This window comes from Rosa rugosa, chromosome 1 (assembly GCF_958449725.1).
Source record: "Rosa rugosa chromosome 1, drRosRugo1.1, whole genome shotgun sequence".
NCBI classification, from domain to species: domain Eukaryota; kingdom Viridiplantae; phylum Streptophyta; class Magnoliopsida; order Rosales; family Rosaceae; genus Rosa; species Rosa rugosa.
Genome location: NC_084820.1, coordinates 5603857 through 5737653, shown reverse-complemented (window position 1 = coordinate 5737653; position 133797 = coordinate 5603857). Strand labels below are relative to the sequence as shown.

Here is a 133797-nt window from a genome sequence, read left to right as displayed (position 1 = left end):
ATTCTCTTCAGGAGAACCATGTCAATTGGATACACTTGCATCCCACAAATCAAATGGAGTCTACATTGTTTGTATTAATATGGTTGGTCTCAGGGACTTTAACCCAAGCAGATGGTCTTTGCATTTAGCATATAATTTTGTCACTATCTTTAATCAAATCACTAGCTTAGATATTTCTCAAGATCAAATTGAGATGGTGGATAAATATCTCACACCAATTCATGTCGTTCTTCAGGAACAATCTTTCTCCCCCTCGTGACAGGAGAATTGTCTCATTAAAGTGACAACTCGCAAATATGTGGTAATTGAACAATTTGCTTGTGAGTAAGGTTAGCAGTCATCAAAACTTGTAAGTGATTTCATGCAACATGGTAGACAAAAGAAGACGTAACCGGTAATGCCAAAATAGTGTATTTGGTTCAAGGAACTTCAGGTTCATGACATCATATGACTGAGTTTACTGCAGAAAATTCGATACAGTTTATATCTGATGGCATAAAGTCTTCTCCAATCATATAGGAGGTAATTAATGCAACAATATTTCAAATTTTGGTAACATGATAGTAGCTCATTCGGAGCCATAGATCAAGATCTACGACTCTTGATATGGGTGTTACCTTAGCTTATTCAGTAAACATTAATTGTGAAATACTGATAATTGGAATGGACCAAATTCATTTTGAATTGTTGGCCAAAATGATATACTCGAAAATTTCAAGTTGAAGACTATAATCCATAATAATACAGTAACATTATCACGTATCACGTGGACAACCTCAAGTTCTCTGTCACGTATATATTTATAGTCATAAAGAGGAGGAGCTTCAGGCCCTCATATAATTGGAGATCCAAGAAACTTGAGATTTCGATTTTTTTCATTTTGTAACAACTTCTTGAGGAACATGACGTTCTAAGATAATCAGATTAAGAAACATTTAGTTTCAATGGAAACTCAAGAGGTTACAAAAATTTGTGAAATAACACAATAATTCTTTCAATTTGCTTATTGTAAGCAAAAGATATCAGGCATGTGAAATGAATCTCAATGTTCTTATTAGTCAATGCAATTTAATTTGACCAGTGCCCTTTCGAAAATGGCTTGATAATCATCCACCATATAGTGTACCATAGACGACACACGCCTAATTTACAATTTCCTCACATGTGTGGATGTTAGGGCAGTATTTACATTGACTCCTGATTTCTCTCTTGCCATGATCCACTTCTGGTGGCATTTCATGGTATAGTCATGTCAATCGGCTTTCTTACTATACAATGAGATCTATGAGACGGGGAGATTATACATCTCTAGTAATATTGGAGGCACATAATGCAAAGGGACAATAATGTGTGCTCTTCTGGAGCCATCGATCAAATATGTAAGATCTGAGATGATTGTTATATTAGCCTCATAAGCATAAGCTTTAATAATGTTTTCTGGACACCATGCATAAAATTGCATTGCCTGAAAATCACTCAAAACATAAGTTTGAAGATGACACAAATCAAATTTGTAAGAATTGAACGGTGGATCTCATAGGATATACACGAAGCTTCTGGTCCGTGTTATACAGTTAAAACATGACGTTCAATTATTGTATTGTTGTTTGATGTAGATTAACATCAAATGCATTTTGAACTTCTGGCCAAAATAATATACTCGAAATGTCGAGTTTAAACTTCATGACCATAATGAGTGAAGGACTTTAGATGGTCATCTAGTTAGTATGATCATTGAGGAACTTCAGGTCCACATGTAATTAAGGATCAAGGAACTACAGGTTCTGATCTCTTTTAATTACAAAATCCACGATAACAAATTTGGGGTATACTCATACTCGTTTGTCATAAACCAACGGTTAAATATCTGCTTACTTTTAAATTGTTGTCAAAATAATCCCCTCAAAGCTTCAGGTTTGAGGTTGACCTAGATTAAAGTTGTTCGATAAGTTGTCCATATGCTCGAAACTTAAGGCTCGAGTCTGCACAATTAGAACTTCAGGTTCTAAGGTGGAGTGAACTTATGGTATAGTAATTAATGTAAGAAAACAGTAAGAATGCTTTAGGTAAGCATAAAGAAGAATGTATCACTTAACATACGAAAATTCACTCGAAACTTCTGGTTCGAAATGGACATAAAGTTAAAATAAATCATGTGTAATCGAAGCTTCAGGTTCGAACTTTTTTTTTTTTACTATTAGAACTGCGGGTTCTAAAATTTCGTAATTTGAACTTCAGGTTCAAATAAATTTGGTGCTCAAACTTCAGGCTCGAGGTGACTAAAGTGAAGCTTCAAGTTCACTTTTAACTAATTTATATTTTATACTCAAAGCTTCGGGTTTGAGTTTTACTGTTAGAACTTCAGGTTCTACTATGAAATTTTGAACTTCTGGTTCAAAAATATTACATTCGAAATTCATATGTTCGAGGTATAGGACTGCTGGTCCGTATGAGTAACAAAAAATTAATTTAAAAGATAAGTACTGTAATGAAAGTACAGAACAAAATAGGAAAATTGCAAGGAAGAAAAATAAATAGATAAACTATGCAATAAAATTAACTGTGGAAACTTCTGGTTCCATTAATGAAGAAATTACACAGAACTTTTGGTCTGCTTAACTTCACAAAATGATCATCTTTTTTCTCACAAAATGATCATCTTTTTTCTCTCCTCCAGTCACACAAGAACATAATTTTATCTTGTGGAGAACGTAGCTTCTAGCTTTAGCCAAGTGTTCAAAATTGAACTTCAAATTCACATTGTCGTACGGAGGAGGGAACCCCAATACCCAAACATTTTGAGGAACTTCCGGCCCTCTTATAATTATTGGGGATCAAAATTGTGTGAGTTCATATGCTCGATTATATAACTTTGAGGATCTTCTTGCCCTCGTAATTGCATAAGTTCTGAAGGGCTTCATGTCACAATTTTCCAATTTACATTTCATGACCCTAGAGGAATTTCATGTCCCCATATGATCAGGGATCAAGCAACATGCGATTTTGATCATTGTATAATTCTGAGGAACTTCTGGCCCTTGTTAAGCTTTGAGAAATTTGGGGGTTCATACGATAATCGGATCAAGAAACTTCAGGTTTCGATCTCGTTGGATTACAATATTCATAATCACAAATGTAAATTGAAGGATTTAGAAAACAAATAAAATCCCAATCATAATAATGAAACATACCTGAATATATTTAATGAGAGATTGATATGTACATCTCGTATTGTCACGGGAAATGATTTTCATATATACAATGGAATAGTAACATAATTATCATGCTAGAAGACAAATCACTCATGGTTTATGTGCTCCAGGCCATTGATAGTGGAGAAGGATATAACAAAAAAATAATAATAATAACTATTCAAAGAATCCATACATGACGATTGATAAACAAATAAGATAACGGCAGCTTTGTAACAAAACAATTTATAATATCGGCCCGTGTATTGAACAATTTATTAGGTATACTAGAGACATAATTATGTAACTGATATCATCTTATCGAACCAAACAAGCATAGTCATGATCATATATATACGGGTTGCTATATATAGGCATATAAGTGCATGATCTTCTGATGCAAATTGCATATCTAGAAGCATAGACAGGTAAATACTTATCATTCAAACAAATTTGCCTAATCATGATGTATCTCGAACATAATAAACAAAACCCATGAAATAAAGTAATTCGCGGAAAACATAATAAGAGATTAGTGTATCGAAGATCCACATCGTACGCATAATTGAGTTTGCGTACATGCTGTTGTAGCATTCAAAGTGCGTGCAGGTGTATAATCAAATTACAAGTACAGAAATATGAGTACACTCATAGATCAAGAGTATTGGTCAAAGCAACAAAGTAGCATCATCGAACTCGTAGATCATCATGGAGTTATTAGAAAAAAAGAGAAAAAATAATATATAGAGCAAAGCGTGCTGATAACGTGTTATAAAGTAGAGAGAAGATAGAGAGAGAATAATTGGGAGGAAGTAGAAGTGTTATCATTCAGTCTCATTAGCCTCCTTTATATAGAGGTAGGGTTTACATCAAAGTACATAACTAATGAGTATTTACATGGACATCCACATAGATAATAATATTTACAACAGGATTCTTATTCTAATTTTTTGACTTTTTTTTTTGGTTTAATAAGAATCTGTTTTTCTCAACCAAAAAAAAAAAAAAAACCTTTTTTTTCAGTTTTTATTTATTTACTGATTTAGCCTTTCAAAATAATGTATTACATCAATTCAATTAACTAAGGGCATATAATTGCCCTTGGTTAATAATTGGGGGTTTAAAAAAATAACTATTCTAACCTTGTTTGCTTAATATGATCTATACTATATTTGTAGAAGTCACATTTTTGTGTAGGGGAAAGGAAAATATATTCTTGTGATCAAAAGATCATATGATTGTACAAGGTCAAGTTAGGGGATCCGAAGATCACCCATTATATTCGTTGCTCAACTGACTACACAAATAGTTAGACTAATATCAAAAAAGGAAGATGCAAACAAACTAAAATCCAAAAGAAAAATGCAAAGAAAACTAACAACTAATTAAATTTATTCTAAACATAAACCTAACTCTCCGCATCTACCTTGATTAGCTTAGGGCCTAAAGACCATCTTGGTGTACCCCTCCACCAGTCACTGCAGAGAACAACCTTGAATAAGGATCATGTTGAGGCCCAAATCACGCCCAATACAAGTGAGAGAGAAGAAAGGGGAATTAGACCAGGCTAGGCCCAATTCACCAGGCTACAAACACAACCCAAAAAAGCCAAAGGCCCAGTGCCTAAACCCTTCGTCCCCCCACTTATGCCGGCCGGATCTGATCCTGTCGAGAAGCCATCGCTACCCATCACAGATCCGGCGGGCGTCAGCGGCCTTCCACCATCATAGCAAATTGCAAAAGACCCCGCCTTGGGTACATGTCGATCCTAGAAAACAAACCCAAAACTCACCGGAATATCAAAGCAGGTCCGCCTTGGGCTGACCCCGAAGACTGAACCAACTCCGTCTCCGACCTAACAGAGCTCACCGCCGCTTCCACGCCTCATGATAACAACAACCAATACCCGCCGCCAAAGAGATACGACGCTGAAACTAAAACCAGGGGTTCCACTCCTAGCATGAACATCGAGACCAAGATCACCGCTACCCGTACGCCTCACCGAAATAAAGTGACACTGGAGATGCCCACAAGTAGACAGAGGACCAGAGTTCGCCACTGCCCTGCTACCAAAATCTCTAGGATTTCGGTATACTTAGCTCCGAATTTTTTGGAGCGACTCTACAAGTACTTATTTGAAAAAGATTATTACTAGATTTACAGAAGAGAAGTCACTTTGGGTGTGAAAAATCTAAAGAGTCTTTAGATCATATGTTAATTTTAATTTATATTTAATACTTGATGAGTAATTTTCAAATCAAAAATACAAAAATAAATATTAGAAAACATAAGTATTACTTTGTATTTTTTTTTTTTTTTAAAAGGAAAATTTTCTTAGGACATCAAATCTATAGACAATATTAAGTGCGAGACATTGTTAAGTGTTTTCTAATAAAGTCTTTTTATTAAGTGAGTGCTTTGTTATTATAACTCTTGTATATTTGTCTGACAACAAGACCAAAAGAGGATATTGTCTATAGATTTGATGCCCTAAGAAAATTTTAGTGAGGCCAAAAAAAAAAGCACTCACTTAATAAATTAAAGTCTCCAAAGTAAACAATGTGAATAAAGTCTTTTTATTAAGTGAGTGCTTTTTAAAAAAAAAATAAGTGAGAGTGAGTGCTTTTATGCAATGTGAATCGCATTCTTTTTATTTTTTTGTTTGTTGTTCTTTTTTTCCCAAAAGAGACTTTTACTAATAAATTTGGTCCATTAAAACCAAATGGGTCCAAACTTAAACTTTTGACTCAAAAGTGGCCTCACTAAAACTCTGCTTGAATGACAGTGACAAGAGAGACTTTGAAAGCTTAGGAGTCAGGTAATAACTCTTGTATATTTGCTTGATGTGTTCATATATGTACAGTAGGATGCTCTTTATACAACAATTGATGAAGACCTAGCTACTACTAGACAATAGATCACGTGTGCTATCCGATCTGAAGGAGTTGTCTAATGCACAATTGAAGTGTGTGGTTTGGGTGAGGTCTGGAGCTGACATATAGCAACAAAAACTGGTTTCTTGTACTGCTGATTCAGTGCACGAGTTGTCTTCTCTTGTGGAGAAGAATTCCAGATAGTTCATTTGGGTAAGGATTGCCTATGTGCATCCTCATTGTTGAGGCTACTGTGGTGATCATCTTGCTGCGAGATTATAGTGTTTAACTGCGGTTGCATAACTGAATAAGCTGTGAAACGCTCTTTTTTATTGAATGGCTTGGCAACTAAACTTTCTGATATGAAAATTGATCGAATAATATGTATAAATGACCCATATGATTAAGGCCACAAAATTTTTAGTGTATACTATATAGGGAGAATTCCACAAATTGTCACTCAACTATGACTCATTCGACACTTTGGTCACTCAAGTTTCAAATATATCACTTTGGTCACTCAACTATTACACTGTCAATCACTTTAGTCACTTTGTTAATTTTTTTTCATTAAAAAAAATACTCCTTAGGTGACTAAAGTGATTGACAGTGTAATAGTTGAGTGACCAAAGTGATATATTTGAAACTTGAGTGACCATTTGTGAAATTTTCCCTACTATATAATCATTTTTCTTCTGGTATTCTGAAATAAAATACGTACAGACATATATATATATATATACATACAGGGCCCTTCTAGTGAGGGATCCTTTTTTTGGTCTTTTCTAGGGATAGGGCATTAGACCAACTTTTCGATCATATTTTAACATCTCAACCGTTCAGGTTTTAGGTCCTAATGTATAGATCACTTCTGTAAATTTTCAGCCAATTTGATGATCATTAAGACATCCAAAACTGCAATTTACCATTATAAACACGAACGGTTCCGGTTCAACAGATTCGGTCCGTTCGTGTAAATTGCAGTTTTGGATGCCTTAACGATCACCGATTTGGCTGAAAATTTGTAGAAGTGATATACACATTAGAACCTAAAAAATGAACGGTTGAGATGCCGAAATATAATCAAAAAGTTTGTCTAATGCCTATCCCTATAAAAAACCAAAAAAAGGGATCCCTTATTGGAAGGGCCCTATATATATATATATATATATATATATATATATAGGCCTATATATATATATATATATATATATAGGCCATTCACCCTCTACAAGCACCAAGCAAGAGGACTTCCAAAGGTGGTGGACTAGACTCTAAAACTCACAAGAAGGAATTGCTGGGTTAGTGTGTCTTCCATCATTTAATTTATAATTAAGGCATGTATATCAGAGTAATTCTCAGGCTCCTCTATTGTTTTTAGTTTTTATGGGATGCATCTTAATGCATGAATACAATTTAAGTTCTACTGATGGATGAAGCCAACAAGTATAATAGAGGACTAGCTAGTCAATAATTTCCTCTTCTATAGTTGAAATAGTAACAAACAATTTGGGTTGTGATAGGACAATGGAGCAAACTGCAGGAAGCAAAAAGAATTTGCCTAATCCAGTCTTGTTGCAAGATGATGAGGAATTACACAAGGTTTTGTGCTCCTCCTCTCACTTATATATATATATATATATCGATGAATTATTCAAATATCTAGTCTTATCAACTTTTGATGGTAGGAGAATGATCTACTCTAATGGTGATAGGTACCGGAATCACATATATGTCCCAGTGCACTACCTAAATATATTCACTTTTAGCAAATATAGTATATACTAGGAAGTACTTGAATCTCATTCTTTCAAGTCGGGGAATGTTTTGGGTACACCTCTAGCTCTTCAATAACCATGATATATATTTGTAATTAAGCATGCATGCATGTGAAAATGCTTTGTGGTTTTCTTTGTTTCTTGCTTTTTATATTATATCTCAAGTTTTCTTCTAAGTCCATGTTTTGTGTTTTTTCGATTATGCAGAATTCTTGTGCAGTGAGAGCAATGGAAAACACTAGAAAGAGGCATCCGTTTACCGATAAACCTCTATTGCAGAGCGAGGAATTATATGAGGTACGGTAGTATGTCCATGCATATATATTATGTGTGTGTGTGCGGGTAGAGAGAGAGAGAGAGAGAGTCTGTTTGAATATGGAATATAATCAATATATTGGTGTATGAAAAAGAAATTAATAATTACGGACTTGTTATTGGTGTGGCATAGTATGTAATGAAGACTGGAGTGTACCCAAGAGAACCAAATCCTCTCAAGGAATTAAGGATGGCTACTGCAAGTCACCCTATGTAAGTATCCATTTCTTACTACTATATATACCAAATTGATGGTGCAGTTAAAATAAACAAAATCTAATTAGCATAATATTGTACTGCAGGGCTTACATAGGTACAGCACCTGATGCAGGTCAGCTGATAGCCATGCTCTTGAAACTTGCGAATAGCAAAAGGTCAATTGAAATTGGAGTTTTTACTGGATACTCTCTTCTCCTCACGGCTCTTACGATTCCTGATGATGGCAAGGTTTGTGTATAAATATGTTGGAAAATGAATTTTCTCTCGTCGTTCTCTCATATGTTAATATGTTATGTTGCCAAATTATTTGGGGAACGAGCATTACATGCGCCAAAATATGATGCATTAATGCAGATTACAGCCATAGACATCGACCGAAAAACATATGAAATAGACTTGCCGATAATCATCAAAGCTGGCGTGGAACACAAAATTGACTTCATTGAGTCTCCAGCTCTGCCTATTCTGGACAAACTCTTAGAAAACGTAAACGAAGACGATATTGAATTTATTTAATGTTTTCTTTTTTCTTTTGTAAATTTTAAGTGCTTGAAGTTGGTTCCTGTGCTTCATGCATGTTGTGGTCTGCAGCCAGAGAAGGAAGGGAGCTTCGACTTTGCTTTTGTTGATGCCGACAAGAACAACTACTGGAATTACCACAAAAGGCTGTTGAAACTGATTAAGGTTGGTGGATTTGTTATCTATGATAATACACTCTGGGGAGGGACAGTTGCTTTACCTGAAGAGGATGTTGCAGAGCCCCTAAGGGAACGGAGGCAATTCATAATTGAGTTTAACAAATTGGTTTCTGCTGACCCTCGCGTCGAAATGTCCCAAGTTCCATTGGGTGATGGGATCACAATTTGCAGGCGCATTTGCTAAGTTTGTTAAGCTAAATATTTATGAGTGAATAAACATCGATCGCTTTATTCTTGTGGAGGTTTATAGCTACTCAGCTAGCTTCAGTAGTTAAGCACTTACCCTCACATTAAAGGCGTGAACGAATGAAGAGTATATATTGCCTATGTCTTCTGTCATTTGAGATTGTAATAACTCCCCCTTGTTTTCTTATTGAAACGTACTACTCAATGTTGAATAATAAGTAATTGATATGTATTTCAAGTTTCTTCTTCTTCAATATCCGGTAAAGGCTAATGGGAATTGATTGAGATTCGTGGGATAGTTATTTATCAATATCCAGTAGTATGTAAAGATAACAACCACTCCCTATAACCGGTAAAAAAGATCTCTTGGATGCTCAAAATGACAAGGGAATCAAATCTATAGACAATCCCATAGTGGATTAGGATTCAGAGAAATTGCATCTCTTTAGAAGCCTAATCAAGTTAGATCTGGCTAATAGATTTCTCATACAAGGCATAAAATACTAATAGAATTGTGGAGAAAGGACAAGATGACATTTCCTATATTTGGTACCCGATGGAAGTTGCTTTCCTTGGTGGAGAGTACTATTTGGCCAATACCAAAGTGCCAAGCAATGGATTAAGGTAGCTTTTGGGCTCTTTGAATGAGAATAATATCATTTGGGTTGTGGTATGAAAGGAATCAAGTACTTTCACTTTTATAGCCTTCACATATTACCCCATCCAAAGGTGTACATGCATGTTCAAAACTCATAAATCTATCTCCAGATTCATCCCAGAAAGGATTTCTGGGTTGGTAAGTCTCTACCATTTCTTCGCTTTCCTTTAATAACATAACTTTGCCAACATATACCGTACCATATATCCATAGCACCAGATTGAATTTTAGGATCATCTTTCTCATTTTATTGCCTTTTCTTTTCTTAGGGTGATCATTGCTAATATACATAAAATCTTGCCTATAAACAAACACTACATAGTGTCTAACACCAGAGTGGTTTTCATGATGCTCCTCTTTTGTATTGTTAATCATGTTGTGGCTTTACACGTTTATATTGCCTGGTGATGGATGCATCTTTCATGATTGCAGTTTAAGTTCTACTAATTAAAAACATTCCATGAGAAACAGGATTATAAACAGAGTACTACTACTACTTTTTGCAGCCTAATATTATGATATAAGAACAGTCAGTTTGATTGTGAACTTCTACTTGAGTTCAACAAATCAGTGTCAGCTGACCCTCGAATCGTAATATCTCATGCTTCTGTAGGAGATGGGATCATCATCTGTAGACGCATTTGCTAAGTTCTGATCTGCTGTATATATAAGTCAATAAGTGGGAGGTTGATGTAGAACCCTATGCATTTTTTTTTTTTGACAACTTGAAACAATCAATAAACCAAGGGGAAGAACCCTTGACAGAACAAACAAAGAGCCAGGACCAAGCCAACTAAACTAAAGGTGGTGTTTGAGCCCAAAAGTAATTTTGGCAAGATCCTTTAGTGGATTTAGCACAGCGGGCCGATACCTGCGGCCCAAAAATAAGCCTACTCGGGTTTGGGATACAGCTTCACCCATTCCGTGATCCATAAGGAAAACGAAACCTTATTGGAGTCGGGTAGCGGGGATTGAATAGGAAACTTCAATCAATATTCATTCTATGACAAGGAGCAGTCGAAACCCTAGGTATATATACCAGGTTTCAAGGACGAATAGAGGACCTCTCTCAAATCAATCAATCCTAGCGATTACAAAGCCTCCCCGGAGCAAACCTTCAACCTCGTTGAAACCCGGTGACCGCACGCCAGTCCTAGTCTCTCCAAGAGCCGACTGTCAGCATCACCAGATCAACCCGGCGACCGTACTTCCAGTCCTAGTCTCTCCAAGAGCCGACTGCCAGTGCCACTGCCACCGATACTACCAGCGAAGCAAGGGTAACGCCCTCGCAACCTAGCGAAGCTAAAGTCACGCTTTAGCAAAACCCGTGCTTTCTCCAAACTTCCCAGTGATTGCTCTGCTCAACCTACAACGTTGAGTATCGATTCGGTGACGCGAAGAGATCACACCCAAAGTCCTTATCCGTAAGGCAAGAAGTCCTTTCTCGGAAGGCATAGAAAAGAACTTTGTGGCGAGGTTGGTGCTCTCCTCGTCCACAACGCCTGAAGAAGAAGTCAGGTCAAGGGACTCCCCTGACGACTGCACCCCACGGTGCTGGCACGCCCGCGCAATCACAGCAGCAAAAGAGACAGTTTGCAGGCCAACTGGTTTCCGCGTCAAACAGGTGGACCTGGAAAACCATCATACAACAAAATTTCAAGTAAAGAGGAGGGAGGGTAACGAACCCAGTTAAACTAACGAAGCAACAAGATGGGCTGCTTTATCAGCCTTTCAACTGATCCAAGACCAGTTAAACTGCCGGGTTGAAGAGAGGTACCGGACTTGAGAAATAATAGTTGCAGCTTTCCAATCAGAGGCCTATGCATTCGAGCACTTTAACATGATTTATTCCGTTGCTAAGCTGTTTGATGCCTATGCATTTGGGATGTTAACTTTGTTGAAAGAAAATCGACTTAGTGTGCCTTATCAAACTAGGAATAGTTTAATGGTTGTAATAGGAGAGAAGGTTCTAGAATTCCTAGTCCTAGTCGGATTAGTTTTCCTTGTAACATTAGAACATGTACTTTGTAATCCCTGTATATAGGGCTCATATTCTCAATAATGAATATACAATTCTCTCATCAATCTCTCTCAAATCTATTATCCTTAAACACGTTATCAGCACGAGCCCTAACCTTGAGATCAAAATCCAAAACCAGAAAATTCTTCAACATCACCTTTTCACCGTTGCACCTAGCCCGTGCTAGACTAGCCGCTGCTGCCCACCTGCGCGCCCCTGCGCTGCACGCTTCCCCTGCAACCCTTACGCACCCGTGTGCCGCCTACTGCCCCTGCAGCATCACCGCACGCCTGCTGCCCCTGCAGCACAGCTGGACGCTCGTTCCTGTGCAGATCTGCCTTCTTGAAAGCCCCGAAAGGTCTTGATAGGGACCTCATATCAAAATGCTTCCTTCATCAAAGTTGTTCGTCTCTATCTCTTCTATCTGACCTCCGAATTTCAGTCTTATCGGAGTTGTTTTGAGACCTGTACACCAATTGAAGTGAAAGTTGTTCAGAGGCAAATCTGCTCCGAATTTCAACAAAAAATCCTTGAAAACCGCTGCTGCCACCTTCAAGCATCACTGCAGCAGCTCCTAGCCCACGCTAGCCTCATCTGCGTGCCTGCTTCTGCAGCGCCTACGCGCCCCTGCCACGCATCTGTCGGCCAGCTCCTCAGCTTACCTCGGCCAGACCTATATCGGCCACACAGCAGGGATTGAAAGATTGTTTGCAATCCCCGAACCAGGATCGATAGCGCGCCTGCAATCCTACACGCCTGCATCAACACGCGCGTGTATTGAGAATTTCAAATTCCGAAATTCATGAGTAAGTTTTCACTAGTAAGTTGTTCCCATTTTTGAAATTTAAATTTACTTTTCTTCGGGGACTTACAAAATCCTTTCTTCTACATCCCACATTTCTGTAACGTGGGTTCGATTTGCTAAAAGTGGAATCATGGGGATTCACGCTATATACGAACTAAGAGCGTTCGTGATCTTCGGACTAAGAGCGTCCATGAGCATCGATTTTTACGAACTAAGAGCGTTCGTAGGCTACGGACTAAGAGCGTTCGTAAGCATACAAAATTTGACCATATAAACGTCATTGGTTTCAATCCAAATCCAAAAATTTGGAAACTATCAACAAAGACAGTGGTTATAACTCTTTCTCACTAGGCGTACTCAAGAGTAATTGTGATGTCTAGGAAAGGTTTGAACTGAGAAAACGGTTTTAAAAGTGAGCAACGCTCCACCAAAATCTCGCTTTACCTTACCTGGTCACAACCAAATTGGAATTACCAAACGGATTGAGTAACTACTACTTGTCTAAGCTTGATTATCCTTTTTGGATTAATTAAATTTAGAAACTTTGACGTAATCATTGGCTTTCATTGAAATAAAGTGTCGATTTTGATTCGAACTTTATTCATTCAAGTATGTTTCCCGGAGAGATAGAATGCCTCGTGGATAGTGCTACTACGCACACCATACTTCGAAATAGGCAGTTATTTCTTGAGATGACACCTACTCGATCTTCAGTGACTACGATGGCAGGGTCATCTAAATTGATTCATGGTCGAGGACCAGCTCAATTCTTGTTGCCACATGGCACAATCATTAATGTCACTGAAGCTCTCTATGCTCCTAGGGCTGAAAGAACCCTATTGAGCTTCAAAGATATAAGAGCCAAAGGTTTTCATGTAGAAACACATTGTGAGAATAGACAAGAGTTCCTTTGCATCACCTCTAATGACTACGGACATAAACGAGTATTAGAGAAACTTATGTGTCGTTCTAGTGGGTTGTATGCAACCACTATTCGAATAATTGAATCCAATCATGTTATTAGAGATGATTTATGGGATTCTGACACATATAGGTTTTGGCATGACCGTTTGGGACACCCAGGTCGTGATATGATGATCCGTATATTAAAGACTTCACACGGACATCCATTCTTCAGAACGAAGAGAAGTAAAAACCAAAAATTGGTTTGAGGAGATGCACCTGCTCCTCACGGCGCCAAGACTGTGCAAGACCGACCACTTAGGGTCGGCGCCGTCTACCCCCTACGGCAACAACATGGCTTTGACGCCATGGACCATTGTTTGACTCCTCCTTCTACTTCTAAAGTCAATTGTGACTTCATGGCTCAACCAAAATCCTCATTGGTTGTTTCTAAGGCCCATCATTCGTTCTGCAAAGCCTGCTCTTTAGCAAAATTATGATCGAGACCATCCTATGCAAAGGACACTAAAGAAAATATACCATTCTTGCAGAGAGTCCAAGGTGATATTTGTGGACCTATTCAACCACCATGCGGACCATTTAGATATTTTATGGTGTTGGTTGATGCATCGACACGCTGGTCACATGTCATGCTATTGTCTACAAGGAACGCTGCATTTGCTAAACTCCTAGCCCAAATTATTAAGTTAAGGGCTCATCACCCTGATCATCCTATTAAGTCTATAAGATTAGACAACGCTGGGGAGTTTACATCAAAAACTTGCCCACTTACTTGACAAGACCCGCCCCGAATTTCACCCTGAAATCCGAAGTGGCCCTGCGGGGCCCACCTTAGAAGAAATTCTACCAAAAATTTGGCGGAACTTCCCCTAAAATGGACAACCCAAAACTTGTAGAAAGAGAATTCACACTTCTAAATCACCCATCCTTATGCTCCTGGAGCCACCCTGCTCCCCAAATCAACATTCCCCAACTCGCAAAACACAAAACTCAACTTAACAATATAAATCCCAAAGGTTATCAGAGCAATACTAATTCACAATGAAATAAAAAAAGTAGAGTAAATGATCAAGGGATCCTACAATGCGGAAGTGGTGACAATTATGCCTCAAATGTCATGTACGCCCGACCTCCACTAATTCGCCTGCAAACTGGGCATTTGAAACCGAAGGGCCCAGGGGAAAGTACATAAAAACGTTAGCGTGAGTGGACAAAAATAAATAATTTAATATGAATAAAACAAAATAAAACTTCATACTTTCCCACATTTTTCGATATATAAAATCCGGATGCATGCAACATTTATAGAACACTTAAGAAAATAATCCGAAAAACGTTGAACTCCAGAAAACCGACTAGCCCCGCTAGTCAAAACAACAAAGTAAAAGATTGAAATTTCAATACTCGAAAATATAAGTCCAGCCCCGCTGGTTAAGAAAACTCAGACTAGTCCCCGCTAGTCAAAAATAGTATAAGTAGGGGAAGATGATAGCCATACGAATAAGCCACGCAGGCTTGGTTGGGTGATAGCCTCCCAGGCTAAAGAACTCCCATAACTCCCGTAATATACCCTTACGCCACTAAGTGTAGCGATAGGATACTGGGCTACAGAATTACTGTCACAGAGACAGTAACCTGCGCCACAAAGGCGGAAGGGCTACGGTGATCCCATCACCGCGCCACAAAGGCGGAAAATCAATGCTAGCATGATAAAATCACCCCTCAGTATGGCACAGGGAAACATAACCGAAAACCAAGTAAATCCAAAATACATAAAGCTTCCCCCAACTCTCGCAAATGAATTTCCAACGACGTGTCCCACACGCCAAGAATATCTCAAATCAATAGCAAAAATGCGAGAAATAATAATAAATCATAATCTCCATAATTCGAAACAAAACCAATTCCAAAATCATCATCAAGGCATTCCCAATGCCAAAATCCGAAAGTCGATAAATAAATAAGAAAGATCAATAAATTAACGGCGTGTCCCACACCAAAAATAAACTCATATTCAAAAAATAAATAAGAAATAATTCCATCGAAATCCCATTTCGAAAATCTTTCAGAAATCTCAAATCGATGAATGAAATTAAATATGAAACTCCGGAAATCAACATAAATCACAAACTCGAATCCGAGCATAACGAATTAATATCCGAAATTCATGACCGAGGTAAATCATAATCCATCTCAGAAAATCATTATTGAAAGCCAATCCATGAGATAAACCAATAATCAAATTCCGGAAACAAATAATACGCTTGAAAAGTAATACGATAATTAAATAAAGAATTAATTCAAGAAATAAACGCATGCATCATTATTTAAAACAAAAGTCCACTCACAGTACTATTCCGACGATCACGTATACGAGTTCCTTCATCGAGCCAGGGCTCGGTACGACATCCTGTACACGATTATATTCCGTGAATAATTATTCAACAATTTAATATAATTCCTAAACTCAATTCCTCATAATTTACATCTCCCATTCTCCTCGGATTCAGCTCAAATTATACCACTAATACCAATTCGTTAATTTAAAGGTTCCAAAGCAGAACCGAGAGATATCCGACGGTCGGATTCTCGTAATTCGATAATCGAAACCCTAAACTTCAAAAATTCATAATTAATTCCAAGTTTCTCCAAAAATCACCAAACTTCACATACAAGCTCTACAACATTTATAGAATTTAATGGGCTAAAAACTGGAATTAAAACACTGCCCTACACGCCTCCACGCGCCACCAACAGTGGCGGCGCGTGGGCCCCACGCGCCGGCGGCCACCACCTCCGATGGCCACCAAATTTGGACAGTAGCATCTACTCAACACACCCAACCATTCATTCAACTACAACAAGTTCCAATTTTACCTGAAAGAGCTCCAATTCGGCCGATGAACACAAGCCCAGAAATTTCTCAAGAACCCTAAAATTTCAATTCATCAATTCGACTTCTACACAACAAATCGTGACACAAGGCCATAGGGGAAATGATCAGTGATGAAAACCGAACCTTCGATGCCAATTTCGTGGCCGGAAACGGCCGGAATCGCCGGAAATCGATGAAAGTTCCGATCGGCTACAGTAACCTTCACAACTCAATTCCGAGCTCCACCGGTCGAGCCACAGCCAAACACCACCCCAGGCGTGACAAGGAGGAGGAGGCGAACCTGCCGGTGCCCGGATTCCGTCGTGGGTCGGCCGGAGAAGGAAGAAACCGGAGGGAGAAGAAATCGGGCCGAAGAGGAAGAAAATGTCGGGGGAGAAGAGAGAGAAAAGGCCGGGTAAGTTTCCAAAAATGGAAACTTACCACAGTAACTTGGCTATTTATAGAAACTTACCATGAACAGTAACTGTAAACAGTAACTTTACTATTTCGCTTATAACTATCGCATACGAGCTCCGATTTTTACGAACCACATATGCACGCGCTCGGTTTAACGTCCTCTACAACTTCCATGAAGAAACTTTTCTCAAATTTTGACCCGAACAAAAAGTCAACTTTTAGGGCCACTAAAGGTACTAAACCGAAAGTAAAAGTGAAAGTAAATGTCGTTTACCGTCCAAATGACTAGTAAACGGGTGAATTTGGGTTCGGGACGTTACATTACTCCAGCAAGAGTTTTTTAACCCCATTTACCCAATCTAACAGTGTTTGACAGTATTGCCCTCATTTTAATTTATAAATTACAATCATATCTCTCTCTCTCTCCTCTTCGATCTCTTCTCTCTCTCTCCTCCTCCCCTCTCCGATTTCTTAATCAAAACACCCAAATCTGAAAGACCCAATTTCTTAATCAAAACCCAATTGTAGTCACTTTCCGATGGACTCGATCAGCAAGAGCGCTAGAGCGGCGACTCCGATCAAAGAACAACACGGCTCTCGATCCAAGCTCTGAGAATCTGAACCCCAACGTCTCTCCCGGCCTGAAATCGGCGAAGTCCCAGAAATCAGGTTCCAAGAATCTGAACAACCCGAACCCGGTTTTCCAGTCGCCCCGAAAGAAGATCCGGGAGAGGAAATTTGTGGTGGCGAAGAAGAGAGGGAAGAAGGAGAACAACCCGAACCCGAACACCGAGTGCATGTGAACCCGACTCCACCATCTACCTCTCGTCCCAAACCCAATCGATTATGCAGCTTCAAGGTCTGGCGATTTCGCACCTGCAATTTCACAAATCCGGTCTATCCGAGAGCAATCGCTAGTGTCTCGTCCCTGGTTGATCCGATCTGGTGCCCAGAGCTTTTTTTTTTTTTTTGGTATACTTTGAGTTCTGAGAATGGGGAAGAAAAAAAAAAGTGAACTTGTACAATTGAACATATAAATTGATCAATTGTGTCTGTAGTGTATTCATTTTGATTTTGGGAGTTTATGCAATTCACTTGAGGGCAAATAATATGATTATTGGAGGGCAATAATAAGATTACTGAGGGGCAATAAAATGTTTATTGGGGCAATAATAAGATTATTGGGGGGCAATAATAAAATTATTTATTTGGATAAACCTCCGAAAACTTTCAAAATTCAAAACATCTTCATTTTTCACTAATTATTGATCCCCAATAACAAGTTTATTGGGGAGCAATAATATGATTATTGGAGGGCAATAATAAGATTATTGGGGGGTAATAAATTCAGACGCCGGAATCCGGTCACTAGTCCGGCAGTCATATTCGGGATTCCGGTGACTGGTTGTCGGATTCCGGTCACTGGATGCAGGAGACCGGTCACCGGTCGCCGGAGACCGCGGTCGGCCACTGGTCACCGGAGCACAGCAAGGTGGAGGATGACTTCTCTCTCTAAGTGAGAAAGAATGAGAGGGCAAAAAAGTCCCAAAAATAAATAAAAAGAATAAAAAAAGAATTAATTGGGTATTAGGGAAATAATTCCTTAGAGTATTTTGGGTAAATGGAGTTAAAAAACTGTTAGTGGAGCAAGTAGACAATTTGTAAGCTGAAATTGGGTAAATGATCATTTCCCCATTATTAATCCAGGCAAACAAATGCGGCCCCAGGGTCCGATTGGCTGAAGAACAACCGAGATACGCACAACCTAGTTGCGTTGGGTAAAGACAATAATGCTTCCTTAACGTACATAACTTTAAACTTACATAAGTTCTACCAATCTAACCAAAAAGCACTCATACAGTTTGACTTGCATATCTAGCACACCACTGAGCTTTTGCAGTTTATTTATTATTATTTATTTATGAGCTTTTGCAGTTAAATCTTTGTGGCAATTCACAGACTTTATGACAAGCAGTTACAGAAACTTTGTAAATCGATTCAGTTTAACTCAATCGCTATTCATTTTCAGTGCTTTGTCACCCATAACGTAGTAGTGACATATCTCATTCACCTTTCACCATCTTATGGACCATTTCCACATTTCACTATCTCATTCACCTTACAATTATTTCGATATTAAAATAATAGAGCAATGTCTGTGTGTAGAATCCGTTTCTTTAGTTTAGTGTCTCTTTTTACGGTCTTACCATCATCACCATCAGGAAATATGCAAAACTAGGGTTACAATTATTAACTTGCACATTAATTATTGTACCTGATTCTAATTTTTTCTCTTTATTAAATAAAAATTAGCTAATGCATTAACAAACGGGCACTAAACCCAGCTTTATAAATCAAAACATGGGCAAGTAAAGAAATAATTGACAGATATATGGAATGAGATATTGCACAACCATCTGTTGACTGAATTGAATTGGTTCATATTGGTAAAAGCTTTTATTGAGGTGGGTAGATGACTAGAAGGTTGATGGTACATATGTTAACGTCAATTCACACATTGGCTAGTACAAGCCGTAAAAGCTGGCCATGGTTAATAATGTTGCATCAAAAGCTACGTAGCTCAATTCAATTTCAGCTCAAAACATGTTTTTTTCATCTTCTAGAGTAGCTCAACACATGCATTCTTCTTCTTCTTGCTCTAGATTCGATGCCAAGTGAGTGAAGTGACTCACCTAATCTCACTGAGCACAGTTATTTTCATCTCATTATATTGCACACCGGTACCACTAGACAGATTTTTTTTTTTTGGCAAAGGGTACCACTAGACAGATTTGAATAGCAATGACAAGAAATTATAAAGTTTTGGCAAATTGATGATCTGACCAATTTAACATAATCCGAGCCAATTATAAGGTGTGCGGCCAAATAGGCATTTGGTCTTTTTTGTTTTTACCAAAATTTCGTTGTATGTTTAACTAATTAGCAGCTACAACAGACAGATTGGTGTATTCCATTTAGGTTTGTTTGACTTAAGGACTACAAATATCAAGAGAAAATCATTATAATGAAGGTAAAGCCAAAAATGAAAAATGCTTGGGCACCCCTACATCAATACCCCCACCTCTTCCCCTCTTTGTATGTATGAAGTACTGAAAAGGCGTGGCCACGTGGGTGACTACATACATTGGCTAGTACAAGCAGTAAAACTAAAAGCTAGTCATGGTTATTTAATGACACATCAAGACCCCCATCTTGGGTGACTACGCACATTGGCTAGTACAAGCAGTAAAAAAACCCCACGCCCACCTTGTATAATTGCGTTGATGAGAGGTAGGTACCTAGCTATATATGAAGTACTGAAAGCACATGGGTGACTATACACATTGGCTAGTACAAGCACTATGCCAAAAAATGCTTCATACCATACCCCTCAGACGACAGAAGACGTTTTTTCTGTTTTCTGATTTTTTTCAACGTCTTCAGACAATAGTTTTAACTATTTCTGTTGTCTGAATGGTATGAAAATCAATACAAGTTCAACTTTTACAAGTTTGTTGTAATTTAGAAAATTCAGACAACAGAATTCTGTTGTCTGAGTAAATGGAGAAATTATTTCTCCTTGTTTGGACAAAAAAAGTTTTTGGCTGAACTAAAACTTAAGTGAGCTAGACCCCGAGTTTTCTAAACACTTGGTTAAAAAAACATAAGCCTTCTTTCCTTCTCCGCGAGCTAGACCCCAATTAAGCAATTGCAGCTCCCATTCTGGTTCTTCTCCCCCGATCAGCAACATCCTTTCCCTTTCCCAATTATGGTTCTTCTCTCCCTGATCTAGGTTTTTTACACAGAAGAGTCTCATCGATCAACCTCTCCCCGATCTAGGTCAAGAAGACACTGTTGGTGGAGTTCTTCGATCCGATTTTACAAAGTATACTGTTGTTGCACGGTAAGTCTCAATCTTCGTGTTAGGATTTCAACCTTGATTTGTGTTGGATTTTAGGGTTTCGTTGAGATATCGATTTGGGGTTTCCTTTGAAATTAGATTTGTGATATCAATTTAGAGATGTGGTGGTTGAAATAGACTTGGGTGTTATTCTGGTTTTATGGATTTGGGGATGGTTTAGGGTTCATTTCGATTTGGGTGTTTGAAATTTGCTGAAAATTTTATTGTTGTTCTTGAACTCGAGGTTGGAGAATGGAGACTTGGAGCACTCCCGAGTCCCGAACACGGAACACAACGAGCAAGGCTGTAACCAGCAACCTATCTCCGCCTGTCCGGTCTCCGAGCTCCGCCTCCAGGTATCTCACTATCTCTCTCCCTCTCCGTCTTCTTCTTCTCCTCGGCTCCTCACCTCCTCCAGTCCTCCTCTTCTTCTCTTCTGAGTTTCTGATGGGTTCAATTTCAAATGGCTTTGATTATCATTTGATATTGATCTTGATTTTAATTAAGGTAATGAAATTGATTGAGTGATTGGGTAGTTAGAAACGGGTTCAATTTCCTTTTGAATTTTTTATCTTGATCACTTGATGTTGATTTTAATTAAGGTAATGATACTGATTGGGTAGTTAGAAATGGGTTTGATAATTTGATTTCCATTTAATGTTGATTTCTTCTTCAATTGCAGTTTGTAAATTTGAATGATTCATGACTGTATCAGTTGGAAGCAGTCTGCTAGGTATTCAAAGTTTAATTGATACCCTTGTCATTTGTTTTCAATCAATTTGATGAAAGAGAGAAGAAAGTGACGTATCCCTTTATTCTCTTCATTATCTTTTGACAAATTATGGTTTTGTGCATGAGATAGGGTGTGTTGAAGTAGTTGGATTTGAAGGATAAACTATATGGCTGATGTTTGATTTGAAGGATAAACTGTGTGTGTGCTGGTTTTGGTTAATGCAGAAACTGTTAATTCCGTCTGAGATGCGTGGCTACCATGGTGTCTATAACTTGGAAAAGAAGGTGCATATTTTGTGCAAAAATTTGCTCCCTCTCTGTTTCAGGGTGCTTATTTGTACTGGACCTAACTTAATTATTTGTTTCAGATATGGTACTTTGAATGAGAAAGGGAGAGCCAATCTGTGGTTTTGATGTGCTTTCAATTGTCTGATTTTGGTTTCAATTTCTCTCTAGGGCGAGTATTACACCCGGGAAAGTGTTGATTGTATTGGCCGAAAGTTTTAAGGGAAAGAGAGTTGTTTTTCATAAGCAACTTTTATCTGGCTTGCTTATTGTTACTGGTCAGCTTCACTTCCATTTTCTCTTACAAAAATATTGAGTTTTGTTCTTCCTTTTCTGTATGTTATGTGAAACTTATTACCTCTTATCCTTTTCTGCTCTATTCATGGTATGAATTGTTCGATTATGATCATTTGGATATGAAATTGTTATTGTTTTTGAAGAGTTTTGTTTATGTATTTGGTTTTGGTGTAAATTGTAGACGTGGATTCCGTACAAAGGGCAAAACTCGGAAGCTAGGGTTTTTGAGAAAGGTTCTGGAGCTTTGGACCTGGTTAATTGTTTAGTTTGAGTTCTTTTTTGTTTGTTACTGTATTAATTTTGTTGAATTTGGTTTTTGGTTGTGGTGGTGTAGATAGAATTTTTTATACTATAAGGGGTTCTCAGACCATATTACCAAGTTGGGAGTAGGTCTGCTAAGTAGAAGAAACGAACTCATGCTCTAGCCCAAGATTCCATAGCCTTATTAAGTCTGTTATTAGTGATTCATTTCAAATACAATGAACACTGTAAAAACAGTACCTTGGGCATACCCTATAAGAAAGTGACTAGCTATGCTAAGAATGAAATAAAGAGAGATATTAAGTGTATAGGAACCATTGGTTGTTTCTTATTCCACTTAGTTTTAGCTTCACTTTCACTAAACATACTCTATTAAGTTCATCATCAATTTAGTATTTCTTCTGCTAGGTACCTATGTTCTGCTAATTGATCTATTTAGGCTTCTATCTGAACCTATGTACTCTTCTATGTTTGTTTCTATTTCTATTTATGGTCTGAAATGAAGTCTTACAGGACTTCCGATTTCCCCTTTGTACTTCTACAACGGAGGAGTCAAGGAGTTCCTTGCTACAATAAAGCAGTATGTGTTTATAGTGAGGTTTGTTACTTTTACCAATACTTGCTATATTTATCTTTTCTTTCCTTTTTTTGGTTTCTCTGTTGTAAGTGTGTTTTTGTGCTATACATGTAGTAGATCCATTTGTATAGAACTACAAACTGAAGTAATTTATACCAATGTAACAGTGTGTGTGTGTGTGTGAGAGAGAGAGAGAGAGAGGGTTATTTTAATTTTATTATTATTATTATTATTATTATTGTTGTTTTAGTTGCTGGTATGTTCTGCCTTGTTGGACTTGCGTAGTTTTCCAAATTGACCAAATTTGGATGCATCTTGCAGATGAGTGTCTATCTAGAGGAACCAAACGAAAGCTAACCCAGCGCACTCTTCTAGAGTTGAACTGCTGCTCAATTTCAAAACTTCAAACTTGTTCCTATGACTCTAAAGAGTTTGAAACTGATTTACTAATTGGTTACTGAATACTAACTGCCTTGGTTACTGATGAGTGTCTTTCTTGTTTGCTTTTGTGTAATTTCTTGTTAACTTTATATTTATATGGGCAGATGGAGGGAGTGAATGGAGAAAGCCATGCTTGATAAATGTGAAGCATTGTTGGCTTCAGTAGCAGCTGTGCAGGTATAATAATATGTCCATATGTTTAACAGAGTGAAAATTCCTTACTTTCTTCAGTAACTTAGTCTTTAATTAGATTTTGAATTCTAGATTTTATATTCATCAATTGTAACTATGAATGACTAATGGGATCAATAATAAGATGTTTACTTCCATGAGGTGGAGTAGGGCTGATTCTATTATCCTAGAGGTCATGGATCTGATCAAGGTCTTTCTGAAACAGACCAAATTTTACATGTATTTTCTTCCTAAAAAGGGTCTAGTTGTTAACGCCACCCTTAATTTTTCTGGTTGCAGGGGTGGAGATAATGTGCAGTGACCACGCTGGGTAGAGATGGTAGTGATTTGACAGCTACAACCATTGGTAAAGCACGTTGGCAGGAACTTGACCATGTTGTGGAAGAACTAGAGAAAATTATTGTTGTCAATCTTCAGCACTGATCAATAATATCTCTCAAAATGTGCAGAAATCATCACTAATATTCGAGAAGGTGTTGTACTGTGTTTTGCCAAGTACTTAGAAAGCATTTGAACTACACCTACATTTGAACTAGCACTTTGAAACCTATTGGCTTTCATTTTTGGTATATGCAGTTTGTTTTTGTTCATTACCTTATGTTGTTCCCTGATGGCACACTTCGCAGGTATTTCAAAGGTTCTGAGCTTCTTGTTGATTTACAAGATTATGACTATTCTTTGGACTTGCAGATGGCAAGGAGGTTCATAATTTGATACCATGTCAAGAATTGAACTGCTGTCTTGTGATGCTTATGCTTGAGCCTTGTTCTATACATATATTTCGTAAGAAGCCATTTTTTTATGGACGTGATAAACCTAAATTATGCATGCAGTTGCTTTGCCTAGCTACTCTTTCTTTACCTTATAAGTTTTTGACTTGGTGCAATATTAGGTAAATGATCGAGATAAGATGGTTTTTTGGTTCTCTCGATCATTATGTAACTGTTGACTAGGTTTAGAGTTGGAACTATGGATTGTATTTTGGATGATGTTGATGCAATGAAACGTAGGCATCATTGTGAATGCTGATTTTAGTCCAATTTTATGGTTTTGATGATTGTAAATGAATGATGTTGAAATGGTTGAAAGGCAACAGATATATGCAGGTTTCACAATTTATGTTGTATCAAGAAAATAGAAACAACAGAAACAAATGATCATCTGTTGTTTCTACCAAGTTCAAACAACATAAAAGTAGAGTTCAAAGAGCTCTCAGACAACAGAAGTAGGTGGTTGATGTGTTGTTTCTACCAACTTCAAACAACATAAAAGTAGAGGTCAAACAACTCTCAGACAACATAATTAGGTGGTTCATCTATTGTTTCAAACTACTTCAAACAACATAAAAGTATACTTTTAATCACTCTCAAACAACAGAATTAAATGGCTCCTGTATTTCTATTAACACTCAAACAACAGAACATAACTAAAACAATGGTTGAAAGTCCAAACAAACAACAGAAAAATGAGATTGAATACTACTTCAGACAACAGAAATTTGAGTAAGACTATACTCCAAGTGACATTCAAACAACATAAAAAAAAAACTAAAACTGTAGTTGGAAATCAAATCTAACCACAAGAATCACAATTATCTGTAGTCCAAACAAATCTCAAACAACATAACTCACGGTATAAATGTTGTTGCATACGAAATCAGTCGACATATAACTGTCATTGTGCTTTAAATCAGACTACAGAAGCATCAACTAAGCTTAATATTGGTTCAATCAAACGACAGAAACAACAAAAACTCCGTCATCTTACATTAACTACATCGACAGTTATTTTTTGAATCCGTTGATGAAGTGAATTTCCAACAACATTCATATGTAGTGGTATGATGTTTCAGACGACAGATAGACCCCGATTCTTCAATATTAGGTACTTCAGACGACAGTACCTTAAACTGAATCTGTCGTCTGAGTGCATTATCAACGACAGAGAATATCTGTCGTCTGAGTGGCTTAGAGACGGCAGCCACCTAGACAACAGATTTTTACTTCATCAGACGACAGATCTGATATGTCGTCTGAAGGCTTTTTTGGCATAGTGAAGCAGTAAAAAACCCCCAAGGCCCACCTTGTATAATTGCGTTGATGAGAGGTCGGTACCTTGCTATATATGAAGTCCTGAAGAGACACGGGTGACTACACACTCTGGCTAGTACAAAGCACAGTCAAACTAAAAGCTTGCCATAAGGGCGCTCTAAGAGCAAGTTCACCCGTTGGGTCACCAGGTCACCCACTATTCACTGCTTTTTAGTGTTAATTTCACCCTCTGGGTCACGAGCACAGTGTATTTCGTGCCCTGGGTCACGGGCACAGTGTATTTCGTGGCACAGAGAATGAAAATATACACTAAAAAGCAGTGAATAGTAGGTGACCCGGTGACCCAACGGGTGAACTTGCTCTAAGTGGTGCTCCTATATAAGTACTGAAAAGAAATGGGTAGTCACACACTTTGGCTAATACAAGCAATAAAAGTAAAAACTAGCCATGGTTATTGACGCCTATATATATGAAGTATTGAACCCCAAAGCTCATCTCTGCCATTCTCGTTCAACCTTCTATGTTGTGAGTGTTGTCTACTTTCAAGACACCCGTTGGATTGCGCCCATATCTCGCCTCCATGTGGTATATTAAGTATTGAATCCCAAAGCCCATTTTTGCCATCATTGTTCAACCTTCTATGTTGTCTACTTCCTTGTTCTTTCTAGATACATGGAGGCGAGATATGGCACAAATCAACGGGTTCTCTTGAGTTCATAATCCACAAAAACTTTCTCCCATCCATATTTGATTAACTTTGCTTAATTATTGTTTAAGGATAATATATTTGAGAGAGATTGATGAGAGAATTGTATTTCATTATTGAGAATAGGAGCCCTATATATAGAGATTACAAAGTACATGTTCTAATGTTACAAGGAAAACTAATCCGAGTAGGACTAGGAATTCTAGAACCTTCTCTCCTATTACAACCACGAAACTATTCCTAGTTTGATAAGGCACACTAAGTCGATTTTCCTTCAACACTCCCCCTTGTGCCGCTCAAACTTGGTGGTGACGCTTCATCCATTGCCTCGTTAAAAACCTTGCTCGAGTGAAAAACCCTGTGGGACAAAAACTACTTCGAGGAGGAGAAAAAGAGTACAACACGTCCTTCACTCTTCGAGATCGAACATGTAGACATCATAACTCCCCCTGATGTCGATATCTCCCCCTGATTGCTACAATCATGGAAGTTCGGATAACTTTCTCAATCCGATGCTCTTCACATGTTTCTCGAAGGTGGATTTAGGTGAATAAGTCCGCTACATTATCCTCTGATAGGATTTGATTCACTTCAATATTTAGAAGTGATTGTTGTTGCTGATTATAAAAGAACTTAGGCGATATATGCTTGGTGTTGTTGCCCTTGATGAAACCTAACTTCATTTGTTCAATACAAGCTGCCCTTGATAAAAGAACTTAGCCTTTGCCCAATGTCAAGTACTTTGAGTGCTACATGTCACTGTGTGATCGAGTCCCGCTTCTTTCCTTCTAAACATGTGCAAAAGATGATTGTTAAATAGTTTTGTACTTCTGTAAGTAACGAAGGTATTCTATCTTCTACGTAAGGGTTAGATGTTATATCTTGTGACTCGTGTTGTTTGGCTTAATTTGCATGAGTGATTATTGTACTACTGCTTTGTTAATGCTCAGAATACCGCCATATGATGTCGGCTTCCGATAACGTGGACTAGGGTCCAATCTTCCGACATGTATAGAGTTCCCGAAATCCCGCTAATCTGTCAAGAGAAATACAACGGCGTCAAGAGGGCAGACCGCTGTTGGCGGTCTTCGCTCCTCCGATGCTAAAGTTAGACGATGTACTTGTATTGACAAATGTAGCGGTAGATAGCTATTAAATGCGTAATGAATGCAGAGAGAGAAGTTGACCTTTTATAGGTGAAATAGTGAATTACCTCACTCTTGTTTTCGATGTGAGACTGATATGCTTCAGTTTGCTGAGTTTTGGTCCTTTCTGCATAGACAACTTTGGGTGGCGCGTGTCGGCGCGTCGAGGCATATTTAGGCCTGGAGTTGTCTTGCCGATGAAGGTTGTCTTGCTGTGTTTCCAGGGGTCACACCGTTGAAGTCATTTAGACAAGGTGACATAGTTAAGTATGAGTGCTGATTATGGCCGGCAGGTGTTATGTATGTACATTGTCTGATGAAAAGCCAGCCAGTTTGAGCCATGTAATCTCGGTTGGATGCACCGTCTACAGTTCTTCCCATGCATCTACCCCGGTTGTGCAAGTATCATCTTGCTGGTTTGATATCTAAGCCTAGCTAGGAGGTCTGTATAGACTTAGGTATCAAAATAATCATGATAGCAATAGTACTACTCGTGTGGTTTTCTTTGTTACTTGGTTTTATATAACTCCCCTGATTCCCATTACAATATTCTTTGTGTTACTATTATATATTCAGAATCCTTGTGCATTGCACCAGAAAGCAAGTGATAACCAATAAACCAAATGTATTACAGAGTGAGGAGTTATATGAGGTGCTTGGATTTGGAACATCTTTGTGTATTTAAGAATAATTATAATAATAACAACTACTAAATTAGACTTGTCATTGATGTGCAACAGTGTATGCTGAAGACTAGTGTGTTCCCAAGAGAACCAAATGCCCTCAATGAAATAAGAATTGCTACTGCAAGTCACCCAAGGTAAGTACTTATATCAAAATGATTGTACTATATATGTAGAACTAAACTAGAATGGTCTAATTAATTAGCATTTTCTTGTTCGGGTTATAATAGGTACTGCACCTGATGCAGGTCAGTTGATGGCCAACTTGGTAATAATTATACCGGAATATAAATGTTTGCCATACTCCCAATCTGGTTAGGGAACACTAGAACTGATATATATATAACTTTTTGTCAAGCATCAATGCAGATTACAGCCATAGATATAAACCGGAAAGCATATGAAATAGGCTTATCAATCATCAAAAAAGCCGGTGTAGAGGACAAAATTGACTTCATTGAGTTTCCAGCTCTGCCTATTCTTGACAAACTCTTGGAAAATGTAAACATATAAGATATTGAATTCAATCAATTCATTTTTTTTTCTTTTTTTCTTATCAAAGTTTCAAGTGCTTGAAATTGGTTGTTGTGCTTCATGTTGTGGTTTGCAGCCAGAGAAAGAAGGAAGTTTCGACTTTGCTTTTGTTGATACGGACAAGAACAACTACCGGAACTACCTCAAGAGGCTAATGAAGCTGGGTTAAGATTGGTGGGGTGGTTATCTATGATAACACACTTGGGGAGGGTCAGTTGCTCTGCCTGAAGAAGATGTTCCAAAGGCCGAAAGGAAATGGAGGCAATGTGCAATTGAGTTTAACAAATTGGTTTCTGCTGACCCTCGTGTCGAAATGTCCCAAGTTCCATTGGGTGATGGAATCACAATTTGCAGGCGCGTTTGCTGAGTTTGTTGTGCTAAATATTTATGAGTGAATAATCATGGATCGCTTTATTCTTGTGGAGTTTTGTAGCTAGCTTCAGTAGTTGAGCACTTACCCTCACATCAAAGGCGTGAACGAGTGTAGGGTCTCTATTGTCTATGTCCTCTTGAGATTGGTTGTTCATAAACTATTGAAATTATTACCGAAAAAGGCTAATGTGAGCTGATTGAGACTGGTGGGCTAGTTATTTATCAATATCCGGTAAAGACCGCTCTCTATAATTGGTAAAAGATAATCCTTGGATATGCTCAAAATGTCAAAGGCATCAATCATCTATTAATCCTCTATTCCTTTCGATGACAACACTCAGTGATTAAAAATCAGGCATTTTCAAGGTTTAATATTCAGATTGCTTGATGGATCGATGATGGTAATGTGAATCACCACTATGCCAAAAAGGCCTTCAGACGACACGCATCAGACGACATAAGTTTTGTTTTATGTCGTCTGAGTTTTTCAGACGACATAATTTTCTTTTCTGTCGTCTGAATATACACTAAAACCATACTAGTTTAATTTGGAAAAATGGTGAGCATTCAGACAACACATTTGTGTAGTTGTAGAAGGTGGTGATTTCCTATCTCAAATTTGGAGGGATATCCAAATTGTTGATTGAGCATTTTCCCTCTCAAATAGCCACACCCTAATTGACTAGAAAATATTGTGACATTCAGACAACATTTAAATGTTGTCTAAATGTTGGGGTTGTTTTAAAATTTCCGAAGTTATTTTGACTTGTGCTATTTGACTTGTGCTATTTGACAGACATATATCCCTCGCAATTAAATCACTTTCAATTCGATCTGTCCTTCTCAGCTCGACCTAGAACGTTAACCCGCAAAAGCCCAAACACCAGCCTCGCTCTCTCCTTCTCAGTTAGCTCTGTCATATTTCGATCCTCACTCTCTCCTTCATCTTCTCACTTTCTCGATTCATCAACCTTAGTCTCTACTTCGTCTTTCACGTCCAGATTAATGGAGCTCTGCAGCGACCAGTAGATCTATTTTCGATTTAGATATCGGTAAGCAATTTAGGGTTTCAATCGTTTTTTAGTTTTGGGTTTCAACTGGGTTCAATCGATTTTAGTGTTTGATTTCGATTCAGTTTTTTCTGTTTCTATTTGGGGATGGGGCGATTGAATATCATTTTTCCTTTTATCCTTGATTCGGTGTTCCGATTACTGAAAACCCAGACCTCTCTCTCTCTCTCACTCATTCTCTCTCTCTCTCTCTGTGTCACCCTCCTTGACAGTAGACGGCGGCGGAACGGTGAAGGTTCATTGACTCTTGTCTTGGTGCCAGTTTGCTTTGGAATTTTGTTGAAACAGACGAAAAGAACAGAAGAAGAGGAGGAAGAGGAAGAAGAAGAAGAAGGAGACGGGAAGAAATTGATGCTCGATTCCAACAGAAATTGAGTAAACTGATCATCCTAGGTATTCTATGATGGGTTTGAATTTGTTTGATTTCTTTTTTTGTCGGTCTCTCTGCTTTTCCATTATCATACTTAATCATTTTGGTTTTTCCTGTTCAAGAACCTCTGGGAACATGAAGACGACTTGGTGTGATATCCCGTACCCGATTTTGAAGCCTATTTGATTTTCTATCTATGAGTTAGACCTTTTTATATACTTAATTCTTATTCTTTTCTTCCCACAGTTAGTTCCGTTATATATATATATATATATATATATATATATATATAGTTATTAGATAATGGTTTTAGTTTATCACTTTCGTTCTATTGCTCATTATATATGTTTTCCCTCTATTTCAAGAAGATTTTGATTATCTGTGTTATTTGCGCCTGGGCTTGTTTCGAAAGAGACGTGTTTGATTGTTTTGTTTTTTTTTTTTCAGTTCTATATTTTGGGCTTCTATTAGCTGTGTCAATTTGTGCTTTTGATTGGGTTTTTTGTTGCTGAATTTCATATATTTTTGTATGAAGGTTTGAATAAAAACCTTAATGTTTAACAGTGTCTTACTAAAAGTGAAGAGTCCAAGCTAAGCAAGGATGACTTTAGCATGTGCTCTGCAACCAAAATGTAGAAGAGGTCCATGACTCCTGTGTGCGGCTGCGAGCTGCTGTAATTAGATCCCACAACCAATGTCTCCCCATCCCTTATTTTACTGGTATGTGTTTTTCACAATGACATATGTTTTTGACTCACGCACTGATCTTTAGCATACTGTATTAAAGTTAGTCTTTTTTGATTCATGAAACATGCACTACAAGCTGTGGCAGCTCTAGAAATTTCATTTGCAAACTGAATTTTTAATTTCAATATTTGCTTCTGAACATTGAAGTTTAGTTTTTGAGGAGCTAATGGAACACGTGAAGGAAAAGGAGGAGAAAGAAGCTAAAAGGTGTAAACGTCTTGCAGATGATTTCTTTCATCTCTTATCTTCTATCAAGGTCAAGGTGCAGCAGGTTGTGTGCCAACCTAAGATTTTTTGTGTTATATTTTTTATACTCTTTTTTTCCTGCACTATTGCCATTTTTCCTACATATCCTGTTTTAGGAGGTGAAGAGAAGGACACACTTTATTCATCAATCTGATTCATTATTTTTTACAGGAGATAACTCCATCTTCTAAATGGGAGGACTGTAAATCACTTCATGAAGTTAGTTCAGAGTACAGGTACCATTTTTTAATAACTTGAACCTCGATTCCTTTTTAGTCCAAATAGTTGTTATTGCTATCAAGGGTTTAGGGAAAATGAAGGAAGTTTTAAAGGAACTAGGATTACAAATATAAAGTGAGGTGTAAGTATCTCAATTGAATTGAATATGTTTGCTATAGCTCTCTCAGAGTTATCCTAGTTGCTATAGCAAACATATTCAATTCAATTGAGATATTTACACCTCACTTTATATTTTTAATCCTTGTTCTTTTCTAACTGTCTATTGCATGATTATGTTACAACTCTTGTTCAGTGCTATTGGTGAAGAGAGCTCTTGCAAGGAGATAATCGATAAACACATATCATTTGCACAGCCTTCTGGAATTTTATTATCTCCTGGTATTATAACACTTCGACACATTTCAAAACTTTCTATCATCATTTAAGAATATCATTTTTCAAAGGTCCATGTCCCTCTTCTAATTCAAACCACACAAGCTTGTTGACTCCAATTTAGTTACTGTTTTCTAATGAATTTTACCATCTTACTTTCAATTTGGCTATTGTACTTTGACGTTTTCAGCTTTTGTCAGTTGTCATGTATAAATTTTAAATGCAGGAAGCTCGCAGTAAGTTTAGTGTTGAAACTGAGCCTGAAACTGCAGTTCTTGTTAATATGTACCCCCTATTTACTTCAACACATTAGTCCCTTGATCTTGTTCTTCCATTTCTGTGGCTGAAAATCAATTAAGGAGAAAAATATTAAATCTCGCTGCTTAAAAATAATCTATGTGCTTTAATGTTAATGTTATAATACTACATCATAGATTTGGTTCAACTTTGCTTGTGAGCTTGAAACAAAAGTCATCTTCTATTTTTGCTTCTGGCCATCAATATCCAAATGCTAAAGAGTGTATTTAAGGATGGTAGATAATGGCTTACCTCACATGGTAACTCTTTATTTGTTTGAAGACATGAATTTGTTAACAATTTATTTATCTTTTCTTGATTGTTTCATGCAGCCTGCATATAACAAGGATGATTTCTTTGACACAATTTAATGTAGTTCTCTTAACCGTGGAGCAAGAAATGGACATAGGTTTTCTGAGAGAATGAGGACAGATAGTGAGGTTTGCCAATTTATATGAATTTTTATTTATGATTACCAAGTGACAAGTCATAGCTGGGGGATGTGCTTATCTAATTAAATTTTTTTTTTTGGCAGACATTTGGCAATTTCCAGCAGAGATCTAATCTTGGTTATGGCGGCTATGGTCCTGGCCATAATAGCAACTTAACCACATTGAGGCTACCCTACCATTAAAGCTACATGCCTTGCAGTAAACATGATATGATGGCAAGTTCTTTTGCCCTCCCTCTTCTTCCTTTTACAATCTCTTTTTAGAAAGTTATTCTCTGTGCTATAAGGGTTCAGTTTATGTATTGGAAGCAGCTCTAGTGAGACAGTTGAATTTCAAACCATCTTTTAAGTCACTGGAGTTGTAAACGTAAATAGCTCAAATGGTTTTGTGATTGAATACCTTGTTTCTTGCAGGTGATTCCTTTGCCTCTTCCCCCTAGTGACACATCAACCAAAAGAATAGTATAGATAGATGGAACTAGTGAACAAATTGAAGTTGCTAAATAGCTGGTGAACTGCATAGATGTTTTTTCAAGTACAAAATAGATATATATTCTGTTAGTCATCTGACCTTAACTGATCAAAATTCTTAACATTATGATGTTGTGGTGGTATTATATGTATTGTTATTAACTTATTATCCGGGATCTCAAACTAATATGGAACTAGATTTGTAATGCTTTAAACTACAGAGTTTATTGATGTTGATTGACTGAATACAATCTCATGTATTGGTATGCAATGAAATACAATCATAGTTGGCATTGCATTCAAAAGCCCTAACAAAAAAATGATATGGCTGTCTTGATTTTCTATTTTTCATTTTTCATTTTTCTTTATCCGAAGCATATGAAAACTCCATTTTTCATTTCCCTATAGTAGTGTTGGTCTTTCCTGGATATATGTAATTTAATAGATTAGATTTGATAGGTGGTATTTCTGCATTGATATACCATGTTTTCAATTTCAGTACTGGGAGGACCATTCATAAAACATCATTTGACAGTCAAGTTACCGCTATGGACCATGCTCACACTGGACCGATCATTTTCTGTGGAGATGGGACGGTGTGTAATGGCCTATATTCATTGGCAGTTTTTTTTTTTATATATATTTTTTTATGAACTTGCATAACTTTTACTGATGTAGTCTATTGGATAATTTGTTGCAGGGGTTTATATATTCTGTCAGTATGAATTCTCACACAGGAGTATTATCCCGCTCTCATCGGCATCAAAGTAGCAGCAGGCAGAAATCTCCAGTCACAACTGTGGAGTCCCGAAGTTTTTCTCTGTTGGCTCGGGGCCCTGTGTTGCTGACATGTACTCAAGATGGAAGTTTGTCTTTCTTCAGGTTTGGTCGCAGAACTCGACGTTTTTTTACTTCCATTGTTTTTTTTTTTTTTTTTAAATACTGACAAGATGATTGGTTTGTCGTAGTGTTGCGCTGGAAATACAAGGTTATTTGGCTCTTCATTGCTCACTCAAATTAACTCCACGAATATACAATATCCGGGCTCTTCATGGGTTATGGAAGCTGCAGTAGTTATGGCACTTGTCCTTGCTAATGGGGGAGTAAGTAGTCTTAAACTAGCTATGCACTTCCAATTCAGGTCAAATTAAATATGAAGTGTAACTTATTCTGGAATGAAATGATATTCCAAGGTGAAGGTCCTGACTGGCAAGACTTTGTTGGGATTATTGTCCTATTAATAATCAATTCAACCATTAGTTTTGTAGAGGAGAATAATGCGGGAAATGCTGCATCAGCTCTTATGGAACGTTTATCTCCAAAGACAAGGGTATGTCTCTTTGATTGATGCCTTCCGCTCACAGATTTTGGCTATGACAGTTTTATGAGGTCTGCTGGTCATGTTTTTCTATAAATTAAGGTAGATCTTTTATTTGTAGCTTGTATCTTTTCTGCAGATGAGTTAAATGCCTCACTAAGCTGCACATGAGTTAAATGCAGACGAGTAGACCACCTACCAGATTTGCAGCAAAGGTTTTTGTTCTTTTTTCTGCAATATCTTGTTCCTCATTGAGAATGAAGACTAGTTGCTCTTGTAATATGCAGCATAAGTCTATATGGGGGTCAAGAAAGATTTGTGTCTCTGCAATGGGTCAGCAGGTTTGTGTCTCTGCAAGCTCACTGGCCATTCCGTTTTCTATGACCACTTCTATGATTTGGGTGATTCCGTTCATGATCAGATTGTGAAACTAGTACAGCAGTATAGCTAGCTAGTTCCTTTATTAACTTGTGTCTAGTAGAAATTTTTCATTCATTAAGCATTTAGACTTGTCTTCAGATCCAGATTAGTATATATGAGTTATTTTGAACTGAAGTTCATGATTAAGTTTGTGTACATGAGATACTAGTGGATTAATGGAAATTGCAATGAATGATTTTGAATGTGGATTTTATGGTTTCATACTTTCATTAATGGGCAATTTTAATTTCCAGAATGCATGCATACCAATTGTACAGGGGACTACTAAAATGTGTCATCACAAACTGCAAGCTACAACAAAAGCACACCAAAATGTGTGGTTGCAGCTGCACAGTGTATAACAACAACAAATAAGTGTGATTGGACGTGATTACAGACAATATAAAACACGTACTATTAGTGGTCCTTGTTATATTCAGACCACAAAAATTTGTCGTCTAAATAATCTCAAACGACAGTAAATTGTCGTCGTAATGAGATTGACATAACAGAAATCTATTGTCTAAACCATTTCCCAACATCACATATGTATAATTGAAAAATCTTTCACACAACACTTAAATGTCATACAAATCAACCATAGAACGACACTTAATTGTCCTCTGATACACTTTACGACCACATATAATTGTCGTGTAAAGTAAATTAGCACAACCTTTAAGTGTTGTTGTATGAGAGAAGACACTACATATGAGTCTTCATATTTCTTATTTAAGGGCATTCAGACCACACAAATAAGTCTTGCAATATGCTTCACAGAATAGTATTTCAAAAAATATGTCATTGTTTTGTTTATCAGACAATACAAAACCGTTGTTTGAATGCTTTTAAAGAAACAGATCACAATGTTCCCAAAATGCAAAACTCATCAGAAGACACATTTTTTATGTCGTCTGAAAATTCAGACGACAGAACTCTTCTGTCGTTCGATACGCCCAAGACACGACATCGTACTAGACGACACATTTTGGTTCGTTCAGACGACAGAACAGTTCTGTCGTCTGAAGACCTTTTTGACATAGTGCACCTTGCTTTCTTACATGCATTCAATAATTCAAAAAAGTCCTTGGGTTAGCCCAAGTGGTAGAGGAGGGTGAGAAACTGGGGTATGCAGGGTTCGATCTTCCTCCAATAACCAATATAACCAAAAAAAAAAAAAAATCAAATAAAGTGTCACTGTGCGATACTAGCCGCAACTTACTTTACGATCAGTCCCGTTCTCTTGCTTATATTTGATTGCAATGACTTCAATCTCATTAACAATTTTGGTTGAGTGAGTGGTAAACGCTCAACGAGGAAAAAAAAAAAACTGAAATCAGAAAGCTAGTCCAGAATTAACTCTAGCAAATATCAAAGTTATGCTCTTGTAAAGTGTAACTAATTATATTGCGCTCCCTGACCTCTCAAACCCTGAAATGGATCGGACTAAATATTATAACACTTATATGGATCGGACTAATTACATATCACTTATATGTCTTTAATTCTGTTCATGTCTATTTCCTATAAGTGATATGTAATGCAAAACATTATAAGTGATATATAGGAAATAGACATGAACAGAAAGACATATGAAATAGGCTTATTGCCAATCATGAAAAAAGCCGGTGTTGAGCGCAAAATTGACTTCATTGAGTCCCCAGCTCTGTCTATTCTGGACAAACTTTTGGAAAATGTAAACATATAAGATATTGAGTTCATTTTGTTCTTTTCAAAGTTTCAAGTGCTTAAAATTGGTTATTCTGCTTCATGTTGTGGTCTGTGCCAGAGAAGGAAGGGTGTTTCGACTTTGCTTATTTGTTGATGCGGACAAGAACAACTACTGGAATTACCACAAGAGGCTAATGAAACTGGTTAAGGTCAGTGGGATGGTAATTTATGCTAACACACTATGGGGAGGGACAGTTGCTTTGCCTGAAGAAGATGTTCGATCCAGAGGCCAAATTAAAGGGAATGGAGGCAATGTGCAATGTTTAATTAATAAATTGGTTTCTGCTGACCTCGCATCGATCAAAATGTTCCAAGTTCCATTGGGTGATGGGATCACAATTTCGTCAATTTGCAGGCGCATTTGCTGAACGAAGATTATAGAAGAGAAAGTAATTATGTGACTCTCAATATATAATACCATCTATATACAGTTCATGTTCATCAATCCACAGCTCGGTGATAAATGACTTTAAATCTTGCTCCCCAACTTCGTGTTATCCATATTACCATATGAATACAAGCGATAAAGCTTAACTTATTGTAATAATCACTTGGCATGCACCAAAGTCAAATAAAAAGCAATGACAAGCAATTGGGAAACTGGCTACATTTGCTATTTTGAGTAAAATATAAGGATTAAATTCAGTTTAGTCCCTTGAACTTTAGGGCTAAAATCAGTTTGGTCCCTCTTTCTGAAAATCGATCTCGATGGTCCCTATACTCTCAAATAGCTCATGGGCCGGGCTAGGGCCGGCCCTACCCTAAATTTTAGGGCTTAGGGTCGGGCCGGGCCGGGCCTAGTCAAAGTCAACAAAATTTAGGGCCGGGTAGGGTCGGGCCGGGGCTTAAATATGATAACCCTTATCCGCCCAAAAAGCCCGATTCTCTAGGGCCGAAAGGGCCGGCCTTCCCAATAGGGCCAAATAGGGCCGAAAAGCGGAAAAGGGCCTTATTTTGTATAACCAAAAAAAAAAAATACATTATATTTTTTTCCTCAAAATGTGGCTCAATGATTATATAGGTAATACAAGACTCATTGTTTTTTGTTGATCATATTTAATACATATATATATATATACACACACACATACAGACACACACACACACACATATATATATATAGAAATTAACTTATAACATTTATTAATTTAGTTAAGGTGGTTATATTCAATTAACTATCTCTCTAAATCTATCAATATTAATTGTTGTGTAACAAGGAAAATAATAGTTAAAGAAAACAAAGCCTATGTAATAGAAAATAGGGGAAATATCACCAATGGTCACTGAGTTATGACTTATTCGACACTTAACTCACTGTATTTTCAATAATATCACTTAACTCACTCAGTTTTACATCCGTCTTTCACTTAACTCACTGCCGTTAATTCTACCGTTAGAAGCCGTTAAAATTGAGGGTATATTTGTCAAAACACTTAAAAATCATTTTTAACTTAAAAAAAAACTACATTTATTAGACTTTTTTTCAATTTTTTAAAATTTCTGAAATTTCTAATAAAAAATGATTTTTTTAACTTAAATATAATTTGAAAAAAATTGTCTTTTTTTAAAAAAAAAAAAGTTAGAAATGCATTTTTTTAGTGTTTAGATAAATATACCCTCAATTTACATTTATTAGACTTTTTTCAATTTTTAAAATTTATGAGATTTCTAATAACAAATGATTTTTTTAACTTAAATATAATTTGAAAAAAAAAATTGTCTTTTTTTTTTTTTTTTGAAGTTAGAAATGCATTTTTTTAGTGTTTAGACAAATATACCCTCAATTTTAATAGCTTTTAACGACAAAATTAACGACAATGAGTTAAGTGAAAGACGGATGTAAAACTGAGTGAGTTAAGTGATATTGTTGAAAATACAGTGAGTTAAGTGTCGAATAAGTCATAACTCAGTGACCATTGGTGATGTTTTAGGGTTTAGTGATATAAAAATAATATATAAATTTTAGGGTTGGGCCGGGTAGGGCTTTTAGGGCCGGGCCGGGCTTGGCCCTTACGGGCTTAATTGGGCCGGGCCGTAGGGTAGGGCCGGGCTTCATTTGCATGACCCTAACCCTACCCTATTTGAGAAAGGGTAGGGCCGGCCCGCCCTAATGTAAGGGCCAGGTAGGGCTTCGGCCCTACGGGCCGGGCGGATTTAGGGTCGAAGGGCTAAATGATGAGGCCTACTCTCAAATGACATCACCCAAATCCAAAATTTGAGTTTGGCTCCAAAAGTGACGTCAGCTGCTGAGTTGGAGCCGACATAGGGCCCCACTTTTCAGTTTTTTCAACCCCCAAGAAAGGCAAAACGGATATTTTCACAATAAAATGATTTAAAAAAAAAGATGCCTTCGTCTTCTTCCAAACCTCCAATTCCCTTTCCTTCTTCTTCTTCTTCCTCTGAACCCATCAAAAACCAACCATCCTCAAAGAAGTCTTATCAATTCCCGTAACTGAATCACTCAATTTCCACATCTAAACACAACATTGATATCATATTACAAAGAAAAGAAAATGTCACAGAGTGATCACCTGCCTAACAGCATAAGGAAGCAGAGTTTTAGGTATGTAATACTCATGAATCCCCAAATTGGTCTTCTGCCCACCCCGAACTTTCCCAATATGGAAAGTCAAAATCCTCTTCCTCCCTATCACGGCCTTGGACCCCCAAGCTCTGATATCACACTCTTTCGCAGTAATCTTCCAAATCCCTCTCTCGGTGGCCCAGTTGGCTTGGCCCTGTTTTTTGCCGGACTTGTAATCTGGTCTACTGAAGTAGAACCACTCCTCATCATCCAACCTTATCGGCGAAAACGCTAACACACCCAGTTTACATAATCTCAGTCTCGACAAAACAAAACATTTTGCCAAAAAAGAAGAAGCAGAATTAAAGCCAAATGGGGTTCAGTTTCATTACCAGGCAATGCAAAATCCGGCTACCATCTCATATCGCCACAACCAGTCGAACTAGGACACAAATCCGATCAAAGCCCAAGCTTCTTCATTGTCGTGCACCGTTGTCCGCCTTCACACACGACAACCCTCGTAACTTCCGCCGTCGATTCCGATGACCGGTAAGGTGAAGATGTCGGGTTAGATCGAGGCCTTCACAATGTCAGATCGGATCAAGGCCTTCATGACTCGGGTAAGGCCACGGTTTGGGTTTGATCGAAGGCCATGTCTCCTTCAACGAATTGGACTGGACTTGTAATTTCGTAATTTCGCCAGGGATTGATAGACCCATTGAGCGTGGGAGGAGGATTGGGTGGCGGAGAGGCAATTGGGGCTGCAGAAGGCATGGAGGGAGCAGGATTGGCAGAGTGAAATGGGGGCGGTTTGGGGGTTTAGGAATTTTGAAGCAGTGGTCGCAGTAAGGGTGAGGAGAGGGGTTGAGGAGAGGAAGAGCGGGGTAGAGGATGATAGGAGATCGAGTCGCGGAGAACGAATTGGCCGCCTTTGAGCTCGGTCTAGAGAGAGAGAGAGAGAGAGAGAGAGAGAGAGGGAAGAAAAGAGAGAAAATATAGACAAAAAAAAAAGATAAAAAAGTTAGAAATGTCTATTTTGCCCTTTCTGTGGGACCCTATGTCTGCTCAAACTCAACAGCTGACGTCACTTTTGGAGCCAAACTCAAATTTTGGACTCGGGTGATGTCATTTGAGAGTATAGGGACCATCGATATCGATTTTCAGAAAGAGGGACCAAACTGATTTTAGCCCTAAAGTTCAAGGGACTAAACTGAATTTAATCCTCCTAATAATAATTAATTAATAGACATTTCTGGAAGTGCCCGGCTATGTACGTAATTGAGGTACTAGTGTGTACCCAAGAGAACCAGAGCCACTCAAGGAGCTGAGGCAAGCTACTGCAAAACTCCTCAAGTAAGTTTCCTTAATTACAGTTTTACCATTGTACAAGTAATTAACTGATTGTCCATATACAGCTGATTGCTTCTGATTGCAAAACTTCTGATTGCTTCCTTGCTTGCTGGAAGAGCTGTGCAATTGTTAGCCCCTTTGCCAATGGCAGCTAAGGTCTTGGCAAGCAGGGAGGCAATTTACCTAGCAGGATCCTTTTCCAATGTAGACATTGTTCAGGGAGGATAATAAACATGAAGGAGATGGTTCGGGAAGACAAGAAATGGAGATGTTAAGAAATACAATTGCACTACTTAATTAGCATTTAGTTGCAAATTTCAAGTGAATTTAATGGTTCCCGTTGAACTATGGTCGGGAAATTAATCTTGACTTATTTAATTTCAATAAATAAACCGGGCGTGGGGCTGAGTCTCCCAGTTAGGCTGGGTTCCAAATCCAAAAAAAAAAAAAAAAAACATAATATGCATATTGAAGGGTTTAAAGTAAATATTTTATTTAGTCCAAGCAAAGATACAAGGATAATACATGAGAAATTTTTTATTTGGTATGGTTATATAATCAAAAAATAAAATTATGTATTTTAGTAGCATACCGTAGCACGTATGACCATTTTGGTAATTATACTCAGCTAAAGCACTTTTGTCTTCAACTTACCAAACAACTAGAAATTGCTTTTCACTCTCACAGTACTTTTAAAAACAGTTTACCAAACACCTCAGCTACTTCCTCTCACAGCAAGTTCGGAAGTGCTTCATCTCACAGCAACTTCGGAAGTGCTTCTTCTCACAGCACAACAATCCCAAACTAAGCCCTAGTCTGACCAATTTTTTACATATGAAGTGCTTACTTTGGTACTTAACCTGATGCAGGTCAGTTAATGGCCATGCTCTTGAAACTTGGGAATGCAAAGAAGACAATTGAAGTTGGAGTTTTTACTGGCTACTCTCTTCTCCTTACCGCTCTCGCAATTCCTCATGATGGCAAGGTGGCTATCTAGCTCTTTATATCTATTCATTTATTAATACATGCATGTGTGATAATCCTATATATTGTTCATCAATTAGCAAATTAATAATAAAGGAATGGATTTTTTGATGATGGATGCAGATCATGGCCATAGATAGAGATCGCACAACATACGAAACAGGCCTCCCAATCATACGAAAAGCCGGAGTGGAACACAAAATCGACTACATTGAATCCCCAGCTCTGCCTGTTCTTGACAATCTCTTGGGGGAGCCAAAGAATGAGGCTGATTTTGACTTTGCGTTTGTTGACGCTGATAAAGGAAATTATTGGAATTATCATGAGAGACTGATGAAGCTGGTGAAGATTGGAGGGATTGTTGTATATGATAACACACTGTGGGGAGGGACAGTGGCTAAGCCTGAAGAGGTTGTTCCAGAAAACAAAAGGGAGTTGAGGCGCCATGCGGTTGAGTTTAACAAGTTAGTTTTCTGCTGACCCTCGTGTCGAAATATCGATCTCATGCTTCTATAGGTGATGGGATCATCATCTGCAGACGCATTTGCTAGGTTTCTTTCATCTTCTATGAGTGAATAAGTGCAGGTTTATAGCTTCAATAGTTGAGCACTTGAGAGAGTACTAATGTTGGATGTTCTATATTGTCTCTGTCTTTAGTTATTTGAGATTGTAATTAGTTTGTAACTGCACCTAGTTTTTCTTATTGAAACTACTCAATGTTGAATAAGTGATTAATATAAATTTCAAGTCTGTGAAATTGGTTCTTCTTCTTCTTCTTCATGAACTATTGGAATACCACAAAAGGCAAATGGGCATTGGTTGAGATCTGTGGCATGGGATAGTTATCTATGATAACATACCTTGGGAAGGGACAGTTTATTCTCAATATATATACAAGTGTAAACGTATTTAACTACATATATCAGCTGTTATAAGCTCAAATATACATCAATATTTAGAATATTTGATATATTATTGAGCTTACAACAGCTGATTTGTGAAGTGAACGTATTCTATCAAATCCGCTGTTATACGTTAAATATTAAGAATCATTGATATCAAATCTGATCTAGAATCATTGATATCAAATCCGCTTCACAGACTGCCATTTCTTGATACTCTCTTGGGAGAAGTAAGCATCAATATATATATAGTAAATATTTTATGTTGGGATGATATTTATTTCCTAGTTTCTTGATACTCTCGAATCATTCTAAACCAGTTTCTTGTGTGGCAGCCAAAGAATGTGGGTGATTTCGACTTTGCTTTTTGTTGATGCTGACAGAGGTAACTATTGAAATTACCATGAGCTGATGATGAAGCTGGTGAAGATTGGTGGCGTTGTTATCTATGATAACACATTGTGGGGAGGAGCAGTAGTTCAGAAGGGTGCCGAGGCGGTTTATACTTAAGTTCAAAAAATCAGCGTCACCTGACCCTCGAGTCGAAATCTCTCATGCTAAGTTGTGAGATGGGAGGGAATAGGGATCATCATCTTTAAACGCATTTGCGAAGTTGTGACCTTCTGCTATATATGAGTCAACAAGTGGCATTTGAGCACTTTAACATGATTTATTCTTGTGCTAAAGCTGTTTGATGCCTATGCATTTGAGATGTCAACTTTACTTGTTTTGATTGAAATCCACAAACAAAATTTTCTCTCAAATGAAAAACAAAAAAACATTATACATTATAAAAATTAAAATTAAAATTAAAAAAACCCAGAACCAGAAAAATATGGAGATGCAGGGGATCGAACCCTGTACCTCCCGCATGCAAAGCGGGCGCTCTACCATTTGAGCTACATCCCCATTTGCTATTCGAATGGCACAAACATTAAGATGAAAGGGCTTGGCCCTGTGACATTTTCTGTTAAGAAATGGGCTGTGACCATAATACACCAAACTTGTGGGGCTTACTTGAAGGAATGATAAGAACAAACATTTTCCGTTTCAAAAAAAAAAAAAAAGAACAAACATTTTCTTCTATTTCCACTCCACTGTGATAGTTCCACATTTCCTAATTCTTCACTTTCAAAATTAATACTTTATATTAATCCAAACTTGAAGGAATCTCAATAAAATGATAAGAACAAACATTTTCCTCTATTTCCACTCCACTGTGATAGAAAATGTACTAATTCCTCACTTTCAAAATTAATACTTTATTATTTTTTGAGAGTGTAAAATGACAAACTAGGAGTGGAAATAACATCCGAAATAATAATTCCTAACTGTCTATGCCATTGGTGCCTGCTCAGTGTTGAGAGGAGTCTCATGACATTGGCTCCAATAGACTCTTCTCTCTCGTTTACACACACCCAGGAGTGAGCAGAGACTCATTTTCTCTGCAAATTGAGAGCCACCGAGTTGAAAAGTCGGGGAATTTCACCTGCATTGTTCGTAAAAACCCTAAAGGTAACACCTTTCATCTCAAAACCCAACCTTTTGACGATCAGGGGTTTAGGGTTCTACCCAGGCTCTCTGGTCAAGCTCACCCTATAGCTGTGTTGCATGTGTTTATGTATATATATATTGTTTCTCTCTTTGTTTACCTGTTAGGGTTTTAGCGTAGTTGGTTGATGATCGAAATTGGAAATTTCTGGGTTTAAAGTTTTGATCTTTTTGTAGGGGTTTTGTTTCTCAAGAGTTTGTTGTGCTTGGATGGGGCTTTTGTTACTGGGTTGACTCTCAAATAGGTGCTTTTTGATTTGTTTTACAGAAAGAAAGGATTTTTACCTCTTTATCTGTTATGCATGTCTTTTGAGTGTATTGTTTCTTCGTTTTCTTGTATTCTTCATGTGTGTTTTTTACTGAGAGTACAGTTGTTTGAAGATAAAAAGTGGAAATTTATGTTTGAAAGTTTGGTTAAAAAATTTGGTGGAGGGGTTTCATGTTGTGAAGAGGGTTGCTAGCTTGGATGAGATTTTTCACTGGTTTGACCCTGAAATAGGGGATTGTTTGAAGTGTATTTACAGAAGAGGATGTGGAGATTCAATTTCTTTATATTTAACATGTATACTGTGATTTTCGGAGATTACACTTTATTTTGTATCGTGTAGTCTTGAGGAGAAGCTTCTTTATGCTTTGGTCGTTTTCTCTACATTCTTATTGAACAATGTGCTGCTTTGTTGGGGAGTTTTTAAAAGTTATTCCTGTTTTGCTTTCCATTTGTATCTCTGCAATCAATTCGCACATTTTGGCTGGTAATTTGTTTGCTAAACTGATATTATATGCATTGTTCATCTTCTTGTGCTGTAGACAGATACTGAATCCAATGGGAGCGTCACCGGATGCCAACGGAGATATAGGTATGAGTAGCAAGGGAAAGGGCTTTTCCAATGGGGATATTGAGGACATGGATATTGATGACATGGATTTTGAGGATGATGAAGTTGATGATTCGACTAGCATTCATGATCTGGGAGAAGTGTTTCTCAAGGATTTCTGTAAGGAGGCGTCAGTGTCATTCTTCAAGGAGTATGGCCTTCTCAGTCACCAGATAAACTCATACAATGACTTCGTTAAAAATGGCATACAAAGGGTCTTTGATTCTTTCGGTGAGATTGTAGTTGAGCCTGGGTATGACCCATCAAAGAAGGGAGATGCTGAGTGGCGATTTGCATCTGTCAAATTTGGGAAGGTCACCCTTAACCGACCCTGTTTTTGGGGAGGTTCTGACAATGATAAGGAGTATAATATGTTACCCAGACATGCTAGGCTTCAGAACATGACATACTCAGCCAGGATGAAAGTCAATATTACGGTCCAGGTAAATAAGTTTAACAACTAGTTTCATTAAATGCATGATGAAATTTTACTTGATCTTATCAGATTAGGTGATTTCTGCAGTTTTTCCTTGTGCTATAGATGGTCTAATTATGTAGCCAGGGTACTTAGTTTTAATTTACATATGCATTTGGCATAATGTTATTTGACATGTATTGAGAACAGTATAGAAAAAGTTATAGGCCGCTATGTCCTAGTTTGATTTATGATATGCTTGTGTATGCTCACACACATAAATAATATTGTCTATGATGAGGTGTCATTTTCCGCATAATAATCTGAAAAGATTTGTTTATATTTTAGAACTTAATAGTATGGATATCTCTGATGTACCAGGTATATACTCAAAATCTTGTCAAAAGTGACAAGTTTAAAACTGGAAGAGAGCAATATCTGGACAAGCAGACTGTGAGTACTGACAGCAGGGACATCATAATTGGTCGGGTTCCTGTAATGGTGAAGTCTGACTTGTGTTGGATGAAGGAAGTCGAGAAAGGTGACTGTGAGTTTGACCAGGGAGGCTACTTTATAATCAAGGGTGCAGAGAAGGTGAGCTCGGAACTACTTTGATCTCTTTCCTGTGTATAATTCCTATTTTAATTGCAAAATCAGTTATTTTTTTCCCTTGATAATCTGGGTGTACAATGTGAGATTTATTGCTTTCTAGTTTTTCACTTGTTCCTGGTTATCGGATGTGTTGAAAATATTCAGCCTTGGGCTCTAAGGTTTAATTTCTTCTTATGCATGATTTGGTGACATCTGTGGAATGTATATTGCAGACGTTTATCGCTCAAGAACAGAGCTGTTTGAAGAGACTTCTGATTACAAATAATCAGGGTCTCACAGTAGCATATAGGTCAGAGGTCAAGCGGCATAGGCTCATAATTAGATTATCCGGGATTTCGAAACTTGAAAATGTTGAAGGAGTGGAGAAAGTCCTGTCAGTATACTTTATGTCAACAGAAATCCCTGTTTGGATTTGGTTTTTCGCCCTTGGGGTTAGTTCAGACAAAGAAGTTATCGATCTTATTGATTATGGCAAAGAAGATGCAAGCATTTCAAACATACTGTTTGCCTCAATTCGTGATGCTGACGAGAGAAAAGATGACTTTCGTAGGGGGAAGAATGCTCTGAGACATGTTGAAGTAGCGATAAAGAATACGACGTTTCCACCTGGGGAAAGCATTGAGGACTGCATTAGCATGTATCTGTTTCCTAATCTGAGAGGCATGAAGCAGAAGGCTCGGTTTCTAGGGTATATGGTGAAGTGTCTTTTACAGACCTTCAGTGGCCGAAGGAAATGCGATAATAGGGATGATTTTAGAAACAAGAGGTTGGAGTTAGCAGGTGAGCTTCTAGAACGAGAGCTGAAGGCACATATTTCACATGCACGGAGGCGCATGGCAAAGGCTCTGCAGAGAGATCTATGTGGTGATCGTGTTGTCCGCCCGGTGGAGCACTATCTAGATGCATCTATAGTTACCAGTGGTGTTTCCAGAGCATTCTCTACTGGAGCATGGTGTCATCCTTTCAAGAGGATGGAGAGGATATCAGGTGTGGTCGCAAATGTTGGGCGAGCAAATCCACTGCAGACAATGATTGATATGAGGAAGACACGCCAGCAAGTTCAATACACTGGCAAGGCTGGAGATGCCAGATATCCGTAAGTACCTTTTAACTTGCTGCAACTGGAATGAAGCTTTCTCCTGTATTTTGTTGCCGTTTTGTTATTGACAAGTTTGCTGTAAGAATAGATTTGAAAGTTACTGTAATTTGGAATGAAGTCTGCTACTGTTATATCTTGTCATTCTGTTATTGAAGTGCATGCTCTAAGAATGGATGTGAAGGTGACTGCTATTTATAATAGGGATGGAGTCAGCTAGTAAAGGGTTATATCCTTTTTCTTTTGATGTTTGTCTGGGCTTGCAAAAGAAATTGATTTTGGTTTCATTGGTTTATTGAGCTGCCATTTCTATATTGTGAACAAAATTGTATTTTGTTGTTTTGGTTGTGGCTAGGAATCTAAATATAAACCACCTAAGCTACCTGCATGTTTTAGTCTTGGCTGTTTTAATTTTTAGTAATTCAGTTCTTTTTTTTTTTATTTCCTCTTTAGATATTTTGTACATTGTAATTGTGGTTAATAGAAGCTTGTCGATGCAGGCATCCTTCTCACTGGGGTAAGGTTTGCTTTCTCTCAACCCCAGATGGTGAGAACTGTGGACTTGTAAAAAATTTGGCTACCACTGCTCTTGTAAGTACAAACATATTGGAGCCCATAATGCCCAAATTGTTCCGATGTGGCATGGAGGAGTTGGTAGATGATACTTCTACTTCACTGGATGGGAAGCATAAAGTTTTTCTGAATGGTGACTGGGCTGGCGTTTGTGTAGATTCCCATGGTTTTGTCATGAAACTAAGGACATTGCGACGCGGGAAAAAGTTGCCACACGAGGTTTTTCTCTTGTTCAGATTTTACATTGTTGTGGTTTTGGTACAATTGCCATGACTTGATTGCGCTCCAGTTTAGGCAGATTAATTGGATAGTGATGTATAAAAAATGACTTCTGATTTTACTGGCTTAGGGACATGGCTTTAGGGGCATACGTTTTCCTCTTTTCCTAAAGCTTTTCTCTTTTCTCTTTTCTCTTTTCCTGAACATTCAAGGGTATATACATCATAAGTTATCTGATTTGATTCTCAAGAAGCTATCAAATGACAAATGTGTTTTGAGTACTGGGGGTAATCTATTCCTACCTTTTTGATACTCCTATAATTTTGACTAGGGATTAATGATCTCATGTATCTTGCTTTTGTGTGATTATCTATCTTTTTAAGTATTGCACAAAGTTTTGATTCACCTGCTATTTGAACAATGATTTTTCTTTGCTAATAAGCAAGTGGCATGTGTATTAAAGAAGGATGTTTCAGTCTTTTTGAAAAATAAAGCATTGGTAATGATATTGTTATAGGTGGAAATCAAAAGAGATGAACCCCAAGGAGAAGTGCGCATATTTTCTGATGCTGGAAGGATTCTACGTCCTCTCTTGGTAGTCCAGAATTTGAAGAAGATTAAAGCAGCAAAAGGAGAAAAACTTACCTTCAAAGATTTTCTTGACAAGGGAATAATTGAGCTCATTGGCCCGGAAGAAGAAGAGGATTGCCGTACAGCATGGGCCATTAAGTATCTGTTTATGGAAGAACAGGGAAACTCAGTTGTCAAGTACACACACTGTGAGCTGGACATGTCGTTTTTGTTGGGTTTAAGCTGTGGTATCATTCCCTTTGCAAATCATGATCATGCAAGGAGGGTGCTGTACCAGTCTCAGAAGCACTCTCAGCAGGCCATTGGTTTTTCTACTACAAATCCTAACCTCAGAGTGGATACTTTGTCTCACAACTTACACTACCCCCAGAGGCCGCTCTTTCGTACAATGATATCTGATTCCCTTGGAAAACCAGGATACCCGGTGGGACATAACGGTATCATGCCAAAGCCTGAGTACTTCAATGGCCAGAATGCAATTGTTGCAGTCAACGTGCACCTCGGATATAACCAAGAAGATTCAATAGTAATGAACCGGGCATCACTAGAACGTGGTATGTTCCGATCTGAGCACATAAGGAGTTACAAGGCTGAAGTTGAAAACAAGCTCTCATTGGAAAAAAGACGAAAACCAGATGAGTGTGTAAATTTTGGCAAAATCCAGAGTAAATTTGGACGTGTTGACAGCCTTGATGATGATGGATTCCCCTGTGTTGGTGCAAATCTGCAGAATGGGGATATTATTATTGGGAGGTGCAGTGAATCTGGTACTGATCATAGCATCAAATTGAAGCATACTGAAAGGGGAATGGTGCAGAAGGTTGTGCTTTCCTCTAATGACGATGGCAAGAATTTTGCTGTTGTATCGTTAAGACAGGTATGTTTACCATAATTATAATTATGTACTTTAATACGTGCATGAACATTTGTTTGGATGCCTCCACATCCTCAAACGCATTTCAAGGTTGTGTATTTTGGGTACACCCTATTTATATGTGTGGAAGATGTCAGCAAAATGCCTGCACATCTGCTGGCCGTCTGCAAAAATTCCAACATCGAATAATATGTATTAGGGCATGCCTATTGCTTTCCCTATTTACTTTAAGGACTAATTGCCATCAACTAATAACATTTTGTAATTTTTTTTGTTTTAGGTTCGTTCTCCTTCTCTTGGAGACAAGTTCTCAAGCATGCATGGGCAAAAGGGTGTCCTAGGTTTTTTGGAGTCTCAAGAGAATTTCCCTTTCACAATACAAGGGATAGTTCCAGATATTGTAATTAATCCACATGCGTTTCCTTCAAGACAAACTCCCGGTCAACTCCTAGAGGCTGCTTTAGGGAAGGGGATTGCCTGTGGTGGTTCAAAGAGATACGCGACCCCTTTCTCTACTCTCTCTGTTGATGACATCACAGACCAGCTTCATAGGTAACTATGTCATTCTATTCATATGACTTGTATGCTACCTCTACTTTATTTACGTTTGACTTTACCAAAGGGGTCTGAATACTCTGAACTACATCTGACTCCAAGACTACAACTCTATTAGGAAGTAGAGTTCAGAGAATTCAGGGGTCTTGCATTTGTCACTGGGTTACAGTAAACTGAGAAATTTACTTGGGTTTGAGAGTAGTTGAGTTGAGCCATATATTATATGCTGTGATAAGACATTTGTTAGATCTATAGGCAATGTTGCTGAGAGCTTACATGTTTGCCACTATAAAAGAGAGTACGGTTCCCCCTCTCCCCAAATTTCTTATAAAACTAGTAAAAAGAATCTTAAAATTCTTCTGTACTGTGTTTTTATTGACTATGTTTGTATGTTTGTGCCGTGAAACCTTGTGTAGTTTTGGCTCTTCCATTTTCAGTTATCCATTCCTTTTCAAATGGAATTTACATGGCTACCTACTAGATTGCTGTTGTGTTAAAAAAAAAACATTTAGTTATTGAACCGCCCCTTTAAATGAGTAGAGTGATTCATGTAATATTTGCCATCTTTGACAGAGCTGGATTTTCAAGATGGGGAAATGAGAGAGTATACAATGGTCGAACTGGTGAAATGGTTCGCCAACTGATATTCATGGGCCCAACATTCTATCAACGTCTGATTCACATGTCTGAAGACAAAGTAAAGTTTAGGAACACTGGGCCAGTTCACCCTCTCACCCGGCAGCCAGTGGCAGACAGGAAGCGATTTGGCGGGATCAAGTTTGGTGAGATGGAGCGCGACTGTCTTATAGCCCATGGAGCATCAGCAAACTTGCATGAACGCCTCTTCACTCTCAGTGACTCCTCCCTGATGAATGTTTGCCAGAAATGCCAGAATGCAGCTAATGTGATAGAGCGGAAGGTCACTGGTGGCCGCAAAATCAGGGGTCCCTATTGCCGGGTCTGCGACTCTGCTGATGACATTGTGAGGGTGAATGTGCCATATGGGGCCAAGCTATTGTGCCAGGAGCTATTCAGCATGGGCATCAGTCTCAAGTTTGAAACCAGGCTCTGTTGAGTACTGAGCATCAGCACTACTTTTGGGAGCAATATAACTCCAGTATATGTATCTCTAACTATATGACTTTCATTTACTCCCCAGTAGTAGGTTTCAAACATTCAAGTTCCAGATGTTTAATCCTTGGTTCCTAATTCTCTCTTTTTTAACTGAGGGTTGTAATATCCATGATCTATCTAGTCTCGGTTACTAAAATTCTGATTTGAAATTGTTGAGAAGTGGAAGGGCACTGGCAAAGACTGGTGAACAAGCACTAAGATAAATATCATTAGCCTCCAAACCCGACATTCCCTCGAAAACGACACCGTTACTATCAGTTACTTTAGTAAAAAAAAAAAAAAACAAAAAACGGCAATGTGAAGGTGTCGTTATCAGCACATGGTTCGTCGGGGGAGTCGTGTTTCTTCCCAACTCTTCTTCTTCTTCTTCTTCTTCTTCTTTTCCTATGTGAATTTAATAAATTTATTTGCTCATATCTGATTAGACTCGCCGTTTGATCACCACCATCTTCGATCTTCCTTGCGGGTACTCTCTTACTTTATGATACCCGGCAATGTTAAATTCTTTTTTGCTTTTAATTAGTAAAAGCAAGAATGTTGCTTTCAGATTGATGAAATACATGTTTGATTATCTCTGTTCATGTAAATTCACTATGCTTGTGAATCTCAAAATCCTAGACTGTTCAGCCTTTGAGATTTTTGTGTGGGGGGGGGGGACTTATATAACTTGTTTGACCTTGAATTATTTATATATTGCCTTATTGCAAAATTGGATTCATGCCTGGTACATCTAGTCTCTCTCCTTAACTACTGGGTATAAAGAATTGCTTGGATATATTGCTGCTTCCTCTTTGCAGACTATAACAAGTCTATCGTACGTGAAGCATTTTGAGAGAAATGGACTCCAGAGGGGTTCAGTTCACAAAGGGACTGTTGCAAAGTGATGAACTATCTCAGGTACATCGATCTAACTAACTAAACTCTGCGATGTTTTCTTTCTGTGGTTGAGATTGTAATAGTTGATGTTTTACCAATGTGTACGGCAGTACATCTTGGAGACTAGTGTGTATCCTCGTGAACCAGCGCCTCTCAAGGAGCTAAGGGATGCCACTGCCAGTCATCCTCGGTAATCATCCTGCTTACCTTAGTGCATTTTGATTTGACTGAGTCACGTTTATGCTAAGGTAGCCTGCATTGTTAGTTTCATTAAGGTTCTTCTTCATAACCAAGCTTTCGATCACTTGGCAGATACCGCTAAAGTCTGAATTCTCTAAAGCATGTACTTGAAATTTGTATTGGCAAGGATTATTAGCTTGTTATTTTTCAGGGCTGGGATGGGTACAGCACCAGATGGAGGTCAGCTACTAGCCATGCTGTTGAAGCTAGTAGATGCAAAGAAGACAATTGAAATTGGGGTTTTCACTGGATACTCTCTTCTCCTCACTGCGCTTACAATTCCCGAGGATGGCAGGGTCAGTTATAATTTTTTCAATTTGCTGTGTGTTGTCGTGCTAGTCTTAAAAAAGACTATGTCGAAAGCTAGTCAATGGTTAGCTTCTCTGACACTATTTCTGAATACCTTGTTGCAGATTGTAGCCATAGATATAGATCGTGAGACATATGAACAAGTAGGGTTGCCAATCATAAAGAAAGCTGGTGTTGAGCACAAAATTGATTTCATTGAATCCGAGGCTGTACCAGTTCTTGATAAGCTATTAGAAAATGTAAGTATAGAACATTTCAAACCATAGCTGCAAAAACCATTATTGTGAACTAGGCCCTAAACTGATGTTGTTTTACAATGGCCTACGTCAAGAAGTGAACCGGAAAACTTTTTCGGTTTGAATGAACATATCTTATTATCCCTCACAGTCTGCATTCTCATCACATAATCTCAAGATTAACATGGCTTACAGCACTTTTTTACTTTCTAATGTGTTATGGGGGTGGAGATTATTGCAGCCTGAAAATGAAGGCAGTTTTGACTTTGCCTACGTGGATGCCGACAAGGTTAACAATTGGAATTACCACGAGAGACTACTGAAGCTGTTGAAGGTGGGTGGCTTAGTTGTTTATGACAACACACTCTGCAGAGGATCAGTGGCATTGCCTGATGAGGTAGTTCCAGAGCTGAGAAAACAACGCAGACAGCTAGCCATTGAGCATAACAAGACACTTGCAGCCGATCCTCGTATCCAAATCTCGCATGCTTCTGTGGGTGATGGGATGATGATTTGTCGCCGAATCATATAAATTTGGCCTTATTGTTGAAATCTTACATATGTAAGAACCTATGTATACAAAATAACACTTCACAATCGACAATTGCTTCTGAGATTTATACAACTTTTGTGAGCGTGAAGTTGTAGTTGACTACTCCATTGCTGTAAAATGTTATATCTAAAGTGTGCTTTATGGAAGATGCATCCGTTTCCTTTTGTTATATCTACGCCATTCGAAATTGTTGAGAAGTGGGAGGGCACTGGCAAAGACTGGTGATCCATATCATATCATATAGCAGGTCTCTCTTTTCAACTAATATTCTGTCCATGAAAATTGAAAATGTGTTGTAGTATATATGAAACATGTTGTATTGTTCATTATATAAAATGTCTATGTCATGTATAAGATAAGTATTTGAGTGAATAGAATAGGTATAGTGACTTGTGAGTCAAGCTTTATGCCAATGGGGAACAAGTGTGGCAATCATCATCACAAACCACAATGTGGAGCTGCAAATGGAGATGCCACAATGGAAGGCTACAAATGAAGATGCCATCAAGTTGTATCATTATTTACTTCAAATGTATCCCTATAAATACCTCCTATTGAATGAAATGAAACACACACTTGAATCTCTATTCCCTCTCTCTCTGTCAATTTTGCTTGTCCTTAAACACGTTATCAGCACGAAATTGCTCTAGAATTAGAATCGAAATTGAAAAGAGTAGAGGAGTTCAAAATCCGATCGAAGTCATTTTTCCAAACCAACAAAAAACCTCCAAACCCTAGCTCATATCAAAGCCCTTGATCCAAGAAGCCCAGAACCGGTTTTAGAACCTCCAGAACCGGCCGGAAACCGCCTGAACCGGCCACCGGAAAAATTGAACCGCTGCCGGACCGCTGTCGAGTCCTGCCGAAGTGCTGCCGAGCAGCTGCCGAGACCTGCCGAGTCCTGCCGAGCCCCTGCCGAGCAGCTGCCGAGAACTGCCGAGTCCTGCCGAGCCCCTGCCGAAGTGCTGCCGAGACCTGCCGAAGTGCTGCCGAGCCCCTGCCGAAGTGCTGCCGAGCAGCTGCCGAGACCTGCCGAGACCACTGCGCAGCACCTGCTGACAGCACCTGCCGAGTCCTGCCGAAGCCCCTGCGCAGCAGCTGCCGAGCACCTGCCGAGGACCTGGGCAGCAGCTGCCGAGCACCCGCCGAGGACCTGCGCAGCAGCTGCCGAGCACCCGCCGAGGACCTGCGCAGCAGCTGCCGAGCCATCTGCCGAGCAGCTGTCGACAGATCTGTCGAGTAACTTTCCGGCAACTCTCCGGCCACTTTCCGGCCACTTCTCCGGCAACTTTTCCGGCCACTCTCCGGACACTTTTCCGGCGACTTTTCGACAACTTTTCCGGTGACTTTTCTACAACTTTTCCGGCGACTTTTCCGGCCATTTTCCGGTGACTTTTCCGGCAACTTTTGGGTAACTTTTTCGGTCATTTCCGACAACACTATTTCAAGGTATTCTTTACTAAAAGTTCCCGCTTTTGAGTTTTTATTTATTTTTCTCCTCCGTTTTCTTTTTGGGAACTTACAATTAAAAAGCGGAATTATAGAAATTCACGCTAAACGAACTAAGAGCGTTCGTAGTCAATGAACTAAGAGTGTTCATAATATTCGGACTAAGAGCGTCCGCAAGCATCGACTTATGACCCTATTAAACATCATTGTTTCGGTCTAATCCAAATATTCTTGGAAATTGATTTCTTGGTAGCATAGCTCGGAAATCTTATTGTTTTAGTTTTTCGTGGAAGTTTTAAACTCCGAAACTAATACATCTTTTTCTTCTTATATTTCAAGGATGTCGAATGAACCTAGACTCGAATTTCAAATCCTTGACTCAACTGGTTCGGATTACCATAGTTGGAAAACTGACGTTGAGAACCATCTCACATCAAAAGGGATATTGCCCATAATCCAGGCACCAAACGCGGGCCTTGTGTTCCAACGAACACCCATAAAGCATGCACAAGCAATTATCTTGATGCGACGCCATATGGACAGAGCACTCAGATTAGAGTATATGTCCATCAAAGATGCAAGGGACCTATGGGTAGCGCTAGAAGAACGCTTTGGTAATATCCAAGATTCCCTCCTCCCTGACTTGAAGGTTCAATGGAACAATATACGCTTCTCCGACTTCAAGTCTGTTGCTGAATACAATTCAGAAGCTCTTCGGCTAAAAGCCATGCTGAAGTTCTGTGGAAAACCTCTCACAGAAGAAGAGCTAATTGAGAAGACTCTCTCCACCTTCCCCGTCGCAGCAATTATACTATCAAAGCAATATCGCACTGAATTTAATGCTGGACGACTTACGAAGTTCAATGAGCTTATCAATATTTTGTCGGTGTCTGAGAAGCACGACAATATCCTTGTGAATAATTATAATTCAAGGCCCGTAGGAACCAAAAGCGTTCATGAGGCAAATTATAATGCACCCAAGAAAGGGCGCAAGGAGCGGTACCCTACTAATAAGGGGCATGTATACCCTAATAACAGGGGACATGACGGACGAATGGGTCCATACAACCGCCCCAATAAGGAAGGAAACCGCAACTTTGGAGCGGGCACACGTGGTGGTAATTCCACACGTGGGAAAAGATAATATAACAACACCATGGGCCGTAACACTGTGGGCCGTGGAGGTCGCATAATACGCCGTGGTAGTAGCAGCAACAACCCGCCTAGGGAATATCCACAACGTGCACCTCAAATAAAGAAAGTCAACCACAATGACGTGTGTCATAGGTGTGGATCAATCGAGCATTGGTTTAAGCAATGCCAAGCAAGTACTCAACTAGCTGCACGCTACAAGGAGTACAGGGAAATGAGGGAGCAAGAAGCTCACCTTGCTGAAGAAGAAGATGGTGAAGATGTTATTCTCACCATAAAAGACTTCAAAGCTGAAAATGAAAAGCACGAGGATGCCGCAGACTTTGATTAAAATAGTCTTTTCTATTTTCCAATAAAACGGCAAATGTGCCTTAGTCAAATAACAATTGAATTGACTCTTTCTCATGTGGCGTACCCAATGAAGTATGATGTCTAGGCAAGTAATTGAGATCGGGGTATTTAAGCGAGCCTCGCTCCACCAACATCTCTCTACTTACCTGGTCATATTTTATTGGAATTACCAAACGGATTGAGCAATTACAATTTGTATAAAGTTTAATTTTATATTGGAATAAACTTTGGAAACTTTGATGTAATCATTGACTATTTTCCCTATTAATAAAGTATCGCATTATCAATGTCATTGACATGTGTTAATATTCCGAACTTTATTTTTTCAGTATGTCTTCGGGAGAATTGGAATGCCTTCTTGATAGTGGCACCACACATACTATATTACGACATAGGCAATTATTCTTATGGATGACTCCTAGTCAATCTTCAGTGACCACGATGGCAGGACCATCTCAATTGATTCATGGTCGTGGACCAGCTCAATTTCTATTGCCGAATGGCACAAATATTAATGTCGCCGAAGCTTTATATGCTCCAAGGGCTGGAAGAACCCTATTAAGTTTTAAAGATATAAGAGCCAATGATTTTCATGTGAAAACACATTGTGAGAATGGACAAGAGTTCCTTTACATCACCTCTAATAACTACGGAAATACACGAGTATTAGAGAAACTCATGTGTCGCTCTAGTGGATTGTACGCAACCACTATTAGAGTCATTGAATCCAACCATGTCATGAATGAAAATTTATGGGATTCCGACACATACAAACTTTGGCACGACCGTTTGGGACACCCAGGTCGAGATATGATGCTCCGTATATTAAAAACTTCACACGGACATCCATTCTTTAAAACAAAAGGAAGTACGAACCAAAGAAAGGTTCAAAGAATTACTTCTGAAGCATATCATTCGTTTTGCAAAGCTTGCTCTTTAGCAAAAGTAGGATCGAGACCATCCTATGCAAAAGACATTAAAGAAAATATACCATTCTTGCAAAGAATACAAGGTGATATCTGTGGACCTATACATCCAACTTGCGGACCATTTAGATATTTTATGGTGTTGGTTGATGCATCGACACGTTGGTCACATGTCATGCTCTTATCCACAAGAAATGCTGCATTTGCTAAACTCCTAGCACAAATCATTAAGTTAAGGGCTCACCACCCTGATCATCCTATTAAGTCAATTCGTCTTGACAATGCTGGGGAATTTACATCAAAACTTTTGATGATTATTGCATGTCCATTGGGATCGAGGTTGAACATCCTGTCCCTCATGTACATACCCAAAATGGTCTCGCAGAAGCTGCCATTAAAAGACTTCAAATGATTGCTAGGGCATTGGTTATGCGCACCAATCTCCCTATTTCTGCTTGGGGCTATGCAATATTACACGCAGCTGTGCTTATTCGTCTAAGGCCCACTGCCACCCAACCTTTTTCTGCGTCCCAGATGGTAACTGGGTATGAGCCTAATATCTCACATTTACGCATATTTGGGTGTGCAGTCTATGTGCCAATTGCGCCACCACAGCGCACTAAAATGGGTCCTCAAAGACGATTAGGCCTTTATGTTGGCTATGACTCTCCAACCATAATCCGCTACATAGAACCCTTGACAGGTGATCTATTTACCGCTAGATTTGCGGATTGTCACTTTGATGAGACAGTCTTCCCGCCTTTAGGGGGAGACATGAACACTAATGTTCATCAAAAAGGACAGGAATTGTCGTGGTTTGTCCCCACTTTGTCCCATCTTGATCCCCGAACCGCACAATCTGAAAAAGAAGTGCAGAGAATTCTCGATCTTCAGAACGTAGCAAAATCGATGCCTGATGCGTTTTCTGATATCGCTAAAGTGACGAGATCACACATACCTGCTGCAAATATACCTGCAAGGATTGATGTCCCTAAAAGACATAATGCCATCTCAAAAATACATGAGAATGGCGCCAACGTTCCCTCTATGGGTGACACATTGGCTAGGCCCATGGCTCCTGCCAGGAAGCGCGGGAGACCTATAGGTTCGATGGATTCTCGCCCAAGAAAGAAAGCGAGTTTGGCACAAAATAATCCATTAATCATAGATATGAATAATCCATCTCACGAGAATACTCCGGATTATGGTTATGTCCAAGAGACATCATTGGGGGACGCTCCAATGTCAGAACCAACTCCAGAGAATAGAGAAATCTCCATAAATTACAATAGTGTACATGAGATGATGGATAGAAATTCTATGGCAATTGATGATGCGTTTGCATATCATGTTGCAAAAGGAATCATAGAATATGATGATATCGAGCCTCGCTCTGTTGAAGAATGTCAACGAAGAGCGGATTGGCCTAAATGGAAAAATGCGATCCAGACTGAATTGGATTCACTAACAAAGAGACAGGTATTTGGGTCTATAATGCTGACACCACCAAATATAAAGCCTGTTGGCCATAAATGGGTCTTTATTAGAAAGCGTAATGAGAAAAATGAGGTGATGAGATATAAAGCCCGCCTTGTGGCACAAGGTTTCTCACAACGCCCTGGAATCGACTACGAGAAGACATACTCTCCCGTAATGGACGTTATAACGTTCCGCTACCTTGTCAGTTTGGTAGTTTCCGAAAAACTTGACATGCAGCTTATGGATGTGGTTACAGCATATCTCTATGGGGATCTAGATTCAGAGATATATATGAAGGTTCCTGATGGACTTCAATTACCAAAATCAAGTGGTTCTAAACCACGGAGCGCGTTTTCAATAAAATTAAGACGCTCACTATATGGATTGAAACAATCCGGACGGATGTGGTATAACCGTCTAAGTGACTACTTGATTGGAAAGGGATATGTTAACAACGAAATATGCCCTTGCGTGTTCATTAAAAGAACAAGTTCCGGATTTGCAATTGTAGCAGTTTATGTCGATGACATGAACCTAATTGGAACTCTAGATGAGTTAAAAGAAACTGCTAAATATTTGGAATCCGAGTTTGAGATGAAAGATCTTGGGAAAACACGGTTTTGCCTCGGAATAGAACTCGAGCACCGTAGTGATGGGATTATGATCCATCAGTCAGCATATACTCAAAAATTACTAAGGCGCTTTAATGAAGATAAAGCAAAGCCTGTAAGTACTCCCATGATCGGCCGAAGTCTTGAGCCCACAAAAGATCCGTTTCGTCCAAGGGATGAGGACGAATAATTATTAGAGGCTGAAGTACCCTATCTAAGTGCGATAGGATCATTATTGTATTTAGCTCAATGCACAAGACCGGATATCTCATTCGCAGTGAACTTGTTAGCTCGACATAATTCTGCGCCAACACGCCGCCATTGGATTGGCATAAAGACAATCTTTCGATACTTAAAGGGTACGATTGATATGGGCTTGTTTTATCCCTACAAAGAGAAAAGAAAAGACGGAAGCATGAGATCAGACCCCATGAGGCAAAAAGCCACCTTCCGTAATGTAGACGCCGGCGACACCATCAATGGTGACCAACGTTCTCCTCCTCCCCTCCATCAAAATAAAAATAATGTTTTGATGGGATTTGCTGATGCGGGGTATCTCTCTGACCCCCATAAAGGTCGCTCCCAAACAGGTTATGTCTTTACCATGGGAAGCACGGCGATATCTTGGAGATCTACAAAACAGACCCTTGTCGCTACTTCCTCAAATCATGCAGAGATTATTGCTCTACATGAAGCTGTGCGTGAATGCATATGGCTAAGGTCTATAAATAGACACATTCGAGGAACTTGTGGTTTGAAGTTTACCACAGATAAACCTACATGCATTTATGAAGATAATGCAGCTTGTATTGAGCAAATGAAATTAGGTTTCATCAAGGGTGACAATACTAAACATATATCACCGAAATTCTTCTACAATCAGCAACAGCAAACACTTCTAAACATTGAAGTAAATCAAATCCGATCAGAGGATAATGTAGCGGACTTATTTACTAAGTCGCTACCAAAAAGCCCTTTCGAGAAGCATGTGAAGAGCATCGGATTAAGAAGGTTATCCGAACTCCCATGATCTTCAGGGGGAGAATAAATCAGGGGGAGTATCTAGAAACATACTCCACACTTAATGCGCGTTGCACTCTTTTTCTCCTTCGACCAAGGTTGTTTTTTCCCACAGGGTTTTATTACTTGGCAAGGTTTTTAACGAGGCAATTTCGAAGCGCACGGCTTAGACAAATACTATCGACATGAAATATCCAAGGGGGAGTGTTGTAGTATATATGAAACATGTTGTATTGTTCATTATATAAAATGTCTATGTCATGTATAAGATAAGTATTTGAGTGAATAGAATAGGTATAGTGACTTGTGAGTCAAGCTTTATGCCAATGGGGAACAAGTGTGGCAATCATCATCACAAACCACAATGTGGAGCTGCAAATGGAGATGCCACAATGGAAGGCTACAAATGAAGATGCCATCAAGTTGTATCATTATTTACTTCAAATGTATCCCTATAAATACCTCCTATTGAATGAAATGAAACACACACTTGAATCTCTATTCCCTCTCTCTCTGTCAATTTTGCTTGTCCTTAAACAAAATGAACAAGCACTATGATAAATAACGACACCTTGTCTGTTAGTTACTCTAGTCAAAGAGCGGCAATGTGAAAGTGTCGTTATCAGCAGATGGTTTGCGGCGGTCCACAATAATTGGGGGAGTCGTGTTTCTTCCCAACTCTTCTTCTTCTTTTTTTCTAGGATGAAAACATTAGCATATCAAAATCACAAGATTACAAGCCTGCACAAGAGGACAAGTAACAACACAGTACTCGCTGCAGTAGACAATATTATTGGAGACAACTCGTGCTCTCTCACGTACCCAATTGTACAATAGACACAGCTTGTTGCTACATTGCAGACTAAGAAGACCAAGCATAACCACATATTGAACTGCACATATTGACATCTCTGTTAACGTTCACATGTGATCTTAATGTCTGATAGCAGCTAGGCTTGCTCACACTTGTAGTATAAATATGTGTTCTCTTTTGTGATCATCAGCGACTTCAATTAAGCAATTAAATTTCTCTTCAATTTGCTCATTTCTGATTAGACTCGCCGTTTTATCTCCACCATCTTCTTCGTTTCCGGTACTCTCTTACTTCAATCCAAACTGCAATGTTAAATTGTACCTATTCATAATTCATGAAGATCCAAACTGCATTTATACTTGTTTATTGTTTAATGAGTAGAGTCCAGAATGTCATTATATCAGGGAATAATGTCAAGACAATTGCTTTCAGATTGATGAGATTATCTATTTGATTTTCTCTGTTCATGTAAATTTACTATGCCTGTGAATCCTTGAGACTGTTCAGCCTTCAAGATCTTCATTAAGTACTTAAGATGGTAGTTTGCTTCTAAAACCTTTGAGATTTTTGTGTAGTGGTATGTTCTTAATGCCAAGACTTGTTTGACCTTGAATATGACTTGCAATTCTGTCTGCCTTTGTGTAAAATTGGATTTATGTCTAATCCATCAAGTTTCTTGTTCATTACCGGGTGTAAACAATTGGTTGTTTTAATGTTCCTAGCTAGCTCTTTACAGACTATAAAGAACTCTATTGTGAAGGGTTTCAAGAAATGGAATCAAGAGGGATTAAGATCTCAAAGGGCGTGTTGCAGAGTGATGAATTATCTCAAGTACTATATCAATCTAATGAGCTTCAGCTATGTTTTCTTTATTTGGTTGAATTTCTAAACATTGGTCTTTAACAATGTGGCAGTACATCTTGGAGACTAGTGTGTATCCACGTGAACCAGCGCCTCTCAAGGAGCTAAGGGATGCCACTGCCAGCCACCCTCGGTAATCAGCCTTCTTAGCTTTTGACGACCAAGTCACATTTATACAAAGCTGGCCTGCATCTTAAGTTTCATTGAGCTAAAACATTCACTTGGCATACAGTATAGTGTTGGAGTGTGATGACTGATAGATAATTTTCTTATCACATTGTATCGGAGAGGATTATTAGCTTTGTTAATTTTCAGTGCTGGATTGGCTACTGCACCAGATGCAGCTCAGTTACTAGCCATGCTGTTGAGGCTCATAGATGCAAAGAAGACAATTGAAATTGGTGTTTTCACGGGATATTCTCTTCTGCTCACTGCGCTTACAATTCCTGAGGATGGCAAGGTCAGTTTATAAGTTTTCAATCTGCCTCATTGTCATGATAGTCTAAAAAAGGACCGTGTCGAAAACTAGTCAATGGTGATCTTACATGGATCTGACAGTATTTATGGTTCTGAATACATTGTTGCAGATTGTAGCCATAGATATAAATCGTGAGACATATGATCAAATAGGCTTGCCGATCATAAAGAAAGCTGGTGTTGAGCACAAAATTGACTTCATTGAATCTGAGGCTGTACCAGTTCTTGATAAGCTATTCGAACATGTAAGTAGCAAACTAGCAAAGTATAGTGCAATGATTTTAAACCTTATTTCTTAAAACCGTAGTGGTTAAATTGCAAAATCCTTAGGAACTGGTGCATTTCATTACTGAACTTTGTGGAACATATTTTATCTATCCATCCCATTCTACATTCTCCACCATATCATCTCAAGTTTAACATGGCTTATAGCAACTTATTTGCTTCTCATGGGTGGACTGGTGATTACTGCAGCCTGAAAATGAAGGCAGTTTCGACTTTGCCTATGTGGATGCCGACAAGGTTAACAATTGGAATTACCACGAGAGACTACTGAAGCTGTTGAAGGTGGGTGGCTTAGTTGTCTATGACAACACACTCTGCAGAGGATCAGTCGCGTTGCCTGATGAATTAGTTCCAGAGCCGAGGAAACAGCGCAGACAGCTAGCCATTGAGCATAACAAGACACTTGCAGCCGATCCACGTATCCAAATCTCTCATGCTTCTGTGGGTGATGGGATCATGATTTGTCGCAGAATCATATAACTTTAGCTTCACTGTTGAAATCTTATGTAGCTTGCTCTTGCATAAATAACACTTCACAAGTTCACATGCCTTTGCTTGTGTGACTAAAACTGTAACTTTTCTGATCGTGAAGTTGTATATTGTAGTACTCCATTGCTGTAAAACGTTATATCTATAGTGTGCTTTATCAAGATGTATCAAAAATGACCATAAATTTCGCTCAAGTTTCATACTCCAGCTTAGACAAGTCATAAATATGATCAAATGAGTTGTGAGATTAAAACTTTTAACTTTCTGATCATGAATTTGTAATGAAGTACTACATTCCTGTAAAAGGTTACATCTATATATAGGTGTGATTATAGTGTGATTTGGCTCAAGACATCTCATGTGTGTAGCTTGATCTATATAAAAGGAACATTTAGCATGCTTCCTTTGCTTGTGAGAATAGTAATGAAGTAATATCATGTCTCAGAATTCTCAATACTAATGAAAACGGCAAGGCAAACAATGCCATACACTCCTACCAACAAGGAATATTTGTGAATATTGGTAAAGGTTGGTGGGTCGAGAAATCATCAGACTCGTTGAAAACGTAAGGTTTGTACTTTGTAATAGAGGATTGGAATTCAACCACTCGGTCGCTGCAAATTCAGGCTCTTCGTTTTCAGATACTCTCTCTTTATTCAGTATTTAGAAACACGATGAGACTGTATATGCATGAACTGCAATTTTCTAAAGTTTTTAGTCCTTTAGATCGGGAAAACATGAAAGATTGCCAAGATTGTAACTTTAGGCTCAGTAGTAAAGAGAGGGAGACTTCTTCAGATGATAATGGGGTCTGATTTTCTATGTTCCTCTAAAGCTATACAGTTCTTGATTATTTGTTGGATGTGTAAATTGGTTTTGATCAGCAATATTTCCCGAGAGAAATGGAGCACAAAAAGAAAAAGGTATCGAAGGGACTATTGCAGAGTGAGGACTTATATCAGGTACCATATATCTTCATTCTCTCAACTATTGCTTTGTTTTTCGTTTTCTAGATTATTGTTCACATTCACACTGTTGTTCAACAATGTGGCAGTATATCTTGGAGAATAGAATGTATCGATCCGTGTGAACAGGAGCCTCTCAAGGAGCTGAGAGATGCCACTGCCAGCCACCCCTAGGTAATATCAGCCTTCTTATGTTACTGTATAATATTTTGATTCAGGTAATTTCACAAGTACCACATTACTGATTACGTTTCTAGCCAACAATGAAGTAAATAGTTGTGGTTCATATAGTTTCCTTGTTTACTATGTGATAGCCTAGCTAGATAGCCTGCATCTGAAATTCCATTACCACGACTCTTAATAATCAAGCTATAATGACTAGTACCTAGCATTGCTGTATTGGATTTTGTCGAGGAGGATTACTAGCTTGGTATTTTTCAGGGCTCGGATGGGTACTGCACCTAGCTAGTCAATTTCATCGTGCAGCTAGGATTATTCGATTGCATCAATGATTTTAACCTTGTTATTGCATCCGATCCTCGTATCCAAATCTCGCATGTAGTTCTGTGGCTGATGGGATGATGATTTGTTGCCGAATCATAGAACTTTGGCTTCACTGTTGAAATCATCTTATATATGTAAAGCTATACGTACAGAATAACACTTCACAATCGACCTTTGCTTGTGAGATTTGTACAACTTTTGTGAGCGTGTAGTTGACTACTCCCTTGCTGTACAATGCTATATCTAAAGTGGGTTTTATGGAAGATGAATCCGATTCCTTTTGTTAGTACTACTTTGCTAAGTTGATAATCGCATTAATATGACCAAAAGTTTGCTTAAATTTCAAACAACAACTACCTTTGCTTAAATGTAAAGTTGTAATAAAAAAGTCGTTGCAATTTAATGCGGATCGGACTTCTCTAAATGTAATTTTATGCGTTTTGTTTTGTTAGTGTTTTGCTGAGTTGATGATCGCATCAAATGACAAAAGTTTGCCTAAATTTCAAACATCGGTTATCTTTGCTTAAATATAAAAGTTGTAATAAAGTAACTGCTGTAATTTTATGCAAATCTAACTCCTCTAAATGTAATTTTATGTGTTACCTTTTATTAAGCACTAATGACCATAAATTTCAAACACCAGCTATCTTTGCTTAAATATAAAGTTGTAATAAAGTAATTACGTACTCTGACTTTTTTTATTTTTTTATTTTAGAATAATTACTCTGATTCTTCTAGTATGAGTTAAAAATTAGTGACGTTCACGTGATCCCTGTCCTCTATATATAACGGCATTGCAAATGACGTCGTGCATTCATCCCAACAAGGAAAATCTGTCTATAGTCCCGAGAAATCCTCCTCGGACTCGTCCAAACGTAACGTTGTAACAAAGGATCAGAATTCAACCGCTCGTTCGCTGCAATCTCAAGGCTCAGAGTCGTGGTTTAGTCAACTAGCTGCTCGGTCAAACTCGAATCCCATCGGTTTTCAGGTACTCTCTCTTTCTCTCACTCATAATGGAAGTCGTCACTCTCAAAAGACGATGAAACTATACATGCATGAAGGTTCAGACTGCAGTTTTTGAAAGTTTTAGTCTTTTATATAGCGAAATCATGAAAGATTACCAAGATTGTAACTTAAGAATTATTTGAATGTATGAATGAGAATGGGGTCTGATTTTCTCTGTTCATAGAATTATTTGAACGATTATCACAAACAGTACTTCGAAATCTTTGCTTAGGCGTCTGTTGTTAGTTCTTGATTATAAGTTGGATGTGTACAGTGTTTGGATCAGCAATATATTCTGAGAGAAATGGAGCAGAACAAGAAAAAGGTATCGAAGGGACTATTGCAGAGTGATGACTTGTATCAGGTATCATATGTCGATCTTCATTCTCTCAACTATTGCTTTGTTTTTCAGTGTCTAGATTGTTCACATTCACACTGTTATTCAACTATGTGGCAGTATATCTTGGAGACTAGCGTGTATCCGCGTGAACCGGAGCCTCTCAAGGAGCTGAGAGAGGCCACTGCCAGCCACCCCGGGTAATTATATAACCCTTTTTATGTTACTGTATAATATTTTGATTCAGGTAATTTCACAATGAAGTAAATATATAGTTGTGGTTCATATAGTTTTCTTGTTTACTATGTGATAGCCTAGCCTAGCTAGATAGCCCGCATCTGAAATTTCATGACGACTATTGATAATCAAGCCAAAATGACCACTATCTAGCATTGCTTTATTGAAATGTGTCGAGGATCAGGAACACTGGCTTGGTATGTTTCAGGGCTGAGATGGCTACTGCACCAGATGCAGGCCAGTTGATGACCATGCTGTTGGGGCTAGTAGATGCAAAGAAGACGATTGAAGTTGGAGTTTTTACCGGATACTCTCTTCTCCTCACTGCTCTTACAATTCCTGAGGATGGCAAGGTCTGTTACTAGTTATTATCTGATATATCCTGTAATGCTAAGCTAAAAAAGAATATCTTACCTTACATGCAGATTGTAGCCATAGATGTAGATCGTGAGCCATATGATCAAATAGGATTTCCAATCATAAAGAAAGCTGGTGTTGAGCACAAAATTGACCTCATTGAATCTGAGGCCCTACCCGTTCTTGATAAGCTATTGGAACAAGCAAGTATCACGCATTTTTTTTATACTCCAACTGGTTAAACTAACAAAACCATGATTGTGACATTGTCTTTCTCATGGTTTGTGGATGGGTTTCAGCATGAAAATGAAGGAAGTTTCGACTTTGCTTTCGTTGATGCAGACAAGGTTAACTATTGCAATTACCATGAGAGACTAATGAAGCTGCTGAAGGTGGGGGGTATGGCTGTGTATGATAACACTCTTTGGGGAGGGACAGTTGTAATGCCTGTTGAGTCGACTCCGGAATGGATGAAACCAAGTAGACAGTCTATTATGGAGCTCAATAAGTTGCTCGCTGCTGATACTCGTGTCCAAATTTCGCATGCTGCTTTGGGTGATGGGATCACAGTTTGTAGGCGACTTTGATTTCTTCCTGAAAGTGATCGAAAACCTACATGTGGAGCTTGATGTAGTATTTTCACATGCTTTCGATTTTCAAGTTTTTCTGAAGCCAAAATTTTAATGAAATAAATATATATTGCTGGTGTGATTGCTGCTTTATTTGAGAAAAGGTTATTAAACACAAATTGGTACAGAAAAGGTTAGGCATGCATGTTCCTAATTACAGACTTGATCCTCTAACAATCACCTTAATGGCGTAATGACTTTTGTAATGTAGTACACCATTGCTGTGATTTATGGAAGATGCATAAAAAATGACCTTAAATTTTGCTTAAATTGAAACACCAGCTTAGGCAAGTCATAAATATGATCAAATGAGTACTGTGCACGGCAGTGAAAGGAACGTCGTACACTGATACCAACAAGGAAGTGTTGTACGACAGTGAAAAATGTGTCAGTAGTGGTTGGTGCTCAAAGAATCTTCGACTCGTCGAAAACGTATAGATGTGACGTTGACTCTCTGCGATCACATTCAAGCATCTTCTTCCAACTGGTACATTCTCTTTCTCTCACTTCCATAATCGAATCCATTACTTCTGAATTCTGATTGATGATGAAGCTGCATATTTGGATGAAGAATCAGACTGCAATTTCTTTATCTTTTTCTTTTTTTTAACCCAAGATTGTAACTTTCTGATTAATTCGTAGTAAGGAAAGTGAGAGAGTTGGCCGGGATCAAAATGAGTTATATGTAGTAGCTAGTCTTATTTTCTCTGTTCATTGAATTATACAGGTTATAGTTAGTTATTATTGTTTAGGAGTCTGTTCTTCATTCCAATGAGTTTTTGACCTTGAAGTTCACTTGCAATGATGATGTTGTTTTGAATTAACCGCAAATATCTGTTTCGCAGATTACCAGACCTTTATTGTGAATATTGTCTGAGAGAAATGGAGCACAACACGAAAAAGGTATCAAAGGGACTATTGCAGAATGATGAATTGTATCAGGTACAGTGTCTCATACTCTCAATTTTTGCTATGATTTTGTTGTTTATATTGTTCACATTAACATTGTTGTTTAATGTGACAGTATATCTTGGAGACTAGTGTGTATCCGCGTGAACCGGAGCCTCTCAAGGAGCTTAGGGATGCCACTGCCAGCCACCCCAGGTAATCACCGCGCTTATCATTTTGATTCACTGTTGTTACACATTACCTGATTACATTTCTCGCCACCAATGAACTAAATAGCTATGGTACAAAAGAGCTAATACTGTTTTGACTATATGATAGCCTAGCTAGCTAGGTAACCCCGCATCTCGAATTTCATTAAGCCTCTTGATACCATGTTGACAACTCTTGAGCATCACTTGATCAAATTGTATCGAGGAAGATCACTAGCTTGGTATGTTTCAGGGCTGAGATGGCTACTGCACCAGATGCAGGCCAATTGATGACCATGCTGTTGGGGCTAGTAGATGCAAAGAAGACGATTGAAGTTGGAGTTTTTACTGGATACTCTCTTCTCCTCACTGCTCTTGCAATTCCTGAGGATGGCAAGGTCTGTTACTATTTAATTAGTACCTGAGGCATCCTATAATGCTAAGCTAAAAAGAAAACCTTATTGCAGATTGTAGCCATAGATGTAAACCGTAAGCCATATGATCAAATAGGATTTCCAATCATAAAGAAAGCTGGTGTTGAGCACAAAATTGACCTCATTGAATCTGAGGCCCTGCCAGTTCTTGATAAGCTATTGGAACAAGTAAGTATCACGCATTTTTTAAAACTCCAACTGGTTAAACTGCAAAAACCATGATTGTGACATTGTCTTTCTCATGGTTTGTGGATGGATTGCAGCATGAAAATGAAGGAAGTTTTGACTTTGCTTTTGTCGATGCGGACAAGGTTAACTATTGGAATTACCATGAGAGACTAATGAAGCTGCTGAAGGTGGGAGGTATAGCTGTGTATGATAACACTCTTTGGGGAGGGTCAGTTGTAATGCCTATTGAGTCGACTCCAGAACACATGAAACCAGGCAGACAGTACACTATAGAGCTCAACAAGTTGCTTGCTGCTGATACTCGTGTCCAAATTTCACATGCCTCTTTGGGTGATGGGATCACAATTTGTAGGCGACTATACTGATTTCCTCCTGAAAGTGAAAACCTACATGTGAAGCTTCATGTAACATTTCACATGCTTTTGAGTTTTTAAGTTTTCTGAAGCCAAACTTTTAAATGAAATAATATATTGCGGGTGTGATTGCTGCTTTATTTCAGCAAAGGCTATTAAACACAAATTGGTACAGAGAAGGTTAGCCTTGTCCCTAATTGAAGAATTGGTCCTCTGAGAATCACCTTAATGGCAGAATAATAAAAACCTGGGAATTTAAGCAAGATACCTAGAAGTAAATCAGCTTCTCATTCATGTAGAAATTGGAACATGAAATGGAACAAATTCGTTACAAATGAAAGTAATTGCCCCCAGTTTGTCATCTCAATCTCTAAGGACATACAAAAAACAAGGCGCGCACAAACAACATATGGGGGAAAATGTGTTGATTCTAATAATACTCGTGCGATGCGGGATGCCTGATCCTATCTTGCAAACAGCATACAACCCTCAAAATGGCAATCATCAGCCAGTTAACAGGTTTATCTATCATGACCAACTATAAACTGTATATTCTAAATAATCTTCACGACAGAATTCTGTACTAGGTTGTAGTCTTGCTAACTTTCTTTGCAAATGTCTCAGCAACCAGAAAAGGGAAAGCAATTGTTGCATCACAATGCACCTGGTTCAACCAAGAAAAAAGGAAGGAAAATAAATCAGAATAGGACTCAAGCATACAAGGTATAGGATAAAAAATAATAATAATAATAATAATAAATAAAATAAAAATTGAAGGATTCACATTTTGGTGGCTAAATATGTATATTATGATGCAAAGCAACCAAAGCTAAAAGGCAATGTGCAAAGCTAAGACTTGGCTAAAACTAAACACACCTTAACAGTTTTAGCAGAACCCCGTATTTTCCCCCATGACACAGCCTCATCAGGACGAGCTCCAGAATCACTACCATCATACTCCTGTGCAGTATTAATGAAAACAGCATAATCCGCACCATTGCGCATCATATTAGCATTGCAAATGTGATGTTTGGGTAGGCCTCCTCCGAGGATGATCATTCCAGTCTTCCTCAGACCAACATGAACAGCTTCACCATTCATGGCCCTAATATCTGTTCAAAGGGCAAGCTGTTTTGTGAGTTGAGTTTCTCAAGCTACTAACTATCAGCTGGAGAGACAATGTGACAAGCAACATACCTTGCACTATGTCAACAACCAGACCTGGGCTGCGGAAAGAATGGAAGTACAACATGTCTCCCAATGAGCCATCTGTTATGGATGGACAGTAAACTGGGACATTGTTCTGGAACACATCCAAAAGAAAAATAATCAGTTCTTACTGCACAGACAACCCCTATGACGGTGAGATGAAGCCCTTACAACTGAAACCAGTGGACTGGCCGCAATATAACCATTGCTATTCAAACAACTCATCTGATTACAATGCCACAAAACTATGCGTCTATGAATGTGATTATCCAACCAGATTTAGACTTTAAACCGAGCAAACAATACCAGCATATAGAACTAAAGATAAAGTGGTTGAATTGATTGAAACTTGCCTTGTATGCCCAGTAAAGGTACGATCTTTCATCATTTATTTCCTTCCCCAAGCGTGCAATCAATTTAGATGGCGTCCACAGCACATTCTGCTAAAACAAAAACATTCAATCACAACCCAAAACCACTAAACCCCCCAACAAAAACCACATTTAAAAAAAAAAAGACAAGGGCACATGCCTGTTCATTCTGTTCCTTCAACATCTGATCGAAAATCGGTATGATCCAATCCTCAAATTTGCAATAGTTATCATTAGGAACCAGTAAATTACCGATACGATTCAATCCCTTGGACCTCAAATACGCCCCTGCCAGAGCGAAATCACCCTTATAAGTCGGCGCAAGGCATTTGATAAGATCCTCCTCAATGCCACCAGCAGTTGTGACCACCACATCCACCACATGGTGCTCCACCAAGTACCTAAACACATCTCTAAGCCCAGACGAAACCAAATTCGAAGTGAACCCCAAAAACACTTTACACTTCACAGACTCCCTAAACTTCCCATCCCTCTCCTCCTCACCACAATCCTCAGCTACAGCCTCATCTGCCAGCCTCCAATCTAGCTACACAGTCCCACCAGTCCAATCACAACGACATTACCGTAAAACAATCAAATTGACAGGGGCATTTCGGGGAGAGAAAATTTACCATTTGGTTGACGACTTCGATGGCTTCTCCGAGATTGGTGGCTTGGAAACCAGTAGTGATCATCGAACCGAAGAGACGAGAGTAATCGAGTCCTTCGTTGAAATCGTAGCCTCTGATTTCGCTGCATTTGCCTTGTAAATTCTCTGATTCTTTGAACACTGTGGAGTGCACGCTTGCGATTTTACCGTCTTCCATTGCTTTTCGCTATGGTTTTGGAAGTAGAATCTCTGAAATTATGAGCAAGAAATCCAAAGCAGCAAGTAAAGGAATCGTCTTTAGGAAGTTGAATTGCTTTTTACAGCGGCGAGTTGAATTTCAGGTGGAAGAGAGGAACTTACGGCTGACGGCGGTGGCGGAAGATGCGGCGGCAAAGAGTGGTCCGGCTATATAGTGGAGCTGACGGAGAGAGTGATGCTTTGGAACGAAGAGCAAGGAAAAGGAACCGGCGGTTGTGAGGTTCTACACTGAAAGAAGAAGACATGTTTATAATTTAAAAAAAAAAAAAAAAAATTATTATTATTATTATATTTTTTTTTTTTTTTTTTTAAGAATATCATGTCGATATATTAATACTCAGGCCATAAATGACCATTGTCATCTCTGAGTAGATAAAGAGTTTGTGGTAAACTACAGCGATACATAGATTTGGTCCGATTATTTGACGGTACCCATGCTCACTTATTTAAGCAAGTCTATACACTATGAAATAACATAGTAAATAAGCAAGCCTAAGGTAAAAACTCATAGTTGCCCTAAAACAATAGGAAATTAATTAGAAAGCAAGAAACTAACTAAATAGAATAGCCCAAAAGGCAGCCCAAAAACCACAAACCAAGCCCAGTAGATGGATCAGCACCCGGCCCAAATCTTCCCCTCCTCCACGTTCTTGCAGCACGTACACCAAGCCTCCCAGCCTTCGGTCTAGGCCGCCGCCACGACCATCACGCCGCCACGCCCACGTCGCCTGCACCAACACCGCCACTATCATCAACGCCCGACCACGCTGCTACGAACATCAACGTCACGACCTCGCTGCCACGACCAACAACCGCCCAAGCTCCACCTTTGTACATCCCACCGCCGCGCATCGAAGGCTCCAAATCAGACCCCGCTGCCTCAACAAACCTGCCGGAGCGGCAGCAACTGCTCAGACCACCGGAGCCATAATCTCAAGACATTCCCGTCCGGCCGCACTCTCCACACAGCGACGAAGCCAGAGGCTTGCCACGGGTGGGAGCCGCCGGAAGAGCAACGAGATGGAAAACTGGAAAAAACCGAGTTTTGGTTAGGGTTTCTCCTTGAGATACTTTAGAAGATTTTCTATAGTCCTATTATTATTATTATTTGAGAAGAAAGAAAATAGTTATAATTCATAAATTAAAAAAAAATAGTGATTTGAGTTTGTAATGCTTAAGCTAGTGTTCTTGTTTTTAGGTTTTTTTAAGGCCTCCATCACCAAAAAAAAAAAAAAATAGTGACTCAATTTTTCTAAATACAGGGAAGAGGGAAAAATATGTCATTTGAAAGACTATTGAGACAATGATGGATTGTCATGAACATATAGGAGGTACGATGGAAGCTGGTCAGATCTAGTATGGATCTTACATGGACGACAGTTGGAATCGGCGGCTCTTCTAGAATCAAGTTGGCATCTGATTAATCTTCTGAATGCAATCACACTGTGAGATATTAAATGTATATAAGATAGAGCACAAGAATTTAAGAACCTCGTATAAAGATTCCTAATTCTATATTGAATATGCAAAGAGCTTTCCTAAACCATGTCCTGTTAGGGATAAATGTTCCCTTAATGAAATAGGTATGTCTTCCTTATTGACTATCATTTCCGGTCAATCTTAAGATATTAGAGTTCCTTTTTTTTGTGGTAGTTACGTGTTTGCTCTAGGTAGGCGGCAAGTTCCTCCCCGGAAGAGAAGCTTGTTGACTCTGAATCGGTGCGAGGCGTCGATGACGGTGGTCTGGATCTGGAGGTTGAGGGCGATGAAGTCAGCCAGGTGTTGGTGGCGTGGATGCCACCGACTTTAGCGGCGGCGAGGATTACGAATTGGGGCTTTTCGGCGGCGAAGAAGGACTGGAGGTCGGTGTGGGTGCGGAGGACGAGGTTGGTGAAACCTAAGGATTGGAGCTTGCGGACGATGGCGGAGCCGACCAGTTTGTAACATTTCTTTTGGACTCAAGATTGATTCATGAATCATTTTGCAATCTCTCACTTAATTGCTACTTAGCCCTTTTCATTTCTTTTGGTTGTTGTTCCTATCATGTAACATCGTCGTTAATCCATAGGAGTGCGAGGGAGATGGATTTGTAGCAGGAATTGGATAGGATCTTGGCGGCAGTGATGGTTTGGGTGGTGGAGAAGGAGAGGAGAGAGAGGAGGAGAAAGAAGAAGAAATAAACAAAATTGTGAGGAGGGGTTCAGTACTACTTCATTTGTCGACATTTTCTCTAGCTTGTGCCTATACATGGGTTTGCTTAGCCAAGGCAGAGGAAATCAAAGGTGGAAAAACGGTGTTGATCTTTAGTGTGGACTGTAGATCTCGCTTGGACCCTCCCATACCCGAAACCTATTTCGGGAATTGCATAGTAGGCCGTGTAGCGGTTGCAGAAACATAAGGGCTACTGGATGAAAATGGGTTAGTTATGGCCGTAAATGCAATCACTGAGGCTTTGAGAAGTTTGGATGATGGGATTTTCAATGGGGCAGAGAATTGGGTTTCTAAATTTCTCGACTTTTCCCTCTATAAGAGAATATATTCGATTGCCGGTTCACAATAGAAGAGTCAGGTTGAAGAAGAAGAAGAAGCCATTTTTTCTTTGATTTCTTGGGAGAGAGTCACCATCGTCGTCGAACTGGTCTTGGGCTAGAAGAAGAAGAAGAAGAAATGAAAAGAAAAAAAAATGAATTTAAAAAAAAGAGGGCAAAAAGTCCATTTTGCCCTTTTTTTTGGGTCCACGTGCTTGCCACGTTAGCAAATAGACGGAGCCGTTGGAAAATTTTAACGGAAGTATCACGTTGATGTCAAAATATGTCTTTGGGTATCACATTGATATTTTTGAGAGTTCGGGTATCAAATTGGCCTTGACAGCATAGTTTGGGGACAGTACATGAATTTTTCTCTAACAAAAAGATAACACTTGGTAAAGGAACAAAAGAAGTAAAACAAAGAGATAAAAAGAAAAAAAGAGAAAAACCATAGGGGCGTTCCGAGAATCGAACTCGGGACCTCTCGCACCCAAAGCGAGAATCATACCACTAGACCAAACGCCCGATGATACTGGTATGATCGGCTTTTATAATATTATTGGTATTATCGTTATATTCTTGTTAATTATCTAGGGTTTTGTATTTAATCGCAGACGCGACCTATATAAGTAAGACGACCCAACTCGTAAACCCGGAGCCTCCACTACCCCCTCTCTCTCTCTGCGAAACCCTCTGCAGAAGTAAGTCTTCTTCTTCTTCACCATTTCTAGGGTTTCGATTCAGATTTCCTTCTCCACTGTAACAAATCAAACTCTCTGATTCTAGTCTTGTGTTTGTCTAATAATCCATTTGGTATCGGTTGGAACAGCTTTTGCTAGGTTCCAATGGCCACCGTTCCAGGGCAGCTGATCTGGGAGATCGTCAAGAAGAACAACTCTTTCTTGGTCAAGCAGTTCGGTCGGAGCCACGCCGGCGTCCGCTTCAGCAAGGAGCCTAACAACCTCTGCAACCTCCACTCCTACAAGCACTCCGGTAATTTCACTCCCCCTGAGAAAATAACAAACCCTAGGATTGATTTGGTCTGATAATAAACCCTAGAAATATGTGATTTTGTTGTGATTCGATTTGGATTGAATGGTGATTAGGTTTGGCGAACAAGAAGACTGTGAGTATTCAGCCCGGAGGCAAAGACCAGTCGGTGGTGCTCGCCACCACTAAGACCAGGAAGCAGAACAAGCCGGCCAGTCTGGTTCACAAGTCTGTCATGAGGAAGGAGTTTCCTCGCATGGCCAAGGCTGTTACCAATCAGGTACCGAATACTCGATTTATGATTCACTGCTCTGTAGATGCATATTTGTTGTTGTCTAGAATGAAATGAATGCTAATAACAATGCCGAATGTGATGCGTTTAGTTTTCTAATCTACACATACCTTAGGATTTGGGACTGTTTTGCACCTTACTAGCAGTGATGAGCAGCTAACATATAAGAAGATCTCACTTTGTGTGAGGTTTTCAATGAAATTGATTTGTTACGCTTGGCTTCTGAGCATGCATCTCATTTTAATGATTATGATGTAAGGGATGAAATTGTTGCTCATAATGGCTGATATGTCTCTTGTATACTGGGGCATTTTGCTTCTCTTATAGTTTGTTGGCTGGCTTCCTGAATTTTATAGCAGCTGTTGTGATGAATTTTGTGTGTGTTTTAGGTGGATAGGTTGGCTTCAGTTTGTGACCTTTTAGTATTTATGTAGTTAGTTTGGAACTCCTTAGCAGCAGTGATGAGCAGCTAACATATAAGAAGGTCTCACTTTGTGTGAGATTTTCAATGAAATTGATTTGTTACGCTTGGCTTCTGAGCACTCTAGCTTCAGTTAATTTGTTCTAGGGCTTTGGATGTTCAAAAGTTCTGAGCACTCAGAGTTGGCATTAGTTATGATGGTGTTTTCTATGGTTGGGAATCATTCCTCAACTTTTTCTTTTTTCTGTCTAGTTGTTTCTGTAGCTGCAGTTGCATTTTGTCTTAATAAAGTAGGTTCATACTTATTAGCAGTGATGAGCAGCTAACATGTAAGAAAATCTCACTTTGTGTTGGATCTTCGATGCAATTGAATTGTTACGCTTGGCTTCTGAGCACATGTTGCCCTAAATACATACTTCTATGCCTGTTTTGTTGAGTCAGTGAAAATGGACATTATGTATGTGTATTCACTGTGAATTTTCAATCTCTTAGATTGTCTTAAGTAGCTTTTGGTCTGCGAAGGTTGCATGAAAATGAACTTTTGATTAAAGTGTGAATGGAATGTGATGTGACTGAAATGTGAACCAATTGCATTTCTGTCTATTGCAATAAAATTTTATACTGTCTTCATGCAAGCACTTACAGAATGTTATATTTTAATTGTTCCAGGTGGTTGATAACTTCTACAGACCAGATTTGAAGAAAGCAGCCCTTGCTAGGCTCAGTGTGGTTTACAGGAGTCTCAAGGTGTCAAAATCTGGTGCCAAGAAGAGGAATAGGCAGGCTGTTAGAATGTACGGAAGGCAGTGAAATACTGAAGAAAATGTGTCTTGCAGAGTCTTTATTTAGAGTCTTGAGTTTCCTTGGTTTGGGTTTGAAGAGACATGAATGTGCAAACTTTATCCTTGTTATTAAAAAACGGCTAGGTCCTTATTTTTATTTTCCATCAAATTTTGCTGAATATTTTGCTAAACCTGAACATGTAGTTCTCAGATATGTTGCAATTTGGTTTTTGAAGACCTGCAAACAGTTTTTGTAGTGGTTGATGCGTGATTTGTTTCATTGTTGACCAAAAAGCTCTTATGATATTTTATTTTCACAAGGATATTATTGATTTTTGTTGTAAATCATTATGGCTATATCATGTAAATAGATATAGGGTAAATCATTATGTTGTTATAGGCTTACCCTTTCCATGTTTTATGGATGACTTTAGGAATCCTTGTTTTATGGAGGACTTTAGGCTACATGTTCCCTATCTTCCACTATATGTAGTCCATTTCTCATCCATGTTATGAAGAGAAAAACAGAAAATACTACACTTATTATCTGCATCTAAACTCTCTCTCTCTCAAGTTCTTAGAAGCAAAGCTCTCTCCATTTTCTGAAACACTTTCTATGTTAGTTTTACAACACGTTATCAGCACGACTAGCTCTAGGATTCGGATTGCCGATCGACAAGAGAAGAGGTGAATAACTCTTGGGTTGCAGAAAAGAAGAGGTTCATCATTCAATCAACATCAATCTACCAGCTCTACAACCAAGTATGTTTTTCCAAGCAAAAACAGATTTTACTGTTTCAGTTTACCTTCTGTCCTCTGTGTTCCCGTATTTATTTAAAATAGTAATTCAACTCCAAAATTCACCAAATTTTGTATGCTAGAGCCTCTGTGTGTTTACTGCATCTCTATAATTTTTCATATTTTTCTGGGTTGTTTTGGTTGGGATTTTGGTTTGTTTTTCGACTGCTATTCAGTAGAAGCTGCAATCACGATTTATGACTTTTATTGAAGCATCTAGTTTAACTTAATCATCTATGAGAGACACTTATTTCTCTTGCACTATAATTGGCATAATGGAATGAGTAAAAGGAAAATCAATAGCTTTTTAATTTAGCTATTAATTCATGTATATTGTGACAAATATCTATAAATACTTGTTTGGACTTTGTGATAATGATACATCTTTCCTTCATTATTTATTATGATAATGTTTTGTGGTGTTACCTGCTCATATTAAATTTAAATATTTTACCCGCTTAAATTCTTTGCATTAGAATATATATGTGCGGAATGCAGGTACTTAACGAACCGGAAGTTCACACACATAAACATTGAACCAAAATTTCATACATAAATATTGAACCAGAAGTTCACATATAGTATCGAACCTGTAGTTTTGACAACACTGAAATATTATGAATCTTTCCAAGTAGGCTCACCCAATTCGATGTGATGTCTAGGCAAGATACAATGAGGCTGTGTACTTAAGAGAGCCTCGCTCCACCCAAACCTCATACTCTTACCTGGTCGTATTTAATTGGAGTTACCAAAAGGGTTGAGTAATAACTTTTCATTCCTTGGCAGACCAGCTTGAGCCCAGCAGGCCCACTCTCCCTCTGCGGGACCTAGCAGCCCAGCAGGCCTCACACACCATTTAAATTACGCATGAAAGGCCGGGTCACAAGCCCGCAGACTAAGCCCGATAGGCTTCACTATCAAGCCCATTCCTTTGGTCCAGCAGAATCAAATAAAAGGAAAAATGATTTGATTCTACTGAGATTTGAACCCAGACAATGTACATGTCATTATGGCTATTGCAAATAAATTCACCATATTTCATATGTGTAATTAATTGCCAGAAGCATTTATTCACATAATTGTGTGACAATTAATATGTTATATTACTAGCATGCAATTAATATCTCAATTGATTTGTGATTTCCATTTATTCAATTTGTGAGATATTATTTCAATTTGCTCTATTCAATATTATTGTGTTACTTGTCTAAATTTTCGCACTAGAATATATGTGTAGAAAATGCAGGTACCTAATGAACTAGAAGTTCTAAATGAACCAGTAGTTCATACACATATCGAACTTGTAGTTTCGATAATGTCATTTAAGAAACTTGAAGTTTCCTTCATAAATTCACCACACATGATAAAACCAGTAGATTTTACATGTTTAATCCGATTTTTCATACCATGTTATAGAACCTGAAGTTCCTATTAGTTGCTTATGGACGATATTACCCAAAGCACTAAGATTATTTGTTCCTTTCCTGTAAGAAATACCAAATCTCAACAAACTTGACTTTGTTTCTTTGGAGGTTTCCGGAAGAAACTATCTAAAGTGGTTCAAGATGTGATAATTCATCTAACTGCAAAGAAGATGAGATCAACAATCAATGCTAACAATGTCGTCATTGAGGCTTTTAATATGAGTGCCATAATTTTCAAAGGAAACATATGGAGAAAACACTCCAAGTTGAGTATCCGATGAAGAGGATACACAAATTCTTTGGGTCGCTCTAGAAGAGCACTTTCACCATCAAATGACCATTTTCTTGCTTGAAGCAAGACATGATTGGCAGAACGAAATTAGCCCATATGACCGTCTGCCACTTGGCCAAAGCCCAAGAGGCCATGTAATCAGGCTCCACGTGGCCAAGGCCCACGTGGTAGGAACCATGATGCCATAACTCAGCAAGCCCGAGTTGAAAGGAACACTGGTCCGGCCCGCTGCCACCAGAATCGATCAGCATGATCTTTGTTATCAATGTGGAGGAATTGACTGCTGGTCCCGCACCTGTTGTGCGATAGCCTAAGCAGTAGATGAGTATTACGCCAGTCGCAGAACTCGAAATACCAACTTTATTAAAGGGTCATTTTCTATCGATTCCACACTAGAGATCATGGATTTTCAGGCAGTTACTGAACATACCGAGGATTAGAACTCGAAGACATGGGTATAATTGGCCCCTTGTGCCATATCTATTTCATCTTAATGAATGAAACATCTTCGGATTTTGGTGATTTATGTTTTCAATTATTTTGGATTATAGAAATGTGGTTATGTTCGAATATATTTAATTCAATAAACTTATTCATACATGTGATCCATTGAATTAAATAAATGAATAGGCATATTCTGTGGGGAAGTTTGTTGTCCGGTTAAAAGTGCTATTACGCACACCATACTCCGAGATCGGAGATATGTTTCAAACTTATTGCCCATGCATACCTCTGTGACAACCATATCAGGCCAATCCAACCTGATAGAGGGCTATGGCAAAGCCCACTTTATGTTGTCCAATGGTACTGAATTTACCATTAATGAGGCCTTATATTCTCCACGTTCCAGAAGAACGTTATTGAGTATTAAGGATATTCGAACCAACATTTATCACGTTGAAACCCCTAAGAAAAAATGAGTGTAATATCTTTGCATAACCTCTGAATGTGCGGCCAGAAGCGTATATTGGAGAAATTGAAATTTGTTAGCCAGAAGCTAACCAATTCGAGCAACTACTTGCTATGGCATGACCATTTGGGACACCCAGGTCAAAGTATGATGCACCGTATCCTCAACTTATCACACGGGCATCCCCTTCTGAATAAGGGTCCTGTGTTTAGTAACACATTACGCCAAACTTGCTCGTTAGGAATGTTAAACTCTAGACCATCATGTGCAAAGACTAGTATATACACACACCATTTTTCTGCACAGAATGCAAGGAAAATTTGTGGACCTTTCCAACCACCATGCGGACAATTTAAATATTTCATGGTTGTGGTTGATGTATCGACAAAGTGATCACATGTTACACTATTGTCCACAAGAAAATGCTGCTTTTGCTAAACTCTCGCCCAGATCATGAAATTGTGGATCACCACTCGGATTATCCCATAAAGTCCATAAGACCTGATAATGTCGGAGAGTTTACAGATTGTCACTTTGATGAGACAGTCTTCCCGCCGTTAGGGGGAGATAAGAACGTTACCGTTCCTGATGAACGACGTGAATTGACGTGGAATGTCCCCACTATGTCTCATCTCGATCCCCGAACCGCACAATGCGATAGTGAAGTGCGGAGAATTCTAGATCTACAAAGTGTAGCCCAAAATATGCCAGACGCTTTCTCTGATCTAGCTAAAGTGACGAGATCACATATACCTGCTGCAAATGTGCCTGCAAGAATAGATGTCCCTGTAGGACGCGTTGTCCCGGATGGACGAGGTACGACCATGGCGGCTAACCAGTCACATGTCCCTGCCCAGAAGCAAGGTAGACCACTAGGTTCGAAGGATTCCTATCCCCGGAAGAGGGTAAAACCAGCACAAACGAATCCACTAGACATCGCGATCTCAACTGATCCATCTCACGAGATAATTCCAGATTATGGGTCCGTCCTAGAAAAGACAACGTTGGGGGACGCTCCAACGTTTGAACCCACTCTCGAGAATAGAGAAATCTCGATAAATTATGCATGCTTAAGTGAGATTTGGAATCGAAATGAGATTATCATCGATGATATATTTGTATTCGCGGTAGCTACCGAAATTATAACTAGCGATGACATCGAACCTCGCTCCGTTGATAATGTCAACGTAGAGACGACTGGCCAAAATGGAAAGAAGCAATCCAGGTCAAATTAGATTCCTTGACAAAGAGAAAGGTGTTTTGGACCTGTTGTTCCTACACCTCCCCATGTTAAACCTGTAGAATTTAAATGGGTATTTATAAGGAAGCGTAATGAGAAAAATGAGATTGTGATACACAAAGCTCATCTAGTGGCGCAAGAATTTTCTCAACGCCCTGTGATTGATTACGAGGACGCGTATTCTCCCGTAATGAACGTCATAACGTTCCACTACCTTATCAATTTGGTAGTTTCCGAAAAACTGAATATGCAGCTTATGAATATGGTCATAACTTATCTCTAGGGGGATCATAATACAGAAATATACCTGAAAGTTCCTGAAGAACTTAATATACCCGATGCAAATAGTTCTAGACCACGGAACACGCTCTCCATTAGTTTTGAGGCGTTCACTTTATGGATTGAAACAATCCAGACGGAGGTGGTATAACCGTCTAAGTGAATATTTAATCAGGATGGGATATGTGAATAATAAACTATGCCCATGCGTGTTTATTAAGGAAACAAGTTCCTAGTTTAGAATTGTGGCGGTCTATGTCAATGACATGAATTTGATCGATACTCCTGAAGAGATCAAGGAAACCGCAAAGCACCTGAAGTTGGAATTTGAGATGAAAGGCCTTGGGAGAACAAATTATTGTCTCGACCTGGAGCCCGAGCACAGTGCAGATGAAATTTTGGTCCATCAACCAAATTACATCCAGAAGATGTTAAGATGCTTTAATGAGGATAAAAGCAAGCACACCCATGGTCGTCTGAAGTCTAGAGAGAACCGTATCGTCCTGCAGATGATAACGAAGAGATATTGGTACCAGAAGTCTCATATCTAAGTGCAATAGGCGCATTATTGTACTTGGCTCAATGCCCTAGATAGGACATCTCATTCGATGTGAACTTGTTAGCTAGATATAGCTCTGCGCCAACACGCCGCCACTGGAATGGCATGAAAGACATTTTTCCGCTACCTTAGAGGTACAACGGATATGGGCTTATTCTATCCCTACGCATCAAGGAATGGATCAAACCCCCTTGATCCTCAGAATGATGCTCGCCTTGTTGGATATGCTGATATAGAATATCTATCAGACCCGCACAAGGCACGTTCCCAAACTGGTTATGTCTTTACCATTGGGAATACTGCAATTTCTTGGAGGTCTACGAAATAGACACTTGTTGCTACCTCTTCGAATCATGCTGAGATACTAGCTCTTCAAGAAGCAGTATGTGAATGTACATGGCTAAGAGCCGTTACAAAGCATGTTCGAATCACATGTGGACTGCATTCCACCACTGATGAACCAACCATTATCTACGAGGATAATGTTGCTTACATAGAGCAGATGAAGACGGGTTTCATCAAAGGAGACAACACCAAACATATTGCACCGAAGTTCTTCTTCAATCAGCAACAACAGGAGCATCAGAAGATTGAAGTCAAGCAGATTCGATCTGAAGATAATCGTGCAGACCTCTTTACCAAGTCACTACCAAAGTCTACATTCCAGAAGCATGTTCAAGGTATTGGTCTACGTAAACTATCTGAATTACCTAACATGTAATTTTCAGGGGGAGTCGAAATCAGGGGGAGTATCCCGAAGCATGTACACTTGACCATCGTGTACTCTTTTCGTCCTTCGTCCAGGGTTATTTTGTCCCACTGGGTTTTGTTACCTGGCAAGGTTTTAACGAGGCACATCTTTAGAATGGTCACCCCACTTATACTACATCCTGAAGATGCTTTGATTTGACATATATGCATTTGCTCATCTTTTCCCTTCGACCACGGGTTTCTCCCACTGGGTTTACCGGGCAAGGTTTTGGTGTAGCAAATCTAAATGCATCCCTCTCGTAGACATACTACCTACTTATGATGCTAATAAGAAGACTCCACTTATCTCCGAAGCTGTGATATTACTACTCCACACTCATACGCGTTGTGCTCTTTTTCTCCTTCGACCAAGGTTGTTTTTTTCCCACAGGGTTTTTATTACTTGGTAAGGTTTTTGATGAGACAACTTAGAAGCGCACAACCCATGCAACACTATTGACATGAAATATCCAAGGGGGAGTGTTGTAAATCATTATGGCTATATCATGTAAATAGATATAGGGTAAATCATTATGTTGTTATAGGCTTACCCTTTCCATGTTTTATGGATGACTTTAGGAATCCTTGTTTTATGGAGGACTTTAGGCTACATGTTCCCTATCTTCCACTATATGTAGTCCATTTCTCATCCATGTTATGAAGAGAAAAACAGAAAATACTACACTTATTATCTGCATCTAAACTCTCTCTCTCTCAAGTTCTTAGAAGCAAAGCTCTCTCCATTTTCTGAAACACTTTCTATGTTAGTTTTACAACAATTTTAACCTTTTTGACTGCATGCCTGATGAAAGAATGAACTTTAACCCCTAATGAAGTTAGATGCATAGGCTCCCAAAAATCCACTTGGCTGTAGGAGACGGTTGCTCCTATTATTGAGTTGGTTCAGAACACAAATTGAAAAGAGAAACTGATGTCGATGATACATAAATCCAAGTTTGATACTGCTATAAAACCATTTTCAGTTCCACCCAAGTTTGATACTAGAACTGGCAAGTTTTACTCTTCAGTAGGTGCAGCTACATTTGTCTCGAGTTGTACGGCTGGTAGTCGGTAAATGGTAAATGAAGGACACAAGTCCTAAAGAAATAAAGAGGGAATTCAGGTTGTAAGCACTTTGGTTTATATGATTAACGGTAAGCACTTTGGTTTATATGATTAACGGGTTACATCATAATCGAAACATAGAGAGATCCCAACTTTCTTAATGCCAAATGGGGAAGTGGATAGAGATTTCCTAAGTGCAGCCGGAAATAATTTTGGGGTTGGGAATGGCCATTGAGCCTTATTAGGGTCCCTATCAGTGTTTCAGTAATGATCACCACTCCATTGCCATCCCTAGTCCATTCTGGTTTGGGTCAACTGATTTTTATGGATTGGGCCTCAAACAAAGCCCGTGCTGGCCCAGGACATGACGTGCGATACGCGTGAGAGGTGAGACGTCAGAGTTTGTCTTCACCAGCATAATGCTATAAATATCCCTAAATCCCCAATTGCCTCCATTTCCAACAGTCTACTTTTCCCGCTCTCATTTCCCGCTCCCCAAAACCCTAACCCGAACAACCAACCAATGGGCCAGAAGAAAGCGCCCGCCGCCGACGACTCTCTCGAGCCTAAGAAGCGCCGCCGCGTCGGCTTCTCCAGCGTCGGTCAGTCCTCTCAATTTTCAATTTCAGACCTATTTCCCCCCCCCTTAATTTCTTGAACCACTTGTGTGAATTCCGCTCGTTAATATTGTCTCCGTTGCTGTTTCTTTTGTTTCGAAGCTAATTTCTTGATTTCTTTTGTTTGTTTTCATGGATTCGGGAGCAGATGCTGGAGTGGAGGCCAAAGATTGCATCAAGATTTACCTGGGTATGATAATCTGATTCAATTTTGTTGTTGCTACAGTTCTTTTTCGCTGATTTGGTTTTATGTTACTATTTTGTCCTTGAACAATTGCTTAATGGGCTGTTTGGTACTTGGTAATTACAGTGGTTAGTTAGTCAAATCCAGTTCAGTTGATAAGTATTAGTGGTAATAATGTCTGAAATTTGCTGGTCCCTTTGTGGTCTTTGGGTTGGACTAATATCCGAGATCCGAGAGATTTAGATGGAGACTGTTCCGAATAGATGCTATTGATTTTGCTTTATACATGTGGTTCAAAATGATGAGTTCTTGTTGTGATAGTAAACTAATATTTGTATGGTTTTTGTATTCTCGTTGATTAATAATTACAAATTACCTTCTCAATCTGAAAGGGATGGGATCTGGTCAATGAATGTGAATGATTTGTGAGTTGCGTTTCTGATTTTCTTGATATAATCCTTGGGGCTTATTCTAGAAAGAAACTTGAGTTTCCACTTGGCTATGGTGTTAACAAATCACGAATTATAAATGAATAACCCGTGCTGGGAGTTTCCTAATGACTATATATGATATTGTTTTTAATTCTATGCTGTTAGTCTTATCTATTCTCAAGTTCCTCTAACTCGTATCTTATTTCTTTGTCCATAGTTTCTAGCAAAGAAGAGGTGGGCGCTTCAAACAGTTTTTGTTTAGATCCAGTTGACTTGAATAACTTTTTTGAGGAAGATGGGAAGATATATGGTTACAAAGGATTGAAGGTAATTCTTATCCATTATTGTCAGTTGAAGTTTGTGTCGCTGCAACTAATCAATCTATATTGATTTTTAGCTTGAATGATATGATTGAGAATAACTTCTTTTAATCTTTTATCGAATGCAGATTACCATATGGGTTAGCAGTATATCGTTTGATGCATATGCTGATATTGCATTTGAGAGCACAGCTGATGTAAGCACTGTCATTTTGTTGTACTCTTATCTCTTTCTGCATCTATCTGTTTGCTATTGGTATGCTTCTATTTGTGCTTGTCAAGTATGTTGTACTGATTGTGTTAAATGTTATCAGGGAGGCAAAGGGATCACAGATTTGAAATCAGCTCTTGAGGTATACATTGATTACCATTTTATATCACCAGTTCAGTTTACTATGTTGTTAGTACTAATGATACTTGGTAGTGTTCTCCAGAAAGTTTTTGGTGAGACCCTTGTTGACAGTCAAGAAGAGTTCCTTCAAACCTTTTCAACTCAGAGAAATTTCATTAGGTAATGGATTGTGGATTCGTATATTCAGATCAAATATAAGTTTATAGTCATGATTTTCAGTTTTTTGTTATATACTTATCTCCATGAATTTCACCTTTGAAATGTTTGCAGATCCATTATCTCAAATGGGGAGGTGTTGCAGCACAAGGCTTCATCTACTTCTGATGTGGAGGTGTTTTTTATTGCCAAACTTGTCTCTTTCATAGATAAAAAGCAGAAGTTTGTCTTGCATTTATTAACAGCATTACGTTCAGGTTATTCGCATGGTTGTGGGCAAGACAGCTGCTGGACCCCTCTACAGTCGCTTGATTCCTCTTGTTTTTCTTCTTGTTGATGGTAATTTATCTATCTAATAAACAGTTCCTGTTTTCTTTTTGTTTGGTGGGGGTTGCTTCAGTGGCAGAATGTCACTTTAAGGTTAAACTGGTGTTGTTTTCTGAATCAGGTGCCAGTCCAATTGATGTTTTGGATCCAAGTTGGGAGTTGTATCTCCTGGTCGAGAAGAAAACAGATGAGCAAGGGGACATCTACAATATATTGCTCGGCTTTACAGCTCTGTATCGTTTTTATCATTATCCTGACAGTTCTCGGTTGCGACTTAGCCAGGTTTGCTCCTTGCCAATATCAGTTACTTGTTATGCATGCTATATTTGCTTAGCAATTTTTCATGACACCTCTTTTTTATGGCAGATCCTGGTATTGCCTCCTTACCAGCATAAGGGTTATGGACGGTACATTCTAGAGGTTCTCAATCATGTTGCAGTATCTGAAGACATCTATGACTTCACAGTAGAAGAACCATTGGACTACTTTCAACATGTACGCACTTGTGTTGATGTACTACGCCTTCAGAAATTAGATTCTGTTCGCAATGCAGTCAATTTGGCTGTTTCAAATCTGACACGAGGAAAACTGTCAAAGAAAACGAGCATCCCTCGACTGATGCCAACCACAGGAGTCATTGAGGATGTGAGGAAAAGCATGAAAATCAACAAGAAACAATTTCTTCAATGTTGGGAGGTTTTCATCTATCTTGGCCTCGATCCAGTGGACAAGTACATGGAGGATTTTGTGAGCATTGTTTCTAATCGCATGAAGGAAGATCTCATCGGAAAAGAATCTGGGACCGGTGGAAAGCAAGTAATTGAAGTTCCAAGCGAATACATACCAGAGATGTCATTTGTTATGTTCAAGTCCAATGCTGGTGAAGCTACTAGTACTGTTCAGGTAGATGAAAATCAACCAAATCAGGAGGAGCAACTCCAGCAGCTAGTTGATGAGAGAGTGAATGAGATCAAATCAATAGCAGAGAAAGTATCTCAGCATCGCACAAGCATTGTCGAGTCATCTTAATTGAGTCTGATTTTCGGTGCTCTTGCATGTGATACCTTAATGCAATCTGTAGGGTTAGAGTGGTTGGGACTTGGTAGGTTGCCGGATACAGAGGCTTGCTATGTAATTGAGCTCTATGCTTTTACTTTGTTATTTTTGAATACTTTAAGAACTCTATTACTTTCAAGACTTTCAAGAAATTCAGCAGCTAATGCTTTTCCTTCTTTAATTAATTAACCTTTCTGTTGTTTTTTTTTTAAAAAAAGAAAAGTTGTTTTGATAGCTACTGTTGGAGCCAAGAGCCATAAAATGGCACAGGATGCTTGCGTTTACAAATATATTGCTTCTTCGGGCAAGAAAGAGAAGAAAAAGTAAATACTAAGCGCAAATGTTGGAACAGAAACTTGCAAAATCTACTCCTCTTTTTGTCAAAAATGGATCCTTTCCAAGCTAAATTACTGGACTGAATTGTGTCTCCTTAGAGTTCGCTAACTTTTCTCTTAAGCAATATTACATATACATTGACAATCGGAATCCTAAATAATCATCGATTTGGTACTCCCAGCATCTGCATTCTTGACTTGTCTTTAGTACTCGGTCTTGGTTCCTCAATCATCAGATGTTGAGCGCAATGAATGGTTGCACTAATTTAGAGATCGTGGATGCACAGCAAATTGGCTAAATCTTGTGAACAGTATAACCAACTTCCTCTGATGTCATGTTCTCCTTCCAGTGTTCAAATTCAGTTCCACCAAACACCACTTGCTTGATTCCAACAAAGCTGCACAAATTTTTTTTTGAGAAAATAGAGGCCTTAGAAGCATTTCAATCCTAGCCGGCATCAAAGAAACAATAAGTAAAACAGGACAACAGTTGGCTGAAAGGAGAGAAGAACGCAAATCCTAGATGTCACTGCTTATGTAAATGTCTGACTATATTCCCACTTGTCCTTCACACATCAAAAAGTCTAACTATGTGAAGGAATCAGCAATTAACAACTATTAGTCTCTGGAAATGCTTATTACTACGACATGACTATGTTTGCAGTAGATTCAAAAGATCACGTCTTATGCATATGGGTTTGCATTGTTGGAAAGAAGAAAGGTGAATAAAGAAACAGAGAAGATATAGGGATTTAAGGAGCATACTCGGAGCTTATCTGAGTCAATGCATTTATCAGAACATCCAGTATCAGTGGCTCTTTAGTACCGATATCCACCCTGTCAATAAATATATCCAATAGGTGAGTAAGAACCATCTACGCTTCTGTCTTCAATTGTATAAGAGAATCAGCATATAACTAACTATCAACATAAAGCCTGAAATTGTGAAGGATTATAACAGTTCCACAATTCAAGATGAGCTACATACCAAACACGTCCCAAGTTGTCTTGAATCTCAAGATCTCCAATATTGTAAAATGTAGTTGGTGTCACATTTGCTCCCTGAATGGGATCATAACTTGGTCGTTTATCCAAAGGGGATTGTGACAACTGCATCAGTAACAGTTCAGTGGGTGAGTCCATAAGGGTCAAAACTCAAAAACTCGCATTTTATTTTCCAAGCAAGAAGCTTGCTATAAAGTCATCAATGATATATGCATGGGTTACCAGCTACGAGAGATTTTTACTGAAATTCTAAAGATGGATTGAAATCTTACTTGCATATTCATGGAATTGCATCCACCCAAGCGTCCAATAATGTGCCACGATCGAATAGTCTGGACACAAGCCATATCAACTAAATTACTTCATATCATTTTTTTTTGAAAGGAAATTACTTCATATCATTCACAGAGGGATGTATTATCAAGTTAAGATAAGTTTCTTACATCCGAGATTAAGGAAACATCTTGTTCCAATGGAATGTTGTAGAACTTGAACCATATGTATGAATTTGAGAAACCAAAGCTGGTAGAGCAGAAGCCAAGAGCCAAGAAAAAGTTAAAAAAAGAGATGCAATGATGATCTTCATTGTTATAGCTGTGATTGAACACACAAGACTAATATCTTGACAAAACAATACATGACCAATCGAAATTAGTTGGTAGAGGTTAGTTCTAGGCATGAGAACAAAGTGTTCTTGTTGAACTTATAACATATTGCACAAAAGGCATAGCAATAGATAAGGTGACACACACACACACACACACACACACACACACTCCTAGAAGAGAAAGCTCATATTGATTCTTTTAAAACAAACTAGCAAAATTCTGAAGAGCCATTATGTCATTTGCTTATGTTGGAAATCACAGTAGGTACAAGCTAGAAAATGGACTAAAATTCAGAAGAACAAATTGCTTTCTGCTCCTACATCATCTGAACTTACTCATTGAATACCACTCTCATGGGTTCCCCTGACCCCGATTTTGTATGCAATATCTTGTTCCTTTTCTTCCTCAACCTCTCCTCCATCTGCAATCATGTCAAACCCTTTCAAACTCACACATAAAAACCCTTAAAAACTCAAAACCAAAACTGTAAAAAAGACAAACTAAAACCACCATTCCCAACCAAGAAAGCTCAATCTTGCAGAGGAAGGGCTCACCTTGGACCTAGCCTTTTGTGGGTCATCAAGACAAGCACCCATTATTTCAGCAAACTCAGGGTCTCGATCAAACTCCTTCCCTTCTCCTCTCCCCACAAACCCACTCCGACCCGAAAACCCATCTTCACCTTCATCCTCCTCTTCATCACCAAAGCCTCCATCTTCTCCTCCACTCTCTTTCTGGGTCCCCAACTTTAGACCCCGACCCGCTTTAGCCACCAATACACTCGTCTTGGGCTGACCATAACAGCTCCGAAATGGACCTCCGACGGCCCAAAACGGTGGCGAGCAGTGTTTCTGGCGGCAAAACAAGGATAAGGGAATGCTCGGACTTTGCAGAAAAGGCGCGCAGCTGTGTAAGACAGCCATGGTTTTAGCAAAAAGGTTCAGTCTTTAGCCAAAAAACAGAAGAAGAAAGCTTCAGTCTTGAACACCTTAACCCTCTCTGTTACTGGGTTTTAGTGTTCGGAGCTGAAGAGTGAAAGAGGATGACATCGGAGACCCGGAAAGGCCCAAGCTTTTTGAAACAAAGATGACCCAAGTTCACAACTTTTGGGCTCAGGCCCATGATGGTGCAGCCACCACAGTGAAAACTGATGGCTATACACACAGAAAGGTACAACTCCGTAGTTTTGAGTTTTAATATTTTAAGTTCTGTGTCAAAAAGAAGAAGTGAGAAATCGGAAGCAAAAAACAGAGAGTGATGGATTTACTTCCGGGAGGGAGTTCAAGCATGGTAAAGAAAACCGGGTTCAGGTCACTGAAGCTGGTGAACATAGAGATGGACCAAGTTCTGGGAGACAAGCCCGTCGGAGTTGACTATGGCAGGCTTGATAATGGTCTCTCTTACTATGTTCGTTGCAATTCTAAGCCCAAAATGAGAGCAGCTCTTGCCCTCGCTGTTAAAGTCGGGTATGTAATGCTTTCTTTACTGCTTTTTGTTCATAATTCAAATTGATATTTGGTTTCGTTATCTTGTATTGGGTGTGTTTATCTGTTTCTTGATTGGTGTTGCTTGGGTGAGTTGTGTTTTTGTGCTTGAATTAGTGGTCTTTTCACTTTTGGGGTTGGTTAATTTGGCATTGGTTCGAGTTTTCTTGGTAATGGGGATGTGGGGAAGTTTTGTTTATGTGTTTTGGTGTAGAATTATTGATAATGTGATTGACACAGAAGAGAATTACATGTGGTTTTAATCATACATGCTAAAAGTGAGCAATGTATTGCTTGAACAGAAAGAAAGATTCAAACTTTATGTATGCCTGAATGTGTTAAGGTTTTTGATATTATTGGGATCATGGCAGGTCAGTTTTGGAAGAGGAGGAAGAACGAGGAGTTGCCCACATTGTTGAGCATCTTGCTTTCAGTGCTACTCAGAAGTACACAAATCATGATATAGTCAGATTTCTTGAAAGTATTGGGGCAGAATTTGGCGCTTGCCAGAATGCAGTGACATCGGCTGATGACACTGTTTATGAGTTATTTGTTCCTGTTGACAAGCTTGAACTATTATCTGAGGCCATTTCTGTCTTGGCGGAATTCAGTTCTGAGGTATCAACTATTTTTACCTTGTTCGGTAACCCTCAGCAATTTTTACTTGCGTTTAATTACTGGGACTGTGCAGATTCGTGTCTCAAAAGACGATGTGGAAAGAGAAAGAGGCGCTGTTATGGAAGAGTACAGAGGGAATCGAAACGCTACGGGAAGGATGCAGGATGCGCATTGGCTTTTAATGATGGCTGGTTCAAAGGTACTGCCTAAGAAATAATTATAATCAACCACTTTGTCAGGAGATTTTTAATTCCGTCATTAGCCATCACTTGTAATGTTTGCATGTACTTCTACAACATTCTGATTATACAATTAAGTATAAGATCTAGTATCATGTAAACTTTAGTTTATCATGGCGCAATGCACCATGCAACTTGGAACTAGTTCTTACTGACATTTTTGAACTTTGTCTAAACTTAAAAGGATGTTGCAAACCTAGTAATAGCTGAAGTGAAGTTCTATAAGTTTGCTATATTATGTGAGGATGACTATGATTTTAGGTGAACTTTTTTAGTTTTTGTTTTACAATTTCTACCAAACTTATGTTATTCTTTTAACTCTATCTTGATTGCAGTATGCTGAGCGTTTACCTATTGGATTAGAAAAGGTAATTCGAACTGTTTCTCCTGAGACTGTGAAGCAATTTTATCAGAAGTGGTACCATTTAAGCAATATGGCAGTGATAGCTGTAGGAGATTTCCCAGATACTGAGGTCAGATGTTGTTGAATTGTTACTTTTCTCATTTGAATAATAAGCCTAGTCTGTAGTCAAGATGTCTTAACACATTCTCTTTCCATCTCAGAGTGTTGTTGAGTTGATAAAGAATCAATTTGGGGATAAAAGTTCTGCACCTGAGCGTCCACTTATACCAACATATCAAGTTCCATCTCATGAAGAGCCACGTTATTCTTGTTTCATTGAATCTGAGGCAACTGGGGTTAGTACAGGAATAAATCTTAATATTGTTTGTGTCAATTGATGTTCACATTAGCGAAAAATGCAAGTAATATATGTAGCATTGTCTTTTTACATATTGAATTTGTCTTGTTGTAGTCTGCAGTGATTATTAGCTATAAGACTCCAGCTGTTGAGCTGAATACAGTGAGGGACTATAGGGATTTACTGGCAGAATCAATGTTCCTTTATGCTCTAAACCAGAGGTTCTTTAAAATAGCTCGTAGAAAAGATCCACCCTTTTTCTCATGCTCAACTTCCGCAGATGTTCTAGTTAATCCCTTGAAGGCTTATATGATGACCTCATCTTGTAAAGAAAAGGGAACAATTCAGGCCCTAGAGTCGATGCTGATTGAGGTATGTTTTTCATCCATTACAAGAACTCTACTTGATTTTGTTCAATTTTAAACTAATTATTTTAACACCTAATGTTTCAGGTTGCCAGGGTACGGCTACATGGGTTTTCAGAACGGGAAGTGTCTATAGTTCGAGCTTTACTGATGTCAGAGATTGAATCTGCATATTTGGAACGCGATCAAATGCAGTCAACTAGCTTGCGAGATGAATATTTACAGGTATTTCCAAATTGTAGTTTCTTGTCTTTCATATTTAAGGACTTCTGTATTAATTTTGAAAAGTTATTCACCTTAATTTTTCTCTGGCAGCATTTTCTCCGTAATGAACCTGTTATTGGGATTGAGTATGAGGCCCAACTCCAGAAGACCCTTCTACCTTGTGAGTCCTTGCATATTCAAATGTATTGATATCGCAACTATATGACAATATATTGCTCTACTCATCAAAACTTCTATCTTTGTAGATATAACAGCAGCAGAGATATCCAAATATGCTGAGAAGTTACAAACATCATGCAGCTGTGTCATTAAGACAATTGAACCACGAGCTTCTGCAATAGTAGAAGATTTGAAAAATGTTGTCTCTAAAATCAGTGCTCTTGAGGAAGAAAGAATCATTTCTCCATGGGATGAAGAACATATTCCAGAAGAAATTGTTAGCACAAAACCTAATCGAGGGTAATGGTGGAGCTTTACTTCTCAGCTTTCTGTTTTCCTTTTTTTGTGTGCTTTTTATTGTTCTTCTAGTTCGCGTGACTTCTCTATTTAAAGTTCCTGATTGCATCCTTCTTGATACATCTGTTCGGAGTTTGGAATCTTATATACTCTACACTAGTTATTAGCTTGTAATGTCTTTCATACTGTTTTGCAAATATTGCAGTCATGTATTCTTACTTTCTTAGCCTCTTTCAATTATTGTTTCAGGAATATTGTGCAGCAATGTGAATATTCAAATATTGGAGCTACTGAATTGATTCTATCGAATGGCATGAGAGTTTGCTATAAGAGTACAGACTTTCTTGATGATCAGGTACAACTCTTTGACAGCAATGCAATATCTGTAGTTCAGAACTTATCCAAGGAAACACTGTCTATCTGTCACTCAATTCTTTGTACTTGAAGTTATGAACGCAAGACAATATTCATCATTGTAATGGATCTCTAATTTGTACTGCTAGGGTAAGAGAAAGAAAACTCTACTTGCAATGCATGAAATGAACAGTTATTAATGTTAAAACTAATTGATGAGGTGGATATGACAGGATGACAAATGGTATCCTCTATAGGTCTTAAACTTTTAATATAGGGGACAGGGTTTATAGCTAGGAAGTACAAACCATTGTTTAACGTTTAGCTCTGCTTTGCAAATTCTTTTTTGAAAGTTTCTGGTGATGCTGCAATTTATGCCAACTTCAATTGATTAACAACTTTAATGCTTGTCTCTATGTCATTTCAATAATGAGATTGGTAAGAGGTAGGTTAAAAGAAGTTCTTTTATCTAATACTTCCCTTTCCAATCATTTGGAGAGAAATTTTCCATATGATAATGGCATTCTGTTCTATGGGAGCACTAAAGATCTGAAAGTTGTGTAATATGTGAAGTAACTTTATGCATAGGCTTACAGTCTTATCAGTACTTTGTTTCTGTAGGTTATCTTTACAGGGTTCTCATATGGGGGTTTATCCGAACTTGTTGAAAGTGAGTACTTTTCTTGCTCGATGGGGCCAACTATTGCAGGAGAAATTGGGGTATATGGTTATAGACCTTCAGTTCTGATGGATATGCTTGCGGGTAAGAGGTCCGAAGTCAGCACAAAGCTTGGAGCATACACGAGAACCTTTGCTGGTGATTGTTCACCCTCAGACTTAGAAACTGCCTTGCAGGTATGCTGCATGATTTTTGATTTTCTCCTGGCATGCACATAAGGAGTAGGAGATAATGATCACATTATTGCAGTAGATTGTAGAATAAAATTAAAAAAAAAAAAAATTAAGAAAATTCATACATAGAGGTATCTTCACTGCTGGAGCTTGTGTTTCCTTTATTTTCATTTCCCTCCGAGGTTATTTGAAGCTGCAAAGGCTTAGTAATATTTGTTCTGGCAGCTTGTGTATCAACTATTTACCACAAATGTAACACCAGGAGAAGAAGATGTCAAAATAGTGATGCAAATGGCAGAAGAAATGGTCCGTAATCAAGACAGGGATCCTTATACTGCATTTGCAAATCGTGTGAAGGAGCTGAACTATGGAAACTCCTATTTCTTTAGGGTATGATGTGCCCACAATATATTGATTATAGTTTTTGTTACATGTCGTGTGCTGTAGTTTTAACTTTGGGTTAATTTGTACATTTTGCAGCCTACCAGAATAAGTGATCTTCAGAAAGTTGATCCAATGAAAGCTTGTGAATATTTCAACAAATGTTTCAAGGATCCATCAACCTTCTCTATGGTCATTGTTGGGAATATTGATCCTTCTATAGCACTTCCTTTAATATTACAGTATTTGGTAAGTTTTGTTTCGTTTCTATTCTACCTATGCCTGGACTTTATATGTGTTAACAGTTATGGATTTTCTGTGCAGGGCGGAATACCAAAGCCTTCTGAACCTCTCATGCAATATAACCGCGATGACCTCACAGGACTGCCATTCACTTTTCCTAGAACCATAATAAGGTACACTATAGTACAACCACACACACTGGAGGAACATATTGTATTCATATTGGTGGTTGAATGTGTTTGAAATGTGAGACAGTAGTGATGCCTTATAAAAAGAACCATTATCTAATAGTGGTTTAATTAAGCAGCATCCCAACTCTTTTTGAATGTTGTTGATTTCTATACTTATCTGAAATGTAAGATATCCCTAGATTTCTTCACAGTATTATTTGAACATGTTATTGCATGTCCGAGTATTTACTACCATTTGGATTCAAACCCCTGCTAACTGGATGTGCTTGTAGAGAAGTGGTGCGCAGCCCTATGGTGGAAGAACAATGTTCTGTCCAGCTTTGCTTTCCTGTGGAGCTGAATAATGGAACCATGGTGCGTGGCTCTCTTTTTCTATAGCATTAGAAAACTTGTGATGTTTCATGAAATGACCTTTGAGGAGTTCAATTTTACTGATGATTTCTTGCTGGGCAAAACCCATCAAATGACAGGTAGAAGATATTCACGTTGTTGGTTTCCTGAGCAAACTTCTTGAAACGAAAATAATGCAAGTTCTCCGCTTCAAGCATGGACAGGTTTAAATATGTCCTTGAACTCCTGATAGTTTTTATTCTATTATTCATCTTCATCTTTGGTTCAACTCTTACCTCTATGCTGCAGATCTACACTGTGGGTGTTTCAGTATTTCTTGGCGGTAATAAGCCTTCCAGAACTGCTAATGTTCGTGGAGATATAAGCATAAATTTTTCTTGTGATCCAGAAATTTCCTCGAAGCTGGTTCGTGACTTTGTTGCTGTACATGTTCGTATTTTTAGTTTTTTAAATGAATGGTCAGTCATCTAGCTGTTCAATGCCATTTAACAGGTCGACCTTACTTTGGATGAAATATTACGTCTTCAAGAGGAAGGGCCTTCGGCTGAGGATGTCTCAACCATCCTTGAAATTGAGCAAAGAGCCCATGAAAATGGGATTCAGGTGATTTCTTGTTACAATAGGGTCCATATGTTGTTAAGAAAGTATTCGATTCTAAATTGTAGGATACTAAATATTTCAACTAGGTTGTTATTGACAATGACCTACTATATGAAGTTTCCTGAACGGGGGATATGAATGTAATAAGATATGATTATATCCACTCGGAATTCTCTTGCTGATATGCCTATGCTCTTTCAGGAAAATTACTACTGGCTGGAGAGGATTTTACACAGCTACCAGTCAAGGATTTACTCTGGCGATGTTGGCACTTGTTTTGAGGTTGGTCGCTGTAACCATGCTTGTGTGCACTACATTGTTAAGCTCAGTTAGAGTTCCAGCTAAAAGTTTTAAGTGAGGTCTTAAGGTAGAATTGGTCGGGGAAACAATTCAAAATGATTAACTGTCATCATGTCTTTGTTGCAGACTCAAGAGGAAGGTCGGTTAAAAGTTAGACAATCTCTGACCCCAAAAACGGCGCAGTTATCATTACAAAGCATACTACCTTATCCTTGCAAAAAACAGTACACTGTAGTAATCTTAATGCCCCGTACTTCTCGGTTTAAGTTACTAGATTCAATCTTTCGATCTACGACCAGTTTTGGTAGAGATGCTAAGGTGAGTAACTCTTGTCAAATTTGTTCTTGGATTAATTTTCTCAAATTACTTCTAAACTGCTGTATAACAAATTAGTTTTGCTGGTTCTGGCAGATTTTAGCCGCGGTTGCTGGTCTCGCAGTTTTGGGTCTTAGCTTGTGGAGACGTTCACGAAGTGCGCGCTAAAATCCTAGGTGACATTTACATAGCAGAGATCTAGATACAATGGAAGTGTGAAGGTTCCTGTTAGAAATTAGGAAGGTAATTCTTCTCATCTCAAAACTGTAGAGGAGGTCCATAGTAGCATGAATTTCTGTAGAACCAGAATTGATACAGGAGGGTAAGATGGAAAAATTACACCATTTATATGGCCCCCGTTGGAGGCTTGTAACATGAGCATGTTATTTTCTTTGTAGCTCCATGAGATGTATTGTGTCTCTTCAGTAATATAATTGGGAACAGAAATTTTGGGACAAGGGTAGGCCTTTAATTTTGGTTTAGAAAAAGTTCTATTTTTCTTGCATCAATGGCTGGAACATTTTAATCCAAACAGATTATATGTAGTGTCACAATGCTTTGCCAAGAAAAGAGGGGAAGATGGATTAGTTATTATATAAAACTGAGAAGGAAACTGCTACCATCTTGTTCAAATAACAAGCCTACCAGAAGGAAAATGTTTCCTATAGAAAGAGAAACAAAAAAAAAAAGATTATTTAATTAGTATCCCTTAATTTTTTTTTGGAGACGAAATCAACTATGCATGTTATGATATTAATCTCAAAAGAAACGAGTACAATGTTCTAATCAAGGGTATTCATACATGAAAGTTGTTATGAAATTAGGCTTAATTCATGATTTGCTATTATGCTGCATTAGAGTTTATTAATTGGAACTAGATGAAGTGGGACACGTGTCCTCCTTTGCGTGAGCAGAACCTGGGTATATAATCTCAGGCTGTGTATTTTCACGATATCGATCAATATATCAGAATTTCTCTTTTGCATTCTTTTCTTCCTTCTGTATTCCTTGTTGGGGTCTTACCCTAACAAAAGTGTTATCAGTACTAGTACCGTTATAAAGTTAGGTTGGCTAAATGATGGGTCATCTCACTTTTTTTTAAATAATGGAATTCCATTGATAATAATGTCGCATGCTAAGAAAACAATTACATACCCACCCGCTGATACATAATAATGGTCAGAACAAGGATTCGTGGAGGAGCCACAGTAGTACATAGGATAAACCAACTATATTTGAACCTATCGCTCATCTTATTTGATTGGTCTTTTGATGGATATACCGGATCGTACATCATTTTTTTTAATTTTTTGTTAAAAACTCTCTTATGTTATAATCTCACACTCAATAAATTAGGGGCCGTGACCACTTACTCAAATAATGTCCAACAGGAACCCAAACACCCCACCTATAGTTATTTGTGCCCACTTACCCAAACCAACAGTGCAAGGACACTTCTGGGCTCCGAAAAAAATGAAATTACAAACCGTGCCACTACCCCTACACACTAACAGCACGACTCGATTCATATTGACAGTTCTCTCTCTCTCTAACTCTGGGTAAACGACCACGATACTCACCGAATACCGGTGATTAAGATTCAAGATCCGGTAGCGGTTGTATTTTCTCCGGCTTCGGAAACATCGAAAGAGGTAAAAGTCGAATTTCCAATTTGTTTTTTCAAATTTTCCAGTTTTCTGCGAAATCGTTTACATAAATCTTCGATTTAAACTTCTTGATAGCTTAAAGTTGGTTCATATTTGTGAAATCTGTGAAAATAGACTTTGCATGTGCGAAAATCTGTGAAATCTGGGGTTTCTGGTTCATATGTGTGAAATACTGCTGTGAATGTTGTTTTTTTATTATAAACTGTTAATTGAGTGAAAACAGAGACTCATTGAAAGCTACTGTGGAGTCGAAACCCAAAAAAAAAAAAAAATTTATTTCCCCCCAGTAATATGTCTATTAGGGGGCAATAATCACTGTGCTGTTTATTAAAGCACACTAATCTGTTATTGATTGAAAATTGAGTGTTTTTTTGGTGGTCTATTGGGGGGCAATAGACAGATTATTGCCCCCCCCCCCCCCAATAATATCTTAACTGTGGTTAATTAATCACTGAAATTAGAGTTTTGATAAGTCTTATATTGTTTTGAGTTTATTAAAGTATAATAATCTGTCAATGATAGAAACTGGTGATTTTTGGGGTGGTCTATTGGGGGGCAATAGACAGATTATTGCCTCCCAATAATGTCTTAACTGTGGTTCATTTATTGCTGAAATTCGGGCTTTCAAAAACAAACTGTTGTCTTGTGTTTATTAAAGTACACTAATCCGCTATTGATTGAAACTGGAGTTTTCTTGGTGGTCTATCGGGGGGCAATAGACAGATTATTGGCCCCTCAATAAAGTTAACATGAATTCATTTACTGCTTTACAGTGCTGATGGCGGACCTTTTATGCTACATTTCATGGAGAGCATAATAAAATGGGAGGAACCAAGCAAGGAAGCTGGGGGCAGCATGAGGAAGAGAATTCTAGAGAGAATCATGACTCTTGATGGAGCTTGAAGAAAGTGAAAACCGAAATCCTGAACATCATATCTAACTTCTAATGTATTGCAAAGTAGGATATTTATTTTGAAAGTAGGAATTTAACTTAGGGATTTCGAAAGTAGGGATTGTACATTCTCATATGGAACTTATTATTTTCCAATTACGATGAAATGAAAAGATTTGGATGATATGATATGCTTCCATTGCCTTCAAATTATTACAGGTCCTTTCAACAAATTGCTGCTAGATTCATTCCCCAAAATAATTAGGTTTATTGGGGGGTCATAAAAAGTTTATTGCCCCCCAATAATATTTTGTATAGATGGTCAGAAGGTTTTAAATTAGTTTACAAAAGTACATGTATTCAAATTCAATGCTTGGTGAATTTAAGTCCCCAAATAATCAGGTTATGAGTGCCCATTTTGCCACAACGGCCGCAACGAATTGGCTTTTTTTCACACTCTCCACTTGACTTGAACCGCTTCACCCTAGGCCTCCTGGGTGGCCTCTTTGCAAGAATAAATACACCTAACAACCAAAAGATCACCCATATTACTGCAAAAAATAACAAAACAAAGATATTATTGCCCCCCAATAATATTGTCAAAACTACCAAAACACATTCGAAGCCACAAAGAAAAAGATCACTGAACACAATTATAGAGACTTCATAACAATTAAGACACATTATTGCCCCCCAATAATGTAGTCAGGACTACCAAAAGATTTCAGAAAATGTAACAAATTGCTCTGAACATAAAGTAAAAGATCAGTAAACAACAAATATAGAGACTTTATAACAATTAAGACACATTATTGTCCCCCAATAGACAGATTATTGCCCCTCAATAAAATAGTCAGAACTACAAAAAACACTTCAGAAACAGTAACAACTCTGAACACAACTAATATTTCGTCAGAACTAGAAAATATGAAATCTAACTGTTTCAGAACAAACAGAATAAACAAATATGAAACGAAACGAAGATCAAAGTCAAAAAAATCAGTTCAAACTTAACACGAAGATCAAATTCACCAAAATCAGTTCGAAATTAACAAAGCAATTCAAAACTAACACAATGTACACACAACGACCCAGAAATTCAAATCCAACAAATTAAACTGAGCTAAAATACAAAAATTAGAGATCGATGAAGAAACGAATCAAACCGCGATGAAAGAAGAACACAAACAAGAGCTCGATCTCGGTCTATGGTGATAATCGCAGCAGAGCTTCTCTCTCTAGAAATCGCAAAGCTTCTCTCACTAGAAATCGCAGATCTTCTCGCTCTAGAAATCGCACAGTTTCTCTCTCTTCTTGAAATCGCAGAGCTCCCCTCTCTCTCTCTCTCGAAATTGCAGAGCTCCTCTCTCTCCAGAAATTGCACAGCTCCTCTCTCTCTCTAAAATCGGGGAGTTTCTCTCTCTTGGTCTGTTTCTGTTTCAATTTTCAGCTTTGACAATTACAAAAGGGCAAAACAGTCCAAAAATATAAAGAAAACAGGTCCAACTCTTAGAGTTTTGGGTAAGTGGGGTTAATTAACCCAAAAATTGGGTAAATGATCATTTCTCCCAATAAAAAATGATCTTTAATAGTTGCTCTAAGTGATGGATTGCAAAATCTCAACCTTTGTTTTTTTTTTAAATGACGTTCTCAGTTTTCTGACTTTGAAAAATCACAAAAGAAAATAGGGTCGAGATTTTTGAACTCCTTCAATTCTAAAATTGTTTTAGAATCATGATTTAAGGGCGAAAATACTTTTGTTAGAAAATAAAAATAAGCGATTTTGAAAAAAAATTCGTGTGTTATATAGCCTATAGAAAATCATGGTTTTGAATAATAATAAAAAAAAAAAAAAACAGTAAAAGGTGAGAGAAATTACGAGATGTGAGAGAGAAAATGAGAAATACAAGGAAACGGCGTCGTATTCTTACTCAAAAACACACGACGCGTCGTACGAGTAGACAACGCGGGGTCGTATGGACCCTTTATAAAAGGTGTATAAACTAGGGTTTAGCGTCTCTTGTTATTGCTCTCGCTTCCGCCTCTCTCTCATTCTGCGCATCGCCTCAAGGTTCCTTCCCTCTCTCTCTCTCTCTCTTGTCTCTCATCTCATCTATTCAAAGCTTAACATGAAACCCTAATCTTAACGCATGAAATGGTTCTCAAAGATCTAATCTTTTAAGGGTATGGCCATATAATTATTTTGAGTTATGGATGGTGTGTTTGGCAGGTAAGAGTTGAAGAAGAGGAGACTGTGAAAATGGTTGAGAAGACTAAGGGACGAAAGGAGGAGGTCGTCACCAGGGAGTTCACCATCAACCTCCACAAGCGCCTCCATGGCTGGTAAATCCCTATTCTGGGTTCTTCATTTGCATCCATGCTTTTACTGCTTGTATTGATTTTTTACTAGCTTCGTATCTGTTTTGTGATGTTTGATTGGAATTTGGATTCGTGTGGTTCTGGGTTTGCGAAAGATGGTGGCTTTTGTTTGAAAATCAGTGATGGTTTGTGGTTTATCTGTTGGATCTTATTTGCATAAGTTCGTATGTGATATCTGTGTATGCTATTTAGATATTCAACTAGGAAGATGTTATTGTGTCTAGTGAGAAAAAGTATAAAAAAGATGTGATAGTGATGTAGTTGAGAATTGTAGATTTACTGTTGTGGTGGATGAGGGTGATTGACAGTGGTGTGGATGGAGATGGTTTGTGGGATTTTTATGTGGAACTAGTGTAAACTATGGGGCCGGGCCCGATTTGTTGCGCTAGTGCTAATTGATGATGGCGGGGTTGGGTTTTGATTTTGTTGATTTAGGGTCTCGGAGTCTCATTGTGTTAGTCCCTGGCATGGAAATTTGTGTGTTCTTGCCTTCATTGTTGCTCTTCTTCACTAGCTACTGCAACTACATCTATCAACTCCACAGTTTATTTTCAATGTTATTGCTGTCTTTTTTCACGATTGTTAGTACAAACTCTTGAGGTGTTCTTATGTTTGTTTTGGAATTACCAGCATTTAATGTATTCACTGAACTGTATTGCTGATTCCAGTCTATCATATCAGCGGCAGAAATTAATATTCTTTTCTTGTACTGTCATGAATAACAGCACATTCAAGAAGAAGGCTCCCAATGCCATCAAGGAGATCAGGAAGTTTGCCCAGAAGGCAATGGGAACAATTGATGTCAGGGTGGATGTGAAGCTGAACAAGCAAATCTGGAGCAGAGGAATCAGGAGTGTCCCAAGAAGAATCAGGGTTCGCATTGCTCGCAAGAGGAATGATGATGAAGATGCGAAGGAAGAGCTATACTCCCTTGTGACTGTTGCAGAGATCCCAGCTGATGGACTGAAGGGCTTGGGCACCAAGGTCATTGAAGAGGATGATTAGTTTATTAATGTCTGTTTCAAGTAAGCAACTCGGTAGGCGGACTGGAATTATATTAAGCTTTTTGGCAAAACCTTCAGTGTTATGAGAACAAAAGACTTGTTTTTGTTGTTTCAGTAGTTTGGAGTATTTTGTTTGCCTAAATATTCATGATGAGTATGTACTTCTGATTTTTAATGGTGTTATTTTTTGGTTATTTTTCTCTCTGGCCTTTGTTTTTCTTGTTTTGCCTCCTTAAAAAGAATTGTGCAACTTGAGTCAGGTGGCTTTAAAATTGAATCAGAAGATTATCTCTTCACCATTAGATTTTTTTAGGATTTGAAAGGGCAAGTACTAAACTGATTTGCATCAGTTGAGGCTAATAAAAAGGTTGCACGAACAGTTTAATTCAATCAAATGAACTTGATGATCAATATATTGATACAGCCACAGGAAACTCCACTTTCAGCACTCTTTGAAACCTATGAAAATGCCAGAAACAAAACCTTTCTTCATTTGGGGAATCCATCCCCCATTGGCACCTGAGCTTGACCAAAACGAAAGCGATTTTGTCTGAGCTGCAATAGTGATAAAGGGGATGGTAAACTGGAGTCTATTTACGAATCTGTATCAATCTGTTGATGCCTGATTACAGTTGACGAGTTACAACTGTAAAATTCATGCCTGGATCAATCTTTCCCAGAGGAGAACTCTAAATGAAGATTGCAGGTCGAACAGCACTAGTCAACTGTAAATCTCGGCATAATCCTTCCCTTCAGATTGGATCTCCTTACCCACATACCTGGCAACTTATGATGCTACAAACGGCTAGCAAATCTGCTGGAACTTTAAACTAGTAAAGTATCTCACTTTAAAAGAGACCATCAACATTATGCCAAGCGTATATTTTCCTGTACAGTGAATAATTACGTTACAACTGAGGTTTTGCTTTGAGTGGCATAAATATATTGATGTTGATCAAAGAACAAAGGAGATGGGGTAAATAAATGTACTGTGAAAAATAGCCATTAAATTCATCATTGATGCAGATCCCTGAGCAAAACAATCTCAATGTGAATGCCACAACTGAATCGCTCTTTCTGACTCTGTACTGCGCATATGCAATCAAACTGCTTCATGTTCCATCTGGCCTTTGTCTTCAGTTATGAGAAAAAAGAAGTCAGATATTATATTTCAGAAACTTCTAATATAACCAAAACAAAGATAGTTAAGACCACACAGTCATTCTCTAGTACAAAACAGAAATACAGAAGGGATTGCAACTTAGGGGAACAATCTATGGCGCACGCCCTTCTCCCCGAGGCATCTTCTTTGAAACCGAATCTTCCACATCCTTTAGCTGGTAATAATGCGGAGCTATTTCCACCAACCACTCTGGTTTTAGTTCTGAAACCTGTCTGATATATTCCTTAGTGGTGAGGACCAACTCATGATACAAAACCCATCTCGGAAGCACTTGTGCCAGCCCTGAACTGGGGTGTATATGGACAGTCTGTGGATTTTTCACTGTTCTATAAGCTCCATTCTTTTCCAATCTAGCAGAATGAGGGAAGTAACCAGAAGTGATTGTCTTCTTTATAGCCTCTAAATCTACAGGGTTCGAGGTGAGCTCAATCTCAACTCTCTCCAAGAGCCGCTCAAGCTGATCACGGATATCTCTTGCTCTTTTCATGCTCCTAACTTGTATATAATTTTCGTAACACCATTGTGTCGAATAATTTGTCTCTTTCCATGTATTGTAAACATTTAGCAATGCAATATGATCTCCCACATTGCCAATGTGAAAATTTTGCTTTGCATTGTCAGCATAGACTTGTTTGTCCTTCGGACGATAGAAGATGGAATTACCAGTAGAGAGCATGGCAGCAATAGAAAGTACCTCCTCTGAGCACTTGTATTTGTCTGAAGCAACGATCGCCTTTGACAACATTGGATCCACAGGAAACTCAGCCATCTGTCTACCAATCTTGGTAAGCTCACCAACACTATTTAGTGCCCCTAGTGCAAACAACAGTTCTAAGGCTTTTATCAGTGCTTCAGCAGGTGGAGGATCCATAAAATCAAAGTGCAGCAAGTCATTGATCCCAAGGCTCTTCAAAGTAAGAACAACATTAGCAAGATTAGTTCGTTGTATTTCTGGTATTGTGGTATCATCTAACTCATTTTTAAAATTGTCCTCAGTATATAACCTGTAGCACTTACCAGGGCCAGTTCGACCAGACCTACCCGCCCTCTGAATTGCCGACGCCTTTGAGATGGGAGTGACTTGCAATGACTCCATCCCACTCCTCGGATTGTAGGACTTCATCTTGCAATATCCAGGGTCAATGACATATTTGATCCCATCGATAGTCAGAGAAGTTTCAGCAATGTTTGTGGCAAGGACAACTTTCCTAGCCCCTTCAGGAGTGGGCTCAAAAATCTTGACCTGCAGCTCACTAGGCAAGTTTGCATATATGGGACAGATAATCAGCTCAGCAATTTTTGTCCTTAGACCCCTTGTCCTGTGCTTCAATATTTCGTTCATGGTTTCAATTTCTTCTTGTCCAGTAAGGAACACCAATATATCTCCGGGGGGTTCTGTCACGTGGATTTGAAGTGTACTGACAATTGCTGCATCCAAGTAATCAGCTTCTGGTGCTTTTGTGTAGAAGACATCAACATCATGAAGCTTTCCTGGGACTATAAAAATTGGAGCTGAATCAAAATAAGCACTGAATTTCTCAGCATCAAGAGTAGCACTAGAGATAAGGAGTTTCAGGTCAGGTCTAAATCGGGCAATGTCCTTCACCAATCCGAATAGAATATCAGTCGAGAGAGTTCTCTCGTGTGCCTCGTCCACCATCAGCACACTATAGCTTGCTAAATCTGGCTCAACAAGGAACTCCCTCAACAACATGCCATCTGTCATGTACTTCACAACAGTCTTCTCAGAGGTGCAATCCTCGAAACGAATAGAGTAACCTACCTCATGCCCAAGCTTGACACCCATTTCTTGAGAAACCCTGGCAGCAACACTCATTGCTGCAACGCGCCGCGGCTGTGTGCACCCAATCTTCTTCCCACCCTTTGTGTACCCTGCCTCATGCAGAAACTGTGGTATCTGTGTAGTTTTCCCTGAACCGGTTTGGCCAACAATAATAACAATTTGATGTTCTTTGACATCTTTGAGAAACTCTTGGCGCATTTTGTACATAGGTAATGCTCTCCTCTCCTCCTGGAGCTTCTCCATGGCTGTTTTTGCTCTCAATTCAAATAACTGATTACTCTTTATTTCCATATCATCATCATCACCAAACTTATCATCTCCCTTAATCCCTGACCCCATTGACCCCTTGACAAACTCAACCATATCTGTTTCAAACACAAACTCATACTCATCACCTTCTCTCCTTTTATTCTTTGAACCAAAACTAACCCTTGCCTTTCCAATTTGGTGATCCTCCCAAGCTACCTGCTCTGCATGTGCACCAACCTTCTTCACTTCTCCATCCTTGTATCGCTGCGACGCCACAGAATATCTCTTCTTCTGATTAACACCACTCTCCATGTCATCATAGGCTTCTGGAATCCGGTAGACTTCGACATCATCATCCACAGCTTCATACTTATTCACAACATTGCATATGTCCTCCATGTATTTGTTTCTGGTTTTCTCTGCTTGAGTTAGCTTTTCATGTTTGAATAACTTCTTCTCATCTTCTATCTCGGCTCTAATCTCATCCAATATTTGTCTCTTCCTTTTCTTCATATACCCTTCCCTCGAAAGTGTTCGCAAGCGTTCAATGTCATGATCAGCATTCCTCGACGATCTTCTCCGATTAGGGTTTGGCTCTGTCAGTTTTCTTGTGGCTGCTTTGTCCTTCTCCTTTAAATTCCTCTCCAGTTGCTCCCTCGCTCTCTGATCTTCCTCTTCCTCATCTTCAGGGCAAGTTCGTATTTTCACCTTTCTCTCTTCTTGCTCTGGTTCTTGTTTTTCTTCATCATCGTCCACAAGATCATACCTTTTACGACGGAAAACCCTAGGTTTTTTTATGTTTTGGTCAAGAACAGATGCTTTATGAGGAACTTTGGCGAAGATTTCTTGGGCGAACGACGCCGTTTCGGTGTTGGAGGACCAACCAGATTCGACTAGCATCTCGACCACGCTGGCCGGCGAGGTTGCTTGTTTTGTAACAGCGATGATGTGCTGAACAATTATGGGTTGAGAATATCCGAGCAGGGTCATTACCTTGTCGGAGACCCACGTCTTCAGATTGCTCTCGCTCTCCATTGAAAAATAAAATCTCAAAGGACTTGAAACTTCTTGGCCTTACGGTGGTTTTATATTAGAGCCACATATTTTGGTTTATATATAGATCTATTCCATAATGGACTAGGAATCCAGGATTACAAAATACTTAAAATAGTAAGCAAAATGAAACCCTAAACACTACTACTCTAGACGTTTGTTACAATTGACCTCTAGTGAGTAGTGACTACGAAGAGCACTCTCATGAAAAGAGACATCAAAAAACAAGGGGATGATGCAAACTCCAGTCTGATTTTGATATAAAAAGCATCATCTATTTGTTTTAATTAATTATCGAAACCAAGATATAAAGACACTCACGAACTATGAGAACAGTTCATTAAACCACCTTAGGTGAGATCCAAAGCGGCTCAAAACTGTCCGAATTGTTTAGAGACTCAAGTTTTGTTATGGTTCTGTCCTCTAAATTGAAGATACATATCTCACATGCTTTACCACCATACTCATTAGGTACTGCACATGTGTAGTATATGGAGTTTGGCTTGCACATAGGAAAGTTTGAAGCTAAAACAGACACCGAATGACTATCACCTACGAATAGAGCGTCATCTCCAATATTTGTTTCCTCAATCAGCTCGAAATCATTGTCTTGGAACACAAATTTGTGAACCCTAAAGGTTGTAGTAGCTTGCAGAGTTATTTCCAGACCTTCCCATGTAGAAAATCTTCGAACAAGAAATAGGTCTCCCTTAGTTGATTCCACAAGATAATTCTTCTCACAACGATATGTTTCCAAAGAAGTACTAGATCTAACACTATGATCCATTACATATACATCATGACAGCTATGGATGTCGAATCTGGTCACCTTAATAGTGTCTACTTGTGCTTCATCTCTAACTGCGTAAACGAATTTTTCATAAAATAGAGCTTTAAAAAACCTGGCATCAGAAACACTACCCTTAAAGTATCTGTAATTCCAATCTTTTTGTCCTCCTTTCATGAAAATCAACGGCACGTGGTCATTGAAGAATGCTACAACCGAATAATTTTTTGGATGCAAAGTGGGATAGGCAGTCTAGAGAATCCTCGGAATTACCAGAGTCCTCAAGTCCAAGCTATAATCTAGGTAGCTAAAGAAGAGACTGAGATCAATCGGAGGGAGGTGAATAGCCTCTGGTCCATTGGCATTATTTATATACGGGTTGAGATTGTGGAGAGTTATATTCCAAGATTTGGTAAACTGATCATTCAAAGGGTATGAATTGAACTCCATTACATTAATGCACAAGGACACGCACACACATTAATGCATTATTTTTGGTGATTGGATTTAAAGGTACAGTCTTTCAATCTGTTAGCACGAGTCTATCTCTGTATCTCCCTCACGTCTCTATCAATCTGTTTATGTAGATAATTATAGTTTGTTGTAGATATTAGATGCTAGTATAGTTAACTCTAAATCTCTAGTATAGTTATCTCTTATTTCTTAAGAGTTTCATTGCAATTAAGTATAATTGTACCAACAGACTATTATATATTCTTTCACATTAATTGGATACATGAGTAAGTTTCCAAGCCATTCACAATTTTACACAATCTTTCTTTCCCCTGTGAACGTGGACATCATCGTCAAGAAAGCAATGCATTACTGAATTTGCATAGGGGCTTTTGTTGAATATATTTGATAAAATTTTGATTTGCTTCTACTTTGTATTTGAACAAAATATAATCGAAACCACAACTTGTTGATTTTATTAATTTGCAGTAGCAAATGAAGCATGAACAGATCAACTTAACCCAGCAAACTTGTGTACTTGAGTTTCTGAACTTGTTCACCCTTTTTACATCAACCAACACTTCCTTTATATAGGGTACAAGATTAACCTACAAAATATCTAAGAATGAAAGCATATTAAACTAGATTAAAAGTACTTTAGATACAAAATATCTAGCTTAATTTGAGTGGAGCAAACAATAATGCAAGTTGCTGTAAATTAAATATCTTTCACCGCAACTAAGACTTTCACCGCAGCATGTTTCGCGACAGCGAATAGACTCAACCTTCGCGACCAGACTTAGTTATTCCGCGAACTATTATTCGCGAACACTACTTCTCAGCGAACTCGCTTCCTACTTTTCCCCGTAGTGATGTCATCTCGCGAACGCACTTTAGCGAACCTTCGCGACGAACTCACTTCGCGAACTTTTCTCTGCAGTGACTTTATCTCACGAACGCACTCATCTCGCGAACGCACTTTAGCGAACATTCGCGGATGGAGAAGGAAAGCATTAATTCTATCAGCTTTGGTCTCAGAAAATTGTTGATCAAGAAACACACACATTTTTGAAACCACCCAAAAATAAACAAAGACGCCTAAGGTAACAGATACAGCAACACTAGACTAAATCAAAGGAACCATATCAGAAAAGGCAAGCCACCAATTCAAAACTCAATTTTGATGGAAATGAGGGTTAAAGATACAGTCTTTCACACTTTTTTGGCATAATATCATGATGGTGTTTCCAAGATTACAACTTTACCTGCAATTTTGCAGTGTTTGCAAGACGGGTCTGGCCAAGCTCCTTCGTCATCTTCAATGGTGAAAAGTGGTATCGTCGCACCCCCAATTGCTAGTTCCGTCAACCATGTCTTCATGCCTCGAATCGCATAGTCTGTAACGGCCGCGTTCTTGTTGAGGAAGACAACAATCTTCTGCCCAAACCCTCGTGCAACAAGGTCGCCTCTGAAAGTATGCCACATTGTCAAGAAAGCTAGAAACTTTGATGGTGTGAAGTAGAAAATAGGGGAATAGGGATTTTGCTTGCTCAGAAAGTTTTCAGAATTGGATTTTGAAACTCTGCTATAAGTTGGCGTATTTATAGTAGTTTTCTACAGGTTAACCCAAATTGTTATTACCATCACTCCGTAATTTTTTATTACACTAGTTTTTATTATAAAGACACCATCAAATTTGGGTTACCTTTCATATCTTTTTTATTTTTTTTTATCTGAAACGCCGGGTATATCTTTTAAAATAAAAACTTTGGTATGTGTTTGGCATTTTTTTTTGGTAATAAAATAGGATTTGGCACCCTTTGTTGGAGTTGCTCTTAGAGTGAAACACTGACTGTGGATGTGAGTTACGGTCTTACGGATAGATAGAGCTTGCCACGGGCCCATAGCTGAGCTCAGGATCGAGCGGGTCCAAATTATGTTATCCATAGACCAGGATCGAAGGAAACCCGGACTGAAATTTTTTGGGCCGCTTTTTAGAGTTTTCAAACCAAATAGACCTAAAAAAAAAAAAAAACATATCGAAGCAAGTAGTAGAAGCCAGCCATGGTCGCCGAGCCACCACTGTCGAGGCTCTAAACCCATCTCGGCTCTTTAGCTTCTAGGTGAGCTACTTTCTATTGAATCTGAATTTGAAGCCTCCTCCTATCAGTGGTTTGCAACTCTTTCTTCTTCTTCCTCTTCAGCTTACAAAGACGCCCGACAACTCTTGAGCTTTAAATACTCTCTTCCGAAACCGACCCTTCTCTCTGATTGGCTCCTTGAACAAAACCTATATATGTTTTCGGGCGTTTTCTACAAATAATCTTCGGCTCGAACTCTCCCTCCAGGTCCTCGACCTCTCACTACCTTGTCTCGTTGCCTCTCCAGCTTTGCCATCACTAATCGTAGCTCGTCATCTCTGACTCTCAATGACTCATTGATGCTGAAGAGGGATGAATTGGAATTTGGTTGAGAATCGGGAAGAGTAGATTGGGAGGCTTAAGAGGGATGAAATGATGAACTGGGAAATCTGGAAATTGGGATTTTAGGGTTCTTTTTATTTTTTTCAAGTTTGATACAGAACGAGGTATAGTTAGACTCTCATATTTGTGTCACGCCCCGGACCCCGTGTCAGTGGATTTTAAGCACCAAACGCCAAATGCGAGGTGTGAAGGTTACAAATCAGAATGTATATAAAGCTCCTCCTTCTATGCTCTTCATTCTAGGCTCCCAATGAAGATAAACCTCTTCCTTCTATGCTCTTATTTTTTTTCTCTTTTAAGTATGATTCAGAATGAGTATAGTTTGACTCTCATATTTGTGTCACGCACCGGATCCGTTATCGGTGAATCTCAAGCACCTAAGGCCGAACTCGAGGTATGAGATTACAAAGCAGAATGAGTCAAACAGAACAAAGAGATTGGGAATTTTCTGATACTCATATATTTCTCATCTCCCGAATTGGAGTATATATACAGAAGTTACAGAGTTCTACTAGGAAACTAATTACAATAATTACAACGTGATATTCTCTCCTTAATTACACAAATATTCTCTCCTTGATTACACAATCTCAATCAATCCACATTTACCACAATAAATGGGATATCAATCCCATGACTCATGCTAACACTCCCCCTCAAGTTGGAGCATACAGATCACAGATGCCCAACTTGTCAATTGAGTCATAAAACGCCTTGCTAGATATTGCCTTTGTAAGAATGTCTGCCAACTGCTCCTCAGTAGGTACAAAAGGAAATGAAATAATTTGCCCATCCAACTTTTCCTTAATGAAATGTCTATCAACCTCCACATGCTTCGTTCTGTCATGCTGAATCGGATTATGAGCAATTTCAACAGCAGCTTTATTATCACAATATAGAGGCATCGCCTTCTTCTGTTTGAACCCCAAATCCCTCATCAAGTTTCTCAACCACAACATCTCACAAACTCCACGAGCCATTCCTCTATACTCTGCTTCAGCACTGGAACGGGCTACCACCTTTTGCTTCTTGCTTTTCCAAGTAACCAAATTACCACCCACAAACGTAAAGTAGCCTGAAGTAGACCTTCGATCAGTAATACAACCTGCCCAGTCTGCATCTGTATACCCAAAAACATCCAAGTGTCTATGCTTGGAGAACACCAACCCTCTACCTGGAGCAGACTTTAAGTAGCTCAAGATTCGAATTACAGCATTCATATGAGCTTCACTAGGATTATGCATAAATTGACTCACAACACTAACTGCATAAGCCAAATCTGGTCTAGTGTGTGACAAATAAATCAACCTCCCAACTAACCTTTGATACCTTGCCTTATTTGTGGGTACCTGATCCGGATATTCTGCTAACCGATGATTCTGCTCAATAGGAGTATCAGCTGGCTTACAATCAAGCATGCCAGTCTCTGCTAACAAATCGAGGACATACTTTCTCTGACTCAACATAATACAATCCTTCCCTCGAGCAACTTCAATCCCTAAGAAATACTTCAAATTTCCCAAGTCTTTCATCTCAAATTCTGTGGACAACTGACTCTGCAACTTCTTAATCTCCTCTGAATTATTACCTGTCACCACCATGTCATCAACATAAATAATCAAGGCTGTAACCTTACCCTTCTGATGCTTAAGGAATAAGGTGTGATCTGAGTTACTCTGCCTATATCCAATTCTCCTCATAAATGTTGTGAACCGACCAAACCAAGCTCTTGGAGATTGCTTCAAACCATATAGCGACTTCCTTAGTCTACACACCATCTTCTCTCCTGTGGAAGTACAATATCCCGGAGGCAAGTCCATGTATACTTCTTCATTTAAATCTCCATGTAAGAAAGCATTCTTCACGTCAAACTGCTGTAGAGGCCAATCAAGATTAGCTGCTAGAGACAGAAGTACCCGGATTGTATTGATCTTTGCCACTGGCGCAAAAGTCTCATCATAGTCCACTCCATACTTTTGAGTATAACCCTTTGCCACTAACCTTGCCTTATATCTATCCACCGACCCATCTGAATTGTGCTTCACAGTATACACCCATCTGCACCCAACAGTCTGTTTTCCTGGAGGCAATGGTACCAACTCCCACGTACAGTTCTTCTCAAGTGCATCCATCTCCACGACCATCGCCTTTACCCACTTCTCATCCTTCATTGCATCCTGCACTTTACTAGGAAGAGACACAGAAGATAATTGATTCACAAAGGTTACATATGGTTTAGACAACCTATGGGTCGACACATAATTGGCTACAGGATACTTAACCTTAGCACTCAAACTCGGTTCATACTTCTTTGGGGGCTGACCACGGGTTGATCTATCTGGCAAGACTTTACTTTGAACCTGTGTAGTTCCATCTAAAGGAACAACACTACTAGACAAAGGAGGATTATTAGACAAATTACTAGACAAAGGGGAACCACTACATACCTCAGGCGAAGACTGAACAGGAGAGACCGCTGATGGAGAGGGAGAGACTGGAGTAGCTGAAGTAGCATGCACATTCTTCCAACTAATGTCTTCAGGCAATTCAGGCAGTGTATTGTTGACGGGTCGATGCTCCCCCTTCGACGGATCGAAGTCTTTTTCGACCTGTCGAATAGACCCAGTCGACGGATCAAACAAAGCTTCTGAAGGAACTGGAGGTGTCGGACGCGAAGGGTCGAGAGCTGCATCAAGAGCTTCTGGACTCGGCTGCTGTAGTGGTTCAACGGAATGGCCCTCGGACGAATTTGTGATTTCAAGGCTTGTTTCGGTCACTTCCTTGTACTGATCTTCAAAGAAAACACTCTTCTCCCCCTGACTAGGAGCCGCAGTAGGCGAGAAATAACATGTGTCCTCACTGAAAGTAACATCCATGGTGACATAAAACCGTTGGGAGGGAGGATGATAACACTTGTACCCTTTCTGATGAGACCCATACCCGACAAAGACACACTTAAGGGCCCGAGCATCTAACTTGGAACGTTGGTTCTTATAAAGATGGACATAAGCTACACAACCAAAGACACGGGCAGGAAGGGTATTGAGAGATGGAATGGAGACATGACTAGACAAAACCTCAAATGGAATACGACCTTGAAGAGAAGAAGATGGGAGACGGTTAATAAGATGGGAAGCACATAGCACCGCCTCCCCCCAGATATTTAGGCATATTGGCACTAAGAAGAAGGGCACGACCCATATCCAAAAGATGACGATTTTTCCGCTCAGAAACCCCATTTTGTTCTGGTGTTTGAGGACAAGTGGTTTGGTGAACTATCCCATGAGATTGGAAATAATCATGAAACGAATGGTTAACAAATTCCCCCCCATTATCAGATCGGAAAATTTTAATGTGAGCATCATATTGGGTACGATCGAACAAGATTATGGAATGCTGTGAAGGCGGAGAAAACCGCATCTTTTGACTTAAGCAGAACAACCCAAGTTAATCTCGTAAAATCATCAATAAACAAAACAAAGTAATGCATTCCTGAAAGGGTTGGATGTTTGGAAGGTCCCCACAAGTCTGAATGAACTAACTCAAAAGGTAGAGTACTAGAATGAAAACTCGGAGAATAACTAGACCGATGACTCTTAGCTAAGGTACAAGTCTCACAATGTAAGCTAGAATTACTTACTCCCAAAAACAAAGAGGGCATGGACTTCTTCATGACACCAAAAGACGGATGACCCAAACGCCGATGCCACAACCATAACTCATCCAACCGATCAGAACCCAATGTCAAGGCAACTGGACCTTGTGGTGCTTGTGTCTGTCCTGCGTACATGCAATCCAAGTGAAACTGTCTCCCCCTCAGGTCTCCCTTGCCAATTGTCGCCCGAGTGCACAGATCCTGAAAGACAACATACATTGGATAGAAGGTTACAGAACACTTGTTTTGTGAGTTTAATTCAGACACAGATAAGAGGTGATGAGATAGAGAGGGTACATAGAGGACATTATAGAGAATAATAGAAGGCGTTACTTGGACTGACCCAACACCTAAAACTGGAAAGGACTTACCATTTGCATTTGAGACATGTGTTATAGATGGGGAAGACAAAGTGGTAAACAAGGACTTATCATAGGTCATATGGTCAGACGCACCAGAATCAATTATCCATGTATCACTACCAGTAAAGTCAGAAATATTCAAAGCAATACCAATTTTACCTCGATGTTCCTCAATTAGAGGAACATTACCCTTAGTATGGTCCTGACCATAGAAATCAGGTTCTTGCATCAACTGAATTGCTGCCTTGCTTCTTTGATTATTGTTGCCACCTTTCGACCCAGAGTTGTTGGAGTTGATTCTTAGCAATTTGGGGCATTGACTCTTGTAATGGCCAATATTTTTGCAATAGTTGCAAGTCACCTGGTTGTAGTTCTGATTCGGCTGATACCCCTGATTCATGGCTGCCTTGTTGGTCAAATCTCCCAGTCTTCTTCTTCAAACAGCAACCGAAGCTTTAAGAACAAACAGATTTTGATGGATCGAAATAGGACGGCAGAGCTGCTATAGATGACAAAGACAAACTTTTTCAAAGAGTACAAACTTGACAGCAAGGTGTTGCAAACTTTTAGGGTTTTTAGGGCAGAAGGAACAGAGGACGAAGACAAAGGACAAACTCTTAAAGAGTATACAAAGACAAATTTGCAGCGGAAACAAACGAACAAAGTCCAGACGGATCTCTGCTCTGATACCAAGTCAAACAGAACAAAGAGATTGGGAATTTTCTGATACTCATATATTTCTCATCTCCCGAATTGGAGTATATATACAGAAGTTACAGAGTTCTACTAGGAAACTAATTACAATAATTACAACGTGATATTCTCTCCTTAATTACACAAATATTCTCTCCTTGATTACACAATCTCAATCAATCCACATTTACCACAATAAATGGGATATCAATCCCATGACTCATGCTAACAGAATGTAAATAAACCTCTTCCTTCTATACTCTTCATTCTAGGTTCGTCCAATGCCTTTCCGACTCGACAAACTCTTAGTATTTCTCTGCAAATATATTAGAGATGGGTGGGTGAGCAAAATCACGCACTCAGTTAGTAGATCATGTAATATACCAGTAAAGTCATGTTATTCTACACACATTAAAAAGTAGTATGTCGTATACACATCAATTCATAGCAATTCATCACATCGCATCCCTTCTTATAAGTTATCCTTCAATTTAGTGACCACCGTAGGCACCCTAATAGCCTTCTCTAGCCATATACCACTATGTGACACATCCTTACTTCGGCATAACCAATCAAGAAGTTCTAATGTTCCATGACTAATCAAACAATGGATCCAGCACATAATATGTATAAATTCCACATATTTCACAAATAGACATGCTTCACGTGAAAATAAAGAGATATTTCGTAAATAGCTAAAGTCATGTTTTTCCACCATTTCTATACCAAATAGAATATTTAGACATATTACACAAACCCACTCACCTCGACAATACGAATCGCCTTCCAAAATACCGATTGAAAATCGAAAATCCTAAAACGAGCCTTTTAGAAATCATTGTTCAATCTAACTCAAACCTTCATGGATAGAAAGAGGGCATCAAGACGAATCCGTAGCTTTTCGCGGATCATAAATCAGAGTTATGGATAAAAAGTTATGATCTGCTGAAATTTTTTAGAGAGAGAAAGTGATTTCGGAAATTATATGAAAATGGTGAATGAGTTTCTATTCATTTATAGGGAGAAGGACGAATTGAAATAGGCCATCTGTCCTTCTCTTAATAAACCACCAAGAAATTGTGACACTTGTCAAGCCTCCCTCACTTTTCTTCCTTCCATTTTGGGAGAAACTGGAGCCGAAAACGAACAATGTTGTGAATTTAGGGCTATCAATTCCGACACGACATGACCTAATAACACGACTCGAAACCTGCACGAAATAAAGCGGGTTGAACCCGCACGATTAAAAAGCAGGTCGGCCGTGGTCAACCCGCCATGACCCATTTAATAAATGGGTTGGCCATGAGTCAACTCGCCAACACGAAGTGAACCCGTATAACCCAATTATGCTGTACTTCTTCTTGAAATTTTGGACGTTGGGAGTATTTGATCATAGGATTAAACAATTTGAAATATTTTGCTTTATAATTATTGGAGTGTTCAAGTAAATCCAGAATATGTGTCTGGCCCAAACTAGAGGTTACTTGCTCTAGTTGAAATAGGGTTTATATTAGAGATATTCTCGGAGAATCTTGGGAGATATCCAATCAATGTACGATTATGTTTCCATGTACAACTCTATCTCTATGTTTGTAATCCTCTATATAAAGAGGCCCCTATTATCAATGAAAGTACAACTCAATTCTCTTTCAATTCAGTTTTCCTTAAACACGTTATCAGCACGACGTCCTAACCCTTAAACAAATAGCCAAACCCTAAATCCAAATACAAAACCTTGAAACCCTTTCGGCCCCCGCCACAAATCTTGAAGCCCTCCTTCCCAGGAGTCCAGAACCGGCGGCGCCACCCCAAGAACCGACTGGAAACCTACCGAACCGGCCACCGGAAGTTCCAAACCACCCGCATCAAATATTCCACTGGTTCACCACCTTCCGGACTTCCAATTGCTACAAAAAATTTTCCAGCAGTAGCATCTCAAACCCAGAAATCCATAATCGGAAGAAAAACCCAGAAAACCGGCCTAAAACTCACTGAACCGGCCGACTGAATCGTCCCGCAGAAAACCGGCAAAAGGAAAAGAAAGAAAAAAAAAAAAAAGAGGAGGAAGGAGAAGCCCATTGCTACTGGCCCAAGCCTTCGGCCCAGAAGAAGATGTTCTCGGCCCAGAAGCCCACTGACCCAAGCCCAGGAGCTCGTTGACGTCAGCAGCCATGTCAGCGCGACACGTCATCCTGCCACGTCAGCAGACACGTCAGCACCGGTCAACAAAAGTCAACCCCGGTCAACAAAAGTCGACCCTCCGGTCAACGATTTTCCGGAAGCTTTCCGGCAACTTTTCCGGCGACTTTTTCTGGCCAAATTTCCGGCGACCTATTTCAAGGTATTTTTTACTAAAAGTTCCCGTTTTTTAGTTTTTATTCAATTTCTCTTCTTTTTCTCGGGGACTTGCAAACTCCCTTCTTCTACCCCCCTTTCTTCAACATAGGGGAGACCTAATTAACCCAACCTATGGGGGTTCGTGATCACTCCAAGCTTGGAGCTTGTTGAGATCTTCAAACTTAGAGTTTGTAGAGAATTTATGATCGACCATTTACGTCATTGTTTCGATCTAATCCAATACCTCTTGGAATTGAATTTCTTGGAAGCAATTACGCTCAGAAATTCCTAATTTCTTGGAAGCGACTACGCTCAGAAATTTTATATGTTTTCGTGGTAGCTTTTTCCTCTCCGAAACAAACCCTTTTTCTTGTTCTCTTTCAGGATGAGTAACCTGAACAAATTGGACTTTGCTCTATTGGGAACAACTGGCTCTGGATATCACAGGTGGGTTCGTGATGTCCGCCAGCATCTCAAGGCCGATGGAATCCTGGATACGATTCTCGAGCCTAGCCAGGACGTGCTAACTGTTGAGCAAGCTCAAGCTTTGGAAGCAAATAGAGCAGCCTTAGAGGCAAATCAGGTGAAAGCCATCATCCTAATGACTCGTCATATGGATGATTCGCTCCAGTACGAGTGTATGAATGAAGAAGACCCCAGAAGGCTGTGGGTCTCACTCGAAGAAAGATTTGGCAACGTCCGTGACTCCCTACTTCCTGACCTAAAAGTGAGATGACATAGCCTCCGCTTCTGTGATTTCAAGTCAGTTCTTGACTACAACTCGGAAGCACTTCGCATTAAATCCTTAATGGAATTCTGTTAATGCTAAGAATATCGCCACCTGATGTCGGTTTCCGGTAACGTGGACAAGGGTCCAATCTTTCGATATGTGTATGGTTTGTGAAGTTCCGCTAATCTGTCAAGAGAAATACAAAAGCGTCAAGAGGGGAGACCGCGGTTGGCGGTCTTTGCTCATCCGATGCAAAAGTTAAACGATATACTTGTATTGACAAATGTAGCGGTAGATAGCTATAAAAATGCGTAGTTAATGAAGAGAGAGAATGTAATAACCCGAAACTTAGTATCACTGTAGAGCACTCTAAGATACCTTAAACTTAGAAATAATCCAAGTATCTTCTAAGCATTTATTTTCTCGATTAGAAACCGATGATACCACATGCTATACTTACAAGTTATAATAGAGTTCTAGGAACTTACTAAAATACCTTAGTTCGTATTTCTTGTGTACACTCGATATTTGTTATTGAGCCCAATACTATTACCTATATTATTTTTGTGATGCATGTCATTTTAGTACTAGTTATTGCTAACACATATTTTGAATCTTACGAAATGACATATCAATCTTCGTATTAGTTTGAGAAAATGTGTATCTATGTGTATATATGTATACATGATTCAAATGCCAATACATCTAGAAGAACTAATCTGATTTTTCTTTCTAACAACCATAACATTCCTTGGAAATTTCTTGGAAATTTCCTTGTAAATGCTTTGTAGACTTTCAACTCACTTTTGACTTACAAGTAAGATGCTAAAGATTAATTTTTAATGCATCTTTCTAGTCTTTATAAACATGAAGCTGAATCATTTTTCCCTCAAGCCTTAAGATCAAGTGCAAAACTGATTTGGAAGTCTTAGTTGTAGAGAAAACTCACCTCACAAATCCTTCATCCTTTTCTTTCAAGAAACTCCCTTTGTTTTTCTCAAAGAAGTCCAAGCTTGGATCCAAGATCAAAATATTCACTCCATCTCTGAGTTTCTTAAGTAAGTACATGAATACATTCCTATATTCTTTTGCCTTTAAGATTTATCAAAGTGCATAACCGATGATAAAATGGAAAAGAATCTGTTTTGCTGCAGTCATATATTTTCGTGTTTGATAAAAGTTAATCTTGTCAAAAATAATTATATTTTCAGTTTCTTCATGAAAAATCCTTCAGTTTAGGCTTTTGAATCACTAAAAAAGGTTAAGAAATGAAGAAGTTATGGCTAATCAAAGTTTGCAACTTTTAAACTCGCTGGAAATCTCATACCGCCATTACAACTTCAAAAATTCATATCTCCCTCATTTCTTATCCATTTTCTACAAACTTTATATCAATTTGAAGCTTAGGACCTCTACTTTTATTCTGGAAAGTTTGAGAAGTAATGGTAAAATACACAGTACGTAAAGACTTAAACATCAAAGGTCAGTTTCAAAAATATCGGTTTCAGCACTGTTATGGTTCTTTTACCATTTATGGACTATATCACTCTGATCTGGACTACATGACTTATTCCATTGAATTCCTTATGAAAAATCCTATGACTTGGTGTCTTCACTTGACTATTTCGGACATGAATTGAACAAGTTATAAAAATAGAAAGTTGACAGTACTTGGTACTATTATTTTGATTGACGAATGGACACTTCGGACTAAGATTTCTAATACTATGAAAAGAGGACTACTAACTCTTTGACTACTAACTAATATTCTTTTACTACTTCTAATTTACAGTATCTTTATTTTATTGCACATTTACTTTCAAGTTTAATTTGCAGTACCTTTATTGCACAATTACTTTCAAGTTTAATTATAGATATATATATATATATATATATATATATATATATATATATATATAATTATGTATATATATTAATTTGTCCACACAATTTCAGTTATATTTACTTATGTAAGCTTGTTTATATGCTTGTACTTTATTATTACATATTTTACTTGATTTCAGTTATGTATAAGCTTATTTTTAATTAGCTTATTTTTAATTATGTTGTTTGCTAGTGAATTTACTTAATTGTGTTATATAATTATGCTACATATGTTTTCATATGAGGTTATTCCTAAATATATGTATGTCTCTATATGTGTGTGTACATATACATATATTATGATCTATAATTTATAAAGATTGTATTTTGTGAATTTGATTATGTCTGAGAAGTACAATTGTGAAGCCGGGTGTTATCTACAACCCCGTGCTTAAGTGAATTACTGGTAAATGTGTTTTGGTGTTATGAGACGTTAAGCCTGGGCCCTAGTCCCTTCAGATAGTGCACTATTATACTCTTAGGAAGGTTGCTTACTTTGAGTATACATACTTGGGTATAGTACGTTGGACCCTGGTATGCTGCGGCTTACCCATGCTTTGGTATTATGGACCCTAGCATGTGGTTTCCCGTGCTTTGGTATTATGGACCCTAGCACGTGGATTTATGAATTGTTACCAATCAATCTGGCTTTCCCGTGTTTTGGTATTATGGACCCTAACACGTGAATTTATGAGTTGATACCAATTAATCCGAAAATTCACTAAAATGAAAAGTGTACTTATATTGTTTTGATCAAATATCTATCTGTGATATATTGTTAATATGTTATGGTGTTAAGTGAAAAGAGAATCGAGCATGCATTGTTTTGAGGTTATTTGCACCTATTATTGCTGCAGTATTTGTTGATTCGATAAAAGAGATGTGACTATGTGATATTATTATGAGTTTTACAAATATTGATATATGTGTCTGTTGTGTGTATACAAATACATACTTAAGATTTGGTGTGAAGATATAAATGGTTCTCGGTACATTTTTACTTGGTTGTTCAGTTTTGATTTCTTATAAGACACGTTAATATAAGAATGTAAGATGTACTTACTGGGTCTGTGTTACTCATGATGCTACACCTTCATGTTTTCAGGTAACGAGTAGATGCATGGGGAAAAAGGGAAGAACCTACTAGATAAAAGAATATTTTTCTACTACTATATATTTCAAGTGAATACCTGTACTGATTTGAATTTTGCTTAACTTTGGTTACGTAAATATATTAACAATTTCGTTTTCTAATAAAAGTACTATTCAGGTATATCTATATATAGTCTTTTACTTTCTTTCAAAAAGGAAGTTTTATTTAGTTTGGCTCACATCCCAAATTCGGGTACCATATTTCAGTACAATATTGGTCTCAAGTTTGGGGGTGTGACAGAGAAGTGGACATTTTATAGGTGACATAGTGAGTTATCTCAGTCTTGCTTTCGATGTGGGACTGATACCCTTCAGTTTGATGAGTTTGGGTCCTTTCTGCAGAGACAACTTTGGGTGGCACGTGTCGGTGCGTCCAGGCATGTTTCGGCCTTCAGTTTGCTTGCCGGTGGAGGTTGTCTTGCTGTGTATCCGGGGGTTACACTTTTAAAGTCATTCCGATAAGGTGACATGGTCAAGTCTGAGTGCTGATTATGGCCGGCAAGTGCTATGTATGTACAAATTCTGTGGTAAAGAGATCACATATGCGTTGTTGATTGAGAAGACTCTCTCTACCTTCCCCGTCTCTGCATTGATGGTTGCTAAGAACTATCGAATCAATGTTACTGCAGGACGGATCACAAGGTTTCATGAGCTCATTAGAGCTATGAATGTCGCTGAAAAGCATGACAACATCCTTGTGAAGAACTATAATTCGAGATCCGTGGAAACAGAGCATATTCCGGAATCCAATTATAGTCGCGCCCCTAAGAGAGGGCGCCAAGAGCGAAACCCTAATCTTAGGGATAATTCTGGACGTTCTGGTCTATATAATCGCTCTACTTGGGAAGGTAACCGCCAAAATAGGCGAACACGGAACCGAAGAGGTAAACGTAGAAAGAGAGAGGGAGGCAACGCCTCTGGCCATGTTGGTGGCGCCACCAACACTAAGAGCCATCTAAATAACGCTTTCAAAGCGCCTCAATCAATGGAGTCTGAGCAAAGAGATGTATGTTCTCGATGTGGAGTATCTGGTCATTGGGCACACATTTGTAGAGCTCGTGAAGAAATTGTCACCACCTACAAAGCATATTGTGAAGCAAGAGAAGCTCACGATGTGGAACAAGAAGATCAAGAAGATGATCTAGAGTAAAGGGTTGAAGACTACAAATTTGGCTGGGATCAATAGATCGTCAATTCTGTTTAAGTCTTTATTTTCCAAGAGATGTAATAGACAATTGCCATATACTTTGTAGTAAATGTCATTGGTTTAGTTTTTCTTCACATAGGGCTCATCCAAAATGAGTGTGATGTCTAGGAAGGTTTTGAGATAAGTGGTACTTAAGCGAGCTTTGCTCCACCGACATCTCTCTACTCACCTGGTCATATTTATTTTGGAGTTACCGAAAGAAGTCAAACGACTACCTTTGTTTTGCATTCGCTAGCATTTGGATTACATTCTCTTAATGGTTAAGAGACAATGATGTACTCTGTTGGCTTATGAATAAAATTTCGAGTTCTTTTCATTATGACTCCATTTTGATTCTGAGCATATTACTTTTGTGACTACGATGGCTGGGTCATCAATATTAATTCAAGGACATGGAATAGCCCAAGTTCCCCTTTGCCAAATGACACCTTGATTACTGTTACAGAAACTCTCTACGCTCCTAGGGCAAAAAACCCCTATGAATAGCCAACTGATTCCATGCGAAAACGCATGTAGAGAACCGAAATGAGTTCCTTTGCAATACCTCTAATGATTGCGAACAAAGGCGCATCTTAGAGAAGTTTATGTGTCTCTCTAGTGGACTCTATGTCACTATCCGAGCTATTAAATCCAATAAAAGTTATGAGAGAAGATCTCTTGAATTTAGACACATATTGGCTTTGTCACGACAGGATAGGTCACTCTAGTCATGATATGATGATCCGTCTACTAAAGACTTCACACGGACATCTATTTTCTTGAGCGAAATGAAGCATGAATCAACAGTTGATTCCTGGACTAAGTGTGACCGCCGTCGCTGCCGTCCACCACCAGCCTAGGGCTGGCATAGTCCTTATCCATGACGCCATGGATAGCGTACATCATGGTGATGACGCCCCAGGTGATGTAGCAATCACCAACTTTGCTTCAAATAGCGTTTCAGACGCTCAGGCCCAATCAAAATCCTCATTGGTTACTTCTAAAGCCTCTCGCTCATTTTACAAAGCCCGTTCTTTAGGGAAACTAGGACTAAGACCGTCCTATGCAAAGGATATGGAAATACTCATTTTGTTCTTACATAGAACCCTTGGGGATTCTATGGACTGATTCAACCAACTTGCGGACGTTTAAATATCTCATGATATTGGTTGACACGCAAACACGCTGGTCACGTGTTGTGCCATTGTCCACTTGTAATGTTGCTTATGCTACACTCCTAGCACATATCATATGACAACGGGCTCACTTCCCGAATCATCCTATTCAGTTAATTGGATTTGACTATGCTAGTGAGTTTACATCGAAGACCTTCGATGGTTATTGCATTGGGACTGATGTTGGACATCATATTCCCATGAGCACATCCAAATGGTCTCCCGGAAACGACTACGATAGTAGTCCGGATATTGGTAATGCACACCAATCTCTTAATATCCACTTGGGGTGATGCAATATTGCATGCAGCTATGCTAATTCGTCTACGACCCACTGCCACTTAATCTACCTCTACGTTACAGCTAGTGACTGGGTACAAGTATCGTACTTACGCATATTTGAGTGTGCCATTTACTCATTTATGTGCCAATTGCGCCGCCACAGTGCTCTGTGATGGGTCCTCACAGACGAATGGGCAACTACGTTGGATTTGAGACTCCAACAATCGTCCGCCACTTCATGCCCTTGCTAGGCGATCTGCTTACCGCTAGATTTGCGGATGTCACTTTGATGAGACAGTCTTCCCATCGTTAGGGGGAGATAAGAACACAGATGTTCAACAGGAACGACAGGAATTGTCGTGGTCTGTCCCCACTATGTCTCATCTAGATCCTTACTAAAGTGACGTGATCACACAAATATGCTGCAAACATGCCTGCAAGGAAGGACATCCCTACGAGAGGACGTAGCGCCACCCTACACGGAGGTAGGCATGGCGCCAACGCCAAAGAGAGTGGCACTCTGGCATTACAGGCCATGGCCCCAGCTAGGATGCATGGGAGATCCGTGGGTTCGAAGGATACTTTGGCACACTCCAATCCTTTGATCATCGACACTCAAAATCCATCTCATGAGTATCTTCCGGGTTATGGTTATCATTGGGGGACGCCTCAACGTCAGAACCTATTCCTGAGAATATAGAGCTCTATGAAACTTACACTAGTGTACATGAGACGTGGGATAGAAACTCCATCATAATTGATGATGTAGTTGCGCATTTCGTTGCGCATTAGTGTGTTGAGTCAGATGATATCGGACCACGCTTCGTTGATGAATGAATGCCAACGTAGAGAGATTTGGCCTAAATGGAAAGATGTGATCCAGGTAGTTGGATTCTCTAACCAAGAGGAAGGTTTTTGAGCCAGTGATGCCAACACCTCCTAACATAAAACCTATTGACTAATGGGTCTTCGTTAGAAAGCGTGATGTGAAAAAGAGATGGCAATCTCGCCTTATGGCGCAAGGCTTCTCACAAAACGCCCTGGAATCGACTACGATGAGACATATTCTCTTGTAATGTATGTCATTGCACTCCACTACCTTGTCAGTTTGGTAGTTTCCGAATAACTGAACATGCAGCTTACAAATTTGGTCACTACGTATCTATATAGGGATCTAGATACGGAATATACATGAAGGTTCATGGTGAACTTCATCTACCCAAGTCAAGTGGCTCTAGACCACGGAGCGCGTTTACAATAAGATTGAAACACTCACTAAAGTGACTACTTGATTGGGAAGGGATATGCCCACGCGTTTCTATAACAAGTTTCAGATTCTATCGCGGTTCATGTTAGACATGATCTTCATTGGAAGCCCTTAAAGAGTTAAGGGAAACTGCTGAACACTTGAAATCCGAGTTTGAGATGAAGGATTTTGGGAGAACACGATTATGTCTTGGTTTGGAACTTGAGCATCATGTCGATAGATGCTTAGGCATTTTGACAAGGTCAAGCCTTCAAGCACCCCCATGATCGTCCGTAGTCTTGATCCTGTTTAGGATCCTCTTCGTCCAAAGGATGATGACGAAGATGTGCTAGAGGCAGAAGTGTCTTACTTAGTACAATAGGCGCATTATTGTACTTAGCCCAATGCAGAAGACCGGACATCTCATTTGCAGTAAGCTTGTTAGCTAAGATATAGCTCTGCGCCAACGTGACGCCATTAGGATTGGTGTAAAAGATATCTTTCAGTACTTGAGATGTACGATTGATATGGGTTTGTTCTATCCCTACAGAAAGATGATGGATTCAGACCCATCACACAGCAGGAACGCCGCCAACACTGGCTTGCGTCCTCTATCCCCATCCCAAAACGACATGTGTTTTGGAAGGTTTTACTGATATTGGGTATCTCTCTGACCCACACAAATGTCGTTCCCAAACTGGTTAAGTGTTCACCATGGGTAAAGACCGTGATATCTTGGAGGTCTACAGAACAGAGACCCTAGTCGCTATATCTTCGAACAATGCAAAGATTATTGCTCTTCACGAAGTGATTCGTGAATGTATATGGATTGGATCCATAGTTACGCATGTTCGAACAATTGTGGTTTAAAGTCTACCACAGATGAGCCTACAAGCATATAGGATAATGCTGCTTGTTTTGAAGTAAGGCTACATCAAAAGCGACCACACCAAGTATAATCAGCAACAACAGACTCTCCTTAAGATTAAAGTGAACTAGGTTCAATTTGAGGACAGTGCGGTAGGCTTGCTCACTAAGTCATTGCCTAAATTCCACTTTCGGGAAACATGTTGGTAGCATCGTTTGCGGAAGTTATCCGAACTCCCATGACCGTAGTCATCAGGGGGAGATGCAGACATCAGGGGGAGGTGTCTACATGTATGGTCTCGAAACGTGAAGGGTGTGTTGTGCTCTTTTTCCCCTTCGACCGAGGTTATTTTTGTCTCACTGAGTTTTTGTTACTCGGCAAGGTTTTTAGCGAGGCAACGAGAGAAGCACCACATTTGGGCGACACAAGGGGGAGTGTTCAAGTAAATCCAGAATATGTGTCTGGCCCAAACTAGAGGTTACTTGCTCTAGTTGAAATAGGGTTTATATTAGAGATATTCTCGAAGAATCTTAAGAGATATCCAATCAATGTACGATTATGTTTCCATGTACAACTCTATCTCTATGTTTGTAATCCTCTATATAAAGAGACCCCTATTATCAATTAAAGTACGACTCAATTCTCTCCCAATTTCAGTTTTCCTTAAACAGTTTTTTGTTTCTTTTCTTCTTTTCTTCTTTTCTTGTGGATTGTTTTCTCTTCTTCAAGCTATACATGGTTGAAGAAATTTCTACAGCTTACATCATTGAGGATGTTAGAATTCTTCTTCGACTAGTTACTCAAGATTGAAGAGGAGGGGGAGAGAGAGGGAGAGAGGGGGAGGGAGGGAGGGAGAGAGAGACCTACGTACTCACGCTTAACTCTACGTACGATTAACTGAAAGCTAGCATACTGGAAAAGACGGTGTAATCCAAATTGCCGGCACCATTTGCCCCTCCACAAACTTGTGAGGATAATAATGGTGTGTAATGGTTTTATTACTTCCATCCTCTAAATTAAAGATGCCTATGTCTTCTAATCTTTGTCCTTCCACAACAAGATCATTCGTGTAGTATATAGAATTTGGCTGACACCCGGGAAACTTTGAAGCCAAAACACATACCGATTGATTGTTGCCCACGAAAATGGCCTCATCCCCAATGTCATTTACCTCAGCTAGCTGTGCAATGGATTCAACCCACTTGAAAACCTTGAACTTCAGCATTTTCCGCCGCTTGAAGATGTTGGTTCTGTCTTCTTCCAACAATCTCTCAACAACCAGTAAACCCCCCTTTGTTGATGTTACGAAATATGTTTGAAGAAGATGGGATAGAGTACAATGTTCAAGCCATGCCACATGTTGCAGATGTAAACTGTAATATATGTCAACGCTGCTATCAACGCGGTATGATACAAGCTCGTGCCCTGGGATATCTCTTCCAAAACCACGAACTGAGAACACTCGCCCTTCATAATATGTTGCAGCACTGCACCGCGTATGCATGGGACTCCAAAGTTTTTGTCCTCCTCTGATGAAGTACAGTCTAGAACCGCATATGACTAGAACCACATAATTGTTCCGATCCAAAGTGGGATCAGCAGGCAAGGTTATCTTCACTACTTGCTTTACACTAAATAAGCTGTCTTGGATTGGAGCGAGACGGATAATATCTTTTGCGTTTCTGAAAGGATTCATGAGAGTTATTGCTAGACTAGCATAATAATCTGAGGACTTATTTAGATACCGATACTTAGCCATCCATCCATAACCACAGTAGATCCTTTCATCACGAGGCACTGGCAACTTCATATTTCTGTAGATTTTTCTTTCAGACAAGCTGTAAAGCATGGCCATTGGGTCATCGGAGCCATGAGATTGGGTAGGGATCCATAGCATGGGAGGGAGGACCTTAACCCAGGGCTGCGTTTCACAATTATACTGTTTTGCAAGAGACTGCCATTCCTTACAGACGACAGCAAAACGAGCATGGTCAATGGGTTCTAACTGTTTAAGGAAAATCGTAAACTAACAGAGAGAGGGAGAGAGTTTAGATGGAGAGAATGAAGAGTGAATTGGTGTGTTTATTCTTCTCACAATGGAGGGTTTATATAGGGATAAAAAGCATGGAGTAATACTATTACATTCCATTACTCTTACCACTATTACATTTAATATCATCCATTTACTTAAGTGCTTTCATACATAATATTAACATGATTGATACCAAACTTCTCCACTCTTAAGTGCTATCATACATAGCCATAATAATGCTATTTACATGATATAGACATAATAGTTTTACCACAATTTCATGTATACTACAACACTCCCCCTTGGATATTTCATGTCGATAGTATTTGTCTAAGCCGTGCGCTTCGAAATTGCCTCGTTAAAAACCTTGCCAAGTAATAAAACCCTGTGGGAAAAAACAACCTTGGTCGAAGGAGAAAAAGAGTGCAACGCGCATTAAGTGTGGAGTATGTTTCTAGATACTCCCCCTGATTTATTCTCCCCCTGAAGATCATGGGAGTTCGGATAACCTTCTTAATCCGATGCTCTTCACATGCTTCTCGAAAGGGGTTTTTGGTAGCGACTTATTAAATAAGTCCGCTACATTATCCTCTGATCGGATTTGATTTACTTCAATGTTTAGAAGTGTTTGCTGTTGCTGATTGTAGAAGAATTTTGGTGATATATGTTTAGTATTGTCACCCTTGATGAAACCTAATTTCATTTGCTCAATACAAGCTGCATTATCTTCGTAAATGCATGTAGGTTTATCTGTGGTAAACTTCAAACCACAAGTTCCTCGAATGTGTCTATTTATAGACCTTAGCCATATGCATTCACGCACAGCTTCATGTAGAGCAATAATCTCTGCATGATTTGAGGAAGTAGCAACAAAGGTCTGTTTTGTAGATCTCCAAGATATCGCCGTGCTTCCCATGGTAAAGACATAACCTGTTTGGGAGCGACCTTTATGGGGGTCAGAGAGATACCCCGCATCAGCAAATCCCATCAAAACATTATTTTTATTTTGATGGAGGGGAGGAGGAGAACGTCGGTCACCATTGATGGTGTCGCCGGCGTCTACATTACGGAAGGTGGCTTTTTGCCTCATGGGGTCTGATCTCATGCTTCCGTCTTTTCTTTTCTCTTTGTAGGGATAAAACAAGCCCATATCAATCGTACCCTTTAAGTATCGAAAGATTGTCTTTATGCCAATCCAATGGCGGCGTGTTGGCGCAGAACTATGTCGAGCTAACAAGTTCACTGCGAATGAGATATCCGGTCTTGTGCATTGAGCTAAATACAATAATGCGCCTATCGCACTTAGATAGGGTACTTCAGCCTCTAATAATTCTTCGTCCTCATCCCTTGGACGAAACGGATCTTTTGTGGGCTCAAGATTTCGGCCGATCATGGGAGTACTTACAGGCTTTACTTTATCTTCATTAAAGCGCCTTAGTAATTTTTGAGTATATGCTGACTGATGGATCATAATCCCATCACTACGGTGCTCGAGCTCTATTCCGAGGCAAAACCGTGTTTTCCCAAGATCTTTCATCTCAAACTCGGATTCCAAATATTTAGCAGTTTCTTTTAACTCATCTAGAGTTCCAATTAGGTTCATGTCATCGACATAAACTGCTACAATTGCAAATCCGGAACTTGTTCTTTTAATGAACACGCAAGGGCATATTTCATTGTTAACATATCCCTTTCCAATCAAGTAGTCACTTAGACGGTTATACCACATCCGTCCGGATTGTTTCAATCCATATAGTGAGCGTCTTAATTTTATTGAAAACGCGCTCCGTGGTTTAGAGCCACTTGATTTTGGTAATTGAAGTCCATCAGGAACCTTCATATATATCTCTGAATCTAGATCCCCATAGAGATATGCTGTAACCACATCCATAAGCTGCATGTCAAGTTTTTCGGAAACTACCAAACTGACAAGGTAGCGGAACGTTATAATGTCCATTACGGGAGAGTATGTCTCCTCGTAGTCGATTCCAGGGCGTTGTGAGAAACCTTGTGCCACAAGGCGGGCTTTATATCTCATCACCTCATTTTTCTCATTACGCTTTCTAACAAAGACCCATTTATGGCCAACAGGCTTTATATTTGGTGGTGTCAGCATTATAGACCCAAATACCTGTCTCTTTGTTAGTGAATCCAATTCAGTCTGGATCGCATTTTTCCATTTAGGCCAATCCGCTCTTCGTTGACATTCTTCAACAGAGCGAGGCTCGATATCATCATATTCTATGATTCCTTTTGCAACATGATATGCAAACGCATCATCAATTGCCATAGAATTTCTATCCATCATCTCATGTACACTATTGTAATTTATGGAGATTTCTCTATTCTCTGGAGTTGGTTCTGACATTGGAGCGTCCCCCAATGATGTCTCTTGGACATAACCATAATCCGGAGTATTCTCGTGAGATGGATTATTCATATCTATGATTAATGGATTATTTTGTGCCAAACTCGCTTTCTTTCTTGGGCGAGAATCCATCGAACCTATAGGTCTCCCGCGCTTCCTGGCAGGAGCCATGGGCCTAGCCAATGTGTCACCCATAGAGGGAACGTTGGCGCCATTCTCATGTATTTTTGAGATGGCATTATGTCTTTTAGGGACATCAATCCTTGCAGGTATATTTGCAGCAGGTATGTGTGATCTCGTCACTTTAGCGATATCAGAAAACGCATCAGGCATCGATTCTGCTACGTTCTGAAGATCGAGAATTCTCTGCACTTCTTTTTCAGATTGTGCGGTTCGGGGATCAAGATGGGACAAAGTGGGGACAAACCACGACAATTCCTGTCCTTTTTGATGAACATTAGTGTTCATGTCTCCCCCTAAAGGCGGGAAGACTGTCTCATCAAAGTGACAATCCGCAAATCTAGCGGTAAATAGATCACCTGTCAAGGGTTCTATGTAGCGGATTATGGTTGGAGAGTCATAGCCAACATAAAGGCCTAATCGTCTTTGAGGACCCATTTTAGTGCGCTGTGGTGGCGCAATTGGCACATAGACTGCACACCCAAATATGCGTAAATGTGAGATATTAGGCTCATACCCAGTTACCATCTGGGACGCAGAAAAAGGTTGGGTGGCAGTGGGCCTTAGACGAATAAGCACAGCTGCGTGTAATATTGCATAGCCCCAAGCAGAAATAGGGAGATTGGTGCGCATAACCAATGCCCTAGCAATCATTTGAAGTCTTTTAATGGCAGCTTCTGCGAGACCATTTTGGGTATGTACATGAGGGACAGGATGTTCAACCTCGATCCCAATGGACATGCAATAATCATCAAAAGTTTTTGATGTAAATTCCCCAGCATTGTCAAGACGAATTGACTTAATAGGATGATCAGGGTGGTGAGCCCTTAACTTAATGATTTGTGCTAGGAGTTTAGCAAATGCAGCATTTCTTGTGGATAAGAGCATGACATGTGACCAACGTGTCGATGCATCAACCAACACCATAAAATATCTAAATGGTCTGCAAGTTGGATGTATAGGTCCACAGATATCACCTTGTATTCTTTGCAAGAATGGTATATTTTCTTTAATGTCTTTTGCATAGGATGGTCTCGATCCTATTTTTGCTAAAGAGCAAGCTTTGCAAAACGAATGATATGCTTCAGAAGTAATTCTTTGAACCTTTCTTTGGTTCGTACTTCCTTTTGTTTTAAAGAATGGATGTCCGTGTGAAGTTTTTAATATACGGAGCATCATATCTCGACCTGGGTGTCCCAAACGGTCGTGCCAAAGTTTGTATGTGTCGGAATCCCATAAATTTTCATTCATGACATGGTTGGATTCAATGACTCTAATAGTGGTTGCGTACAATCCACTAGAGCGACACATGAGTTTCTCTAATACTCGTGTATTTCCGTAGTTATTAGAGGTGATGTAAAGGAACTCTTGTCCATTCTCACAATGTGTTTTCACATGAAAATCATTGGCTCTTATATCTTTAAAACTTAATAGGGTTCTTCCAGCCCTTGGAGCATATAAAGCTTCGGCGACATTAATATTTGTGCCATTCGGCAATAGAAATTGAGCTGGTCCACGACCATGAATCAATTGAGATGGTCCTGCCATCGTGGTCACTGAAGATTGACTAGGCGTCATCCATAAGAATAATTGCCTATGTCGTAATATAGTATGTGTGGTGCCACTATCAAGAAGGCATTCCAATTCTCCCGAAGACATACTGAAGAAATAAAGTTCGGAATATTAACACATGTCAATGACATTGGTAATGCGATACTTTATTAATAGGGAAAATAGTCAATGATTACATCAAAGTTTCCAAAGTTTATTCCAATATAAAATCAAACTTTATACAAATTGTAATTGCTCAATCCGTTTGGTAATTCCAATAAAATATGACCAGGTAAGTAGAGAGATGTTGGTGGAGCGAGGCTCGCTTAAGTACCCCGATCTCAATTACTTGCCTAGACATCATACTTCATTGGGTACGCCACATGAGAAAGAGTCAATTCAATTGTTATTTGACTAAGGCACATTTGCCGTTTTATTGGAAAATAGAAAAGACTATTTTAATCAAAGTCTGCGGCATCCTCGTGCTCTTCATTTTCAGCTTTGAAGTCTTTTATGGTGAGAATAACATCTTCACCATTTTCTTCTTCAGCAAGGTGAGCTTCTTGCTCCCTCATTTCCCTGTACTCCTTGTAGCGTGCAGCTAGTTGAGTACTTGCTTGGCATTGCTTAAACCAATGCTCGATTGATCCACACCTATGACACACGTCATTGTGGTTGACTTTCTTTATTTGAGGTGCACGTTGTGGATATTCCCTAGGCGGGTTGTTGCTGCTACTACCACGGCGTATTATGCGACCTCCACGGCCCACAGTGTTACGGCCCATGGTGTTGTTATATTCTCTTTTCCCACGTGTGGAATTGCCACCACGTGTGCCCGCTCCAAAGTTGCGGTTTCCTTCCTTATTGGGGCGGTTGTATGGACCCATTCGTCCGTCATGTCCCCTGTTATTAGGGTATACATGCCCCTTATTAGTA

General features: G+C 39.0%; 15 protein-coding genes, 4 long non-coding RNA genes, 5 other non-coding genes and 2 pseudogenes across 36 annotated transcripts in view; 20 read left to right on the top strand and 6 right to left on the bottom strand.

Moving 5' to 3' along the window:
- Positions 1-7294: 7294 nt before the first annotated feature.
- LOC133727056 (probable caffeoyl-CoA O-methyltransferase At4g26220) lies at positions 7295-9498 on the top strand. 2 transcript variants are annotated; one of them, XM_062154684.1, is made up of 7 exons: positions 7295-7365; positions 7588-7666; positions 8050-8139; positions 8291-8370; positions 8460-8604; positions 8731-8862; positions 8968-9498. In XM_062154684.1, the coding sequence occupies exons 2-7, from the start codon at positions 7592-7594 to the stop codon at positions 9256-9258; spliced, it is 813 nt and encodes a 270-aa protein (XP_062010668.1). In that variant the 5' UTR covers positions 7295-7365; positions 7588-7591; the 3' UTR covers positions 9259-9498. The 2 variants fall into 2 exon arrangements, with proteins under 2 accessions (XP_062010668.1, XP_062010669.1); XM_062154685.1 differs by lacking the exon at positions 8731-8862.
- Positions 9499-21168: 11670 nt separating this feature from the next.
- LOC133738797 (uncharacterized) lies at positions 21169-22400 on the top strand. Its single transcript, XR_009860271.1, has 4 exons — positions 21169-21216; positions 21543-21593; positions 21818-21877; positions 22049-22400. It is a non-coding gene; the product is annotated as an uncharacterized LOC133738797 (long non-coding RNA).
- Positions 22401-23570: 1170 nt separating this feature from the next.
- Positions 23571-29131, top strand: LOC133731845 (probable caffeoyl-CoA O-methyltransferase At4g26220; annotated as a pseudogene).
- A 2341-nt stretch (positions 29132-31472) lies between these two features.
- LOC133732768 (uncharacterized) lies at positions 31473-33589 on the top strand. Its single transcript, XR_009857310.1, has 4 exons — positions 31473-31594; positions 31741-31805; positions 32811-32918; positions 33014-33589. It is a non-coding gene; the product is annotated as an uncharacterized LOC133732768 (long non-coding RNA).
- Positions 33590-34167: 578 nt separating this feature from the next.
- LOC133706971 (uncharacterized) lies at positions 34168-35358 on the top strand. Its single transcript, XR_009845020.1, has 4 exons — positions 34168-34282; positions 34369-34503; positions 34661-34730; positions 34858-35358. It is a non-coding gene; the product is annotated as an uncharacterized LOC133706971 (long non-coding RNA).
- Positions 35359-36199: 841 nt separating this feature from the next.
- Positions 36200-37237, top strand: LOC133731782 (probable caffeoyl-CoA O-methyltransferase At4g26220; annotated as a pseudogene).
- A 4352-nt stretch (positions 37238-41589) lies between these two features.
- LOC133727170 (probable caffeoyl-CoA O-methyltransferase At4g26220) lies at positions 41590-42207 on the top strand. Its single transcript, XM_062154794.1, has 2 exons — positions 41590-41728; positions 41851-42207. The coding sequence occupies exons 1-2, from the start codon at positions 41621-41623 to the stop codon at positions 42205-42207; spliced, it is 465 nt and encodes a 154-aa protein (XP_062010778.1). The 5' UTR covers positions 41590-41620.
- A 1258-nt stretch (positions 42208-43465) lies between these two features.
- On the bottom strand, positions 43466-43538 carry TRNAA-UGC (transfer RNA alanine (anticodon UGC)). Its single transcript has one exon. It is a non-coding gene; the product is annotated as a tRNA-Ala (tRNA).
- Positions 43539-43954: 416 nt separating this feature from the next.
- Positions 43955-51260, top strand: LOC133712561 (DNA-directed RNA polymerases IV and V subunit 2-like). Of its 3 annotated transcripts, XM_062138677.1 has the most exons (9): positions 43955-44144; positions 44358-44425; positions 44988-45498; positions 45852-46064; positions 46295-47178; positions 47679-47970; positions 48488-49438; positions 49716-49987; positions 50564-51260. In XM_062138677.1, the coding sequence occupies exons 3-9, from the start codon at positions 45004-45006 to the stop codon at positions 51063-51065; spliced, it is 3609 nt and encodes a 1202-aa protein (XP_061994661.1). In that variant the 5' UTR covers positions 43955-44144; positions 44358-44425; positions 44988-45003; the 3' UTR covers positions 51066-51260. The 3 variants fall into 3 exon arrangements, with proteins under 3 accessions (XP_061994661.1, XP_061994657.1, XP_061994651.1); XM_062138673.1 differs by lacking the exon at positions 44358-44425 and having other exon boundaries at positions 43956-44144; positions 44992-45498; XM_062138667.1 differs by lacking the exon at positions 44358-44425 and having other exon boundaries at positions 43956-44144.
- Positions 51261-51434: 174 nt separating this feature from the next.
- Positions 51435-53507, top strand: LOC133712581 (probable caffeoyl-CoA O-methyltransferase At4g26220). The gene is made up of 6 exons (XM_062138688.1): positions 51435-51590; positions 51922-52021; positions 52111-52190; positions 52392-52536; positions 52654-52788; positions 53027-53507. The coding sequence occupies exons 2-6, from the start codon at positions 51962-51964 to the stop codon at positions 53315-53317; spliced, it is 711 nt and encodes a 236-aa protein (XP_061994672.1). The 5' UTR covers positions 51435-51590; positions 51922-51961; the 3' UTR covers positions 53318-53507.
- A 7730-nt stretch (positions 53508-61237) lies between these two features.
- Positions 61238-63446, top strand: LOC133712587 (probable caffeoyl-CoA O-methyltransferase At4g26220). Of its 4 annotated transcripts, none has more exons than XM_062138719.1 (6): positions 61238-61419; positions 61901-61971; positions 62055-62134; positions 62317-62461; positions 62589-62723; positions 62953-63446. In XM_062138719.1, the coding sequence occupies exons 2-6, from the start codon at positions 61912-61914 to the stop codon at positions 63241-63243; spliced, it is 711 nt and encodes a 236-aa protein (XP_061994703.1). In that variant the 5' UTR covers positions 61238-61419; positions 61901-61911; the 3' UTR covers positions 63244-63446. The 4 variants fall into 4 exon arrangements, with proteins under 4 accessions (XP_061994703.1, XP_061994691.1, XP_061994694.1 ...); XM_062138707.1 differs by having other exon boundaries at positions 61239-61419; positions 61877-61971; XM_062138710.1 differs by having other exon boundaries at positions 61239-61419; positions 61867-61971.
- A 2100-nt stretch (positions 63447-65546) lies between these two features.
- Positions 65547-67368, top strand: LOC133712554 (probable caffeoyl-CoA O-methyltransferase At4g26220). The gene is made up of 6 exons (XM_062138657.1): positions 65547-65712; positions 66004-66093; positions 66187-66266; positions 66512-66656; positions 66729-66863; positions 66960-67368. Exons 2-6 carry the CDS (start codon positions 66034-66036, stop codon positions 67245-67247), a joined length of 708 nt encoding a protein of 235 aa, XP_061994641.1. The 5' UTR covers positions 65547-65712; positions 66004-66033; the 3' UTR covers positions 67248-67368.
- Positions 67369-67537: 169 nt separating this feature from the next.
- Positions 67538-69512, top strand: LOC133712539 (probable caffeoyl-CoA O-methyltransferase At4g26220). 2 transcript variants are annotated; one of them, XM_062138639.1, is made up of 6 exons: positions 67538-67776; positions 68135-68231; positions 68314-68393; positions 68640-68784; positions 68854-68988; positions 69084-69512. In XM_062138639.1, the coding sequence occupies exons 2-6, from the start codon at positions 68172-68174 to the stop codon at positions 69372-69374; spliced, it is 711 nt and encodes a 236-aa protein (XP_061994623.1). In that variant the 5' UTR covers positions 67538-67776; positions 68135-68171; the 3' UTR covers positions 69375-69512. The 2 variants fall into 2 exon arrangements, with proteins under 2 accessions (XP_061994623.1, XP_061994629.1); XM_062138645.1 differs by lacking the exon at positions 67538-67776 and adding an exon at positions 67825-68016.
- Positions 69513-69631: 119 nt separating this feature from the next.
- Positions 69632-72039, bottom strand: LOC133712516 (deoxyhypusine synthase). 3 transcript variants are annotated; one of them, XM_062138623.1, is made up of 7 exons: positions 71913-72039; positions 71575-71801; positions 71103-71489; positions 70925-71011; positions 70560-70665; positions 70239-70474; positions 69632-70026 (listed from the first exon to the last, which is right to left on the bottom strand). In XM_062138623.1, exons 2-7 carry the CDS (start codon positions 71767-71769, stop codon positions 69946-69948), a joined length of 1092 nt encoding a protein of 363 aa, XP_061994607.1. In that variant the 5' UTR covers positions 71770-71801; positions 71913-72039; the 3' UTR covers positions 69632-69945. The 3 variants fall into 3 exon arrangements, with proteins under 3 accessions (XP_061994607.1, XP_061994610.1, XP_061994614.1); XM_062138626.1 differs by having other exon boundaries at positions 71103-71485; XM_062138630.1 differs by having other exon boundaries at positions 71103-71485; positions 71575-72032.
- Positions 72040-74791: 2752 nt separating this feature from the next.
- On the bottom strand, positions 74792-74863 carry TRNAP-UGG (transfer RNA proline (anticodon UGG)). Its single transcript has one exon. It is a non-coding gene; the product is annotated as a tRNA-Pro (tRNA).
- A 65-nt stretch (positions 74864-74928) lies between these two features.
- LOC133712497 (large ribosomal subunit protein eL28z-like) lies at positions 74929-77103 on the top strand. Its single transcript, XM_062138610.1, has 4 exons — positions 74929-75039; positions 75168-75331; positions 75445-75608; positions 76711-77103. The coding sequence occupies exons 2-4, from the start codon at positions 75184-75186 to the stop codon at positions 76849-76851; spliced, it is 453 nt and encodes a 150-aa protein (XP_061994594.1). The 5' UTR covers positions 74929-75039; positions 75168-75183; the 3' UTR covers positions 76852-77103.
- On the top strand, positions 75760-75851 carry LOC133727641 (small nucleolar RNA R24). The gene has a single exon (XR_009855318.1). It is a non-coding gene; the product is annotated as a small nucleolar RNA R24 (small nucleolar RNA).
- Positions 76073-76164, top strand: LOC133727640 (small nucleolar RNA R24). Its single transcript, XR_009855317.1, has one exon. It is a non-coding gene; the product is annotated as a small nucleolar RNA R24 (small nucleolar RNA).
- Positions 76347-76438, top strand: LOC133727642 (small nucleolar RNA R24). The gene has a single exon (XR_009855319.1). It is a non-coding gene; the product is annotated as a small nucleolar RNA R24 (small nucleolar RNA).
- Positions 77104-77155: 52 nt separating the features above from the next.
- LOC133712508 (uncharacterized) lies at positions 77156-78771 on the top strand. Its single transcript, XR_009847445.1, has 2 exons — positions 77156-77585; positions 78284-78771. It is a non-coding gene; the product is annotated as an uncharacterized LOC133712508 (long non-coding RNA).
- A 5811-nt stretch (positions 78772-84582) lies between these two features.
- LOC133712481 (histone acetyltransferase type B catalytic subunit) lies at positions 84583-87764 on the top strand. The gene is made up of 10 exons (XM_062138593.1): positions 84583-84742; positions 84906-84947; positions 85590-85699; positions 85821-85889; positions 86007-86045; positions 86127-86203; positions 86315-86375; positions 86458-86539; positions 86649-86809; positions 86894-87764. The coding sequence occupies exons 1-10, from the start codon at positions 84664-84666 to the stop codon at positions 87554-87556; spliced, it is 1383 nt and encodes a 460-aa protein (XP_061994577.1). The 5' UTR covers positions 84583-84663; the 3' UTR covers positions 87557-87764.
- Positions 87765-87939: 175 nt separating this feature from the next.
- Positions 87940-90599, bottom strand: LOC133712488 (uncharacterized). The gene is made up of 7 exons (XM_062138601.1): positions 90086-90599; positions 89867-89952; positions 89367-89445; positions 89196-89255; positions 88907-89028; positions 88684-88755; positions 87940-88316 (listed from the first exon to the last, which is right to left on the bottom strand). The coding sequence occupies exons 1-7, from the start codon at positions 90452-90454 to the stop codon at positions 88214-88216; spliced, it is 891 nt and encodes a 296-aa protein (XP_061994585.1). The 5' UTR covers positions 90455-90599; the 3' UTR covers positions 87940-88213.
- A 48-nt stretch (positions 90600-90647) lies between these two features.
- Positions 90648-97664, top strand: LOC133712462 (zinc protease PQQL-like). 3 transcript variants are annotated; one of them, XM_062138575.1, is made up of 21 exons: positions 90648-90997; positions 91387-91633; positions 91707-91832; positions 92208-92345; positions 92437-92571; positions 92688-92945; positions 93026-93163; positions 93254-93323; positions 93409-93622; positions 93869-93974; positions 94595-94828; positions 95051-95215; positions 95306-95455; positions 95531-95622; positions 95913-95994; positions 96111-96194; positions 96280-96396; positions 96484-96594; positions 96793-96873; positions 97018-97209; positions 97303-97664. In XM_062138575.1, exons 1-21 carry the CDS (start codon positions 90789-90791, stop codon positions 97372-97374), a joined length of 3021 nt encoding a protein of 1006 aa, XP_061994559.1. In that variant the 5' UTR covers positions 90648-90788; the 3' UTR covers positions 97375-97664. The 3 variants fall into 3 exon arrangements, with proteins under 3 accessions (XP_061994559.1, XP_061994555.1, XP_061994568.1); XM_062138584.1 differs by having other exon boundaries at positions 90859-90997; positions 91392-91633; XM_062138571.1 differs by having other exon boundaries at positions 93026-93323.
- A 4119-nt stretch (positions 97665-101783) lies between these two features.
- Positions 101784-103342, top strand: LOC133727054 (large ribosomal subunit protein eL31). Of its 2 annotated transcripts, none has more exons than XM_062154681.1 (3): positions 101784-101836; positions 101996-102108; positions 102870-103342. In XM_062154681.1, exons 2-3 carry the CDS (start codon positions 102026-102028, stop codon positions 103147-103149), a joined length of 363 nt encoding a protein of 120 aa, XP_062010665.1. In that variant the 5' UTR covers positions 101784-101836; positions 101996-102025; the 3' UTR covers positions 103150-103342. The 2 variants fall into 2 exon arrangements, with proteins under 2 accessions (XP_062010665.1, XP_062010666.1); XM_062154682.1 differs by having other exon boundaries at positions 101807-101838; positions 101999-102108.
- Positions 103343-103582: 240 nt separating this feature from the next.
- Positions 103583-107419, bottom strand: LOC133727053 (pre-mRNA-splicing factor ATP-dependent RNA helicase DEAH1-like). The gene is made up of 2 exons (XM_062154680.1): positions 104139-107419; positions 103583-104036 (listed from the first exon to the last, which is right to left on the bottom strand). Exon 1 carries the CDS (start codon positions 107417-107419, stop codon positions 104423-104425), a length of 2997 nt encoding a protein of 998 aa, XP_062010664.1. The 3' UTR covers positions 103583-104036; positions 104139-104422.
- Positions 107420-127634: 20215 nt separating this feature from the next.
- LOC133731702 (uncharacterized) overlaps positions 127635-133797 on the bottom strand; it is an 8725-nt gene continuing 2562 nt past the window's right edge. Inside the window, exon 2 of the mRNA XM_062159125.1 lies at positions 127635-128735. Coding sequence (XP_062015109.1) covers positions 127635-128735 — 1101 coding nt within the window. The remainder of the gene's footprint in view (positions 128736-133797) is intronic.

Excerpts from the sequence above, each read along its gene's own strand:
- LOC133727056 (XM_062154684.1), top strand. The coding sequence starts at position 7,592 with ATGGAGCAAACTGCAGGAAGCAAAAAGAATTTGCCTAATCCAGTCTTG. Across the intron at positions 8,605-8,730 it reads CGATTCCTGATGATGGCAAG|ATTACAGCCATAGACATCGA; the intron begins GTTTGTGTATAA and ends GCATTAATGCAG. Across the intron at positions 8,863-8,967 it reads TGGACAAACTCTTAGAAAAC|CCAGAGAAGGAAGGGAGCTT; the intron begins GTAAACGAAGAC and ends TGTGGTCTGCAG.
- LOC133727170 (XM_062154794.1), top strand. The coding sequence starts at position 41,621 with ATGGCCATGCTCTTGAAACTTGGGAATGCAAAGAAGACAATTGAAGTT. Across the intron at positions 41,729-41,850 it reads CAATTCCTCATGATGGCAAG|ATCATGGCCATAGATAGAGA; the intron begins GTGGCTATCTAG and ends TGATGGATGCAG.
- LOC133712561 (XM_062138677.1), top strand. The coding sequence starts at position 45,004 with ATGGGAGCGTCACCGGATGCCAACGGAGATATAGGTATGAGTAGCAAG. Across the intron at positions 45,499-45,851 it reads AAGTCAATATTACGGTCCAG|GTATATACTCAAAATCTTGT; the intron begins GTAAATAAGTTT and ends CTGATGTACCAG. Across the intron at positions 46,065-46,294 it reads TAATCAAGGGTGCAGAGAAG|ACGTTTATCGCTCAAGAACA; the intron begins GTGAGCTCGGAA and ends TGTATATTGCAG.
- LOC133712581 (XM_062138688.1), top strand. The coding sequence starts at position 51,962 with ATGGACTCCAGAGGGGTTCAGTTCACAAAGGGACTGTTGCAAAGTGAT. Across the intron at positions 52,022-52,110 it reads AAAGTGATGAACTATCTCAG|TACATCTTGGAGACTAGTGT; the intron begins GTACATCGATCT and ends TGTGTACGGCAG. Across the intron at positions 52,789-53,026 it reads TTGATAAGCTATTAGAAAAT|CCTGAAAATGAAGGCAGTTT; the intron begins GTAAGTATAGAA and ends AGATTATTGCAG.
- LOC133712587 (XM_062138719.1), top strand. The coding sequence starts at position 61,912 with ATGGAATCAAGAGGGATTAAGATCTCAAAGGGCGTGTTGCAGAGTGAT. Across the intron at positions 62,135-62,316 it reads GCCACTGCCAGCCACCCTCG|TGCTGGATTGGCTACTGCAC; the intron begins GTAATCAGCCTT and ends GTTAATTTTCAG. Across the intron at positions 62,462-62,588 it reads CAATTCCTGAGGATGGCAAG|ATTGTAGCCATAGATATAAA; the intron begins GTCAGTTTATAA and ends ACATTGTTGCAG.
- LOC133712554 (XM_062138657.1), top strand. The coding sequence starts at position 66,034 with ATGGAGCAGAACAAGAAAAAGGTATCGAAGGGACTATTGCAGAGTGAT. Across the intron at positions 66,094-66,186 it reads AGAGTGATGACTTGTATCAG|TATATCTTGGAGACTAGCGT; the intron begins GTATCATATGTC and ends ACTATGTGGCAG. Across the intron at positions 66,864-66,959 it reads TTGATAAGCTATTGGAACAA|CATGAAAATGAAGGAAGTTT; the intron begins GCAAGTATCACG and ends GATGGGTTTCAG.
- LOC133712539 (XM_062138639.1), top strand. The coding sequence starts at position 68,172 with ATGGAGCACAACACGAAAAAGGTATCAAAGGGACTATTGCAGAATGAT. Across the intron at positions 68,232-68,313 it reads AGAATGATGAATTGTATCAG|TATATCTTGGAGACTAGTGT; the intron begins GTACAGTGTCTC and ends TTAATGTGACAG. Across the intron at positions 68,394-68,639 it reads GCCACTGCCAGCCACCCCAG|GGCTGAGATGGCTACTGCAC; the intron begins GTAATCACCGCG and ends GGTATGTTTCAG.
- LOC133712516 (XM_062138623.1), bottom strand. The coding sequence starts at position 71,769 with ATGGAAGACGGTAAAATCGCAAGCGTGCACTCCACAGTGTTCAAAGAA. Across the intron at positions 71,490-71,574 it reads TCGAAGTCGTCAACCAAATG|CTAGATTGGAGGCTGGCAGA; the intron begins GTAAATTTTCTC and ends GGGACTGTGTAG. Across the intron at positions 71,012-71,102 it reads TGAAGGAACAGAATGAACAG|AATGTGCTGTGGACGCCATC; the intron begins GCATGTGCCCTT and ends TTGTTTTAGCAG.
- LOC133712497 (XM_062138610.1), top strand. The coding sequence starts at position 75,184 with ATGGCCACCGTTCCAGGGCAGCTGATCTGGGAGATCGTCAAGAAGAAC. Across the intron at positions 75,332-75,444 it reads CCACTCCTACAAGCACTCCG|GTTTGGCGAACAAGAAGACT; the intron begins GTAATTTCACTC and ends AATGGTGATTAG. Across the intron at positions 75,609-76,710 it reads CCAAGGCTGTTACCAATCAG|GTGGTTGATAACTTCTACAG; the intron begins GTACCGAATACT and ends TAATTGTTCCAG.
- LOC133712481 (XM_062138593.1), top strand. The coding sequence starts at position 84,664 with ATGGGCCAGAAGAAAGCGCCCGCCGCCGACGACTCTCTCGAGCCTAAG. Across the intron at positions 85,890-86,006 it reads CATTTGAGAGCACAGCTGAT|GGAGGCAAAGGGATCACAGA; the intron begins GTAAGCACTGTC and ends AAATGTTATCAG. Across the intron at positions 86,046-86,126 it reads ATTTGAAATCAGCTCTTGAG|AAAGTTTTTGGTGAGACCCT; the intron begins GTATACATTGAT and ends AGTGTTCTCCAG.
- LOC133712488 (XM_062138601.1), bottom strand. The coding sequence starts at position 90,454 with ATGGCTGTCTTACACAGCTGCGCGCCTTTTCTGCAAAGTCCGAGCATT. Across the intron at positions 89,029-89,195 it reads GCAATTCCATGAATATGCAA|TTGTCACAATCCCCTTTGGA; the intron begins GTAAGATTTCAA and ends TTACTGATGCAG. Across the intron at positions 88,317-88,683 it reads TTGACTCAGATAAGCTCCGA|CTTTGTTGGAATCAAGCAAG; the intron begins GTATGCTCCTTA and ends AAATTTGTGCAG.
- LOC133712462 (XM_062138571.1), top strand. The coding sequence starts at position 90,789 with ATGGATTTACTTCCGGGAGGGAGTTCAAGCATGGTAAAGAAAACCGGG. Across the intron at positions 92,572-92,687 it reads TTGAATCTGAGGCAACTGGG|TCTGCAGTGATTATTAGCTA; the intron begins GTTAGTACAGGA and ends GTCTTGTTGTAG. Across the intron at positions 96,595-96,792 it reads CCCATGAAAATGGGATTCAG|GAAAATTACTACTGGCTGGA; the intron begins GTGATTTCTTGT and ends ATGCTCTTTCAG.
- LOC133727054 (XM_062154681.1), top strand. The coding sequence starts at position 102,026 with ATGGTTGAGAAGACTAAGGGACGAAAGGAGGAGGTCGTCACCAGGGAG. Across the intron at positions 102,109-102,869 it reads CACAAGCGCCTCCATGGCTG|CACATTCAAGAAGAAGGCTC; the intron begins GTAAATCCCTAT and ends CATGAATAACAG.
- LOC133727053 (XM_062154680.1), bottom strand. The coding sequence starts at position 107,419 with ATGGAGAGCGAGAGCAATCTGAAGACGTGGGTCTCCGACAAGGTAATG.